The 144,179-nt window shown below is 48.6% G+C and overlaps 1 protein-coding gene across 1 annotated transcript; it reads right to left on the bottom strand.

Moving 5' to 3' along the window:
- Nucleotides 1-67,276: 67,276 nt before the first annotated feature.
- CACNG3 (calcium voltage-gated channel auxiliary subunit gamma 3) lies at nucleotides 67,277-132,674 on the bottom strand. The gene is made up of 4 exons (XM_065560304.1): nucleotides 131,969-132,674; nucleotides 75,852-75,935; nucleotides 72,145-72,285; nucleotides 67,277-68,808 (listed from the first exon to the last, which is right to left on the bottom strand). The coding sequence occupies exons 1-4, from the start codon at nucleotides 132,177-132,179 to the stop codon at nucleotides 68,297-68,299; spliced, it is 948 nt and encodes a 315-aa protein (XP_065416376.1). The 5' UTR covers nucleotides 132,180-132,674; the 3' UTR covers nucleotides 67,277-68,296.
- Between the last annotated feature and the right edge of the window lie 11,505 nt (nucleotides 132,675-144,179).

Here is a 144,179-nt window from a genome sequence, read left to right as displayed (position 1 = left end):
TTGGGGGGGGGGCTGTTTCTCATGCTGCCACCTCGTGAGGGCAGCTGATGCCCTGGCAGAGCTCCCATTCAGGTGTGTGTGCTGGCGGGCGGGCGGGGGAGAATGCTGGCTGAGGCGAGACCTGCACAGCTGTCAGGAAGTGTGACCCAGGGGGAGGCTGGGAGCTCCTTGGGGCTGGGTGTGGCTCCCAGCACAATAGGGCAGTTATTGGTATGCTTTACTGAGGAGAAATAACCACAGGGAAAACAGCACTCCCTGGAGGAAAGGGGGGGGGCAAGGACCTGCCCCTCTCCTGCCATTCTTGAGCCCTACAGAGCTCAGGCCACTTTTCGCTACCTTGGAGCCCGTTGGCTGTTCCTCTTCCACCAGCTGGCGCTGGCTGGGAGATCTCTTGCAATCACAGTATCAGGTGCCCCCTTCTTTCCGCCGTGCAGGTCTGGCAGCATTTGCCGGAGGGGCCTGGCTGTAGCAAGCAAAGTGCTAACCCCAGCTTGCCAGAGGTACGGCAGGTCCCCTCATCCTGACTCTCTGGGCTGCACCAATGGCCAGAGGGAGGAGCTGACAGGCCACGTCCGGAAGGCCAACGTGTGGCTGGTGAGAGGCTGGAGTGTGTGTGAAGGCTGCTTGTGTTCCTTTATCCACACAGCTGGCGTTGTGTCTGGCACCAGAGCGCCCAATGCAGAGGTAAAATAACCTCTCTACTCCTACTGGAGCTCTTTTGGCCACAGAGTTGCACTGTTAGGTTGATTATCCACCATGACCCCCCCAGATCTTTCTCAGAGTCACTGCTTCCCAGGAAAGAGTCCCCCATCCTGTAAGTATGGCCGACATTCTTTGTTCCTAGATGTACACAGGTTGTTTTCTTACACTCCGTTTATCAAATGATCCAGATCGCTCTGTATTAGTGACCTGGCCACTTCGTTGCTCACCACTCCCCTAATTTGTGTCTCATCTGCAAATTTTATCAGTGATGATTTCATGTTTTCTTACAAGGCATCGATAAAAATGTCAAATAGCGTAGAGCCAAGATGAGATTGCTGCAGAACCACACCTGCATGATAATGATTCCCCATTTACAATTACATTTTAAGACTTACCATTTAGCCAGTTTTTAATCCATTTATTGTGTGCCCTGTTAATTTTATATCATTCTAGTTTTTTACCAAAAATGTCATGCGGTACCAAGTCATACACCTTACAGAAGTCTAAGTATATTACATCAACACTATTACCTTTATCAACCTAACTTCTAACCTCATTCAAAAAAGATAGCAAATTAGTTTGACAGGATCTATTTCCCCCCAAAATGTTGATTGGTATTAATTATATTATCCTTCTTTAATTCTTTATTAATCCAGTCCCGTATCAGCTGCTCCATTATCTTGTCTGGGATTGATGTCAGACTGACAGATCAGTAACTACCTGGGTCATCCTGTTCCCCCTTTCTAAACATTAGGACAACATTAGCTTTCTTTCAGTCTTCGAACTTCCCTAGTTTTCCAAGACTTAATGAAAATCAACATTAACAGTCCAGCCAGCTCTTTTACAACTCTTGGATAGAAGTTATCTGGACCTGTTGATTCTAAAAGGTCTAACTTGGGTAGCTGCTGTTTAACATCCTTCTGAGATACTAGTGGAACAGAGTGCTATCAGCATATGATGTAATGACATTATCTGTTTTCTTCCCAAATACAGAACAGAAATACCTATTGACCACTTCTGCCTTTTTTATATTACTACTACTAACTGTACCATTTCCATCTAGCAATGGACCAATACCATCATCAGGATTATTTTTCTTCCTAATGTACTTACAAAACCTCCTCCTTCTTGTCCTTAACTCTGCTGGCAACAGCTTTCTCCTTGTATCCTTTTGCCTCCCCTATCAATTTTCAACAATTCCTAGTGTGTTTTTTTGGATGGCTGCTTTCACTTCCCCTCTAGAGCAGGTCATTTTTAGCCAATACGGCTTTCTTCCTCTACTGTGGGATAGTATCAGAGGGGTAGCCATGTTAGTCTGAATCTGTAAAAAGCAACAGAGGGTCCTGTGGCACCTTTAAGACTAACAGAAGTATTGGGAGCATAAGCTTTCGTGGGTAAGAACCTCACTTCTTACCCACTTGCATCTGAAGAAGTGAGGTTCTTACCCACGAAAGCTTATGCTCCCAATACTTCTGTTAGTCTTAAAGGTGCCACAGGACCCTCTGTTGCTTTTTACTGTGGGATAGTTAACCATCTCACTGGCAAAGAAACACACCATTTCTTCCTAGTGTAGACATCTCCTGAGTCACCAGCAGCACTGGCAGTGTACCCAGGCTGGCTGAAACCCAGCTACCATGTTCCTTCCCAACAGCAGAGTGACCTTGTACCAACTCCAGGGAGAGGAGTGGAGCAACCTAAAGAACCGGAACAAAGGCCTTTGCAGAGGTAGGCGCAGACACCTGCATTGATTCTGTAGCGCAGACTCTGAGCAGTTGCAGGTGAGTTTGTCCCTCGCCTTCACCATCTGCAGACTTTGTGTGTGCACGCAGGAGCCTGTGTGCGTGCACACACACACACACACACACACACACACACACACACACTCCTTGGCATTTGCCTGTCTGGCAATCAGAGAGTGCCACTGCTCTGCGTGCCCCAGATCTCCTCCCCCATGAAATGCTCAGCACAGCACGATTTCACATCGCTCACAGTTGTTCTCTGATTAAATGAGCTGAGACTGATTTAGAGATAAAATCAGTTTCAGTTCATTTAACGCTCCTCATTGTGTGCGCTTCTCTGCCCCTCTTTCCTGCCCCTCTGGTAGCCGGGGCTCTCCACAGCAGGGAGGGGGGAGATGGTTAGCTGGGAGTTGGACCTGCCCCGTGCGGTGACACAGGCTGGCTGCAGAGTTGCTACAGTTCATGCCAGTCAGTGTTGCCATGTTTGTTACAGGGGGAAGCAGAGACTAGAAAAGAGCCCCCAGCACCCAGAACACACCCACCGCCCTGCTTCCACCAGCAGCTCCAGAAGAGAGGCTCTCCAGAGTGTCTCTCCTGCAGACAGACTCAGGCCCTGTCTAGACTAGTCACACTGTCTGAGGATTTCCCACTGTTGCTAGCCCCGATTCAGCCTCCGATTGCCTAACTCAGCTCAGAGTGGCTGGCTTTCACCGCCCCCATCCCAAAGCAGTTTGTATTTCCACCCAATGGTGAGCTGCCCAGCGAAGTTAGATGGACACAGGACCTGTCTTTGCCACTGGGCTCCCCTCACACCATGTATGGAAACGGCCCGGGAGGCTGCTTTCCGCAGGAGCATAAGAACTGGCCCTTTGCTATCTGGGGACTTGCTTGCCCCGGTCCCTCTATGGCCACTTAGCAAGTGGGAGCCAGTCCTACCAGGAGTGGGGAGGGGGATGAATAGCTCCCCTCTGGGTGACTCTGCGAATAGTGGCCCTGGAGCAGGTTCCCTGAGCTATACGAATTCTACTGCTCTGCCTCAGAGCGCGTGTCCAGGGTGTGACGCTGGCAGACCAGGTGCCAGCTCATGCCACGGCCCCCAGGCCTCACTGAACACTGACAAATGCAGAGCTGGGAACCCAGGCTGGCTGCCCTGGGGGTTAGCATCGCTAAAGCAGAGAGCAGTGTTATAAGAATGTCTTTAGTGGTTAGACTTTATGAAAGGCTGGTAGGATGCTGCCTGTATAAACTCACTTAAAATCTCTGCAGCCCATGGTATAAAGTTATGCTCTTTGTATTGTAAACCTCTGTGATTGCCCTGAGGGGCAAAGATTCCTAAACATACGTAAGAGCTCCCCATGCTGCTTGGCCTGGGTCAACCCTAAGGGACTTATACGGCTGCTTATTATAGACGTTTATATCACCTTTTGAAATCTAAGACTAACTCATTATGTGTGTGTATTTTCCTGTTTTAACCTTGCAAATAACACTCATTTCTTTTCGTAGTCAATAAATCTTTAGTTCGTTTATTACAGGATTGGCTTCAGGAGTTGTCTTTGGTTTGAGATTGGCGTACCATTGACCTGGAGTATGTGACTGGTCCTTTGAGAGGTAACCTGAATATTGTTGTGATTTTTGGTGTAAAGTGACCAGCTATCACATAGTCGAGCTTGCCTGGGTGGCAAGATAGACTGGAATGCCCAAAGGGACTGTCTGTGACTCCCTGGTAAAACTATTATAGTGCTGTAGCAATTCACACTTGTTACTTGGTTGGTGAATCATAGAATCACAGAACCATAAGAACGGCCAGACTGGGTCAGACGAAAGGTCCATCTAGCCCAGTATCCTGCCTTCCGACAGTGGCCAATGCCAGGTGCCCCAGAGGAAATGAACAGAACAAGTAATCATCAAGTAAGCCATCCCTTGTTGTCCATTCCCAACTTCTGGCAAAGAGAGGCTAGGGACACCATCCCTGCCCATCCTGGCTAATAGCCATTGATGGACCTATCCTCCGTGAACTTATTTAGCTCTTTTTTGCACCCTGTTATAGTCTTGGCCTTCACAACATCCTCTGGCAAGGAGTTCCACAGGTTGACTGTGTGTTGTGTGAAGAAATACTTCCTTTTGTTTGTTTTAAAACTGCTGCCTATTAATTTCATTTGGGTTAGAAAGGACCGCAAGGGTCATCTGGTCTAACCCCCTGCCAAGATGCAGGATTTGTTGGGTCTAAACCATCCCAGACAGATGGCTCCAGCCTCCTTTTGAAAACCTCCAGTGAAGGAGCTTCCACGACCTCCCGAGGCATCTGCTCCATTGTCCCACTCTTCTTACAGTTAGGGAGTTTTTCCTGAGATTTAATCTAACTCTGCTCTGCTGTAGTTTGAACCCATCGCCCCTTGTCCGGCCCTTATGGCAAGAGAGAACAACTTTTCTCTGTCTTTTTGTAGCAGGCTTTCACGTATCTGAAGACCACTATCGTATTCCCTCTTAATCTCCTCTTTTCCAAACTAAACATACCCAGTTCCTTCAGCCTTTGTTCATCTGGCTGCATTCCATCCCTTTGATCATCTTTGTTGCTCGCCTCTGGATCCTTTCCAGTTTCTCTACTTCCTTTCTATACATTGGTGACCCAAACTGGACACAGTCCTCCAGCTGAGGCCTAACCAGCGCTGAGTAGAGCGGTAGTATCACCTCCCATGACTTGCATGTTATGCCTCTGTTAATGCAACCTAAAATTCCATTTGCTTTGTTTGCAACAGCATCGCATTGCAGACTTACGTTGAGGTTGGGATCCACCACGACCCCCAGATCCTTCTCAGCCGTGCGGCTGCCAAGCCAGTTATTGAAGTATAGACCATACCACCAGTTTGGGGTCTCTGCCCTGCTTCTTGACAGTCTGCCCTGAGGTTGGCACTCATGGCTGTGCTCCACTCCAGACCGCGTGACATGGGGAAATGGCCCCAGCTTTACCAACACAACCAGAACCCACTGCATCCCTGAGCTTAGGTCCCTCTCCTGGTCTGGGGAGCTGGTTCCCCCCCAGGCTGGGAATCCTGCCAGAGACTGCCACAGAAAAAGGGTCCAGCCCGCCAGAGACCCGCCTGGATCTGCTGCAAGCAGGGCAGCCATGTTTCACGAGCACGGCTGCTGTCCTGTCTCCACCTGCTGGCCAGCGGGTTGACAGACGTGGCCCACTGCACGGTTTATCACAGTGGCAGGGGGCACCGTGAGCTGGGTGTGGGGACACGGGGCTGCTGCCGTTGCACAGAAACTCCAAGGGCCTTTTGAGACAGCTCGGCCTTGGTGTTTCTCCTCTGAGACCTTGCCAGAGAATATGGCCCCAAGGACCCCTGTGGCAGACACTATCCTCCTCCTCTTCTCTACCTTGGCTGTTGTCGATATCCCAGGCCACGGCCTGACCACCCCCCACCCCAGCACAGCAAGATGGGGCTAAGAGGAGTCACACCACCTCCTTTCAGAGAGTTATTGTCTCACTTCCTGGCAGACGAGTGTTCCAGGGGGGAACCTGCCCAGCTTTGATGGAGGCCCCATCCCAGCTCCACCTCCTTGGCACCTGCTTGGCTGCAGGACAGGATTGTCAGAGTAGCCCATCTGAGAAGCAGCGGGTCAGAGCCTTAGCGTTCTGCAGGAATCACGCCGAGGTGCTGCCACAATTCGATTCTTTGCAGCTGCTGGACAGCTTTCTGCTGGCTCGCTGACGGAGCACCGTGGAAAGCAAGTGCATTTGGAAATGGAGCTAAAGACCCCCCAGTATTAGGGGAGAAGGGGAGAGACCCCGTTGCAAAGGGCCCTTCAGAGACAGGGATGGGTAGCTCCCCAGGCAGGGCTTCACGCTGCCGGTAACAGTTTGTTATTTATCTCACTCTCTTTCTCTTGGTACCTGCAATTATACTGGAAGCATTTTATCATTGTCTGGGGAAGCATCTCTCTTTCTAATCTCGTTCCAGACCTGGGCAAGGGAGATAAGACTGTGTCCACTAATGCAATAAGCGACCACGTGGCAGAGAAGGATGCCGTTCAGCTCTGCCTGCTCATGTCCCGGGAAGGAGGCGGCTCAGGGGCCGTTCCAGCTGTGTGGCGGGCTGGATGGATTTGATCAGTCCCCCCTGGTTCCAGGGTTCTTTTGTCATCACCCTGCAGCCCCTCATATTGTCTAGCCCTAAGGAACACTTCTCCTCTGCTGAGCACTTCACAGAGCGGGGGGTGCTCGGGGAGGTCCCCCAGCGTAATCTGGCCCTACACCTGGTGATGGGGAGGGGAATCGCCCTAGTGCCTGGAGTGGCAGAGAGCTGGCCTAGGGGCTCAGACTGACAGGCTCCTTCCGTGTCTTGCACTCAGCCGGTGCAAGACCGAGTCGGGCTCCTGCAGAGCGTTAAAGACCCGGGATGGAGTGGCTCAAGTAGAACCATGCAACCTCCTGAATTACTCCATCATCTGGGCCAGTGGCACCATTTCCAAGTGGAATGTTGGACACCGACGGGCACGCAGTTTGAGATTAACACATTCCTCAGGTGTTTCAGTAACTTGACCTGTGGTTTACATCACTTGAATGTATCTGGTTACCACAATGTTAGGGTCACCTAAATCTTGTCCAGCACAGGTCTATGCTGGGGACCTGTCTGGAGCCCAAGAGCTGCGGGAACTTACATTAACTGTCACATAGTGCAGCGTCCTTTAGCTTGACTACGGAAGTGTGTCCTGTGGAACCTAAAGTTCCCAGCATGCCATGCAATATGGAATCCCAACTCAGAGTTCCCAGCATGCATTACCCCCGCGTGCACTCCATTCCTATCCACGCTGCTCCGATGAATCCCACTGGTGCACTGCATGTTGATCCTTGTAGTCTCCACAATCCACACTGCGAGATGAGGGTGGCGACAGGCTATATGGTACAATTCAGGGGGCTGCCCACCCACTCCTATTTGCAGTTGCCACATGGTTCTCTCTCGGATTAGTGCATCTCAGCTTATTATACGTTTCTGAACATGGCCAGTGAGTCATAGGTGAGGGGAAGAAGTCAAGCCACGCTAGATAGATTCTACAACACAGGACAGATGGCCGTCAAAAGCCTTTAAGCCACAAAGTACCCAGGAAATTATTCTGATGTGAAGAGACAGCTTCTAATTTGTACCTGCCAGAGACTCAGTCGTTTAGTTCTTTCAGGCACACGCACGTGGATGCAGAGGCACAGCTGGGGTGGGCGACTCTGAATGAATGTTCCTTATGCCCCAGAGGGGCTCCAGTCCGGCACCACCTTCTGGGCATTGCTCAGCGAGGGAAGGCTCGGCTCACCTCCTACTAATATGTCACTTTCTATAATCAGTCACAAAGCTTCATTTGTGCACAGCGTTCAAGAGCCATTGGGTAATTAAACTGAATTCTAATGACAGTATATCACATATTAGCAATTTCCACCATGCTAATACTAATTGTTAACAAGCCGATAAGCCTGCCATGTCGACAGTCGTGATGTAGCGTGCGTTCGCTTGTTTGGAAGAGATGGGAAATGGGATGAGTGGACGCTGACTAACAGTGATTGCTGCTTAGACAGCCTGTAACTGGGAGACACCGTATAATCCATGAGCACAGGTTTTATATATAAATGAGCACGTTCAGATCTGACTTTCCTGGAGTTGGGATCCAAAACAGGTTGAATTTTGCACCTCTCAGTCCCTGGTTCCATTCCTGAAAGGGAAGGACCTTGGCCAAGTTCCCACCTTGTCTAACTCCGGTTCAGTTTCTAGGGATGTATATTTGACCCCTCAACTCTCTCTGAAATGAGCTTGGTGGGTCAGAATCAATTTCCTAGTGGAGAAAAGTCCACATTTCTATAGCCACCATCTCACATCCGGCTCTTTAAGCAGAGAAGCCAAAAAGTGGTTCAGCCATTAAACCTGAGCTACGCTCTTCCTGCGGTCAGCAGCCCCTTCGGATCAGCAGCGAAGTACAATAGAACAGACCAGTGCAGGCCTGCGGTAGCCTGTGTCTAGCCAGCCTTTGGGACTGGGAATTTAGCACCATTGGCTTGACTAAACTCACATACAAATTAAAAAGGGAAAAAACAAAACCATCCCCCTCCAACTCTGTGTCTGAATGGCCGTTCTCTGTCAATAACGCAGGAGAGCCGTGACTTCACCTCCAGAGGTTCCTGCTAGAATCCAAATTCCTCCACTCTCTCTTTGGAATCGCATCACCTCTAATATCCAACAAATTAAACAAAGCAAAGCAAAGCAAATCTTCCATCGTGTTGCAAAAAATCAAACAGATCAAAGCCAAAGCAGCTGGAAAAGGCTTGGGTGGTTAAGAAAATCCCTTTTGAAAGATAATCAGAGACGAAACGAGCTAAAACAGCAGCTGTGAAATTAACTAGAACTGAAGTCCTGAAAGAACCCCGGGGAGTAGAAGACTGTCAGAAATGCCAAGAGATGTTTCCAGAGAAGACAGGCTCCACCCAGCTACTGCCAGCTCAGGTCCTTTTTGCTCACCTGGAAAAGTGGCAACATATGGGCCTGAAGGTCCCAGCTCAAGTCTCAGTTGTGGTAACATACAGAGATCCTGGCCAGCAGGTGGCGGATTGCCACTAATGGCTTTAATTCATTCTAGCATCTGGTGACAGGCAGGACAGAATCTGCACCATAATCCTGTGGTCACTTGAAATGGAATCGGAGTACACCTCTACTCTACTATATCTACTGATACAACGCGACCTGATATAACATGAATTTGGATATAACGCGGTAAAGCAGTGTTCCGGGGGGGCAGGGCTGCACACTCCGGTGGATCAAAACAAGTTCAATATAACGCGGTTTCACCTATAACGCAGTAAGATTTTTTGGCTCCCAAGGACAGTGTCATATCGAGGTAGAAGTGTACATCCTTGCTGCAAGCCTGCCAAGCACTGTGCAAAGGGAGGACGCCCATCTGTAAGTGGGACAACCCTTTGCAAGCAAGCAGCTACAGTCAAGTCATTGTGCAGGAGGCTCCATGAGATTCCTCAGCATTCGCACAGGGTTAGAATCATTTAATATCAGTGTTTTCCTTCAATAAGTAATTTGGTCCTAAGAGTTTTTTTATCCTGCCACTGAAAAATCTGTATGAGTCAGAGAATCTGTACTACAGACTGGTGATAAATTACATTTGGACATATGCTAAGTGACATTTACCAATAAACGTATGCAGCTTTTCCTTGTAATCCTTCTCCTTCTTGAAAAGCAGCAAGACGCTCCCTGATGCAAATGCGCTGCCGGAGTCTTGCTACAACAAACAGAAGCGGAACGGAATTGTTAAGGATTCTAAACGATCATTTTCATTGTGCTCGTGAATAATCATTGAGTTTGGACATTATTTAACAATGCATTGGGAGAGACTGACTGCTCAGGGCACAGCTTCGTTCAAGGGCCGGCTCCAGGCACCAGCTGAGCAAGCTGGTGCTTGGGGCGGCAGATGGCTGGAGGCGGCGTTCTGCCCAATCCTAGGGCGGCACGGCCACGTTTTTTTTGTTTTTGTTTTGTTCTCGTTCTGCTCCGGCTGCCCTATAGGGGGCGGCGGCGCGGAGAACCAGAGCGCCCTGCAGGGCAGTCGTCTTCCTTCCCTGCCCGCCGACCGGAGCGGAGCCCTTGTGGCAGGCGGCAGGAGGCGGCGCAGCGGGAGGGGCCGCATGGCAGCGCCCCTGCGGTAGCCCTGGCCGCCCCCTTCTCTCTCTCTCCCGCCCGCTCCCTCCCCGCCCCCAGCCGGTCTCCCTGCACCCGCGCTCCGGCTGCGCCGCAGGTTTTTTTTGTTTTTTGTTTTGCTTGGGGCGGCCAAAAAGCCAGAGCCGGCCCTGTCTATAGGGCTGCTTTCGGCTGCTGAGGCCCATCGTCTCTGACGAACCTTGCAATCAGATTTCATGCTTGTTTTCCCTCTTAGCGCACGCATCCACTGCATAGCGGGAGCATGAATGGGCTCCGCTAATCACCCCACTACAGCGAGGCAGAATGTTCCACTCAGACCACAAAGGGATGCAGTTAGCCTTGGTTCCCGTCTGATCCAGATTCTTGAGCCACGAGGGGTCTGTTCGAGTGGGGGTGTGCACGGGCGTGTCCGTGGACTGTCCAAAACTTTTGACTCTTTCTGAAGATCTGCAAAAATTTGGAGGCTGCTACTTGTTGTTCAATTTCTAATTCAAACGTGTGTTGGCTGAGAGAGTTACATGGGAGAGTCACATGTTTTTCCCCCCAATACAGTCACTAGTCCCATTGCCATTCCTGACAAAGCAATGAACCCCCTGCCAATGCAGGGGAAAAGGCTGGAGCCTGTCAAACCTTCCCCTTCCCTCAGGACTCGCAACAAGATTCAACCATAAATAAAAAGCCACAACCACCCCAGGTTTATTACAATCCAAAGGTTTGTGCTTTAGGGCCTGCAAAGGCACCTGTGAATAGACTGACTCTGAAATGCTGTCACCTAGTTTCTCTACTTCGAAGGGCTCCCAACCCTGTAAAGAATAGTTCTCTGTGTGAGCCACATGGGCACACTGGGATATTGGCCATCGCTCCTGTTAGAACATGGACTTTGGACACGCATTGGCCAAAGCTCAGTTCTACCTGGATGCTTTTGGGGATGCAGCAGCCAAGCTGAGTTCCCCTGGAGGAGCCCTGGATTTGACCCCTCAGCTAGGTTGCTCTCTTGTGGTCTTTTCTCTCCAGCTCTCCTGAAGCTATGAAGAGATGCATCCTCTCTTCTGAAACGTGTCAGCCACCCATACTCCCCAACTTTCATTGTGCTCTGAGAGGTCCAAGCAGCCCCTCACTGTATTCCAGTGTGTGTCTAGAGGGCACCCAGAGGTCAGGGACCCGTTGAAAAGGGGAATACGCCTGAGGGTGTGTTGGGCGGTACGTCTAAAAGAGGCGAAGGGTAACAGGAAACCAGCTCAGCCTGTTTCATACAATTGTTTATGAAACAAGCAAAGGTGGGAGACAGGTAGGCAGGCACAAACCAGGTGTAGTTAAGCTAAAGATAAGGGACTAAAGGACTCCAGAAACAGAAGAAAATGCGTTTTGATTGGGGAATGTTAACGGGATGAGGTTGCCACCCTTTATGGGCATTGCTTTTCTGGGGGACACTTGTGGGAGAGCTAGGCACCCAGGCTAGTGGATTGGACAGCAAAGTCCAAGGATTGATCAGTGCGAGTGGCAGGTTCCCAGGGCTCCAGCCTTATGCACTGAGAAGTGTGAGGGGCCTTTGGATACCCAGGGCACTAGGAAAGGCGTGGGGGAAAACGAGGGTGCTCGGCCAGCCAGAAGTAAGAAGCCTCTTCTCAGTTGTGCCTTTCAGACTTATGAACTCAGGTTCAGATCTTCTAATACGATTGTTTGTAAACGGGTTATTAATTGATTAATTTTTGTACAACAAAGGGCTAAGCTAATGAGTTGGCTTGTCACTGCCAAAGCTTTGCAGATAATGGCACGTTGCTGGGTTTTTTTAAAAAAACCCAAAACGTTGACATTATGGAAATAAGTTATTTTCACATTTGTTTAATAGGATTTGCTCTGTGCTGGGTTTTACTGGAGACGGCAACTCATTAAAATAATGATCAGGCGGAGGAGCAGGGCTCAGGCAGTGCACCGCAGCGGCCGCGAGCCCCGCATATCATGTAGAAATTACAGAAAGAGGTTTTGCATCTCCCTGGGTTTGGTGTATTTATGCTGGGGGAGCGCCTAGCCCAGGGGTCGGCAACCTTTCAGAAGTGGTGTGCCGAGTCTTCATTTAGTCACTCTGATTTAAGGTTTCACGTGCCAGTCATACATTTAACGTTTTTAGAGGGTCTCTTTCTCTAAGTCTATAATATATAACTAATTTGTTGTATGTCAAATAAATAAGGTTTTTAAAACGTTTAAGAAGCTTCATTTAAAATTAAATTAAAATGCAGAGCCCCCCGGACCCGTGGCCAGGACCTGGGCAGTGTGAGTGCCACTGAAAATCAGCTCACGTGCCGCCTTCCGCACACGTGCCATAGGTTGCCTACCCCTGGTCTAGCTTTGTGCCTAGATACCCTGTCAACTGGCACCTTCGAAACACATCTACGACAGACCCTGTAGCTTCCCCGTCTCTCTCTGCCTTGCGGCAGGATCACAGCTGGCTCCACGTACAAAGATACTGTCACCCCAGCTAATGGCAGAGTTTGTGCTACTGATGGAAGAGCTGGTGGGGACGGACAGCCACAGGGGCTGTGGGAGCCCAGGGAACAGGCTTGAATGGAAGGGGAGGGATAGCTCAGTGGTTTAAGCATTGGCCTACTAAACCCAGGGTTATGAATTCAATCCCTGAGGGGGCCATTTAGGGATATGGGGCAAAAATCTGTTGGCTGATTTAATTGGGGATTGGCCCTGCTTTGAGCAGGGGGTTAGACTAGATGATCTCCTGAGGTCCTTTCCAACCCTAATAATCTATTAAACAAAAAAAAACCTGGCCTTCCGCTGACACTCTCCCTGTCAACATTTCTGTCCCCACGGTGGAGTGAAAGTGTCTGGTATACCAAGGAGAAATATTTTACATACTGAAGAGCTGTAAACTCCCAAAGACATGGAGATGGGGAAATCTGGGTCTTCCTTCTCCAGCATGTCCTGTGGACGGCCCTTTGCCTCAGAGAGCAGGGAATTCTGAGACTTTCAGCCACTCCATCCTGCCTCTCCTCACTGCCTTTCACTTGGTCACCGTCTCAATCCTTCTCCAGGGTCAGTTGCTGCTCCTGGGGCTGCAGACTTCCCTCTGCCGCAGCACCACCGATAGCAATGCAACAATGCTTCTCAGTCACCGCAGTTTGCCAGGACGGTAAGCGCCTGGTCCCGTTACACCAGGAGTGAAGACACATCTACGCTGCCACCGATCGCAGCGCTGCCACATGATAGGGCACCAAGTGCCACCTGTGCCTTTCCTCGGAACGAGCAAGCTACGCCGGCCAAGGGAAGGGAGCGCTCTCGCCTACCTGGGCAGAGCCCAGCCCAGCACAAGGTTCTCCTCGCCCTCAGTAGAAATTAACCTCAGGGATGAAGGCAGCATTCTAGCCAGCACAACACCGGTCCCCGCCATGCAGGTCCCAGGGTCTCTCCAGAATAGGGTTACCATACGTCCGGTTTTTCCCGGACATGTCCGGCTTTTCGGCAATCAAACCCATGTCCAGGGGGAATTGCCAAAAAGCCGAACATGTCCGAGAAAATGCCGGCCAGGCACTTCCCCTCCTGCGGCGGCTCTGCTCCTCCCCTGACTCTTCGGCTCTGTTTAAGAGCCGAGCTGCCCGAGCGCTATGGGCTTCAGGCAGCCCCCTTGACACCGGACCCCAGCCGCCGGCCGGGCACTTCCCCTCCCGGGCTCCGGCGGCGCAGGGTCCGGAGGCATGGGGGCTGCCCGAAGCCGGTAGCGCTGGGGCAGCTCGGCTCTTAAACAGAGCCGAAGAGTCAGGGGAGGAGCAGAGCCTCCGGCCGCGGGGGATGGGAGTGGAGCGGCAGGGTTCACCCCTTAGAGAATCAGCTTGAAACAGATACACAATTAGCTGATTCTCATGTTTAATGAGTATAGGAGCCAATCCTGCAGTCTTTACTCGGTCAAGACTCCCACTGATCTCAGGGAGGTTGCTGCCTGATGTTGCATAAGGTGGAGCGGAAGAATGTCCACTAGATTTCTGGTCTGGGATACCCCTTGCAGCTGTCATGAGGAATAGCTGTGCGGGGTTTTAACAGCACCCTCCTATCGTAAGTAACGTGTGGGATGCACATTTCATGGGACAATGGAGCAAACTAGAGAAAAGTCTCCGCTTCTTCCACTTCCACCACTAATACTTGGACCTGAGGGGAAATTTTCCATATGTATTTTTTTAAAACAGAAAATGGCTTTTTGATTAAATAGAATTTTTTTAACTAAAAAAAGTCTTGTTTTCTTAGATTTGGGTCTTTCATTGAAAAAAACAAAGCTGAATGTCTTTCATTTTTTGGATGATCCCCCACCTCAAAATTAAGAATTTTTGTTCTGAAGTTCTCAAAACATTTCACAGGAAAAGCTTATTTCCGGAACAGCTCTCGGGCCAGGCAGGCAAGTCCTCTCTGAGAAAGTCCTCAATGAGCAACAGACAATTCGGAGACTGTGACCCGGCAGCCTTATAACAAATTGAGGGTTTACAGGAGAGTGAATGCAGCACCCTGCATGTCTGGGCTGTCCCTTCCTGAATGCAGTCACTGACCTGAAAGGATGGGCAATGATGCCTGAGCAGTTTGTGTCCCTAGGGATGCACTGTGCATGCTCGCTAGCTCTCAGGAATACATCAACCAGGCGCCAAAGCAAATGTATTCACAGCTACCTCTCAGGATTTAAAGGAAAGCTACATCCCAAGGCAGAAAGGGGGCCTGAATCTGCATCCATGACAGCAGTGGTTCTCCACCTTTCCAGACGACTGTCCCCCTTTCAGGAGTCTGATTTGTCTGGTGTGCCCCCAAGTTTCACCTCACTTAAAAACGACTTGCTTACAAAATCAGACATAAAAATACAAAAGTGTCACAGCACACTCCTACTGAAACATTGCTGACTTTCTCATTTTTACCATACAATTATAAAATAAATCAATTGGAATATCAATATTGTACTTACATTTCAGTGCACAGTATATAGAGCAGTATAAACCAGTCACTGTCTGTATGAAATTTTAGTTTGTACTGACTTCACTGGTGCTTTTTATGTAGCCTTTGTAAAACTAGGCAAATATCTACATAAGTTGATGTACCTCCTGAAGGACCTCTGCGTGCCCCCAGGAGTACACGTACCCTGGTTGAGAACCACTACACTAGTGTCCCCAGCTAATTTCCCACTGGTTTTGGTGGAGGATGTTTGCTGTGCACCACACGAGGTTGGGTGGGCTCCCTTGTCAGACCGTGCCCAGGGAAGTCTCCTGCTGAAATTCATGTTTGGTCTCAGCTCAGGAGCGCCAGTTTGATACTAAGACGTAGCTACTGACATGAGCCCATGAAAGGAGTGAACCTGATACACACAGATGGCAACATCTGTTGTCTGGAGCCCCAGCTGGGCTGCATGGATGGCTTTTGTCACTGAACGGAGTCCCGAGAGCTCACACGTCAGAGACAAAGGGGTTCCCGAGGAAAAGACCAGTTACAGAGGCGAAGCACAGCTCACAGTCAGGTTGGGGCCAGTAGGTTTGAGGAGCAGCAGTGATGGACGTTTGCAGATGCTCTGTGGATGCCAGCTGTTCTCAAGAGGCCTTTTGCTGAGAACATGGATCCTACGGGATGATTATTAACTCTCTTTGGGTTGGGGTCCAGTTAAACCCTAAAAGGAGGTCAAAGGATCTGAATGTTCTATTAAAACGGGCCTGTTTGAAGGGATGCGCTCCCAGTGGCAGGCCCCAGATCCAACACTCGCCTACCTCAGGGGCTTATAGCGCTGCCCATCACCAGAGCATCCAAGTGCCTTCCACATTAAATGGATCAACAATAGAAGAGTCTCTGTCTCTTCTCCCTTTCAGGGAAAGCTCTGCTTGGGGTAGGCGTCTCTTTTTGTTTGATAGTTTCAGGGGCCTTTGAGGGTTGGTTTAATTCCCCCCCCCCCTTTTGGGGGTGGAGAAGAAAAAAATCCCAGCTCTCAAAATGGAGGTTGCAATATAGTGTGATAGTTGCAGCAGGTGAGCTGGACGGTTGGCACGGCGCAAGCCCAGGATGCGTATCGCTGTCTGTTCTATACAAGTCCTTATACCATGTGAGTATCTGAGTGCCCAGGAAGAAGAGAGAGTTTAGCTCTTGTTCATGTGTGGCAGTAACACAAGTATTCTGAATCAGCAGCACTTGTGGCATCTGAATTGGTGCTACCTGGGGAACCAGAGACACCCCACGGTCAGATTTGGACTCGTGTTTTCAGAGGTAACTCAGCTTACACGCTTGTCAACACAACACTTCATCCCTTATGCCTTGTAAGAGGTTTTTAATAAATGAGCAGACCTGTCCCCCAAGATACGCAGTGATCGGCGCCTGGCAGTTCAGAGAGGCTCTGGAGACAGCTCCCTGGGATAACGCGGTGTGCGCTGCACGCTGCGGAGCTGGTGGGTGAGGGCTCCACTCCCAGGTGCTGTTACACATGACCAAGTTCACTCTGAACACAACTGGGACATTAGGACGCTGCCATCCGTGTGAAGCTTCTCTCTCATCAATGATTCATCTGGTTTTAGGCACAGCTAGTGGCCAGCCCAGCACACTGCATGGGCTCCAGGTCAGCAAAATGGGGCTGCCAGCGACTTGCATTATTCATGAAAACGGCCTGTTTCCATGTCCCACCTTTAATTGATTTCGGGATGGAGGAAGGCGATTTCCAGAGACGATCGTGTGCTCTACAACCAACTCTGCGCTCTCCGGGGACTGTCAGTCCTGCTCAAAGCAGATGGAATGTAGGTTGCAGGGAAGCCAAGTGCTGAGTGGTGCACTTGCTGGCTGGCAGGTTCTGAAGCGTTGGGGTTGTAAAGGAAAACAGAGTCACGCGATGCTATGGAGAGTCAGGGGGGACCAAGAGCGGCTGGGCCACGACTGTCTCTGCATTTAGGATTTCGAGTGCTCTTGTCCCCCCAGGGTAACTCAGTAAACATGGCGCATGCTGCGGCTCACATCATCTCCCTGTGTGTTTTCCATCTCACGCGTGCAGGGTTTACGGACGAAACACATTTCCTCCAAGTCAGCATTTCAGAGCCAACAAAGCGACAGATCGCGTGGACAAGCAGCGCCCTGCTCTGCCTCAGCTCCCAGGTGTGCTCCAATTCCAGAAGCGTTAGTGTTGGTGAGGAGTCAAGGAGTAGGGGGAAAGGACCTGGAAATCATGCTGTGGGGTACCACATTGAACCCACAGCAGCTGGAAGAACCTCAGCTTTCATTCCACAACCAAAGCTAGAGAGAACCCAAAAGACAGGGCAAGGGATCTATCCAAAGGCAGCAATTCAAGCAGAGCATGGCCTGGAACAGGCCTTAGCCAGCACCACGGTCTGTGACGCTCACACAGCACCCAGAAGTGGTAAGAGCTCAGAATTAGCTAGGAGAAGCGTCTCCTTCTACCTGTCCAAGCTGAGCTCAGGAAAACACAGCAGCTTGGCTGGTCTCCCTCCGCCACGGTCAATCGAGCCTACTCTTGCTAAGCCTTCCTCTGGAGAAGCGCAGGCCCTTTGAAGAGCAGACATTTCCCAGGCCGCCTTCTCATAGAGGGACTGCACCTGTATGACTGGCAATGCGGGACCGCCCAGAGCCCACAGCAGGACGGGGCGCTGGAAAGTTGATCGTTTCATACAGCTCTGTGTTCCGAAATGAGCACGTGACATTCCTCACGTCATGGGACCTTCCGCTTGCTGCAAATGCTTTGCAAAGTTGGTATATTACTCCTGCACTAAGTGAGCAGCCAACAGGACGGGGCAAACCAGGGTTCTTTATGCCAGCAACCTCCCCAGCTGCCACAGCTCCACCATCTTTTCATGCTTCATCCCTCCTCTCCCGCTTCCTGCGGGAAGGGCTTTCAAGTACATATTGCATCTACTCACCCCTACTGTATTTGATTAGCATTAGCTACAAGGACAGTGTGGCTGTTCAAGCTCTTGCCATGGTGTCGTGAGGCTGATGCTGGGGAAGTAGTGACTACTGCATTGGGCTCAGCACCTTTCACCTGTCCAGAATCAAAGAATCAAGTGGGGCGACCCTGGTGTCCCAGACAGAGACTCTCACATTCCCTGCTGGCCACTTTCACCAGGCAGGGGTTCAAACACCATGGTGATGGGCGCAGTACGAGACAGAGACCCACGAAGGGGACGAGGTGACCACTGCGCCAAAATCTGATGTTAAACCACGGATTCACCAGCTGTTTATTTGTATTTTTTGTCTCTCCTGGAGCCAATTGTCATTTTGAGCAAGAGGAGAATCAGGCCCATCATGTTGGTGAGGTCACTTTCGTGCCTGGTGTTCCTGGGAAGATTAACCTTTGTGAAAGCTTCCGGGGAACCAAGTATGAACAGCATCCTGGCCAGGGCTTTGCCAGCCTGTGAGACAATCCTGGCGCAGAGCGATTAGAATGACACATTCTGGAGATGTGCAGGTAGCAAAGCGGCAGGCAGAGGCGGCCCATTTGCAGGTCATAATAAGTAACCGCTGCTCATAAAAGCTCCAGGTCATTATTATCTGCAGAAGTTTGGGCTCTGACATCTGTTCCCCACGTGGTTATAACAGCCACGGCTCAGCAAGTGCTCCTGGGACGCGGTCAGCAGGGGCACAGGCACAAACCATGGCCTGTTTGCAACCGACTCACGTACATGGCTGCGGCTGGGTCGCAGGGAGAGGGGGTCACAGGGATGAACAATACAGGAGCTCCCCAACTTTACCCAATCAATAACCACAGCTTAACTAGAGACTGGTTCCAGTCTCTAATGCACCCTCCTGAACAGCGAATATACAGACGTAACTTGCAAGCAAAGTGCAGCCGCCTCCCACTGCCCAGTCTTTAATCACACAGGGGGGGCTCACACCCTCTAGGAGGTTCAGCCAAGCTGCAGGGATTACGCTGTAGTATTGAAAACTGGGACCAGTCGTCTGAAGTGAGATGAAGGCATCCATAGGTCTCCTTGTAGAACACCCGGGGTCAGATCTGGCCCACAGGCTGTGTTGTGGTCACCCCTGAATTGGTACAAATAGGATTTCAAGAAAGGCTGGATAATTTTACAGCCATTAATGAATGGATGATTTATAAAAAGCACATCAAACTCTAGGCACCATTTACAGTCATTACAGAAAATACCGTCTCTCTGTTAGATCAATATCCCTGCCTAGAACAAAGAACTCCCACTGGAAATCCTCCAAACCACATCAAACGGAAACCATCCCCCTCAATTCATCACCTATGGCATCCACCCCAGCAGCCGGCCCTCTCCCCAGGCCGTGAATGTATAAACTGAAAGTCAAAATCCAGGCTCAGCCATGGGAAGAAGCAACACAGTTGCAAGGAAGATACAGAGGAGTTAAGCGACCGGTGCTGCACCTGTTGCTGATTAGACAGTTCCCAACAGGCTCCTGGCTTTTCTACAGGTGCTGCAGTCTACATCCGAGGGGTGTACATCTTAGTCCACACTAGTGTGTCGCGCACGATCTGGCCTGTGTGGATCCTGCTGCCACGCACGAAAGGTTCCCTAGTGTGCTATTATCGTAGCATGATTTGAAATGTGACGACATGACTGCACACCAGGGAACAGCTAGTGCAAGCAGCAGGGCCCGCACGGGCCAGTTAACGTGCGACATGCTAGTGTAGTCTAAAATTTACACCCCCCCGGTGCAGACAGGCCCTCACTGTTACCTTGTGCTGCCTGTCGCTTTGTGGCCATCTGATGTCTCTTGTCTGATATGATGACGTGTGTGACTATAGGGCCTAGGAGTGCGTGGGGTGGGACTGTCTCTTTCCTAAGTGTTTGTACAGCGGGACCCTGATCCTTGAATTGGGGCCCCTGTGTGCTACCCCAATACAAATACTACACCAGGGCTGGAGACTGATGGGCAAAGGCCATAGGGTTATGCAATGGATGACTCTGGCCCAAGGGTAAGCACAGTCCATGCTACAAGGCATCACTTGATCCCCTTCCTGGAGGCAGTAAGACATTCTGCCGCCCCCTCCCCCCCGCCCCCCCTGCCATGTGATGGCCACATGTATTATTGGGGAATGGCGCGGGGTTCACATACACAGGCGTGGTTGGTGAATGCTGCGATTCGGCAACAGAAAGGCCCATGTCCCCAGGACTGCACCACATCCTAGAGCCTGGCTGGAACGTGTGGCTCAGAGACTGGCAGGCTTGTAGGAGTCAGTGCAATTCCATCGCTTCTCCTGGGCTTGGGAGAGTTATTTGTAGTCTTGTAGTCTCTGCCAATTTGCCGCTACACATTAAAACAAAATTGTTCTAGGTTGTAACCACGATCAATAGGGGGGCTTTTCCAGCCTGTGATGTAGCTTTTAATTGTTTTGAACCTAAGCATCTCAACAAAATCCCTCAGTGCATTTCCTTTGCATGCTTGGGGAAGCTGCCGTCACACACTTCAGATGCCTGCACTTTGCTGCCTCAGATGAAGCCGTGATCAGAGTCAAAGAAGAAACACAAGCATGCAAGTTGGATGCACAGCAATTCTGGGGAAATGTTGCCATTTCTAGCAAGCCAATTTTCTCATCAAACCCAGCAGAGTTGTGAGTCTTCCTGATTTTTCCTTTGTCACTGGATAACCGGCACAGATGCTCCGTCTGTGGAATCTACCTTCTGGCTTTACAACAATTCAAGGCAAGATTAAAACGTGATTTGCTTGATTCCCCACGTTCACTTTCAATGGCAGTGAACGTTTGTCCTGCACAGCACGACTCACACCACAGCTACAGTGGTGCCCTTTCAGGTCCTTAAAAAGTTGCTGGCCCAACAGCCAGTCAGTATTATTTATTATTTGCACAACAGTAACTCAGAGACCCCAACTGAGACCAGCCCCCAGTGTGCTAGGAACGGGATGGTCCCTACCACCACAGAGTTTACAAACTCCAGAGACGGACAAATCATTGGAGAAAGGAAGAATTATTATCCCCATGTTATAGATGGGGAACTGAGACACTGGACCATTAAGAGACTTGCCCAAGGTCACACAGGAAGTCTGTGGCAATGCCTTCTCCCAAGGCCGAGTCCACAAGACCATCCCTGCTCTCAGCAGTACAGGATGCTCCCAATCTCTTCCTCCTCGAGTAAACACAATGGGGTTGCAGAACTGATACACAAACATGCCCGGGCAATCCAGGGAGATGTTGTCATTTTAAGAGAAGGCTGGGAGACAAATTGTCTAGGGAGCTTGTGGAATCTCTGTCATTGGAGATTTTTAAAAGCAAGTTAGACAAATACCTGTCAGGGATGGTCTAATACTTAGTCCTGCCGTGAGTGCAGGGGACTGGATTAGATGACCTCTCAAGGTCCCTTCCAATCCTAAGATTCTATAGTCTCCCACGTCAGCACTACCTACTGTCTGTTGGTCGACATTTGAGGAAGTCTGGCTGGAAGGGATTCAGGAGCTGGGTCTGACGTGTGGCAGTTCCTCTCCATTAGGAGAATAAAGTTGTGTGTGACGCACTTATTAGGGTCGCTTTTAGTGTCCTACTAGCACACTAGCCACAGGAGCTCTTGCTCCAATGCACCAACCTTTCAAACGCATTTGACTTGTGCAGAGAGAAGGGTACACCATCCTCCCCTCCCCCCAGAGGGGAGAGCAGCTGCCCAGCGGACAATGCTGCATGGGGAAGGCAAAAGAAAGTTTGGCCAAGGAGACCAGGCAAACCCCGCACATGCCAGACTATTTAGGGTTCTTGTGGAGCAGGGAGGACATGGTTTTTGAAGGACTCACCTGAAAGAAGGTCTTCTCCCCCCAGAACTCATTTGATCTGCCTTGGAAGGGCTGAGGCAACCTGACTGGGTTGGAACCTGCGCTTCCAAGGAGTCTAGGTATTGCAAACCTCAGCTTAAATCCGCTACTCCAGGCCCCCGAGCTAACAAAGAGAAAGCGTGCTGTCAGATTTACTCCATTAACTCATCCGGCAGCACCATGTGCCTGAGACAACAAAGGACTCGGGTACCGATCCCACCTCTGATTTCCCTCAGCAAATGCACTTGCTAAAATTGGTGCCCAGGTCTGGTGACTCAGCCTGGTGAGTGGCAGCTCTTCCGGGGCAGTTGAGCATGGAAAGCGTCACAGTCTGTACAATTAGCCACTAGCCCTGGGAGGAGAGGAACCTCACACAATTAAATTTCCTCACTGGCTTAATGAAAAGGGAGAGCGAGTGACAGAGGAGAGAGTTCCCTGAGCTCATTTTCTAGCTATCAGCCACTGCAGCCTTGCTGCTAGAGAAGATTAAGGAAGGCAAAAAGAGAAAAATGTATAAATTGCCTTTGTAGGCTGGGGAAAGCAGTCACTCTGCTAAACCGCAGGTCAGATTTCCGAAGGAAGCAGGGAGAAAACACCCAGAATTGCATTTTTAATGGGATATGCAATTAAAAGAAAGAGGCAGGAGAATTCAAGCCCCCGGTATCGCTCTGATGACCACCTGAGTAAAGCCCCGAAGTGTCCGGACCCAGCACTGTGCACACATGATTGGGGGTGGGCAGGGTGAACCTGCCTAGTGGGGAGTATATAAACCCCTCCCCATGCACCAGCATTGCACATGGCCAATACGGGTTGGACAGGGTTTTGGGAGAGGGCTGAGGACGTGCTTCCAGAACGACACAGGAGTGGAAAGGAGCTTTTGTAGGGGGGGGGGGCGGGCTTGGTGCATTCCTGTTGGAATGATTACTTTGATGCTGCTCGGATTCTGTTGAATTATTAACAATGTATTAAAACACCTAGAGGCTTGGAGACATCTTTGTAGTTATTACTGAAATCTAAATAAAACAAACGTCAGGGTTTTTATGACACTGCATCCATTTAAGAGCTGTAAGGCCTTAGGGTAAATTCCCCTGTGCAAAGGCCATGCACCCCTGAAATCCAACAAACCTGGGGCCTTGGGCTCGCCGTATGTGTCTGCCACAGGACAACCAAAGTGGCGTTAACCTTCACTTGAGACATTTCAGCACATTCTCTGGCTGGTCGCTAAGTGCCGATATAGACTAGTCTCACTTATTCTTGCCGCGGTGCCTACTGTACATTTCTTTCACGCTCCACAACTTGACTGAGGAGTCCAGCCCCCTGTCTAACTCCCAGAGCGTCTGGAGTAGGTGCCAATGGGACAAAAAGGCTGTGTCAAGGAGCTGGCTTTCAAAGTGGGGTCCATGGTTTTATGCCAGGCTGGACAGGGCACAAGTCTATGAAGAACCTCTGAAAACTGGCGGACACGAACCAGCAACTTCGGGACACCCACTTACTGCACTTATCTACGTCGCACAGATGGGATTTGCTAGGGTAGCTCAGGTTTGGTACCAGAGAGAACGTAAATCGTGCCACTGTGCATGGACTGAAGCCACCTGAAAATATGGACCAGGACGTTCAATGAAGGAATTCCCATCTGAGACCAGGTGCTCAGATACAGTGCGGTGAGGCCATGTAAGTTCCCAGACAGAGGTTTGCTTGCCCAGAGCAGCCTGAGTCAGGAAGTGAAGAGGGGGCCCTGACATTCAGTCAAGTGAACACTAGACGCCATTGCCTGCAAGTAGTGAGTGAATGGGAAGCAGCTCGTCAGTCGGCGCTCTGCTCTAAGCAGTCACCTCTGCAAGTAGCCCTTGCCGGGAACGTCACAGGAGCAGAAGCGGCACAACATAGTTTTGCTCACAAGAGAATACTTGGGCTCGTCGCTTTCATGCTTAAGAGCAAATCTCTCTCCTTCATATTCTTTTTCAGGCTATAAATAACTAAATGCACGGCGGCCTCCTTTCCATCTCCAAGAACACAAAAGTGATGTCTGTAAAAAGCCTATTCACTGTTTGTAACTGAGCTGGGACTCCCGATTTCCTTTGGAGTCTAAAAAGATTACACGGAAAAATATTCCTCGTCATCTTCCCCATTAGAAACTTTTAACCATCGCTAAAGAATTGTCTTTCTTGCATCCCCAGCTGGATTTCAGCTTTTCTTTGGGCTACAAGACTCTTTGTACAATCTCAAGACTTAACGCTCCTGCAGGGAACTCAACAGTCTGATAGGTTAAAAGGCACTTGAACCTCAAGGTAAAAGCACAGGGGATTGACAGTGATAGTGATTTATTAACTTCTCCACGAGCTCACAGCCAGCGTGCTGCAACTGCTCTCAGGCTCTTTTTTACTTATTTCTATGAAATAAATAAGACCATGAACTAAAACTCAGATTTCCAGTACAGGCGGCATCACTTGTAACGGGTCCTATTCCTGTCCTAGTGCAAAAGGCTTGTGATTTGCAGTGTTGTTAATCTCATGATTTTATTGTGGGTCTTGCACTAGTTGGTGTTTTTCTTGAAGTCCCAATTCCTGGAGTCACGTGATTCCATTAGAATCTCCTCTCCTGTTTTTCAAAAATAATGTTTCTAGCCCTGATAGTTGCAGAGAAAAACTTGAAAATGTGGCACAAGTTCACCCTAAAGGCTCAAAACCCAGAAGGGAAACAAAAAGAGCCCAAATTTTATTTCATTTTTAAAATCTCATGAATGCTGGGAGCTGGCAATAATGGGTTTGCATCTCAGTTTAGACTGAAGTTCATAGGGCAAGGCGGGGTTTGGAGTTTTTTTATGCTCTCCTTCTGTGATCATTTCTTTGGGGGTGTTGGAACCCATGCAATCCAGCTCTCAGGAACCATCAAAAGAAGATGATGCAGAGTCCTGGACAGACAGGAGTAAGGAGACCCAGATCCAGGCATCCCTTTCTTGAGGTAAATGAGTCCTAGCTCAGATACTCTGGAAGGGGCATTCATTGGTCAGCTCAGGCTTTCAACCACAGCATCCTTGCTCTCCCTTGCCTGCATCTCCTGGACTAATCATCACAAAGTGCACATAGTCCTTTGATCCTGGAACTTCCATCTGGGCACTGAGCAAAGGGAGACTGTGCTCCTGTGAGACACGAGGAGCGACAGGGAATCTCTACGAGTAAAGTCAGACAGGCTCACTGACTGGAGAGTGAACTAGGCTAGAGAGAGCACAAGGCACCCCCACAGCTACAAGAGGGTCAGTGGAGACTCTGATCAGCAAGGGCCATCTCCTAATCTCAGCACACAGCCCACTTTCTGGGGAGTTCCATGGAGACCACTGGGGAGGGAGCAACCAGGTGGGATCCTGGGCCTCCCTGACTGGGGGAAATGGCCAGTGGAGAGAGACAGTTGCAGATCCGCTGGTCACCCCCACTCCTCCTTCTCCACACCATGTATCTCTCTGGATTAGCTGGTATTCAGTGCGTGACTGGTCCGCCTCTGTGCCTGAACCTCAGGGGATATGGGTCTCCTGCAGCTCACCGCTCGACAGCCTGGCTCTTTGGCTCAAGATGTAGAGACATAAGAATGGCCACACTGGGTCAGGCCAAAGGTCCGTCTAGCCCAGTATCCTATCTGCCGACAGTGGCTAATGCCATTGTGACACCCTGGCACCCCAATATTCACCACTGTCAGGTAATCGGGATATGTTTTGTACAAAGTATGCCTTGTGAGGTATCATTCTAAAAGTCTTGACCTGCTAAACATTAACATCTCATTGGATTGTATGTGAAGTTATGCAGTTTGGCTATGTAGGTGTTACTGAAACATGTTGTGAGGTTGAAAACACCCACAAGCAGCCTTTCAGGTATGACAGTAAAAAGGCCAAACAATGTTAATGGCTTATTGAAGAAATGCACACAAGCACAAGGGTTACCCCAGGAACTGTGTACAACAGAAACCTCTCAGAGATAGCACTGCACAATGGGAACTGTTTGACCCAGGTCACGGCAAAAGAGCTTTCCAGCAAGTGGGAAGAAGATATAAAAGGGGGAAAATGACATCGTGTGGGTACCTCATTCTCCCTACAATGCCACATCTGGAAACACCTGAGGAATAAAGACTAAACGGGGGGAAGTGATGGTCCCAGGGTAAAGGGATTTCTAACCTGTATATGAAAACCTGGGAAACCCAAGCTGCGAGGCAAAGGCAGCTTGTGCCTTAAGAATCTGCCAGCCTGTTTATCATTCAGGGTGAGAATTTGCTAATTTAAATCCTACCTCTTTAGTATGTTAAACTCAGTTTGCGGTTTTGTTTATTTACTAGGTAATCTGCTTTGATCTGTTTGCTATCACTTATAATCACTTAAAATCTATCCTTTTGTAGTTGTTACATTTATTTTATGTTTTAATCCAAACCAGTTTGCATTTGACTAAGGTGTCTGGGGAAAATCTCAGCTTGGTTACTACAGGCTGATCCTCTTCACACTGAGGGAGAGGCGGACCGGGTTTGACCAGGGCAGGGCGGTACTGCTCTGGGGTCCTAGGCTGGGAGGCTGGTGGTCAGAGAGCCTGCATGTGACTGCAGCTGGGTGTGTCCCTACCTGTGTGAATGCTGGTGAAAGTGTAAGCTTGGAGAGCTTTGCAACTTGTCACAGCAGCACAGTGTGAGAGGGAGCCAGGCTGGTGGGTCAGAGGGCTCAGTGGTACCCCAGCTCCAGAGGGCACCCCGGGGGAACCCATCACGACCAGGTGCCCCAGAGGGAATCATCAAGTGATCCATCCCTGGTCCCCCATTCCCAGCTTCTGACCAATAGAGGCCAGGGACACCATCCCTGCCCATCCTGGCTAATAGAAATCACCCTATGTGTGTGAGATGGAGGTAAAAAGGTGCCTGCCCAGGGACAGGTGAGCTGTGTGATCCAGAGTCAAACACCTGCACCAGCACTCAGTGACCCACAGCACGTAGAAAGAGCTCACACAAGCCTCTGCCCGAAAGTCTGAACTTGGGGATGGAAAGTTTATGAAGTTCTGGGCCAAATTTTGCAGCACCAGCGGTTTGGCTAGTTCTGCTGAGAAAGCAGCTCAACGTTGGGGCAGTGATTGGAATCTCTCAACCTTTTTCTGGTCCTGCTTCAGATTATCCCCAGAAGCAGCCGTGAAGACCAGAGCAAAATAACCTGAAAAATCAACACTATAGAAACACAATCAAACAAATGGCACGTCAGTAGTGCAGGTGGGGAGGGGTGGAGGGCACCGAGACGTACTTGCACAGAAACACAGCTTGTCTGAATCAAAGCAGTTTTCTAAGTCTAAGCACTTTGAACTGGCCAAGCGTTTTGGACTTGTGCCAAGCTCCATCTCCACCTGGGAACTAGAAAGGAGTGTTCTTCCTAATCAGACTAGACAATAAGATCTCCCACAGCAAGATGTTGCTACTTATGTGAGCAATGGAATCCAGTGGACTGAGAGCTCGCAAGAGCAGCAGTGGGACTAATTAACCTTTTGCGGTTTTGACCCGCCAGCATTCAGAGTGGCGCGAGGGGAGTTCTCTCGGCGAATGCGGCATGCTGTAGCCAAGCAGTGCCCAAGTGGCAGATGGCTAGAAGATAGAGGGTGCCCAAAGTTCAGCCTCAAGACCAGGAAATTAAACGTTCCCTTTGTTTTCGTTACGGACCAAACTACAGTGCCGTCATGTTCAACATGGGGATTAGTCCTGCTTTGAGCAGGGGGTTGGACTAGATGACCTCCTGAGGTCCCTTCCAACCCTGATAGTCTATGATTCTATAACTACATGTCCCCACATCCCACGCTCCATCCTGAGCGGAGTGGTTTGTCTGCTTTGGATGGTAGGTCTGGCAGAACTCCTCAGGTTTCATCAACCTGCCAGGTCAAGGCAGGTTCAACAGGTTCCTCTGCTGCCGACTTGGTGAAAGGGGAATCAAGGTGGGAAGTGGGCATTATTATTATTGAGCAGCTGGGTGCCCCGCTGCACAGATAAGGGGGTCCCTGCCCCAAAGAACTTACAATCTTGTTTCAGACTTGAAGCGACAATGGTGTATGTTGAGGGGCAGGTAGCAAGGAGGAGGAGGATGAGAAGCAGAGGTTACAGCCCTGGGACAAGGCGGTTACTCGGCAAAGGTGGGGTTTTTTTTTAAAGAAAAAATCTCCGAAATATATGAAGTGCCTTTGACTCATTTCTTGTAGGCACTCAGCAGATGTTGTCTAGGGGCAGGACATGACCGAGGAGAGGGTGTCAGCTCAGGAAGGGCATTCCCAGACCGAACAGAGGGGGCATCGGGAAGGGAAGAGGTAAGTTTGGGCTCATCAGTAGGTCAGGAAGGTGACAGATTAATTCTGTCTTGCAAAAGTCCATATGCTGGAATAATTGTCCAAATCATTTTATTAAGGTTTACCACAACTCAGTTCCCACACAAGCATTCCTGTGTTAGTCCAAAGGCTACTGGTGTTGGTTACAACCAAATCACAAATATAAGCCTATACACACACCTACATTCTCTATCCCAGCAACAATACCGCGATAAACATTGGCCGAATACTCACACTGGATCAGGCCTGGGAGACTCCTTCCCATCATGGTGTGGCTCCAGAGGGGTAAGGAAAAGCTCTGAAAATCCCCAGAAAAAACACCCTTATTTTTCTATACACCATAACAAACAAGTGACGTCATTGGACCTTAGCTATCGTCAGCTGAAGCAGTTAAGGCTGAAGCCTGTTCTCTTGCCCAGTCAAGACAAGATTAATGGATGGGCCCTTTCTCAAGGTCGTCTCTTATTTTGCCATCTTTCTTCCCAGTTACTTGACTAAGCATTTCTAACCAATTATCTACTGCACCTGATGCCCAGTTAACCTGGTTTTCTTCATTTCTATTACCTCAGCCCAAAACCTGAAACAAGAGAACACTGGTATTTTGAAGGGTCACTACAAACTTAACACACACAATCCTCCTCTCTCATGATCTCAGTCTTTTTGGTCACGGGCTTTGGGCCCATCACTTATGCCAAGATCCAACCTCCATTTACAACCATAGTTTACCCACCTATAACGTGGTACCCCAAACGAAGGGCCGAGCTGAGACAGGGTGAAGCGGAAGGACAACGAGCAGGTCTTCAGCCTAGCCGAGTGGGCAAGGGTGCTGGGAGTTGCATAAAGGGCTAATTTGAGCTTGACAGTCGAATTGACCAATGCAGCCCCTTATCCCGAGGGATGCTGTAGCTGGGTAAGTCCCTGTATATTCCCCCCCCCGAGGGACTGCTCAGCGTGCTACCGCCTCCTGCCCGGGGTGACATTCCATGGAGACAGGCCCACGCCAGCACACGGCAGGAACATACATGTTGGCAAGTCCCCACGGACACCCCTGGGCAATGCAGTGGCATGCATTTATCCAGGAGCAATTTAACCTGCGCTGCTATTTTTCTAATGGGGGGAGGCAATGGCATCTCTCAGATGCCGACCATGAAATCTTAGCCTTGGTGCTAACATTTTAATTACAAGTTTGAGGGGCTTTTTCTAAGACGAATTGCAAACTGCTTCTGCTGTCTTTAACCAGCCCCTAATTCTGGGAGCAGCTGTTGTTTTTAATGTTTAATGAAACTGTCTTTAAGAAGGGCTCAGATAGCACCCCAGTTCTGAACTGCCACCTTCTCGGGCTGCTGCACCAGGACTCATTAACCCTTCGGGCACGGGCGCCGTTTTTATATTTCAGTGGTGAAAGAGCTGAGTCAGCCATCATCCAGGTCTAGGTGAAGGTCGACGGAAGGACCTTAGCAATGAAGGATAACGGAACCCAACAATGTAGTAGGGGCCTAGAAGTGCTGGGGATCGCCTTTTCCATGCCGTGTAGCAGCATTAGCCCTTTCCAAAGGAAGTAGGATGTCACTGCAAGCGTCTTCACGCCGAGAGCGTGCTGTGGTAGCAAGGGGCCTCGGCTGGATATGTGCAGGAGCGAGTCTGAACGAACTGGAGTCACAGCAGTAGAGCGGTGAGAAACATTCCCATCAAACTTCGTGCCTCTTGAAACAAGCCCTTGGCTTGAGATGTGATGAATTTTTACAGACCTCGGCCTCACTTAGAAAAGTTTGGTTGTAACCCGACCAGGAAAATGGAGAACATCCCTTCCACCAGCTACATTCCAGGAGTCGCCTTCTGGGCATCCAAGGTCAGACGGCCGTGGAAAGAGGCAGCCGGGGAGATTCCCAGTACAGGTTTGTCAAACTCCAGCCTCCGAGCCAACCTACTGGGGCTCAGTTTGCAGGCTCCTTGTCACGTGCGCTCTGCAAAGTCAGCCATGTCCGGCTGCAACTCGGAATGATCACTGGCCTTGAGAGCACAAGGCAGTCACAGTTTCCATCCTTCACTGGGCATGACTTAGTAACCGCGCTAGGTACTGGATCAAGGGCTTAAAGCAACCAGCCTTGTCCTGGAGAAACCACAGAGCTCAGGACAGCAGAGACGCAGAGGTGGCGGAAGAAAGTTCACAGCATAATGTAATTACGATAGTAATTCACATTGCCAATACAGATCGAGTAGATCCACTGTAGTCAGAGAGGCTCTGCAGATGGGGAATACAAGGATCTGGGCTCAGAGTGGCTTCTCTGCTTCCCAAACGCAGAAGAGATAAAATGTTATCCTGGGCCTCCCCAAGGGACAGCTAACCTGCCCACTGTCTCACTGTTCATTCTGCACATGCAGCTCGCGATGGTTTCTGGGGATTCTCCCTACAAAGCAGCCCCGCTGCCCGTTTCCAGCCCAGCACACAGTTTAATGAGAAACCCTGGTGGGCTTCGAGGGCAGGAGAGGCAGGCACACTGAGGGTTGTGCTAGGACGGCTCCTTCCAGGGGTAACGGATTCATTTTCTTGACCCCGCCCAGCACACAGGCTGCCTCCCAGCTGATCAGCTTTTAAGTGACATCGCCATGGCAATGATACAGCCAGACAGCAGCGCACCTCAATCCCAGCCCTACCCTTGGGGAGAGGGTACAACGTTCCCTCCCCAATCTCTGCCAGGCCCGCCCGCCCGCCGGCTTGGAGGACAGGCCGCTCACCCCATCCCTCGCAGCAGGCTGGAGATGCAGAGACTTGATTAGCTTTTAACATGCTGTGATTCATTTGCTGCCTATTGTAGGTCAGGTCTCGGAGGTGCCAGGCTCAGGCTGCCAGATCAGGGCCTTAATCCTGCTTTTCCTAGAGATCAAATTAGCACCGAGAATTGCTCCAGCTGCGCTTGCTCTGGGGGAAGGGGAATGCCACCGAGGCTGCAGGGCTGTCAAATATTAGCTTGTATCTTACAGTAATAAACCCAACAGGAGTGCAGAGCAGAACAGGCTGGGGAGGCAAGAGACTCCTCAGCTAGAGGCAGAGAGCGCACGAGAGAGTGCGCACGCTCCTCCCAGCAGCTGCTACAACTGACCCCAGGGAACCTCTCCGGAGCCAGCCTGGAAAGGGGCTCTGAGGCCTGAGTAACAGGGCCCAGTTTAGGGCTTTTTTGCTGCTGGAAAATCTGAGAGTTAATGTGGTGCTCCTGGAAGCAAGAGACCAAAGGATGGCACCGACACCCTGGGGGCAGGCTCCTCCCTGCTCCCCTCATGGCTCTGCACCGACACCCTGGGGGCAGGCTCCTCCCTGCTCCCCCCGCGGCTCTGCACAGACACCCTGGGCGGGTGGACTGGCAGCAGCCCTGCAGCACGAGGGGCAGGCCTCTCAACTACAGGCTCCCAACTGTGCCAAGCAGACAAACGAGAGCAAGGTTACACCCACCCACCAGAGTCCTTTCACTTGTGAGCCGAGGGAGGGTGCGAACTAGAGTTGCCAACTTTCTACTCACACACTTGCTGTATCCCTGCCCCGCCCCTCCTCTGAGGCCCCGCCCACACTCAGTCCATCCCCCTCCCTCTGTCACTCGCTCATTTTCACCGGACTGGCTCGGGGGGCTGGGGTGCGGGCGGGGGTGAGGGCTCTGACTGGGGGTGCAGACTCCAGGGTGGGGCTGGGGATAAAGGGTTTGGGGGTGCAGGAGGGTGCTCTGGGCTGGGACTGAAGGGTTCAGAGGAATCAGGGCTGGGGCAGGGGGTTGGGGCATGGGAGGGGGTCAGGGGTGCAGGCTCCGTTTACGTCAAGCGGCTCCCGGAAGCAGCGGCATGTCCCCCCTCTGACTCCTACGCGGAGGCGCAGCCAGGCAGCTCTGCGCACTGCCCCGTCCACAGGTGCCACCCCCCCCAACTCCCATTGCCCGTGGTTCCCGGCCAATGGGAGCTGCAGAGCTGGCGCTTGGGGCAAGGGCAGCGTGCGGAGGCCCCTGGCTGTCCCTATGCATAGGAGCCAGAGGGGGCACATGCCCCTGCTTCTGGGAGCCGCGCGGAGCCACGACAGGCAGAGAGCCTGTCTTAGCCTTGCTGCGCCACCGACTGGACTTTTAACGGGGTTAAATGTTCTTTGTTGAATCTGCTGGGCTCCCACTGTTGAGATCTTCCTGATCAAACGCCTGTTGCCCTCAGCTCTAGGACAGGTCTTCTGGTGCCCCTGCCCCTGCACACATGGATGCGAGATGGATCTGCTACAAATGCCACCAGACGCATCTCTCAGATGTTTCCTTCAGACCAAACATCACACCAGAACTGAAGCTGCATTTGCTGCACTTGGCTGCCTGTCTAGACCCAGGCACCAGCAGCATGTTACTTCTGTTACATGCAGCGCTCCAGGTCCTTTACTCCCGTCACAGAGCACCCAGCGCTGCAGGAGTCACTCTGGCAAAGCTACCATGACTTAAGGGGGAGCTGGGTCTGAGTAAGGACTGCAAGATTGGGCTCGGAGGCCCAGATCCCTCAGCTACTGCTTAGATATGCTTGGTACAGTTGGGGGAAATGGGACAAATGTGGCTTTAAGTCCCTTTTGCAGCTCCCTGATCCTGGGGCCATCCCAGATCAGTCTCAGGCATGTTCTCAGTTACACGTGTCTCTCTACGGCCCCCCAGGGGTCATTCCAGCAGCTGGGATCACTGACGTAGAGGGATGTCTCCTTTCCTCAGGGCACGGCCCCGGGAATCCTACTCGACAGATCCACTGGGATCCCAGCTGCTTTGCACCTGGTGCCAAGTGTGCAGAATAGGGCCGAGGACCCGGCCCAGAATGTTGAACGGCAGCTTCTCTCCACCATTACCCCGTTCACCCCGGGTCCATAGCACTCATTAGCGTAGCAAAGGCATCTGCGTTTCTGACCATCGTGGGATTCGCTCTGTATCCTGGCCCAAGGTGCCAGCATCCTTTGCGTGACGAATGCAGAGGTCACTGTGTGTCAACACTCTGCTCCCCTACCAGAGTCCAATCTTGCTCCATTACTGATTTGCAGGTGCCATTATCAATGCATAGCCGCTGCCCGGAGCGACGCTTGAAAGGCAATAGAAATCTACCAGTACAGCTGTGTAGGGGTTACTTGTATGTCCTTGCTGCTTCAGTCCCTGATACAGCCAGGCTGAACTCTAGTTCTACCGGCCCAGTCACCATAGTATCTAGTTTGGACACCTCTGAACTTTGGGCCTCTTCAGTGCTGGACCCGGGATTCAGAACTTAAATTAGCTCCAGAACCGGGTACTTACAGTCGGCTGAACCAGCGCCCTGGATCCAACCACCCCCAGTCTTTCCACGGTTGAAATGCAGGGCCAAGTTTTGCAGCTTGAGTCTAATGAATCAGGCTTGTCCCCAACGTGGGGATGAGGCCATTACCAGGGTCACAATGTGAGAGGGAGCTAGTGGGGGCACCGTGCTTTTCCGCTTCCGGGGAATATGAGGCCCACCAGATAGGGACAGAAAAGGAATTACCCTGACAATGGGTACAAAATGGGCTAATTAAGCCTTGGAAGCGAGATTAAATCATCTCCATTAAACTCCAGAGCCTTGCCAAGAAAAATGAGCCAGTGGTTTTAAATATTTGGTTTCAGGTTATAGAACATCCTTTAGCCTTTTCAATTATTTTTGCCAGTTTGCTGCTAAGTTAACTGGCTTGAAAGTCACAGTGAAGATATATGGGGCATTTAAAGACTCGCTGCAAAGCTTTCATCCATTCCCCGGGGAGCTGGGGATATTGTGCCATTCATTCATCTGGGTTTATAATGGAACCGTTCAGTGTGCGCTCGCTCTCCCCCGTTTTATAGGTTCAAGCAGCAGCAATTTACCTGCTGCCGATGTCTTGCTTTCAGTTTCGCGTAGGTCTGAATGAGTTAAAGAGCCATTTTCTGTCCAATCAGATTTCTAGTAATTACACTGTTTTCCTACAATTCCCATCGGGGCAAAATCACAGCTGCCCTGAGGGAGCTGCATTGAGACGACTGACCCTCAACATTCACAGTTCCATTGTGCAGGCTAGAGGCTGGATTCGCACTGTGCCACGATGCATCACCTTTCTATCCTGCCGCCCTAAACCCAGGAGAGCCATGCACCTTGGGAGCATATCCCCATAGAAGCCAGGAGAGAATCGAACCTGCGCCCTGCTGTTCGAGGGCCTGACTCTCCTTTGACTTACATGGGGTCAATCAGAAGCAGGCAGAGGGGTTACACTGGGCTAGAAAAAAGGAGACTCAGCCCCTAGCCTCTTTGTGCTGTGCAAATTTAGGGGATCAGCTCAGTGGAGATGGCTTCTTCCCTGGCTCTCGCTAATTCCCGTATCCCACCGGGTCACTGGCGACGGTCAATGGGAGTCTAAGCGGGTGACCGCTGGACTTAGTCAATCAGAGTTGGCCTTAAGAGCAGGAGGCCAGATGCTGAGGCCTTTCCTCAGGCAGACGCCCATGGACGTGGCTGTCGGTGTGTAAAGCCTGAGCAAGGAATGGAGGGTTTGCTCCCAGGATTGCAAAGCTGCCCCTGGTGCCCTGTGTAGAGTTGTAACCTACAGGCAGGGGATTCGCAAAGGCAGGGCTGGTCAGCTCTCGGCGGCCCCTGGAGGAGGTAATGCACTGGCCAAACCAACCTCCTTCTCTGGCAATGGGATCACAGTGGGAAAACCTGGCCCCGCCTCCCCACTCCAACCTCTGCTCGTGCTTGGGGGGCCCTGCAGGGTCCAACCCATTTCCCGTGGCTGCCTCAGTCCTTCTGTGCAGCTGGAACAAACGCTCTCCACAGAATTATTCATGCTGCAGCTTTTGACTCTTCCCGACAGCTGCAGCGACTTTGATCCTAGCTGCTGGTACGTGGAGTGCTTGATCCTGCTTTCCCCATGCCCAGGGGCTCCGTGGTGAGCACCTTGTACAGGCAGCGGGTGGGGGAGGCATGCATAGGCTCGGCAGACCGATGAGTGCCAAGCAAGTATGTGCTGTGGACATTGCTGCAGAGCCGTAAGCAGCCTGGCGTTGGGAAAACCACAGCCCTCCTCCCTGGCCCCGGAGGATTTCCCGCCTGCTCGGTCCCTGGCGGTGGGCTGCTGCATTATCTAGTCTCTGGCTAATAATTTGGCATGAGCTGCCGGTGCTCCTCCTCTTTCCCTCCTCCCTCCTGCTCTGTTCAGGCCACATCCGCTCTCCTATTCCAGTGGAGTGACAGCTGCAGAACCCCTCTAGTTAACAGGCTGTGTGATGGGCATCCAGCCTGGGGGCTACTGGGGTAGATCTGGTAGGCAGGCAGCCCACACCCTGCCCAGACCAGCGATGCCTGACTCCCAACCCAGAGAGGGCCCCCCCGGGCGCTCCGCAGACACAGAGGGGGTTATTGTTACCAAGGGAGACAGTCCCTAATTCAGCCCTGGTCTCTCGAAACATTCCTCGTCAGGGTCTCTCTCCTGCAGTTAGGTCGTTTCCTCCTGCACTGTGCTCTCTCCTGCAGCCTCTCTCCCCCTGCCTCCAGAGGCTGGATTCTCGTGTGTGGCTCTGCCTAGGTTCCTCTCCTCTGGAGGCAGTTCACCCGCTGGGGCCTTGCCTTGGCTACTGTTCAAACTGCACTAAGCAGATACCCTTAGCAGCACATGGTCACAGCTTTGTGCATGCAGCACGGCGCACCGGGGTTCGGCTGGGCAGGCCAAGGCCCTGTCGCTCAGCAGCCAGACAAGAATACAACTGGCCACTTGCCTTCCTCCTTTGCAAAACTTCCAGGGCCCTATTCCCAGAGGCGCTGGGCACTTGCTCCCAGGGAGTTCTGGGTCCTCAGTAGTTCTGCAAAGCCAGCCCTAGGCCTCCATCCTGCTATGAAATTGTCCCTCAGGTCCTGGCCCCTTCTCCCTCTCGTCAGCTGCCTCGCTCCTTTGAAGAGGGGCTGCCCAAGGACAAGCTGCCTGTGCATCAAACACCTCCCCGCTCCACCTTTTAGCCCCTCGGCCAATCGCGCGCTCCTGCTCTCTGGCCTCTCACGCCCTGCGCGCTCTGGCGGCTCCTGCTCTCTGCTCAGGGCACCCAGAGGCTGCTGGGAGCTGTAATACTTTGGTCTCAGTTCGGTGGTTGGGTTTAGCATGCGGGTGCTGCTGGTGGCCTATACTACACGGGAGATCAGCCTGGATGATCGAGTGAGCCCTTCCCCACAGACTCTGTGCCATTAACAGAGCTGAACACACAAGCACCAGAAAAGGACAGGCCAGCACCAGAGCCCCGTGCCACCAGCGCTCTCTTCTGCCCCGTCGGTGTAGGTTACCCCTCTAAACTACGTGGCAGGGCCTTCGCCTTTGCATTTGTCTGGGACGTGCCTCAAACACCAATAGCGCTGTGTCAATAACAAGCAATACTAAAACTAACTGGGTACTTTTAGACCGGGGGTGCGGTATTCCTGCACTATGGCCTCGTGCCCAGCCAGCCAGCAGAGGGAGGACAGCTTGAACAACCAGCCCTAGCCCCAGAGCTGCACCCAAACGGGCAGCCTCGCAACTCAACGCCGGCTGATTTCAGTGGAGCGAGGGAGCGTCGGGGGTGTTTTCAGCCACTGCTTTGCAAGTGTGTTGCCCCCAGTTTTACGTGGGCCCCATGAATCCTGTCCCCTATATAGCAGGAGTGCAATGCTCAGGAAAGTTACTCGGCAGCAGTGGCTGCAAATGCTCCCCAAGCTCTGTCTTTCTGGAAGACCTCTGCCTCCCTAGGCTGTCTTGCAGCCAGCCCACTCTCCCCTTTCCCTAAGTTCCTCAGTGGGTTGCTGGATAGCCACTGAATCCCCACTCAGCTGCACAATTCATGAGTGAGCTTTAAAGCCCATTGTCAGCTTCTATTACCATATAGACTCGTTTTTAAGGCTGATATTACAACACAGTGATCACTGTTCGTATTGATGCTAAGAGGAAATAATGTCCTTATAAACCAGACTGGGATTCCTGAGGAGGCTCATTTGGTTTCTTTGCTCCTTATTTTGTAAATGAAAAACGACATTGTCATTGAACAATTCTGGCTGGAGCTGCCTGCTGCTGCTGCGCCAAAGGGATCACGTTATCCAGCCTTTCCAGGTTGGGAACACGCACGCAGCCGAGGGGAGGCTCATTTCAAAGGGATGTGCAGCGCTGACTACACACAGAGGAAATGCACAGCAAGAAGCCTGGCTGGAGTGCGGAGCGTCTCCTTGCTCTAACCCTGATCCTACGTCAGCGTATTTCATGAACAAAGACCCTCAAACTCGGTCTGTGTGTGAAAGCTCCAGCTGACACTTCACAAGCTTCTGCTTGAGAGAGCTGATCTTACCCACATGGAGTTCACTTACCTATAGTGTCCATTGAATTTGGGGCTGGGGCTGGAAAGATCAAGAAATGTGCTCAGGGGAAATTTTTGCTGGCCAGGTGAGGAGGCACTCTGAGCATCGGTCTAGGATCACGACTCTGCCACTGACTCCCTAAGCAGTCTTGGGCAAGTCACTGAACATTGCTGCCTCAGTTTCCCCATGTGTAGCATAGGGGTGATCATACATCCCTGCCTCCCAGGGGGTGTAGCGAGGGTTAATTAATGTTTTCAAAATGCTATAGACGAGCTTAGTATTATTCTTAGCTGGAGCAAGTGGGCGAAACTAAAAATACAACTGAAATGACATTTATTTTGTGCTTGTTAACAACACAGAGGTTGCTAAGAGTTGCTAGGACAAAGGCAGTGATTAAAAGTTAAAAGTTATTCTGTCCTTGATACTGAAGAAGAATATTTTTCGGTTAGAACATGGTGCTAACACACTCTGGCTGAGAAGGAGCTATTGTTTTTGTGAAGTGAACGTCCTAGGAGAATTACCCACTTGCCCAAATACAGACGTCGGGTGCAGAGTGACGCTTGTCTAGAAGGCCAGTCACAGGCGCCTCGGGGAGCTAGCACTGGTGAGTTTGACACCTTGGGGTTCCCACCTTGGGTTTGGAGCCTGAGACGTCCTCAACATTTCAAGGTTCTAGTTCTGCTCAGCCAGGACCTGCATTGCCCCTGTGCTGTACAGTTTTGCCAGTATTAAATCAACTGAAATGACAGAATTACTCTGCACCGGTTTCCACGCAAGGACCTCATTGCTTTTCAGACACCAATGAATTCAGCTGCCCAACAGCCCAGTGAGTTAGGAGAGTGATTGTTATTATTAGCCCTATTTTTACAGGTGGAGAAACCAAGGCAGAGTGAGGTTAACGCCAATACTTTCAAAGTGGCCTCCGTTTTTGGGTGGCCAGCTAGGGACACCTAGACCCTGGCTCAGCAAAGCACTTAAGTGGGTGCTTAACTTTAAGCATGTGCATAAGTCACAGAGAAGTCACTGAGACTTAACCGTGTTTTTAAAGTCAGTTACATACTTGAGTGTTCTCCTGAACAGGGATGTATTTAATTATGTGCTTCAAATTAAACATTTGCTTAAACCCTTTGCTGAATTGGGGCCTCACGACTGAATTTCCAGAGGTGCTGAGCACCCACAATTCCAAATGAAATCAATCGGAGCAGCGGGTGCCCAGCACCTCACAAAAACCAGCCCCAAGGACTCCAGCTGATCACCTGAAAACAAAGGCCCTGAACATCTCGTCTTGTGCAAGGATGACTTCTAGCTTTGGGCATTTGCCCTGAGCCCCTCCCCGCTCTTGGCATGGACAATGGAGCTGCCTGTGACCTGTCCAGTATTACTTGTGTTATGCTGAAGTGTGTCGGGATGAGATTGAACGAGAGCTGAAGCGCTCAAGAAAACCTGACGTGCATCTCACGATAGCTACTTGTGGGGAAACAGTGAGATTATCCAGAGAAAAGGCCTAGTCCTGCCTAGTCTTCTGAGCGGTGGCACCAGCTGTGTGCCAGGGCAGGGTCTGGCTCCGATATTGTATATTCCACCTGGGGAAGAATTCCATAGCAAAATTCCTGCACCCCATTGCAATTTACTTCTCCAGCTTATTTACCGTTAAACCCAAAATGCAAAACGCTTCAAGCTCTGGGATTTGCTTCAGGAAACATACTGAACATTTGCGGCAGATTGTGTTTGGAGAGGGAGGTGGTGTGTGGGTTTGGCTTTTATTTTGCACATTCATAGTTTGGTTCCCCCCCCCCCCAAATCCTCCTTTGAAACTGAAACTTCCTGTAGTTTGAAATGGACAATCAGTCTGTACTAGCAGCTGCAGCCTGAGAACTCCAGTGCTTGGCAGCCGGATCAAAACTAAAAAACTATTTCTTTGAGGCAAATTATGCATTCATCTAGCTCATTTGAAACAAAATATGATTTGCAATTTAACTTTCTGTAATGAGCTCCTGCTATTATACGGTTTTCCTAATGGCTGGTTTCGTTGGAACAGATTGTTGGTGCACATGGTTTACAAAACATTTTCAATGCAAGCCCCGTTTTTTCTTATTTTAAATAGCAGCAGCTGCTAAGCACGATAATTATTGTATTTCATCAAAATAAACGTACCAAGTTGCTTCTTAATGCTTCTCGTTGCAGTTTTCCAATGGCCCTGAGTGTTAGTAAAGAACACGGAAACTTTCGTTCTGGAAAGAGGGCTTTAAAGAAACAAAAACAAAAATGAACTGTGTGTTGGTAGGTTTGGGAGGGGAAGCGCTGGGGTCCTGTCATGTTCCTGGAGGGGATGTTTGAGGGAAGAGCTGATTTGAAACTAACCCACTCCTAGAAATCTTCCCCCGCCACCCACTTTCAGCTACATTCTGCATCCGATTCAATTGTCGAGGGCCAAATTCTGCATGCAACAGACACTCCGTGAAGCCAAGGGGATCGCATGAGTATCTCTGAGCCAAGGGAAGGTTTAGGCCTTTGGGGTATGATCTCATTGACTTCAAGAGGAGCTACAGTGGCTCCTCGCCTCTAAAAAACAGCCCCTTGCTGTTACACAGACAGGCTGAGGGGGTGTGATCACCAGCTGGTGTCAGTTGGCACCGCTACGCTGAAGTCAATGGAACCACTGAAACCAGCGGAGGAGCTGGCCACCGATTCTGAAACACTGAAACTGTACCCACAAATCAGAGGTGGTAGCTAGCTCGACATCAATGTGATGTAATTTACTCCCACAATTAATTGTGCCCAGCCTGGCAGAGTGGGTGACAGACCCTGCATGGTCTGCTTTGTCACATACCAGGTGCCTCCATGCTCTCCTCCCCTATGAGCATGTTTGGGAAGAGAACAGGACAGACGGGCAGGTTTAGCTTCAACATGAAATCTTGGTGTTTGCTAAGGGGTGATCTGTCCTTTTAAATTCTGGCCGGTTTCTTGTACTGTGCTGTTCTAAAGCCAAGTATTTACGTACAACCCCTTCACACGCTGGCTTGCCAATGTGCTGAGATGGGCCCACCTCATCTGTGATCCAAGGCAAGATGTGTATTCTTCTTAATTCTAAGGTCCTTTGTAAAGTGCCCCTTCTTTCTTGCCAATACTATCCAAGCAGGGAAGCTGTTTTGATCTCTTTTGTTACCGCGGTCGCCTCTCTCCCCTGGTTTTAAACATCTCAGGGCACGTCAGTCTAAACATGCAAACAGACATTGTGCAATCCCGATTTCTCTCAGATGAACCAGTGTCTGATTATTGTATCCCACAAACTGACTATAGCCACTGCTAGAAATAAGCTGTGGCAAGCCATGGTTACCAGGACTGCTGGTAAGATCCCCGATTAGTCTACATGGACTGTGCCAGCCTCAGAGGCCTCCGTCCTGTTGGTGAATTATGGAAACTCAAACAAAATTGGGTCATGGCTTAGCTACCATAAAAGGACATGCAGAGGACACACAATCACATATACACACAGACGTGCACATGGGGTCACACTCGTATTCAGGTGCAATGCAGGTGCACACACAGTACATGGATACATATAGTCAGTCGCTCACATTCAGTACGTAGCTGAGGCTATATTAAAGGACTGACTGCTTTCTAGGTAGGCTCCCAGCCGTACAGAGTGTGCCTCTTGGGCCAGATTCTTGATCAGCTCTTTAGAAATTGAGGAATTATGGGACATGATCTTCAAAAGATCAGTAAGAATGTGATGAAGGGCCCACTGAGCAAAGGAGGGCACAGAGTCTCCGTGGAGTAGCCCTGCAGGAAGGCGATAGCCCTTGGCTGGGTGAAACATGGGAGAAAAGGGCAATGTGGGTGTTTACCGAACACGTCAAGGAGAATCAGTTGCTCTACTTGTAACTGTTTGCAGCAAAGGGAAAAAAAGGAAACCTGGTAGCTCTGCTTTTCTGGTCAGGGCTGCAGTCAGGAACAGAGTTCCAGGGACCGGGAATTTTCATAAGTCATCTTATGGAATGATAGTCCTTCCTCCCTAAAGAATGGGGAACAAACAACTGAGCTCCCTGAACCCACCACCTTCTGTCACTAATTTTCCATCAGACTCTGAAACGAGCTCCTGGTACTGTGGGCAGCTTTCATAGACCAAGAGTTAGTCAGCTGGTAAATTACTCAGGATGTGAGCTAATGTATTTATTTTAGATGCCATTCAAAACACATCTAGGCTATAAAAATGCATTTGCACAATGAATATACCCACAAACGTTGGGGTCTGAGTTAAGGAGGTTGGCTGGGAATGTGGCCTTCCATGCTTCCGTATCAAATGTGCTCAATTTACAGCCACACAAGTGGCCAGGAGTGGGGTAAATTTCGAACCTGAAATTCGAAGCGCCGCCTCCAGGGGATGAACCTGCCTGATCACAGGCCAAAGGGAAGGTTCACACACAGCTCTTGAACTCACGTGTGAATGCTCACGTAGGTTATAGCTCAGAATATGGGAGATTATGGTCAGGAGCTCACTAGGACACTCTTCTAGGTCTCTCTTCCTCTCAGTGCAGGAGCCTGACCCCATTTAGCATTGAGGGCAAGCCGGGCTGTGCATGCCACATAAAAACCCCCAAACCAAAACAAACAAACCAACCCAAACACCTTCCATGCTCCCGTTAATTTATTCTCCGCTAACAGAAATATTGCCACAAGCTCAGACATCTTTCTCCCCAAACAGCTGAAGTGCTAGCATAAGCATCTGACTGGAGTTACTTGAGATAGCATCTTGTCAAACCCGCCGCAGCACTCGGCGCCAATAGGCGGCTGTGCCGTTAACCCTTTCTGACGGCAGAACGAATTGCACCTGCTCCTGGGCACGCTCACCTGTGGGAGGGTTGCACAGTCTGGCCCTGAGGAGCAGAGCAGCCAGTTTCTAAACCTTAGACTTGCTTTGTCCTAACTGTTGCCATTTTGACCGTCCGCTGTTGTGACTCTCACAAGCATCCTTAATATGCTCATTACTGAACCTTAAGGCACTAGAAGTAACTTGGCCTCTCAGGGCAGCCGCTGTCAGCTCGGGTGTCATTGGTGGCAGCTTTATTAGCGACAGAGAACTGAACTTCCCCTTTCAACCTCAGCTTCTGAGGTCAGATTGCTTCTGGGCTCTGAGGAGAATGGCCCGCTTTTACGCGATGCTGTCATATGACAGCTCCAGAAACTCATTAATTAATTTCCTAGTGGCAGTTTGGATGCTTGAACTCCTGGTGGAACGTAAGGTCAATGCAATTATGAAATTTACAGGAGTCGTCACCTTTTGTCTTCTTAAATGTTCCTCCTTCGATCACTCAGCGTGTGCCTGGACGGCGTGTGTGTGTCCAGATGGCACGGCTTCTTTCCTTTTGGCTTTCAGTAGGTCTCACAAAACTTATTTTGCTGCAGGTTAAAAAAAAAACCCATTGGAACCATTTGCAGCATCGCTAGTCAAAACAATACAGTTTGCACGGTTGAAAAGTATTAAAAAAAAGCCAGGAAACTGCTGTGTGTGAATGTACCGTCTGCTGCCAGGCATGGCTAATCTCTGCCGATCTCAGCTGCAAAGCAGGAGGAAGGATCCGGCAGTCTTCCCTGGTTATTTGGTATCAGCTGGAGTTGGTCGCCCTGGGCTGTTTTTGCAGATGCAACAAGATGCACACAAATGGAGTGTGATGTAAGGTGCACTGGAAGCATCGCACAGCTGATGATTATGAATTGACGCCAAGGGCATGAAGCAAAAGCAACCGGACATGGACGACACCTGATTCAGGCCTGACATTCAGCCACTTTCGTGTCCTGCTGTACAAGGCAGGAAAAATAGAAACAGTCACTGTGCTGAATGAGTGACATTTTAGGGAAATACCATTAATCCCTCATTTTTCAGGTCAGCCTCTTATTATTAATAAACAGCATTAATTCTTAGGACATATTCAGATCTGGTGTAAGATGTCTTTCCACTCACTTCCATACAGTGGCATCCATTTACACCAGGTCTGGACTGGCCCTTTGGATTTTAATCTAAGAAATGGGGCTGACTGGAATCTCACTGGCTCATCCATTGCTAAACATCCTGAGTCAGACAAGACAGATACCAGGTTGGAAAAATCATTATTTTACCCCTTGAATAGATTACTTATAGAATTCCTGACCATCTGTTGGTAACCTTTCCCGATCCGGGGGCAGGGACTCGCCCAGCTCCTGGCTGGTTGAGCAGTGAAGATTAAGCCTTTTCTAGTACCCAGGAGAAAGGCTGAGCCTGGTCTGAGAGTTGGCTGGCTAGTCTTCCCCTATAAGCTTTGCTCTCTCTACTCCTGATTCACCTTCCACTGAAGCCAACAGAAAGATGCCCAATGACTCCAGTGGGAGGCTGTGGGGGAGGCAGAAGAATCATTCATGTCTCTGCTTTTCAGGGGTAATTCTCAAGTGTCAGCCAGAGAACGATGCTTCAGTCATGGTGGTAGGTTAATGTCCAATAATCAGCAAAGAGAGCTGCCTCTGAGCTCCAGGGTCCCTGCTCGATGGGTTGTTTGGATGTCCATGTACACATGTCACAGTAACAGCAGCGGGACTTGGAGTTCATTCAGCAGAGCCCAAGTGGTGAGAAGAGGACTGTTTGGGCCCCGATTCGTGAGCTAGGCTGGGCAGCCTTTGATGCACAACTGGAGCAGAAGGAGGTGTACAAAGGTAGCTTTATGTCATCTTTGCAGTCCCTGGACTCTGGTGCTGGATGGGGACCAGGCTGGTCCCCGGCACTAGTCAGAACATCCAGAAGGCTGCTCTAAATTAAACGCAGATGCCTACAGCCCCAAGGGCCCAACACAATAACTGGGGATTGCCAGAGTCAGCGGCCATATGCCCCTTTTCCTCTGGCCAAGTAACACCAGGAGCTGCCAGGGGATCCAGGCCTCCTGGCAATTCCATGTTTGCCGGGGAAATCCCAGGTGCCCAGAGATGCTACTTCTATGTTCCTTCTGTGCCAGCAGAGTGGTGCACAGGGCGGTGTAGGGGACCAGCAATTTTTTCTTGATCCTCTTTTTATTTTTTTAAATAAAATGAATTCAGTTCAGGTGAATGGTCCCAAAGCAACAACCCTGGAGCCTAGAGTCCCCTCTTCCCAGAACAGATACGTTATGGAGAACAGCAGCGCCAGCATCACTGCATTCTGCCCAGGAGCTTCCACCGTCCCCTGGAGGGGCCCTCTCCACGGAGACAGCAGAGTTTGGTCTCCAGGCTGACTCATTCCTTGGCCTCTCTGAGCCTGCAACCGAGCTCTCGTTCTAAACGTGGACGTCTGACCTCTAGGAACAAGACCGAGACGAAGGGCCTTATTCCACAAAGGCCACCAACTATATGACAGAGCGTTGGGTCACACTCTCTGCTCCCTGCACCGGGACTTTTTTCTGCGGACACTGAAGCATGCAGGAGTCCTGGTCCATATTCCTTTGTTTAAGCCTTTTCCATGGGTCTGTACAAACCTGGCCACTAGATGCTCATGTGCATTCACACCAAATGAAGGGGAGGATGAAAAGGGGCTTCCTGTGTGGGTCTCTGATCGGCTCAGCGAGAGCAGCCAAACCGTTTGCATTGCCTATTGGTTTTCCTGTTCACATACCAGTGCAGTAGCTCCAGCGTCAGGGCTGAGCTGGGCTTGTGGGGAATGGAAACACGAGCCCTCTTGGGAAAAGAATATTTGAAAAGCTTCCTTCCCCCGGGCCAGTCCTATGGATGGCCAAGAGCAGAATCAGGCCCGTTCTTTTTGCATGTTTTTTAGTGCATTTGCTAATATGTCGAACATGCCCCCCGTAGTTCAGTGCTCTAGACGCCTGGCTCCCTAGTTTAAATCCATTGCTTTGTAACTTGTTGTTGAGCTTCTATGCCACTGTGGATGCACCCAATGTGCACACAATTTGCTTAGCAGTCAGGGGGGTCTGTGGAATAGTGAGCCAGCAGGGTGCAGGTCCGTGCGCATGTGCCTACAAGCTCTGAAGTGGGCAGAAAGGCACCTTTCGTCCCCCCAGCCATATGAGGAGTCACTGCAATTGTGTAGCACAGCCTTATAATCAACGCACCTAAAAATATTTCTAGCAGGCAGCATTAAAGCACATCCAGTTTGTTAGGTTCTTTTTAAAGATATTATATCTTCTGGCTAAATTTTGCAGCAAAAAAAAGACCTGAAGACACACACAAACACCCTTGAGATGACACGGAATATGGGCCAACTAACTCCCTAGTGACAGGAAATTCCAGGCTAACTAAAGGCCATATCATTTGGGTCCAACTCTATACTGACAAAACTGTTGTCATTGCTTGTATCTATAATACCAAGGAAGACAGCCAGTGTCGTGACAAGTCTTTGCATACTGATGAGGCTAGAAGGAGTGAGAGTAACTAAGGAAACAGTAGAGGATGTGAGAAAGTTACCTAGCAAGAGAGGCAACCAAGCAGGTAAAGGAGTAGAGACAAGACGGAGAGATGGGAACACATCCAAGCTTAGATTTGGGATGCCTTTAAGAATACCGAGTTCTCCACTTAATTCAATCACTAATTCATTTGGTCCTCCATTAGCTTTGAGCCAGACTATGAGAATTACATAATCTGTATTAAATAGAACACAAATCCCCATCCTTCCGGCATCCCCACCCCAATCAATAACTGCAGTTGCTTTAGGCAGGTATCGCTGAATAATTCTGTCCCTGGCAGAAAGTTGCCATTTAATTGACAAAGAAGGTTGAGGAATTTCTTGATGTGGAGGAAGAAAAACAAAAAAAAAAGCCCCTAGGGAGTCACAACAATGGAAGGCGATTTGTATAATCTAGGCATTATTCTTGACACTGCAAGCACGTCCTGTGCTAGGCGTGAGACATGCACCGGTGTGTTCAGATGCATGGCAAGATCAGTCACTCATTTTGATCCCAATGGTCCCTTCTGGCCTTGGAATCTGACTCAGTGGTAGGAATGGGCTCCATTGAAAGAAGAGGAAGGTCCCCCGAATTTCTGCCCCCAGAGGCCCTGCACATTTGGTGACGTCACCAGAGTGGCATAACCCACGGCTGAACCAAACCCAACATCCTGATTGTGGAAATCTGACCTGGCACAGATCAGTGTGTGCTAGCGGATGCGGTTCCAGTGCTTCATACGTCACTCCTTCCCTTCGGGTTCACTCCGTCCCCAACCCCTCCAGCCGGGCTCCCTCTTTGCCTTTTTTATTGCAGCCAGACACTGGGCTGATGGCTTCAAGGATTTCTCTGCAATAATGCCGGAATCCCTCTCCTGGGCAGGAGGCAACATGCTATTAAATCAGAGCTCACTGGTGCGGTTGGCTGGCTGGCTCCAGATTTATTATTTTAATTTGTCTGTATTAAGGTGTGAAGTTTTCATTTCAGGGCCTGAGTCTCCTGAAAAACGTAAATGCCATGGAAACCCATCGCACTGTTAGACACCCAGGCAAAGGCAATGAAATGTACAAAACAGGTTTTCCTCTAGAAGCCCTCGACGCTTTGCTGGCAAGGTGGGTGTCATCAGCCCACGCTTAGGTTTAACTGGGGACCAGAGGCACCAACTCCGTGGGTGTTCCGGGGCTGGAGCACCCACGGGAAAAAATAGCGGGTGCTCAGCACCCACCGGCAGCCCCACGGATCAGCTCCCTGCCCTCCTCCCCCAGCCCTCCTGCCTGCCGCAATCAGCTGCTGAGCAGCATTCAGGAGGCACTGGGGGAGAGGGGAGGAGCGGGGGCAGGAAGAGGCAGGGGAGGGGTGGGGGCGGTGCAAGCACCCCCCGGGAACTGGAGAAGTCGGCGGCTCTGCTGGGGACTTTCTGACTGGAGTGTAAATGCTGACATTGGACAACAGCTGAGGATCTTCCAGGTGATCACTGAGGCAGGAACCATTTCTTTCTCTTTTCTGGTGCCCAGATCCGATTGGGATAAGGAAACAGAGCAGCGGCAATAATTAATATTTAATTGCCCATCTTTATTTCCTCGTCGTTCCTGCCTCTCCCCATTGGGAAACATTAGACGCCCAGTTCCAACGTCTCTAAACTCCTAAATGGCACCAATCAAATATGCACGCACCGCTGACCACGCGACACACATTCTTGCACATAAAAATGCCCATTTGCATGACAGCTCTGCATTCTGCTTGTGCAAAAGGTGCTTGCCCAAATTCTGGGGGTACAATTTAATTGCAGAGCTGGTCCTAGGAATCTCCCAATGTTCAAACAGTCTTTCATGCTAACACCATAATACACATATAGGATGGTGTCTTTTAACTGCTTTCAGTTACCAAAGGAATGTGGTTATTGAAGACAACCACAATGGTTTGTTTAAGAAAGAATTTTTGCTTTGCAAGCAGATGAAAATCTTCCCCAGTGTGATTTTTGAATGAACTTTAACAAGTGGATTTAGTGGCCATGACAATCCAGGGATTTAAGGATCCTTAAGCGCTCACGATGGAACAGCTCCTTTGGAGTCATTACGATCCAATCTACTGAGAGTAAAGCTGCCCTTTAAAACATCTCCGAATATGGCTTTAGATGACGTACGGTAATGCTCTGGAGAAGCCATTACTATCCATCAGGTAAATAATACACATGCTTGTAAATTGCTAGCATTCTCCTAGTCTTTCATGAATGATTTCTAACATAAAAAACCCAAACAACTACAACCACAAAACCCAACAGGTGTTCACATGGGAAAAAAATACATCAAAACAAGTGACTTCCTTGAAGGGCTACCGAGAGCTTGGGGGGAGGGGGGGATTTCTGTTATAGAAAAATGTGGTTTGAGTGTCTATAGTCTGTGTGTTTAACGTTTCTATTGCGACACTTCTCGATTGCAGTTTGGAAAATAAAGCCTGGTAAGTCACAAGGAAAACTGCTCCTTTCTGGCACAGCTGTGTTGATGTATCTGACATTTTCTCCATGTCTCTTCCCCTTTGCTTTTTATGCGTTCAAACTTTTGTAGGATGACAGTCAATTCTTTGTCACTTAGGATTTTCTCTGCTACCCCATGAAATAGAAGAGATGTAAGAGGCCCCCAAAGGAGAGCTATTAGCACTTCCAATTCAGGGTGATTTCTTGTCCACAGTGGGTTTACAGACTTGTCAGCTGCTCAAGGGAAATTTTAAACATTATTCGAAGCAACACCCAGGCACAGCAAAGGGAGGTAATGAGGGATCCTTCACATGGTTTTAACCTGGTGTGTACAGTATGCATGTGTTTGGGGATGTATATGTGTATTCCACTCTGCCTATACAAGTTTCCATTTTATACATGATGACATGCAAGTAACCAATGGCAACAACCACTATTAGATTTGACAGTGACGTAATAGGCTCTGCCCCTAGCAGACATTCTTGCATTAGTAACAGAACAGGATGGATGTCTTGCTTTTCAGCCCACTGAGATCATTCCAAGGGCAAGAACTAAATTTAATTATTTTAAGTCTTTTACTCAGACGAAACTAATTGTACAAGATTGAAAAGTTGCCATCTTTTTGCACCATCCTCAATGATCACATGATGAGCTAAATCTGCATAACGGCATTGGATGGATAAATACAGAACCATAGATTCCTGAGTCCTGTAGTACCCTCCAATCAGTATGTGAATAGAGCAATCATGTTGTAGCTTTTGCTTGATGGGTATAGGATGGGACTCAGAGAAGGGAGAGAGGGTGTATCCTATTGTAGCATGCTCCAGGGAACTTTCCCTTTCACTGTGATTTGGAGCTGCCATTTACCGGATGCACGTAGCTAAGACAAGTTATTACAGGGATTTGAGTCCCTTGCTGGTCTGCTGTACACGGTGTGGCTCATTGCAAGAAGTGCACTGGAATATGCATGATGAGCCCTGGGATTGTTATGAGCTGTCAGCATGTTTATCAAAGCGTGTGTGTGTGTGTGTGTGTGTGTGTGTGTGTGTGAAAATAATATAACAGGCTATTTGCTGAGGCAGTTCTTTGTGTGTGAGTGAGCGTGGCCGCCCTCCTCCCCAAAGGATGGAAAGGTCAGTGCATGCGCAGTGTTGTGTGCTTCTGGGTATTTCAATTAAAACTTGTTAAGAAATTCATATTGATTTGCACATCGCTCAGAAATATTGCAGGCTCCCAATGTAGCCTGGGTATTGATCTCCTCTCTTCAGAGAGGAGCCGTGGGCACAGGAGGAAAGACATTACACAAGGCAATAAACACTCTAAATCACTGGCTAGCCTATCTCCCATTCATACACAAGTCACTCCTGGTTCCCCCCAAAGAGCACTGCAGCCTCATTATAGCCTTTACAAAATGAAGGCCTCAAGATTTAAATATACCCCAGTTCCAAGGGAAGCACGACCGCAATAGAGTTGCACTAGTTACCAAATCATCATTCCATCTTCCCTTGCTGTGCCTACCTCTCTGGGGCTGTCAGCCTGCTGTGAGAGTGGTCTATATTTCAGCCCCTCTTCCTCTTGCTACAAAATAAAGCTCTTGTCATTCCTTTCCTTGGTTTGGTTCTCATAAAGGACTTTGAGATGCTTGGATGGGGGCACTGTGGAAGCGCAGAACAGGAAACGTAATGCATTCCATCAGAGATGTTTGCAGAGAATACTTGGTGTTTACTGGTGAGCTAAAGTAACCAATGTTACAAAGAACTGTACAACCTGGAACTGGGGTACGGTTGCACCCCCTTAACTGTCCAGCGTGGGCTGTCTCACACAATGCTTTGCTAATGACAAGCAGCAAACCCCTCTGGGCACAACCGTGCGTGGAGCCCCACACCCAGCTAGATTGGATGAATGTTCCCTGAGCCACTCCTGAATTACACAGAGAAAGGCACCAGCAAATCTCCCAAGCCCTCAGCCTTGCACGCCCAGAATATACCATCTTGCCCTGGTCAGAAGCCTGACTAGTGTAAGTTTATTACCCAGTCTGCCCTTCTCTTGATGTGGAGAGGACACACACTAGCCTTTGTGAACTGAGCTGAGATTTCCTAAACACTTGAAGCAAAACACACTATTTTAGGTAAAACATAAAAACAGATTTAAAATCTATCTTCCTGTAGTTAATAAGTGATTATCAGTGGTAGGCACAAGAAGTCAGAGGTACTTACCAAAAAAATAAAAAGTAAGCTCGCAGTCTAAATCTTAAACCTTATTAGACTAAGCAGTATTTGGATCAAGCAGTTTTTCCTCACCCCACTGGATGTTGCAGGCAGGTTACAGTTCTTAATACACAGGCTTCCCCTCTAAGTCTGGGACCAGTCTCCTCAGTTCAAGTCTTTGTCTTCACAGCTTTCTTGTTGCTTCCAGTGGGGAAGGAGAAAGGTAAAAGCATGATGCCGCTATCCCTTATTTAACACTAGCCTGGACATGTCTGTGGGCTTTGCTGAGTCACAGAGTTGAATAATCCCCATCGTGTGATGCTTCTCTTACAGAATTGTAAATCCCTTGTTTACAACTTCCCTGCTGATTAATGGTGGTTTAATGCCCGCCTGGGTGTGGCTTACCTCCTTGGTTGTCACTGCAGAACTAGCAATGGATGACTCCCATACTTACAACATATTTCAATAAGTTATACAGCAAAATCTCATAACTTCATAATAACGATATACATATTTTGACAGAATCATGGGTTTCAGCAGATCATGACCTTTCCGGGGGGGATAGCTCAGTGGTTTGAGCATTGGTCTGCTAAACCCAGGGTTGTGAGTTCAATCCTTGAGGGGGGCCACTTAGGGATCTGGGGCAAAAATCAGTACTTGGTCCTGCTAGTGAAGGCAGGGGGCTGGACTCAATGACCTTTCAAGGTCCCTTCCAGGTCTATGAGATAGGTATAGCTCAATATATAATAATATCATCTCATGTAACCCTTCTGGTAGGTGGAGCAAGCAGCAACAAGGGCCGGGTTCAGTATCTAGGGGTTCCTTTTCAACAATACAACACAAAACTGGCTCGAGCCCCCACCCAGTGACCTGGGACAATTACACACCACCCCCTGAGCACCTTTAAGAGGCAATACTTCCCCTCTCACAAGCACAGAGTATGAGTGTAGCAAAACTTTTAATAAAAGGAGAGAATTAACTGAGCACTAATTTGGGAAAACACCGCAACCAGGGTTCATAAACACAAACCGTGACCAAAAGACCCACCCCCAAGTAAGTTGGGCAGTGTCCTTTTCCCCTCAGGGTCTTAAATCCTGCAACCCAAGAGTCCCTTTAACGTGCCCCACTCTGTACCCCACTCACAGTTGATGTCCTTGGCCACTGCAGCCCCAGAATTCAGCAGTTCATCCACAGAGTTCACCTCCCCCCCTGTGTGGAAGGTGGGAGGGGGGTAAGGAGGCACTTTACATGCTCGGGCACTCGCTCCTCACCCATCTGATTGCTACGCCTCTGCAGGGCTCTGCTCTTACCTGCTCCACCAGCTTCTCTGCCGGCCGCTTGCCATGCCTCTCTGCCAGCTGCCTGCTCACCAAGATGTCTTCAGGCCCCCCCCAACTTAACACAGCTCTCAATGATTTCAGCTGTTAGTGGGGGAGCCTCACTGCTGGTGCACACTAGGCAGTCTCTTGCAATAGTAGGTCTAATACTTAGATCTAGCTATCAGCCATTTCAGCTCTGCAGGATGTAACAAGACTCTCAATTGAGTCTGAACTAGCTTTTTTATTATACCATGGAGAGGGAAAAGCTCAACCAGTGTCTGCAGCCCTTAAACAAGGCCCACACCTTCTCTCAACTCATTGGGCTTTGGAACCCATGTCCCCTGCCTAGTGAGTGCTGTTCAGTTGAGGGTGAGTCCCTCCATTGGGGCATGCCAGATACAGTTCTGCTGCCCTTAGTTCACACAACAAGGATAACAACCCTTTATTACTCCTGCCCCAATAACAAGGAGACTGGGGATCCAACACCAGCCACAGGTGATCATTTGGGCAAGCAATCCCATCATGCTGAGCACCTAGGCAGGGTGGGTGTGTCCATGCAAACGAGATCAACTTCTGAAGTCTTTTTCCACAGCTCACCACTAGATGTCAGGGGAGAGCTCATTCAGACTCTGCTGACACTTATACGGCATGCTTTGTATGAAACATCACAACCATGTATGAATGATGAATACAGGGGTTACAGGGCACTACTTTGAGGTACTGAGTGCCACACTGGCCAACAGACTGTAGAGACAATGTTTCGAGATAGAAGGATGAAGTGGTTTGGACACATCATGCAAATGTCAAGCAAATGTATGGCGAGACAAGCCCTTGACTAGCTACCACCTGATGGAAGACAGAAAACAGATGACATATAGGAGAACCATAGTGAAAGATGCTGCTGTTATGGACACAGACTACAGTGGTGCATGAAGAGTGACACTAGACTGATGGTGGAAACATTGGATTGCCTCCTGTGTCAGAAGACATGGGAGCATCTAAGCTAACTGTGGAAGCCTGAAGGTTTTTTTTCATTGTCCGATTGTTCTCCTGTTTCTAGGTGTGATAGTCTTTTTGCCATGTACTGCACAGCTTTCCTGTTGCTCCATTTCCTTTGGAAGGGCCTATGTTCCTGATCAGTGGGCCAGGGCCACCTTGGATCAGCAAGTGTCACCCAAAAGTGCAATGGCCCTTTTTCAGGTTGCTGTTCAGTCTTCCAAAGGTTCTCATCCCACCTTCGGGTCTGGTCCAACGCCTACTAATATCAAGCTCCCATTGACTTCACTGGGCATTGGACCAAGCTCCTACTTCTCACCTCTCCTACGTCTTTATGATTTAGAACAGAATCCATGAGTAGGTTCATCGGAGCTTGGCACACGAGTCAGCAGCCTTTCCTCTCCATTTCCTGTACTGGGATTGTTTCTGTGTTTCTGGTAACCAGGGCTTTGCCATTCTGCTTAGTAACCGTTTCTCATGTTCAATAAATGAATTAATGCTGGAGAAAGATGCCTGGCTGACAGTGCGACACAGCGTTTCATCTTGTCCCGACTGGCCCCCTCTGTCAGCATGCTTCATCCAGAGAAGCAAACAGTCCCCACACCCCATTCAGTGCTTGTCCTTTCTCCTGAGTGCCATTTGTGAGGGTGTTTTTCACTGTGTGAACTCCCCAATCAATGTTCATATAGGCCTCTGAACTCCACGTCCCTTAACCTTGGCTTTTAGGCCTCTGCTCCTTCCTTTAAGGGTTTGGCAGAAAGAGACCAACTGCAGGAAGGCTGAGACACCACTCCACTATCATCTGTTGATCTGAAAGCTCTTATTCCCACTCCAGGTTTCTGAAGTTATTTTCCATGCAAGGGGGGATTGTTTTCCCTGAGACTACGTCACTTTATCCATCTTGGCATTTCAACTTGATCTGTTTACATCCTTTATAATATTTACGTGTAGTTTAGGCATCTTATCAATTGCTCTTCTAGATCTTCCTCTGCTAGCACTTTCAATACCGCTTTCATTTCTGTAAAGCAACCTTTCGGCGTTCACAGAACCCCCTCATAATGGTTATTCATGCGGCTCAGTGTTCTCGGAAACCTTTAGTGAGTTGTTCCTAACGCTTGCCTTCCTCCACCACAAAGAACATGTGAGTTATCTTCATTTCTTTATTATGCTTAATCCCTTCTCAGCAGCTGATCATCCATTCATCTTTTCATTATTCTAGAGACAAGGTGGGTGAGGTAACATCTTTTATTGGATCAACTTCTGTTGGTGAGAGACACCGCACCCACCTTGTCTCTCTAATATCCTGGGACCAACACACAGCTGCTTGGCATACCACTTATTATTCTAGGGCAGTCAAGCAACATATTGGAGCAGCAGACTTGTTAGTGATCTTTGCCCTGTGAGTTTATTTCAGTTGTTGTCCAGCAAGAAGATGAAATGCTGTTCTCACTCCGTTCTCTCTCTTCTCACTGGTTGGTGCCTTTGTTTTCATCTTTATTTTTCTCAACAATTTAGCCTGCTCTCCTCTTCCAGCTTTGTGCTTGTCACCTTGTGGGTAGGTTTAAAGCCATGTCACCTATCTTTTTTGGCTCGAAGCACTCATTTTTCCTCCCAGCCTCTTTCCTTTCTCAAAAAATAACTGCGTTTTCTCACGGTATGTCTACACTTAAAATGCTTCAGCAGCACAGCTGCTCTGCCATAACACGTCAGTGTAGACGCTACCTACCCCGTTTCCCCGAAAATAAGACATCCTCCGAAAATAAGGCCTACTTACAGTTTTGCCTCTCGTTGTAATATAAGGCATCCCCCCGATAATAAGACCTCCCCGATAATAAGGCAAAAAAATGTGTACCATATTCTTCTTCATTGAAAAATAAGACATCCCCTGAAAATAAGACCTAGCGCATCTTTGGGAGCAAAAATTAATATAAGACACTGTCTTATTTTCGGGGAAACAGGGTATGTCGATAGGAAAGCTTCTCCCATTGCCCAAGTCCCTAAGCGGCAGAAGCCGGGTCAATGGAAGAATTCGACCTAGCGCTGTCTGCACCGGGGGTCTAGTTCGATCTCTCAGGACTGTGGATTTTTCACTCCCTGAGAGACATAGTTATACCGATGTCAGTTCCTAATGTAGACCAGGCCTGAGTTTGTTTACCCCAGACAGTGTTTATGTTGTTTCTTTACTCACAGCATCACATCCGCGATACTGGGGGTGTCTGACTCATGCTCCCTTCTGTACTTGGCCTCCCCCTCCAAGATGAAGCTAGTAGTGCCAATTTTTGAGACATGGACCCCTGTCCACTAGGACCTACCTGTAAGAACAACTGTACATTCCCGCAGGTCACCGAAAGCCTTAGATGGTGACATATTTCCAGAGCTGGATTTCAGTGGCTGGTCTGGAGATGGAACAGACCCTATCCTAGTCCACTGAGATCAGAGAGGGACATTCACCCCCGGGCAGAACGACAGCTAAAGGCCTTGGCACCCTTTGAGACCCACTTGCCCAGAGAGAAGTTTCTAACGGATGCTGCCGTTTTGAGCCGAAGAGAGAAACCTGTTTTTCTAATACCTCTCTTCCTTTCCACACCATGGTGCCTCCCCCTCCTCCTAGCAGTTTCCATCACAGCCCTGTCCATGAACCAACAGGGTCAGAGGTCAATGATATCATTCTGTGCATTAGGTTGATAGATAAATACCTTAAGAAGGTTCCCTCTGAGCTGGCATCCCCCTGTAAGCACATCTCCCCAAAGCATCTGGTCCCTGGGACTTCACGCCAGCATCCTGGGTCCGCTCCCACCGCTAATCACGGCAGCGCTTGATTCATAGGCGCTCATTCCCCACAGCCAGGAATGGAAAACTCTGCTTGAAGACATCATAAAGGGCGGCTGATCTGCTCTTGCATTAGCAAGAAGCTGGGGATGGCCTTTGGGGGCTTTTTGCCTTAAGGCAGCGAGCAGCCAAGCCCTTTGGACCTTCAGGCGCCCGGCTATAGCAGAGTGAGGGAGACAGACACAGTCTAACTCCCGTCTCCTCCACCCCACTGTAAATCAACACCCAGCCTGCACCTTTGTGTCTCTTCAGCTGGAGGGGACAGACTGAAGGCTGCTTGTCTCATGGGGGCTCTCGGCTCTGCTCCTGTAGCCCATCGGAGCTCATTTCCTGCTCCCCCTTCGGACGTGAAGTTCTCCTTTATTCCTGTCCTGCGTGGTGCCAGCCGCCTGTTTCTAACCTGCCAGTCTCAGGAGCTCACAGAGGGGACCCTGCTGCACTTGGCCACTGACCTGTGACCTGCCTGAGATGCAGAGAGTTGGATGAGAGTATCTCCAACACAGACACTGAGAACTCTGCAGAGACGCACTAAAACCCCTAGAATGCTCCCAGCCGTACCTAGAGCGCACGTTGGCCACTATGGCAGAAGGGCTGTGTAATGGTCCCTCGCTCTCCCGCTCAGAGGGAGGCCACTCGGCCTCACTCCAGGCTGCCATGCTCTTAGTGGTGCTGGGGTGACGGCTCCATGTAGAGCTGAGCAAAAAAGGGGAAACATTTGCAAAAGTGTTTTTGAAATATTCCCTCCCCCAATTAAAAAATATTCAAATAGTTCTACAGCTGTTAAAAAACACAAACCTCAACCGGAGAAACTGCACACGGAATTCATAGAACATTTTCTCAATTTCTTTTTCCAGTTTTGAAATGTCTCCATTTAAAACTTTGACCAACTCTCTCTGTCACGATGGCACGTAACGTCACAGGCCAGTCACAATGCAGCCCCTCCACCCCCCCAATGCAGTGTCACCACACGGTGACAGTGTCAGCCGCACCACGCTCAGGCTCGGCGTTCGACAAGGATGCGGCTGGCGTGTGCTGCACCCAAAAGCAGATCCCTCCGGGGCTTAGGGTGACCGGACGTCCCGATTTTATAGGGACAGTCCCGATATTTGGGGCTTTGTCTTATATAGGCACCTATTGCCCCCCCACCCCCATCCCGATTTTTCACACTGGCTGTCTGGTCACCCTGGGCTCTGTGTGAGAGATTCTTGCCGTGCTGGCTTTGCTGCATTGCGAGCCTCCAGAGAGAGCTGCTCTCCAGCCTGCGTGGACCGGGCACCGTTCACTGGAGCTGCACTGCACTCAGCTTTGTTCTCACAGGAGCCCATGGGAGCCTCTCGCTCCGTTTCTTTTTGCTGCAGTTCATGGCCCCACAACTTCCCTTGGAGTTTTACATTTGAACACATGCAAACAGCTCCAAGCCAGGCTAAGGGGAAGGCAAGGGGATTTCACCTGAAAGCACAAGCTGGCGCAGGTACATAAATCCCCAGGGAGAGAGCAGAATCCCTGGAGCTCTGAACAGCCTGCCCTGCACTTGGCCCCCGCAGGGTTGCTGAGTAAACCCGGCTGGGTGAATTCTGTAGCTCGCTGGAATGACGTCACCAGTTCTGGAGTAAGTTCTATAGTTCACTCACTGTACTAGGCACTGCCAGTGTACCAGTCCTGCTGAAAGCTCACTCCATGCCTGCATGGCTCTGCCTGCCAAATGTTTGCTTGGTTTCCACTCCTACCACTCCAGACAAGCCTAGCTCCACTGAAACCAAAGCGAATGGTGACCTTGTTCGGCAGGGCCCTGAGAGGGGATTTAAAGGATTTGCTCCAGCTGTGATCCTTTACTCAATCATCCATGCCCATAGGAGAGGATATTCCCAAGGGCCAGGTTGGATTTTTAGGCTGTATTTTGCACCAGGGAGAAGACCATGTGACAGGAAGAAGAAAGCACCATCTCCTATCAACCACCTGTGGTAATAAGGCTGTGAGAAAGGCTAACTTTTTAGTTAGAACCACTGTAACCAGGAACTTCTGACAACCCTTCTTCAGACCAAGGGTAATAAACGTGGGAGGAAGACCAGGAAAGCGTAGGAACCAATTCCAGGGGTAACTGTGTTTGCTTGTGGAAAAGGAAGAAATAGAAAGACATGCAGAAAAAACAGGAAGGTGGGATAAGTAAAACTGGACTTAGCGGGCTGTTCCTAACATGGCTACCGTGTATATATGTACTTATTACTTATCCAGCTGTTGAAAACAGATCTAGGGGATCCCTTTAATGTTTGCTTCTTTGGTCCAGTTCATAATAAAGCACCTCTGATCCCAACAAAATAATTAGTAGAAAATTTTGTTAAGCCATTACATCAAATCCTTTGTGTTTGATAATGCTAGTCTGGAAGCGTGCAGCATGCATTTATGAATTGTTACTTTAAATGAAGCAACTCAATCATGCCACTTTCTACGATATCTGTCTAAAGAAAACGAACCTGTCTGTATTAATAGCCAGCTTCGTTAAAAAGATGTTTGCAAATCACTAATAGTGATAGTTTATTCTAAAGTGCTTGAGGGGAAAAAACACCAAGTATCTTATATCAGGCTGTGCATAATTCAGCTTTAATTGCCAGGGACTTTTAATACGAATACTTGTCGCTTTGAGGAGATGGGTATTTTTAATGGATTTTAACAGAAATATTAACAGAAATTATTAGCATGAACAGTTGTTTCAAACTTCACATGTATAAAATATAGAGCTTATAAAGACCAGTTATCCAACTTTATTATTGAGGCAAATAGCTTACTACTTTTTTTTTAAAGGATTAGACAATTGTGTTAAAAAAGAACAGTATCTGGAGTTCATAGAATATCAGGGTTGGAAGAGACCTCAGGAGGTCATCCAGTCCAACCCCCTGCTCAAAGCAGGACCAACCCCAATTAAATCATCCCAGCCAAGTCTTTGTCAAGCCGGGCTTTAAAAATCTGTAAGGATGGAGATTCCACCACCTCCCTAGGTAACCCAATCCAGTGCTGCACCACCCTCCTAGTGAACCAACCTAGACCTTCCCCACTGCAACTTGAGACCATTGCTCCATGTTCTGTCATCTGCCACCACTGAGAACAGCTGAGCTCCATCCTCTTTGGAACCCCCCTTCAGGTAGTTGAAGGCTGCTATCAAATCCCCCCTCACTCTTCTCTTCTGCAGTCTAAATAACCCCAGTTCCCTCAGCCTCTCCTCGTAAGTCATGTGCCCCAGCCCCCTAATCATCTTCGTTGCCCTCCACTGAACTCTCTCCAATTTGTCCACATCCTTTCTGTAGTGGGGGGGCCCAAAACTGGACACAGTACTCCAGATGTGGCCTCACCAGTGCCGAATAGAGGGGAATAATCACTTCCCTTGATCTGCTGGCAATGCTCCTACTAATGCAGCCCAATATGCCATTAGCCTTCTTGGCAACAAGGGCGCACTGCTGACTCATATCCAGCTTCTTGTCCACTGTAATCCCCAGATCCTTTTCTGCAGAACTGCTGCTTAGCCAGTCAGTCCCCAGCCTGAGCAGTGCCTGGGATTCTTCCATCCTAAGTGCAGGACTCTGCACTTGTCCTTGTTGGACCTCATCAGATTGTTGAATCTCATCAGATCGAGTTACACAAGCCCAGATGAAAACGTAAAGAGTATTAATTTCCATGCTTCAGGGCACCAGCTGAGCCTTAGCTAAGGTCAGGAAGAAATTGCTGCACCCACAGTAAAGTATCACTAATTTAGACCTCAATCTTGCAAGTTGCTGATGATTTACACCTTCCTCTGCATTTTGTGCCATTGGTTATGATCAAGTGACAGGATACCAGGGTAGATGGTGCATTGATATGTTCCGATACAGTAGCTACGGTGTTCTTATTTAATTTGTTTTGGGTGCAATTAAGTTAATTTAAAAATCAACCCCCCATAGTAAGCAAGCAAACACTCCAAGCAAAACAATAAAAAATCCACCTGATTAGATTTTTGAATAAGAATATACCTCATTGAAGCCCTCCTTTTCCTGCGCGAGGAGCCTGGCTGGCATGGCTGAACTAGCCAGTGAATCACTCAGAGCTCTACTTTGCTTTTCAGAAATGTATCAATGAAAATGTCTCCCTGCTTGAAATGCAAAATATGTACAAAAATCATGGAGGAAAAGACGTTTTTTTGCTGCTTTCAGTTGTTTTGGCAAACTCATCAGGAGGACAATACAAAAGTTATGGCCGTTTGTTTGGTGCTTGACTTTAACTTTATTGAGGAACAGCTGGAACAAGAATTCCATCAGTGTATTCAAATTCCTAGCAGATAAAATTGTAACAGGGACTGTCGCCTTTGAAATGAACAAGACCAAGGCAGGAGTGAATATTGAATGAAGGATTCAGTGTGGCTTTCAACCTGCAGCATATCAAAGTTTCTATGATCAGAGTCTCTAATGATTTACTTAAAAGAGGTTCTCTAAGTGCATTGATCCTGTCAGTGAGATGAGATTTTTGGAGATTGTAGGCTAGGCAGGTTTGTTAGAATATCTGAGGAACTGGGCTGGATTTGCTGGCAGGGTTCTAATTTAGTTCAGCTTTTCCCTATTTTATATTCCACTCTTGCTAGCCGAGGTAACAGTGAGTCTTCATATGCTGAAGTTATGTGGGCTCGTTGCATGGCTTCCAGTGTGGCCCCAGGGTTCTTTTCCAGGCAGTCTGGGACAGAGAGCCAGTTTTGAGCAGAATGGGGATCTCCTGGATCCCGGCACCAACAGGCCTCTTGCAGATGGTAACCTGACTGACCTGGAGTCTTGAATGGCCTGCAGTGAGCTGGGCCTTCACGTAAAGCATCTGATTGCAGGCTGCACTGATCTACAAAGGAGAGCTCGAGAAGCTCAGACTGGAGAACGATAACCTCTATCCCTTTAACAAGACAGCTGAGTCCTGTGACTCCGCCTACTGGCGGGACAGCTGCCTGGGAACCATCAGCTTACGCCCCTGGCTAAAGGACAGATCGCTCTGACCAGTGTCCGCCCTCCCGTTTCAGTTTGGCACCTGGTACAACCCTTTGTGCAATATACCATGGCCAGTGCAATATTTGTGTGGGAGCTCTATCTGCACTCTTAGTGGGACGTATAGTATGTGTCTAAAGCGTGCCCAACTGCATAGTTGCAGGACGTGACCATAAAGTGGCACAAAATAATGCTTTGTTCTGAAAAATCTGCTTTTGAGTCACTTGAATCAGCCTCTGGTCACAAGCTCCCAGAGGAAAAGGGCATACACGTGCCAAACGCAGGTGGGCCTGTTGTGTTATCGGGGTTGGTAAGCAGGCAGCTGCAGCCCAGAGACCCGCTCGAGGAGTGGTAGGGCCAGATGATTCCTCCCACAGAAGAGTGAGCTCAAGAGCGATTAAAAGGAGTCTAGAGCACAGCTTGCCCGGTAACCGTGACACCTTCCAAAAGGTTTGGCGCCTTTTTCAAAGCTTGTCTAAACTTACCCGAACTTCATTGGTCAGGAAGCTGGGTGAAAATATTGGGCGAACAGGATGCTTTTGTGTGTGTGTGTGTGTGTGTGTGTGTGTGTGTGTGTGTGTGGGCACACACATGTGTATGTCTGTGTGTGAGCAAGATTTCCAGTATTTCACAGTTTGAGTTTCTGGAACCGGTTTGGGGGCGGGGGGGGGGTTATATTTTTCTCCAAAGAGGTCATTTTGCCCCATTCCTCTGCCTTATATGGGCCAAGTGTGTCAACCACATCAGCAGTCTCATGCTGTGATCATTATGGCAACTCCATTCCCAAGGGCTTGTCTTCATTACGGAGCTAAATTGGCGCTGCTGCAATCGATGCAGCGGCATTGATTGAGCGGGTCTAGTGAAGACATCAATTCTCAACGAGAGGCGGAAGCAATGTCGGCGGGAGAGCGTCTCCCATCCCATAGTGTAGTGTGGACCCCGCGGTAAGTAGATCTCAAGTCTATGTAGCTTAGTTGTGCTACTAACATAACTCAAATTGTGTAGCTTAGATCGACCGGCAGCTGTAACGTAGACCAGGCCTAAAGGCTTGTCTCCATGATGGGGAGATCGATGCTGCTGCAATCGATGCAGCAAGGATTGATTTAGCGGGTCTAGTGAAGACCCGCTAAATTGATGGCAGATCGCTCTCCGGTCCACCCCGGTACTCCAGATCTTCAAGAAGAGTAAGGAAAGTCAATCGAAGAGCATCTCCCATCAACAGAGCGTAGTGACGACACCAGGGTAAGTCGACCTAAGCTACGTCAATGCCAGCTTCATGAATAACATAATTTATTCATAAATATAAAGTACCGTAATTTAGGTCGATTTATCCCGGTAGTGAATGGCACCCAATTGTGGCTATCCCAAATGAAGGACCTTTTAGTTTAGCACAAGGGCTTCCACCCCCACTCATGACTTCAGTCTCTGTGTAACCAACCTTTTCCGCAGGCCATTCCGGTCCCTTGGAAATCCCCTCGTCACAAAACTCACCCCCATTACGGACCCTCAAAGGCTGAAGAAAATGTTTTTCTTAAGCAGTTTATATTTAAGCATGATGACTGTCCTTGTGCCAAATTGTGGATTTATTATTGATAAGGATTGAATTTTAAATATTTGTCAAGGGCGTGTAGAGCTAAGATCGGCGCCTGTGTCAACTGAAATAAATAAATAATGTAAGATTTCCTTAGGTGTCACATAACCAACCGCCCAATGAAAGAAATTGCGCAAAGCCTCTGTCCTCAGACTATTACACGGCAGGTAAATTAAGATGCTTCCTTCTTCTGTGTCTTTTTTCACTGTAAGTCTTTTCATTCCTTTGTTTTTAAATATTTCCCCAAGATCTAATTGCTACACTTCCTCAACTGTTTTTAATACATGCAATCAGCGACTACTGCAATTAAGAGGCCTAATTAGCATCTGAATAGTTCTTCTTACACAAAAAAATCATTGCACTGGTAGCAAATAAACCTTAATGAAGACAAAAAAATCTTTACATAGTCTAAAGCCACTTGTAATCATGATCTTTTATTGTAAAAACTTCTCTCTCTTTAGATTGTTTGAATAGCTCTTCGAGGGACTCTTCTGTATGCAGCGCTAACAATGAGATGCTAACCAGGGCTCTCTGAACATAGCAACACTCAACAGCCTAAGTAAAATACATCCTTAGCATCAGATTCTTATGTAGCTGGTTGCACATAAAAAACATTGTCCTGTTCTCCCAGCCGGCTGGGCGATACACCAAAGGACAATTGCGCTCTGTGGATGTCAAGAATGGGTTTGATTTTTCAAATCAGTCAAGTGGGACGCAGGTGCACGAGTAGCAAGTCATGTAGATTTCTCACCAGGAAGGCAGTTTGTTGACTCTTTATTCAGCTCGTATGTGCACAAGTTTCCTTTGCCAGGAGTTCACCCCAGATCTGTGAATTAACCAGGAAAAGTCTGCTCTTAAGAAGATCCGGAGAAAGCATAGAGAGAGTGAGAGAAGAACAACAAAAATCATGCAGGGCTGGAGAGGTTGGGGAAAAACTCAAAGCTGAATGTGTCCCCTTGGCTAAGTGATGCCTAACGAGGCACAGGAGACAATTCCGGCACATGTCTGAAGGGTGTGAGTAGCAAGCGGAGTCATTCTGTAGTGTGGAGCACAGGGGTCACCAGAGGAAATTAAAGAAAGGAAAAATTAGGTTGAATGTCAGGGGAAATTTGCTGTGAACAAATCCTGCGAGGAGTAGGACAGTCTCCCAGGGGAAGGGCGGAGGCTCCTTTGCTGGAGACGTTAAGAGCTAACCCTGGACAGAACATTACAAAATGCAAAGTAAGGACCAGGGAGCGGAACCAACTGGCCTCATCAGATTTTCCATCTTTCGTTTCTGTGAGCTGCTGAACAAAACCACACAAACATTCTGCAACACTCGGGGTGCAAACGGAGAAATCTGATCGGACAAGCCGAATAACCAGAGCTGTCGTCACATGATTAATTGAGTCCATCCCCTCAGAACAACCCAAAACGTGAGGAGTTTGGAAAGAGACATGCCTGCTTCTGGGTCAAGTCCCAACCTTTCTAGCACCCCCCATGCTTCTGTCTTGTGAGCAAGCGGCTTAGGGACCCGTTCCTAAGGCTGGAAATTAGCACAATGTCTTCTGGTGACCTGTACACCAATGAGAAATAGTCTAGGAAAAGAGTTTAGCCTTTAGTCAATAACATCCGTTGCTGGTGTACATTGACTTCAGCAGAGGGAGGACAATGCTGGGGATCTGGCCTTTTGTTTCTAGCCAGACTGGGAGTATGCAAGGGAGGAAGTGTCCTGTAAATGCACATTCTTAATTCGGCTGTGAGGTACTGACAGAGATTACAAAGGACACGCAAGCCAGACATCACATCAGATCCATTTTCCTGTGGTCCGCAGCCCCTAGGCGGGGTCCTCAAACTGTGTCTAAGATTTCCAAGGGAGTCCGCACCTTGATTCGGAATTTTCTAGGGGTCTGCAAATGAAAAAAGGTTGAAAAACAATGTTCTGCTGTTAACAAAGCAGGAAAGTAAATGGAACAGTTCCTCTTCCTCCACGTTATCTGTGATTAATAGAATAATAGAACTGTAGGGCTGGAAGGGAACGCAAGACATCATTGGGTCCAGCCCCTGGTGCTGAGGCAGGACCAAGTCAACCTAGACCATCCCTGACAGGTGTTTGTCCAGCCTGCTCTTAAAAATCCTCCAATGACGGGGATTTTACAACCTCCCTTGGAAGCCTATTCCAAAGCTTACCTAACCTTGTAATTAGAAGAAGTTTTTCCTAATCGCTAACCTAACTCCCCCTTGCTGAAGATGAGGCCCATTACTTGTTGTCCTACTCTCAGTGGACATGGAGAACAATTGATCGCTGTCCTCTCCAGAACAGCCCGTAAGATATTTGACAACTGCTATCAGGTCCCCAACTCAGTCTTCTTTGCTCAAGACTAAACATGGCCATTTTTTTAAAACTTTCCTCACAGCTCAGGTTTTCTCATTATGGTTGTTCTCCTCTGGACGCTTTCCAATTTGTCCACATCTCACCTAAAATGTGGCGCCCAGATTTGGACACAGTACTCCAGTGCTGAGCAGTGCGGGACAATTCCCTCCCGTGTCGTACACGTGCCCCTCCTGTTAATATACCCCAGAATGCTATTGACATACTCCGTCTGTGATCCACAATCTCTGGGCTGCCTAATCAAGCCCTGTTAACCCCCCCCCCCCGCCCCCCCCCCCGACAAAGTCTCTCCAGCAGGCCTGCCGTGCTTGTCAGAAGGTTAAATGAGATTTCAATTAAGTGCCGTGACAAATTGTGAGGCCAGCTGCTTGGAAACTGCTTCCATCAGAAGATTTCTGCTCCAGCGAGACAAGGTGGCTGCTCATTTCAAACCCATTCTCTGGCTGCATACACATGCCCTGACATTTAAAGACTAAACTTTTTTTTTTTTGTCAGTCCTCGCCTTCCTGTAGCTGTCACATTGTGCAGGCAGCCAGCACTTCCCTTCAAAGGCAGCTCAGAGGAGGCCCTCTCTAATGCTGACTTCTAAGCCCAGCGATGTGTCAAATGCAGCAGACAAAGTGAAGCCAGGAAAATTGGTCCCTGCTGATTTTGCTATTGCATACAAACATGGCATTTCCTCTGCAAAGGAACCAGGCCAGGAGTGCCTGGGGGTATTCAGTCCCCTACCCTGCTCCCAGACAAAGCCGATGTCCCAGGGCCGTCCTGACTTGGCACCTTTAAGAAAAAATGGCATTTTGGCCTGACCTTAGAGCAGGCAATGCCCTGTTCTAAGTCTGCTTTGCAGTGGTTCAGGTTGGGTAAAGCATCTGCACGCTGACACCTAGGGCCCGACCATCAGCGGCAAGGAGCCATGGTTTTTTTGCAGCATATTTTTATGTCCATGCTGTAAAGCAAAAGGAAACCCGCACGGCTGCAATCGGTCCTCTACCATGCAGCGTCCTTGGCAGGTAAATGGACATCGCTCAGTGGCTGAGTTCACCAGCGGTGAAAATCGAGGCATTCCTTCTGCCATCAGATGGAACGAGCAAGCATGGGCACCATGGCCTCTGCTGCCAGGAGACCGTGATCTGGAGGAGGAATCCAGACAGGCCAGAACAGCGAGAGCAGCGGCCGGGTGTGTCCTGGGACTTCAGACTCTGCATTTGGCCACTTTGGGTTAAAGGAGCAGACTTGTGTGCAGTGATTGAGTCGTTCACCCTACGTATATTTCTGTGGTGGGCAGATGGGGGGTTGCTTGCTGGGGCAGTGATGGGTGGGGGGAAGATGTTCATTACCTATACCCTGACTAAATGCCCCAAAGTTGGAGCAGGAGGAGCAGGTGACAGGCATTCAGCACAAGAGGCAGGAATGCTGCGCTGGGGAGACTCCTGGTCTAAATAGGTCCCTACACTGTTGCTTTTTGGCAGTTTCTTTCCTGAGTCTCCACAGCAGTGAGTCCAGTGGTCACCACAGGGGATCGGCAACGACGCCTCTTGGGTTCCCTGCCCAGCTGTGCCACTGACTTGCTGAGTGACCTTGGGCAAGTCACTTACCCTCCCCATGCCTCAATGGAAGGTTCCTGTCTCACAAGGGGCTGGGGGGCTTTTACAGTTAAAGCTTGGGGCGCCCTTTGAGATCCTCAGGCTCTGTCTACACTTCCAGCGGCGCAGAGAGTGCAGGCACGATCGGTGTCAGACAAGCACAGCTACACAGAAGCAGCCACGCCAGGGCGGTGTATCTATTTCGTGTACAGCACTTCTTCAGCCACTGAGAGGAGCCAGGAGCAAATGTTCAGAAGCTTTGCCTGACAGGGCTTTGCTAATGAAATACTTCAATGCGCAGTTCTTCACTCCTTCAGAATAAATCTTACTTCCCTAGAATGGCTTCTGCCCCATAGGACACACTGTAGACTGTGTCTGTACAGAGCTTGTTACACCCATCCCTGAAATGCAGCACAAGGCAGCTGTTGAGCAGTGCAGAGCAGGATGTGATAGTTTAATTGTATGTAACTGCAGGGGAAAGCCAGGAGGCGGCATGTGATGGCATTTGGCCAGGTTGCCATGATTAAAATCCCCTCTCTTGTCAAAAATTGCCTTGGGCTCTTTACTGATGAGAAATGGTCACCACCTCTGATTTAACCCTAGTGTGAAGTACCGCACCTGCAGCAGCACAGCGGGGCCCAGACAGGAAGCCACCTGCTGATAAGTCCTAGCTCGCCACCACCACTTGCTGCAGTGGGCTCACATCCAAGCACTGAGCAGGCTCGGCACCACGCTTAGCTTGGAAGAGCTGAGGGTGCACCTCCTGGGATGGTGAAGCGATTTACCTGCTGCTGAGCAGTGTTCCTGCATTACAGAACACGCATGTTCCTTTGCGTTCTCTTGGCTGCGCCTTTCGGAGTGCTGATAGGAAAGCTCAAGGCTGTATTGTAAAGTGCTTTGTTTGACACGTTTCACGATTTCCCAGCTGTTCGTAGCAGCCTGAGAGTGAGTTGCTCATTTAGCCAAGTAACTGATTCGCCAAACTTTTATTGTTACTTTTCTCTTTAATCTCCCAGTCAATTGAGACATTCTTCATTACAGACTCATACACCAGTGACACGCAGATCACTGCCAGAGGCTCAGATGCAAACCCAGCTTCTAAAATAAGACTAGGCCAAACATCCCCTCCTTAATTGTGCCCACACATTCACTTGTGCGTGTGTGTGTGTTAATTTCAGGGAGCTATTTCTTTCAGTTTAACATCAGCGGGTAATCAAATGCAGTCTAGTTGCTACTAGTCATTGGAGGGAATCTGCTTCTTAGTCCATTTACATGATCTGAATGGAATGCACTCTGCCCCCTTACACACACCCCCAAAAGCCCTTCCAAAACCACAGAAAATTACTGAAAGGATGTTTCTTCCAACCCAACATGAAGAAATTGGATTCCAAGCTATTTAATGCATGCACGAAATGCCAGAAAGAAACCCAGACCCAAGCGCTCCATCCATTACAACAAGGCAAAATGTTTGAGCCACATGAACGCTCATTACGTTAGCCGACTCAGTGCTTCGTACCCTGAACTTCTAGGCAATTTCGCATAAATGTAACTATCGGGTTAATGGTTCTCACAAACAAGGCTGTCTCCAATGTTGCCATTGGGACATACAGCGAAGGTAACACCGTGATTGTTATGATCAACATGAACAATGGTGACTTTGAGAAGTCACTGTCCCAGAGGCCACTCGAAACCATCCTGCCAGTCCTCAGGGGCCTTGGTCCCAGGAAGTCACAGCAAAGCCGATGCCCCTTTCCAACCACAGAAGGAAAAGGGGCGGGATTCTGGGGCCCAAACACCGTTCAACCATAAACACAGTGGCCTGGCCTGGTAAGTGGCATTTAAAGGGTGGGGTGGGGCGGGGCGGGGAGCCATTTAGGGTTGTTCTTTAAAAACGGAGCTTCACTGATAACACCATCACAAGGATCATGTCATGCAGCCAGACAAAACGCCTCTCCCTACTTCCCTGGCTGGCACAGCGCCTGAGCGGCGTGGGGAGGAGTTGGCTCAGACCGGTGTGGTTCGTCTGTTGGCTGGGTTGTTGTGCAATGACTCCTTGAACTCTTTGGGGATGGAATTATGGATCTGTAAAAAAGTGTGATCCCGCTCCGAGTTGAGCAGCGTCCCCATGGTCACCTTGGAAGGATCCCTGGAGAGGGTGAACATGGAGATGTCGGTGGAGGGGATGGTGCTGAACCCTTTGCTGACAGGAGACAGATCCCTGGACCTGGGCTCCGTGGAGCGGGAGCTGGATCGCCTGCGGAACCGGTACCGGTAGGTGGGGAGGCGAGAAAAGGCCGACTTCTTCAGGAGCTCAGAGTGGGACTTGGCGCGGATCTGGCGGTGCTTCTCGATGTACATGTGCACAGCGATCACCCCCACCATCTCGGCGATGATGAATGACAAGGCGCCAAAGTAAAAGGACCAGCCGTACGAGTAGCTCTTCTTGGAGTCGCTCTGCCCCGGGTCCCCAGCGTTCGCCGAGATATAGACTATAATCCCGATTATGTTACTGAGACCTGAGAGAGAGAGAGAGAGAGAGAAGGAAGGATGGGCTCCCTTTACAAGTAGCATAAGTCGCTGGGCTAATAGAACATCTCTAACCCATTCAGAGCAGGTCAGAGGCTCAGAACGTTTTCGACTAAGTGTATTTCCGTCAAAGCCAAAACGTTTTGTGGAGACGTAGCAGTTTTAACAAGTTTTCCTCGGTAGGTTTCTGAGGTGCAAGCTCCCTGGTCACTTGACAAGATGAGAGAGAGACGACACCACAGCCAGACCGTTACTCTCCGGAAATGGAGGTCTCGACAATTCCATTATGTGAAAGCGTCTGAGGTGGAACAAAAATAAGTCTGGAAACTGCAAATGTTGTCACAAAATGGAATTGTCACCCTGGGCCCACCACTAGTCAGACATCAGACAGCCCTGGGTGAAAGCCCCGTTCGTTCTGTCTTCTAGGGAAGGTGGCTTCCTCTGGGGCTGGAGCGTTTCACAATGTGGACAAACACCACAAACACCGAGCAGGGAGGGGATTGTGAGACTTCCCCTGCTCTCCTCATGTTTTATTTCTGGTCTCTGGCGTTCAGGCTCAGGCCTGTCCCAAATCCAGAAGACTGAGACTGGTGGCAGGTGTGTGTGTTTATTTTCCTGCGTCTCAGGATTTCTTGATTCTGGCTAAGACCCTAAGACTCAGTGTCTGCTCCCTGGGGGCTGCCTCCCTGAGGGGAAGCAGGGCACCCTGGGAAGCTTCTAGTGGGACATCCAGCCTATTTTCCATAATAGGGGCCAGCCACAGGGCACGCGTACACTGCACCTGGGAGAGTGTCCCCCAGTTTGGGTGGACAGATGCTCTAGTTCTTCTCCAGCTCGCACGCTGAAACAAGCAGCAGAGCCGGGGGTGGCACACGTGGGGGGCTTGGGCTGGCTTCCTGAGAACGGACCGGCCTCGAACCCCGTAGCACATACTTGGGGGGCTAGCCCAAGTGCCACATGTGCTGCCCTGGGCTACGCGGCTACGTTCAATGTGCTAGCTCAAGCCGAACTCGAACGTGTCTGCCTACCTGAGCTGGGAAGCACACTCCCGGCTGCAGCGTAGACGTCTCCACAGTCTAGGCCCTGCACAAGAGAGCAGGGTCAGGGGGTGCACAAGGAGCCTTTCCCCCAGTGAGCTGCCCGAGCAGGGACCGCTAGCCCTGCATGCTGGGGGCTCGTGGCAGCATTGTGCCTCCTGCAGGTCACCACGGAGAGGTGCGACTCCACGTGCACATGCCACATCGGCCCCCTCTGGCCCTCAGCGAGTTCAGATAACAGCATAAGAAGCACATGGACTGAGGGACTTTTCGGAACCAAACCTCCAGCCTTTTGGGTCTCTAAGCTCGTGTGTGGGGGGGAGGAGGAGACAATAATTACTCCTGTCCTTTTAATTTCTAGTAAGTCTGGAGGTTCCACAGGGGAGCTGAGCAATTTTTGCCTCCACAGCAGAGCAGGTGTGGTACTTCCAGGGATTGGAGTGAGGCTCAGCCACTTGCATTCGGATTTACTTAATGAATCGATTTGGTTCTGTCGGTTGGTTTCTCATCTACATCACATGCTCCTGTCAGCCGAAGGAAGGAAACTGACTGGTCTCTTTGGGGGAAGAAACAAAACAAAACTTCCTTGAGACTAAGATATTGTCATAAAATAATCAGCTAAAGTGTCGGGAAACATCACACCCAGAAATGAGGAATCCCGGCGGGACACGCTGTGCAAGAGAGCCTCGTTTGCCTCTGAAGATTGCAACTGTCCACCTGCCTAATGCCCACATTTCCCAGCCCTTGGCATTCCCAGCAGGAGCTCAGCACCCAGCAGCACCCGCGGTGACCCAAAGCCCAGCCCACAGCGTGCTGATCCCTTCTGAAAATCTGGCTGCTTTGGTGCATACCTGGGGGCGGAGCTCTTTGGAAATCTGACCTGAGGGGATGTCCACTTGGCAAAGAAAGCCCTGGGTTGCGGCATCTCAGAGCTTGGCTCAGCAGACTTGGGCTTCCAGGGCTTGGGCTGCAGGATTAACAATAGCAGCGTGCACGTTTCCCCTCGGGCCTGCCAGAGCCCAGGGGAGAAGGTCTCTCGGAGCGCAGATTCCATACAGCCCCACAGCATAAGCCTGAATCCATTGACTTGGACTCTGGGACTTGGTGCCGTGGGTTCCTCTTTGCAGTGTAGATGTACCCTGCAGGGGGAGGGGGGCTAATTGCTGTGGGAAATTTGGCCTGTGTTGTACCAACCAGCCTGGAAGCTGGGGGAACCCTCCTGGGACGAGTCCTAGAGACCTGCAGGGAGACGGAGATCCTTCGGGTATGTTTTTGAAGCCTGTCCTAGAGCTCTAGGGACAGGTTAAAAAACCAGCCCCCGAGAGATGCTCATTCACAGCTCAGTGTGATAAACGTATGGGGGAATTTCTACAGAACCCGATTTGGTTGCTGAAGGACCCTATTGGTTTAATCTCCGCCAGCTGCTTTAGGGCTTTTCCATAAGGGACATGATGGGAATTGAGAGACAGAGTCTCTCACCTCTACGTCAATGGTTCAAATCCAGACAAGGCCAGTAGTGAGCCAAGGTTGCTGCATGACATCTGATGGCGACCTCACTGAAAAACCCATTAATTAGCCCCCTTGCTGGCCGCCTCGCCAGGAGGGACTGCTTCTTGTCAGGGCAGAGGCACCCTGGTATGAGGCTGCTTGGGGACGGGTGTGACACTGGTGTGACACTTAGTCTGCACCTGCCGTGGGGATGGAGGGCCAATGACCTTGCTGAGGTCTGAGCATACCCAGCCCTTAATTCCCAGGAGCTCCGTGGATGTAAGAGAGAGGCAGAGCCGGACAGGAACACCCCGCCCTGCCTTCGGGGCAAGAGGGGAGTTCGGTCTCCATGGCCACCGCTTACACATGGACCCCCTGCCCAAACAGACATGTAAAGCAGCAATCTCCTCCTCCTTCAGACCCTTCCCTAAGGCCCACTTCTGTCGCAAGGCCTCTGTAATTGCCCTCCAAGAACGACCAGAGACAACAACATGGCCAGCAGGGAACATGACAGAACTAATGTGTCTGGTTTATTTATGCCTTTAAATAGCCTCCCCTCTACCCTGCAATTTGTCACCAGATACACAACCACCCACTCCTATTCCTGCCCACCTCATCCGCCTCGCTCCCTCGGCTTGTGTGCCACACCCAGTTCTTGTGCCTTGTCTTAGGGTTTAAGGTGCTTGGGTAGGGACTGCGTCTCACCAGATGCCTGTGCAGCACACAGGAGGACGGAGCCCTAATCCTGGGAGGCTGGAGCCATGCAAATCCTGAGCAGTTGTGACTCGGGCGGGAACTTACCTGCAGAGACAAAGAAGATCCCAGCGCTGAGAATCACGTTGTGTTTGCTCTTGTAGAATTCGCTGGCGGCCACACACAGGCCCCCAAAGAACAACAAGGCCACGCTCAGGATGGGGAAGATGCTGGATGCTCTCACAGCACCTAGCCGGGGGAGAGGAGAAGGGCCCCGTCAATCATCATTCACACGGTCTCACGGGCCCTGTGAAAACGCACGTGCAGCTCCTTGGCAAATCAGACACTAGTGACGGAACGGCTAAGTGATGGGGAGGCTGGATCTCTGGTTCAAACCAGCAGGGTCTGATTCTGCTCCCGTTAAAATCAATGGCAAGAATCATAACACTGGAGAAGTACCGGGCTGGAAGGGACCTCAAGAGGTCATCTAGCTCCTCCCCACATGCCGAGGCAGGACCAAGTAAACCTAGACCATCCTTGAGAGGTGTTTGTCCAACCTGCTCTTAAAAAGCTCTAGTGATGGGGATTCCACCTCCCTTGGAAGCCTGTTCCAGTATTTAACTATCCTTGTTGTGAGAAAGATTTTCCTAATATCTAACCTCAATCTCCCTTGCTGCAGACTAAGCCCATTACTTCTTGTTCTACTTTCAGTGGAGGTGGAGAACAATTGATCCCCCTTCTCTTCAGAACAGCCCTTAACCTATTTGAAGACTGTTATCAGGTCCCTGCTCAAACCTCTTTTCTCAAGACTAAACGTGCCCATTCTTTTTAACCTTTCTTCATAAGTCAGGTTTTCCAAACCTTTTATCATTTTTGTTGCTCTCCTCTGGACTCTCTTCAGTTTGTCCATATCTTTCCTAAAATGGGGTGCCTGAAATTGGACACAGTATTCCAGCCGAGGGCTCACCACTGCTGAGTAGAGCGGGATAATTACCTCCTGTGTCTTATATATGACCTTCCTGTTAATACACCCCAGAGTGTTATTAGCCTTTCTCACAACTACATCACATTGTTGACTCATCTTCAATTTGTGATCCACTCTAACTGCCAGAGCCTTTTCTGCAGCCCTGCCACCTAGCCAGTTTTCCCGCATTTTGTATTTGTGCCTTTGATTTTTTCTTCCATTGACTCCCACTGATTTCAGTCATATATGCTCAGGACCTAGAAGGTCTCAGTACAGTAAAACGCTTGGGTGCTGGGAGGATTGAAGGTGCATCGAGCTGGTTATGACTCCTTGATGCTGTGCCAGCATTGTGCGAGTTAGAGCAGCCTAGAGGTTGCTCTAACTTATGCCACTAAGGGAGCTCAGAGCAGTGGAGGGTCACTTTCCTCCAGTACACCCTTCTCTGGACACACTCCTTTTGCCACGGTCGGGTGGGGTCAGTTGGTGCAGGTGCTGACTCCACCAGGTTTATGCCAAAGGAGAGTTCCCCTTTGCAAGGATAATTCCCTGCTGGCTGCTTCTGTGCAGAATCTGGCCCTTTGCCCGGCTTGAGCAGCACAAAGGGTTATGAGCATAACTCAGGGTCTCTAATGAGGTTTCTAATAATAATAATGAAAGTCCCAATGCTGCCAGTGGGTCTGCCCAGATTGGGGCCTAAGGTCATCAACACTGAAAGGACCGGCTACTGCCCTCTGGGACAAACCCAGTCCATTCCTTCCCCAGTTAGTGCACAGACCTTCTGTCTGTGCTGCCCCCACCCCCGACTTTAATTCTGCCCGGAAAATAGCGCTGCAGACAGGCAACTTCAGGACCTGCTTCGGGGTCCATGAGCCAGCAGTGCCAACCCTGACCACCATTCAGAATGATGAGTCAGGCCCCTCAAATCATGAATTTGTCTTAAAAACAAGTCTGGTTCTTTTTATTTGCCTCCTGGGCTTTGAGCCTTTCGGGGTCAGGGTTTCCAGCTTTTCCCACACAGCCAGCAGGGCTAGAAATGTACCTTTTATTTTAAACTGAAAGCTTATATTCGGGTATAGTCACATGACTCCAGGTGCTGGGGCTTTAGGAAAAACACCACTTCTCATGAGACTGGGGATAGCACTGAGACTAGCAGTACTGCCAACCCCAAGCATTCAAAAATCATGGATCAGATCCCCCCCGCCCCCCAAATGAAATCAAGAGCTTTTACCAAAGCACACATCTGGAGTTCTTTTTATTTGCCCTCTGGGTATTCCAGGCATGCTTTCCAGCTTTTCTCCACATGGGGACTAGAAATTTACTTAAAAAAAAAAAAGAAACCTTAGACTCTCCAACAACAACATGACTCCAGAAGCTGGGGCTTTACGTAAAAAACCTTTCCTCTTCAGCCAAGCCATTTCAGTACCAACTTTGGAGGCATTAAGCCCAGGCAGTTACAGAGAACAGGCCCTTTTGCCTTTTTTAATTGCACTTGTAAAGGTTTAGGCCTTCAAAATGGCCAACATTAATTAATTCAGCAAACTACTATCTGCTGCTAAAGCAAAGGCATTTAATGGGCTGTGCTCGGGTTTGGGGTTCTCTTCTCCCCATTAGGCCCATTAAAATAAATCCAGAGATTATAGAGCAGCCCCATTAAAATGCAATTCTGGGTTTTTTTAAAAAAGGCTTCTTTAAAAAGAAAAAAAATGCAGGGGGGGAAGTTAAAAGCTAATCTGCTAAAATGAAAATGTTTGCAGTGTGCTGTGCGTGCATATCTATGCTATTGTGCATGCTTGTGTGTGGGTGTTTGGCGTGCATGTGTGAGTGAACATGTGCGTTTGTAGTGTGTGCACATAGCTACAATGTTTTTTTGCACATGTGGGTGCATATCTACCTGTGAGTTTGTGTGCATCTGTGTTGAATGCATAGGTGTCCATTTGCACGTTCGTGTTTCCATGTTTATTTGCACACACATTTGTGGAGGTGTAAAAGGGATACGGCTCCTTCTCTCAGAATCTGGCCCACCTCCACTATTAGGTCCCTTTCATATAAACACTAGATTTCCTGATCAGGTGAAAAGCCAGGGCACCCCAGAAAGCTGGAGTGTTCTGCATTTCCTGGGAGGTCTGCCAGGTCTGTTTTCATTCAATCTACTTGCAATTGACTGCTGTTGGCAGAAGACATGCCAGAGGCTTTAGATCCTCACCTCACTGAATGCCAACAATTTCCAGAGCCGGCTGCGGAAACGCAGAACACAAAGGAGGAGAGGAATCACTGTAATAAAAAAATCCTCTCGCGGCAAAATTGCCAGGGCCTAACTCCTGACGCTGCAGCAGCTGCAGGCTTCCTGGGAGCTAAGGATACCGGGCATCTTACAGGACTGGGCCTGGGAAAGGGCGGGACAGATTTGAACGGGGACAAAGGAGAAAGATGCTTAAAGATGCTCATCGGATGTGACATCATTACACCAACAAACAGAAGGTGCCATTTACTCTGGTCAGGAGGCATGAACCGTAGAAGGACCTTTGCTGGTCTGCAGCTATAATCAGATGGCAAGAACCTGTTGGTGTTGGTTCAAGCAGCAGAAAGCACAGCTCCTGGCCAGGTATGGGCATCCCAGGCAGCGCCACCGAGTGGTAGAGGCAGAGCTGATGCCAGCGTGTGTCTGTATATTATGGGAATGAAAGGAACGGCCAGCATTCAGGGAGGGAGTCACCGTTTTGGAGAGTGATAGTAATATTTCATATACTCTCTCTCCAGATTCGTAGAGCTGCTGCTCTCACTCGAGGGTCTGAGTGCACGCCGGGAGGGAACAAGCAGCATCGCAATGGGCCGAGTGTAGACACAGACTTACGTAGGAGGTACTCGGACGTGTCTTGCTCATAATCCGCATCTTCCGGGAAATGATCGATTTTTTTACACACTCCTCGGAATGTTCCTAAGGAAACACAAACCCAATGGGCGCATCAGTGGTGTTTTCAAGATAAAAATAATATAAGGAGATATACCTATCTCATAGAACTGGAAGAGACCCCGAAAGGTCATCGAGTCCAGCCCCCTGCCTTCACTAGCAGGACCAAGTACTGATTTTTGGCCAAGATCCCTAAGTGTCCTCCTCAAGAATTGAACTCACAACCCTGGGTTTAGCAGGCCAATGCTCAAACCACTGAATGAGCTATCCCTTCCCCCCTCCAGCTGGCTCAAGGAGGGTTCGAAACCCACTCTGGGGATGAGCAGAGAAGGCGCAATGGAAGGTCCACAAAGCCACCTCCCCACTACACACAGCTTCCATCTGGATGGCTTCCCTCTGGGTTTAACACCAGCAGCTGAGCTATCCAGGGAACCAGGCTCCAGGGCTGCCTCGGCAGCCCATGTCTGAGGATTTGACTTTAAAACTTCTCCCCTCCCTGGAGGGCTTGGCCTAGGAGGCATCCCCCAAGATCTGGCGTTCAACTGCCTTCTGTCCATGGGGCAGGCTACCCTGGTTCCTCATGCGGCTATTGGCCACTAGGAGATAGTAACTTTTGGACATTCCTGGCAGGGTTGGGGTTGTGATTGTTTCCCAAGGCAACACAGCCTGCTGTGCTACAAATAGCAACCTGTCTTGGCGGTCTTGAAAACCTTCCCCTTAGTCACGTCCGCACTCTGTTACGACATCCCGCTGCCTAGCGGTGGGTCAGCTAACGAACAGCCACCGAGCAGGTGGGCCGGGTTGTGACACTGGCTAGTCCCTCGTGGAATTCCAGCCACTGGAATCGCTAGACGAGGATTCATTAAGCCCCAGGATCCTTGCACAAAGATCCTTTACCACAGGCCTCTGGCCTCTCGCTCATCCCCGTGCGGCCCAGGTCTGAGCCATGGCTGGCAATTCTAAACTGCCCATCGCTGAGCTCCATCCCACTGAGAGCTCCTCAGTAAACTTCAGCTTCCCAGCAAATAAAGGTTGGGTGTCAACGGACCTCTGGAGCACCCAGCGTTTCCATTTCACTCAGCAGGGCCAGGAGCTAACCAGGGCAGGATCTGCTCCTATTCTGAACCCTTTATTATTGGCACTCAGGAGTCTCACACACAAGAAAAGGCTGAAGGTTAAAAGTGGCACCCACCATCTGCCATCACAGCACCCATGAGCACCCGAACTCTCCCCACGTTCCTTCCCACCCCTCTCCTGACAGGCTCGCAGATTCCTGGCTCCCTCCCACCCCTCTGTGGGTGCTCCCCGAAGGCAAGGCACCCAACACCCCCCACTCCGATGGGCTCCCAGAGTTCTGTGCGTTGCACAAGCACCCACTGACCCAGACCCAAACGTGGACACCGGAGCAGCTAGGAGCTGGTGCTGGGAAAGAGCTATGGGGAAGGACACACAGGTATGCTCACACCAGGCATCTCACGCAGCTGCAGCCCCCTATGCCCCACTTGTCGTGTGACGTCCAATCCTTCCCTCCCCTCCCTTGCACTCTGGGGAGGTCGTCAGAGCTGAGGCGTTCCACTTCCCCACTGGAGATCTCTGCTCTTGGGTGGGATTTGCTGCACTGTGCTCGATTCCCGTGAATTCACTTTGCTCCGTCATTTCCAGGGACACTCCTGTGACCTAGCTGTGTCTGCAGGGAAGCCTGACAGATTTAACTCTTCCCAGCTTTATGTCCTTGGCTGTAGTGCTGACCCTTCGTCACTTCCACAGCAGCCGCACCCGCACAGGGTCACGCTGGGGCAGCGGAGACCCCCGTGGCTCCATGCTTTTCCTAGGCTCCTGGAACGGGTGGAGTTGACCATCAGAACGTGTTGCTCTCTGAAATTACATGTCGACTCCCCCAGTGAGAGGAAGGCCTGTTTGCTACAGGAAGCTCCCACCGTTTGCTGTCAGTGATCACCTGCGACTAGTCGGTATCGAGCCAGGCTGGGTTCGGATCAGGGACTTTCAGGGAAAATTTGCTTTCCCTTCAGCAAGCCCCTGAACCGGAGCAGCAATCGGAGTGATGACGTTCTGTGCACCAGCTATTCCTCTGCAAGGGTAACTGGGTACCACGCTCTGCCTGCCCGACCCCTTTCCTGCGCTCATGGCTGGCAGTGCTGTGGGCTGTGTCCCCCACCCCTGAGGAGGAAGCAATTCCTGTAATTATTCTGCAAAGCTTGCTGGGACATAGGTGCTGAAACTAGAGGTGCTGGGGGGGGGCTGCCGCACCCCCGACTTGAAGTCGTTTCCATCATAGGCAGTTCGGTTCAATGGCTCTGAGAACCCCCAGCGCCCCTGCACTGGGATATTGAAAGTCACAGTATAAATGTAAACTGTGCTTATTTCTTTTAATAGTCCCAGGCGCTGCGATCTTTACTGATCCCCTACGGGATTAGCTGGCCTGTGTAATGGATCTAACCTGAGCGGTTTGCCCTCTGTCTGGCCAGCTGTGCTGCACAGTGGTTGCATCGTTGTAAGTGGGCTGTAGCCCACGAAAGCTTATGCTCAAATAAATGTGTTAGTCTCTAAGGTGCCACAAGTCCTCCTGTTCTTTTTGTGGATACAGACTAACACGGCCGCTGCTCTGAAACATTCTCAGCCCTGTTGTTATTCCGCAGTTATGGACAGCCTGTCTCACTTTCCTCCCTGTGTGACAGACAGATGCACTTGTCTTGAAAGCCGGCCGGCGCAAAGCATGCTGTTCCAGCATTGACACACTGTCTGATGGACACAAGGGCATGAATGAACATTCATTTTCTTCCTTTAGGCTCAAATAAAGCAGGCCAGGCAACAATTTGCTCTCACTGCCCACCCGCTTCGGGCAAATCCATCATTGGGTTTTTGGTGGAGAATCATTCAATGTGCCTGTCGATAAAATCCTCCCAGCCCTTTCACTCCAAATTCTCTCATTTGAATAGAAAGCCCTGAAAGTTATGAGCCCATCTGTTACCCCTTGGGAAAACTTTCCCAGGCTTTGCCCTGCCACTGTGCCCATCTGACTGGGAGGTTAATGTCATCTCCTTCCAGGCTAAGTTCTGGACTGCTCTGCTAGATAACCTAACAAAGACACTGATTGCCAAGCGGCTGCTAGTGCCTGGAGGCACACCACCATTCAAAGAGATCAGCCCCTCTTCCTCACAGCGTGGCCTCTTTGCCCTAGCTACTAAAGAGGAGCACCTTTGATCTGCTGACCTGCAAACGCATTGTGTGACTGGACAGACAGGGAGACCGGGATCCTGGGCATGGGCAGTGGAGGCTAAACCCCGGGCAGTAGGAGCAGGGCAGGGGACTAGCCTCCCCGAACGCGTTGTTCACGCACTGCCCGTGATCCTGAGCATATGTCTGCTGGAGATACACGGGAACCTATTTGAATAAAATAAAGTCTGGGCCAAACCTTTGCCTAAAATACATTTTTTTTTGTTTAGATAAATTCAGTTAAACTTTAAACAAACAAAAGGTCCTGCGAACTCCAATTGGGAGACAGACCAGTCCTCGCTTACAGACAGCCCCCCAACCTGAAGCAAATACTCACCAGCAACCGCACACCATACAACATAAACACCGACCCAGGAACCTATCCTTGCAACAAAGCCAGATGCCAACGCTGTCCACATATCTATTCAAGTGACACCATCAAAGGACCTAATCACATCAGCCACACCATCAGGGGCTCATTCACCTGCACATCTACCAATGTGATAGATACCATCATGTGCCAGCAATGCCCCTCTGCCATGTACATTGGCCAAACCAGACAGTCTCTAAGCAAAAGAATAAATGGACACAAATCTGACATCAGGAATCATAACATTCAAAAACCCGTGGGAGAACACTTCAACCTCTCTAACCACTCAGTGACAGACTTGAAGGTGTCAGTTTTGCAACAAAAAAACTTCAAAAACAGACTCCAAAGAGAGACTGCTGAACTCGAATTAATATGCAAATTAGATACAATTAACTTTGGTCTAAACAGAGACTGGGAATGGTTGGGTCATTACACTAATTGAATCTATTTCCCCATGTTAAGTTCTCCCCACACCTTCTATAGGTCATCTCGATTATCACTTCAAAGGTGGTTTTTTCCTCCTGCTGATGATAGCTCATCTCAATTAATTGATTGGCCTCTTACAGTTGGTCTGGCTACTTCCAGCTTTTCATGTTCTCTGTATGTATAAATATCTTCTGTGTGTTCCACTCTATGCATCCGAAGAAGTGGGCTGTAGCCCACGAAAGCTCATTCTCAAATAAATGTGTTCGTCTCTAAGGTGCCACAAGTACTCCTGTTCTTTTTGCGGATACAGACTGACACGGCTGCTACTCTGAAATCCCCCATCTCTGGCTGCTTCCCCATGCCGCTCCCCTTGACATCCATGGGAGAGCTGCTGGGAAGGTCAAAGTCAGCAGGACAGCAGCCTGGCTGGGTTTCAGCCAGGATTGGGAATAAAGAAGCCACAGGAAAGGCTGGTCTCATGGGACAGATTCTGATCTGAGTTGCACAGGGGACGTTGACACTGCAGCTGCTACAGCACAACTTGGTGCTGCACCTGTGCCACTGGAGAGCCCTGGTGTGGATACCCTTCCAGTGATGTCGGATGTATCTTCCCTCAACGTAGTTAAACCATCTCTCAGAGAGGGGAGAGCTCTGCTGATGGAAGAATTCTTCTGTCGACCTGGCCACGGGGTTGGGCGCAACATTTTTCACAGCCCTGAGTGATGTTGCTAGGGTGAGCTAGTTTTTAGGTGATCAGGCCACAGATGCAAATGCGGATAACCGCAACGTAACCACAACCAGGATCCCCTTAGAGCTGGTGGAAAGAATTCCTGCAAAACATTTTATTTCATTGGAATTTGCTGATTTGTCAAAATTAAAATGTTTCACAGGGACAGTCTGATTTCAGCTAAGTTCCTCTTTAACCCGTTTCAAAACGGCTGCACTTAGAAATCGATGTATAACCTTTCTGGTGCCTCCTTCAAGTCCATTTGGCTTCATGCGCATCTCAAAGCTACACATAGAATCATAGAATCATAGAATATCAGAGTTGGAAGGGACCTCAAGAGGTCATCTAGTCCAACCCCCTGCTCAAAGCAAGACCAATTCCCAACTAAATCATTCCAGCCAGGGCTTTGTCAAGCCAGGCCTTAAAAACCTCCAAGGAAGGAGACTCCACCACCTCCCTAGGTAACGCATTCCAGTGTTTCACCACCCTCCTAGTGAAATAGTGTTTCCTAATATCCAACCTGGACCTCCCCCACTGCAACTTGAGACCATTGCTCCTTGTTCTGTCATCTGCCACCACTGAGAACAGCTGAGCTCCATCCTCTTTGGAACCCCCCTTCAGGTAGCTGAAGGCTGCTATCAAATCCCCCCTCATTCTTCTCTTCTGGAGACTAAACAATCCCAGTTCCCTCAGCCTCTCCTCATAAGTCATGTGCTCCAGACCCCTAATCATTTTTGTTGCCCTCCGCTGGACTCTTTCCAATTTTTCCACATCCTTCTTGTAGTGTGGGGCCCAAAACTGGACACAGTACTCCAGATGAGGCCTCACCAATGTCGAATAAAGGGGAACGATCACGTTCCTCGATCTGAAGGCAATGCCCCTACTTATACAGCCCAAAATGCCGTTAGCCTTCTTGGCAACAAGAGCACACTGTTGACTCATATCCAGCTTCTCGTCCACTGTGACCCCTAGGTCCTTTTCTGCAGAACTGCTGCCTAGCCATTCGGTCCCTAGTCTGTAGCAGTGCATGGGATTCTTCCATCCTAAGTGCAGGACTCTGCACTTGTCCTTGTTGAACCTCATCAGGTTTTTTTTGGCCCAATCCTCTAATTTGTCTAGGTCCCTCTGTATCCGATCCCTACCCTCTCGTGTATCTACCACGCCTCCTAGTTTAGTGTCATCTGCAAACTTGCTGAGAGTGCAGTCCACACCATCCTCCAGATCATTAATAAAGATATTAAACAAAACCGGCCCCAGGACCGACCCTTGGGGCACTCCGCTTGAAACCGGCTGCCAACTAGACATGGAGACATTGATCACTACCCGTTGAGCCCGATGATCTAGACAGCTTTCTATCCACCTTACTGTCCATTCATCCAGCCCATACTTCTTTAACTTGGCGGCAAGAATACTGTGGGAGACAGTATCAAAAGCTTTGCTAAAGTCAAGAAATAACACATCCACTGCTTTCCCCTCATCCACAGAGCCAGTTATCTCATCATAGAAGGCAATTAGGTTAGTCAGGCACGACTTCCCCTTGGTGAATCCATGCTGACTGTTCCTGATCACTTTCCTCTCCTCTAAGTGTTTCATAATTGATTCCTTGAGGACCTGCTCCATGATTTTTCAAGGGACTGAGGTGAGGCTGACTGGCCTGTAGTTCCCCGGATCCTCCTTCTTCCCTTTTTTAAAGATAGGTACTACATTAGCCTTTTTCCAGTCATCTGGGACCTCCCCCGATCGCCATGAGTTTTCAAAAATAATGGCTAATGGCTCTGCAATCTCATCCGCCAACTCCTTTAGCACCCTCGGATGCAGCGCATCCGGCCCCATGGACTTGTGCACGTCCAGTTTTTCTAAATAGTCCCGAACCACTTCTTTCTCCACAGAGGGCTGGTCACCTTCTCCCCATATTGTGCTGCCCAGTGCAGCAGTCTGGGAGCTGACCTTGTTCGTGAAGACAGAGGCAAAAAAAGCATTGAGTACATTAGCTTTTTCCACATCCTCGGTCACTAGGTTGTCTCCCTCATTCAGTAAGGGGCCCACACTTTCCTTGACTTTCTTCTTGTTGCTAACATACCTGAAGAAACCCTTCTTGTTACTCTTAACATCTCTTGCTAGCTGCAACTCCAAGTGTGATTTGGCCTTCCTGATTTCACTCCTGCATACCTGAGCAATATTTTTATACTCCTCCCTGGTCATTTGTCCAATCTTCCACTTCTTGTAAGCTTCTTTTTTGCTTTTAAGATCAGCAAGGATTTCACTGTTTAGCCAAGCTGGTCGCCTGCCATATTTACTATTCTTTCTACACATCGGGATGGTTTGTTCCTGCAACCGCAATAAGGATTCTTTAAAATACAGCCAGCTCTCCTGGACCCCTTTGCCTTTCATGTTATTCTCCCAGGGGATCCTGCCCATCTGTTCCCTGAGGGAGTCAAAGTCTGCTTTTCTGAAGTCCAAGGTCCATATTCTGCTGCTCTCCTTTCTTCCTTGTGTCAGGATCCTGAACTCGACCATCTCATGGTCACTGCCTCCCAGGTTCCCATCCACTTTTGCTTCCCCTACTAATTCTTTCCTGTTTGTGAGTAACAGGTCAAGAAAAGCTTTGCCCCTAGTTGGTTCCTCCAGCACTTGCACCAGGAAATTGTCCCCTACACTTTCCAAAAACTTCCTGTATTGTCTGTGCACCGCTGTATTGCTCTCCCAGCAGATATCAGGGTGATTAAAGTCTCCCATGAGAACCAGGGCCTGCGATCTAGCAACTTCTGCTAGTTGCCAGAAGAAAGCCTCATCCACCTCATCCCCCTGGTCTGGTGGTCTATAGCAGACTCCAACCACGACATCACCCTTGTTGCTCACACTTCTCAACTTTATCCAGAGACTCTCAGGTTTTTCTGCAGTTTCATACTGGAGCTCTGAGCAGTCATACTCCTCTCTTACATACAACGCAACTCCCCCACCTTTTCTGCCCTGCCTGTCCTTCCTGAACAGTTTATATCCATCCATGACAGTACTCCAGTCATGTGAGTTATCCCATCAAGTCTCTGTTATTCCAATCGCATCATAGTTCCCTGACTGTGCCAGGACTTCCAGTTCTCCCTGCTTGTTTCCCAGGCTTCTTGCATTTGTGTATAGGCACTTAAGAGAAAAGTCCGATCTCTGTTCTATTCAATATAGATCTGCCCTTTGTGCCGTTTAATGGCTATAAAGCTCCTATTAGCGAGGAGCGCTGTGCACAGTGTGTGGAACTTTACAAGATCTTTTCCCAAATGCACTGACTCACTCTCAGAGTCTGAATAAACTCCTGGGCAGGGTCATGGGGCCAGCATTCATTATCTGATTAGAGAGAGAAAAAAAATGTTTTCACTGGCTACAGTGTGGGAGAGAAGTTTGGAGACAAAGTCAGTCTATCAGTGACGCACGTGTGCAAATGAGAAGACTAATTTCCCTGGGCTTTATCTCTTTTGAAGTTCTCCTTGTCAGTCTAAACCAGCATGGGAAGCCATGGCCCGTGCTGGAGCACGGCTGAGCATCAGGCTGGCTGATTCAGCAGCGAGGCAGGTCCACACCTCGCTGTGGGGAACCCTGTCTGGCTTTTTAGATATCCCTAATCGATGACTGGCCAAAGGACACAGGAATGGGCTGTGGGGAGGGTTAACCCACATAGCTTCCCATGATGTTTCACATCCCACAATGTTTCATGCATGTTGGCATGTCAGATATTTTTAGTTCCTGTGTTGTGGGGGTGTGTTTTGGGGAGTGTAAAGTACAAAAGGAGCCATTCCATAGTAGTGTATACAGGAGAAATACACCAAGAATTTAACGAGATTCCCAACGAGATTGTGCATTTCTATGGATCTCAAGAGTATCCAGCGTTATTGTAATTAATGCCAACAGCCATTTTGGCAGGGACATGAAACCTCTAGCTTCAGGGCTTTAGAGAGCAGGATGAGACCTAACGTGGGGGCAGATAATCCAATGGCTGCTGCTGTGGGGGGGTCTTACGCCTTCCCCCAAAGCAGCTGGCATGGGCCACTGCCAGCCACAAGGTACTGGGGTGGCTGCACCTTGGGTCTGAAACCATCTGGCAATTCCTAGGTTCCTAAGCCTGGGATAGGAAGCAGGTCCCTTCTCGGGCATCCACTGATACTGACAGGACAGCAAATTATTTGGAAATTGCAATTCAACCCCCCCCTCCCTCCCCCCTCCCACACTTTCTCTCTCTCCTCATTCTGGAACAAAAAATATGATGACAAACTGCACGGCTGAAGGGGTGGGGAAGAGCGGTGTCGTTCCTAAAGCCAGCGAGCTGCCTGGATACCACGGTGGTGGGCGTGGGATGAGAAAACAGAGCCAGGCAGACAAGCAGACAGCGGGACTCAGACTGCCTGAGTTCTAACTGATGCAGCAGTAGGGTTGCCACCCCTCCAGGATTGTCCTAGAGTCTCCAGGAATTAAAACTCACTCTTTAATTAAAGATTATGTCATATGATGAAACCTCCAGGAATACGTCCAACCGAAAGTGGCAACTCTCCGGAGCGGGTTCAGAAGACACAATTGCAGCAGGCCGTGGTGGAAGCACTGGCCGAAGCAGGCCAGCTCTCTGGTACCGCTTGGTAGCCTTTGCTCTCCCGTCTGCCGTCATGCATGCTGTGCATGGGTTGCTGCCCCATGAGCCGGAGCAGAACCCGCTCAGCAGGGAGCGAGGAAGGCATGGGGGCACTCACTCTGCTGTGAGCTGCTTGACACAGGATCTGGACAGAGCTGTCTCCGGGAAGGTCCGCAGGGTGTGTGTGCAGAGGGTGCAGGGTCCTGGGCAGCCATAAAAGTCACCGAGATCTCAGACCCAGGCTGCAGGGAAGGGGCCACCCCAGGGAGAAAAAAGGCTATTGGGAGGGAAGGAACCTACAATTCAATGGCAGTTCCTGGGCTGGTGAGAGCATGGAGGGCTGGCCATGCTCCTGACGCCCTTCTGTCCTCTCCACCACAGGGGCTCTGGGCCAACTCTGGGGGAGGAGATCTGGCTCCCCGTGTGGTTTGGCTGGGGGAACAAAGTGCCTAAAGCTGGAGTCACCGAGGAGCTGCAGGAGAAGGGTGCTAGGGCCCAGCTGAACAGACGCTGGCTATGGGACCAAGGCGCTGGATAGTCACTGTGTGCCCGAGGGAATCTAACCCCCGAGGAAGGGGAATTGTCAGAAGAGAGGAAAGGGGAGAGGAGGAGCGAGAGCCGAGCTGGGGAGGGAGAAAGAGAGGGAGGGAAGGGGTGAAAAAGGGCCCCCGGGGAAGGAGTGGAGGGAGGGTGTGAGCGTGTCAGACAGACAGACAGCGAGCTCTGGCTCCCAGCGCCAGCAGCCGTGTAATCTGCGCAAAGCCAGCCGCGCGCTCCCTGAGCTGCCCGTCACCCAGCCCCACACCCCGCAGAATCTATTTTATGCTCTGACATTTATCTAGGATTTTTTACTCCACGCTATCCATTAACCCAAGATAGTTACCGTGGCAACCGTTAAGTCACATGATACCCAGAAAAAATGCCCAGCTTCTGAGCAAACACCACAACAGTTGAATTCAGAGAGAAAGATCCTGGATCCCAGCGCCCCCTCGCCCCCCAAATGCTGATAGCTCCCCCAGAACACAGCCTTGGCCTTCTCCCCTCACCCTGATTCAGGAGCACTGGGGATGGGGACAGGAGCTAGGCCCAGTTCTCTGTCAACCCTTTGTGTGCATTTCCCCCTGTCCCCCACCCCAGATAGGGTGCTCTAGGAAGAGGGAAGCTGCAGGAGTGTCTACGGTATCCCCCAGTGAGGGGATGGGGAACAGCCCTCCACGCACTTGGGGTGAGCCAGATCCCTGGAGTAGCCCAGGGGGCAACTACTGCTTCACGCGCACACTCAGCTCAGGGCACGTCCTCCGGATACGCTGCAGTGTGCGGTGGTTACAGCCAGACCTACAACCCACCCAGCCACCCACCCGCTAGTCAAGGAGACCTGCGAAGGGAAACCAAAGCGGGGCTCGTGCCCTTTCCTGCTTCTTTCTCCTCTAGCAGGGAAGCCTGGACTGAACGCTTTCCTGCTTGCTGTCTACATGAGAAATTAACCTGTGGGCCCACAGAGAACAGGTAGCATTATGACATCACAGGTATCAAGGAAGCAAAGTGTGACGAGTCCAGCAGGGAGGGTATTTGTAACCAGGCTGTTTAAGATGCATTGCAGTTCCCCTTTCTTGTTAGCAGGTATTTAAGTCCAAAGCCCTAATAACATGTGGGAGAAAATAAATCCGTGTACAAATTCAAACCCCCATTCCTTCGGTCAAGGACAGAGAGCTCTCGATCCACTTCTCAGACCACCAGTGAGACCAATAGTCCGGTAGCTAGTCTCTGACAATGATCAGTGCCTGATGATTCAGCAGAAGGTGTCAAACCTCCTAATATTGAGGAATTTTTTCCTGACCCCAGCTGGGAATCAGGTCATGCCGGAGGATTCCTCGCCTTTATCCTGGTCAGCCTAGTTGTAGAGAGTGTACGTTTGGTACGTGGATAACTGGAGCTAAACCTGCAGCGGTGAGTTCCGTACCTAACAAAGCAAAGCAGGGACTAGAACATGCCCCAGTGTGAAGCAGCATTCACATGTCGTTTGGACCCACGGGGCTTAGGACCTACTTGGAACTTCCTTAGGATTGAAAAATGAACATTGAATACGTTTGACAGCAGGTTCCCCCTTTCTCTTCTGCTCAGACTAATCCTCAGACTGTGCACTGCATCCCCCCTGGACTGTGCACTGCGTCCTACTCACACTGTGCACTGCATCCCCCCTGGACTGTGCACTGCGTCCTACTCACGCTGTGCACTGCATCCCCCCTGGACTGTGCACTGCGTCCTACTCACACTGTGCACTGCATCCTCCCTGGACTGTGCACTGCGTCCTACTCACACTGTGCACTGCATCCCCCCTGGACTGTGCACTGTGTCCTACTCGGACTATGCACTGCATCCCCCCCGGACTGCTATCGAGTTCTCCACTGAGTTTCCTTTACTGCTCCCCAGTGGAACCAGCACCACTGTAGAGGAAAGCAATTACCCTGTGATGGTAGGGTGTTCGACTACCTTAAAGGGAAAATAAACAAATAAAGGCAATAAACCCTTCTCTTTCGGGGCCTAAGCCGACCGCTGAGGTGCTGGGATAGGAAGGAAGGCGCTTCCTCCACACACAGCTTATTCCCGCAGACTCCCCTGCAGGGTTTCTCACCCCTTCTTGAGGCAGCTAGTCCTGGCCACTGTCCGGGGCGGAAACCCTGGGCCAGGTGGACCCCCATCTGATCTGGTGTGACAATCTCTGTGCGCCTGTGAATCAGGTGAGATGAGTGCACAGCAGTAAAGGTCAGAAAACCTCTGACCAGCTCAGAAATTGCTCGGTGCTCTAAGGACCTCCCTTGATCATTCATGGTCACATGGGCACACTGCACCTTGCATGAGGATGTATTACAGTCGCTTTGCAATGCATGTCCACAGACCCCAGAAGACATCCAAACCAACACTGCAAAATTTGGGAGTGTTCAAAATCCAAACCCAGGTCCAAATTTTGCAAGTTGTCCCTGAGCTGCACCCTAATTCTAATAGTCTTTGAACCTTGGGGGAGGGGGTCGAGAGACAGTTCTGGATCCAAATTTTGCAACTTGGCTTCATCTTTACTTAAAATGGGCCTCTGGGTGTGGGCAAATTCAGAAGTGGTAGAATTTCAGTGGGGTCAAATGGAATTGCAGGTGCACAACTCCTCTGAAAGTCAGGGCCTGAGTGTCTGAAGCTGGACACCCCAAAATGGAACAGCCACAGTAACTGGCCACTTGTGAAAATGTAGGACAGACTTGTACTCACACCACAGGGCAATCCTCTCCCCTTCCTGGGGTAAATCAGAACTCGTGCCCAGAATCCAGGCGGGGGAACCAGGGCTCCTACGAACAGAACCCCACGCTTGTGATTCTGGGGCTTGCCAGTTTTCTCTAAGAAACTTCCACAGATGATGCATGCAGCGGAGATGCCACTGTCACTGCTTCATGTAACTGAGTCATATTGGGCTGGGTTTAATTCATACACTGGCCAGGAGGGATTGAGCAAAGGCAGAAGGCTTCTGCCATTATTCATCCTCTGCTTAACTGTCCCTGTCATGGATCTCAGTAATTTTCTCTCCCTGTTCGTGTGAATATTGATTAGGTAACTTAGCTTATCATTGCACACAATGCATCCCGGGCCAGCCCCCTGGAAATGACAACTGCCCGCTATATACCAGGCTGTCAGCTTGTGGGACGCTGCTCAGGGAGACTCTTGGGCTAGAAGAGTGGGTCCACTCCAGAGAGACCCAGGGCCTTCCTCAGCTGCTGCAGCAGCAGGGCTAACTCTTCTCCCTGCTTGTCTTAGTCTTGGTGCATCTAATGTGGACCCCAGGAAAGCTGGAACAGGATTCAAAGCGAAGTGATTTGGAGGTTCATTGTTTGTAATTTGCGTTCACTGTGTAGTTTGTAGACATATTTGCAATAAAGGACAGAAGAACTGGTTTGGATCACATAAGCAGCATCTTGAAACATCACCCAAATAGGTGTTCCTCCCCCAGGACTGCTCAGCCCATACCCTAGATCCTCTTTCCCCAGATAGAAGGGAGGTGGGAGTGGCTATCTGGGTAGGGTAGTGAACCTCTTGCCTCACTGGCTCTGTCTACACTAGGAAAACTTTCCAAAAATGTCCTAGGGTTGCTATTATTGGTTCAGCAATCCACATGTTATCTACCTTGGAAGCTTCCATGTGAGCAGGCTCTGAGCAGGGTTACATGACATGGTGCTCCAAGCGCTGCCAGCAGCATGCCTACACTAGGGCTCCCACCACTGCTAACACGGGTGGAGCTGAATCAGAGTGGGACGTTCTTTGAAAATTTCCAGTGTAGTGCAGCCGGGATCAGTGAGTCAGCAGAACCCACTGAATCCTTTCTTGGCAGGATCTAGGCCAACCAATGGGCAGAGAGATTCAGGCAGACGCTGCCAACCTCGTGCAGATGGTTATAAAGAACACATGGGACAAGCTCAATCTTCCCCGCACTGGCGCACTGGATCCACCACTGGCTACTGCAAAAGGCTGTTTGACAAATGTGCTAAATGGCTGTGCACTTTCAGCGGAGCTGAGGGCATGCTGGCTACTTGTGCCTCCACGCTCTCCAGCGAAAGCCTTTCACAGCCCCTGCAGCTCCCCTCGGCCTCTGGGTCAGTGGACTCATTACCCTCCAGTGAGAGAACAGCTCCTTTCCCGAGTGAGCTGCTAATGGTGTTTTGTTTAGGGAAGATTTTGTCTATATTGCAAAAGTGAGGGGGGTGGGGGGAGAGCCTGTGTCAGGGTTAGCGCTCTCTCTCTCTCTCTCTCTCACACACGTGGTCACTGCCCCCACTCTCCAGCCCTACATGCTCTCTGTGGACTGGCTCCTGCCCTCACTGAAACCAGTGGGAATGTTGCTAGCTTGGGCTCGGCCGGAGTTCACCCCCCGCGATGGATCTGCAGCCACAGCTGGCCCAGCTCGAACCCACTAGCACTTGTGGTGATGGCAGAATCCCCAAGCCAAAGCCACGACCAGTTTTCCCACAAGCTTCCTTCGTCACTGGGGGTTTGGAGCCTCCGCCAGACAATCCAACGGGAACGCATCTTTTCTCTCCTCCAGTGTCAGACATCATCAAAAAGCCAATATCTCTGGTAAGGGACGATGGAAAAGGGTTTTGCGCGCTCTGCTCCTCAGCCGTCTGCTGAACAGTAATGCTGCAGTAACACCCTCAGAAACATCAAAATCCCCTTTGGAGGCCTGGGGACACTGCTGGAGAAGAAAAGGCGGGCGGGGGGGGGGGGGTTTGAACCGCGGAGCTTTGAGAACAAAATTATTGCAAGAATGTTTGTGATCCGGAGTCAGCGTGATCTCTGCAGACTTAACCTGCCCCCACCACCTAGGTTGGATACCGGTTCCTCCCTCACTTAGAGCCAAACATGTAATTCAGAGGCCTACATTTCCTCTGCACCAGGGAATGCCGGCATTGCGAACACCTAACGCAGGGCACCCTGCATGAAATGGGCATTCACCAAAAAAGCGGGGTGGCCCCAAGAAGAACGTAACAGCCACTCTTACTAGACACCCAGATGCAATCCAGTCACTATACCAAATGATGGGCCCCATGGTGTTAACTGTAAGAAGTCAGGCAGCTACCTTTGGTCAACTGATGCTTCATTCCCCTACACCAGCGGTTCTCAAACGTTTGTAGTGAGGACCTCTGAGTGCACCCTCCCTTATAAATTAAAAACCTCGAGGGGTCCTGACCCCCAGTTTGAGAACCCTTGCCCTACACCAATAAGCGTTGGTACAGTATATTGACATGAACAGGTGTGTGTGCATACATGTGTCCGTGTGTGTGTGTGTGTGTGTGTGTGTACACACTGCCCTCTAATGGGTGCAATCAGAACTGCTCAACTGTGTGTCAGAGCCTTATGCTGGAAAGAGCTAAGGGAGATTCTCCGTTAGCTCATATATGACAAGGGCCAGTAGCTTGGCCCAAGGGGATGCAAGTTCTAGCCCCACCAATGACCATTGCACACATCAGCAGAGTGATACCCAGGAGATCTGAGACATGCGTGTGTTTGGTACAGTACCGTACCCTTCCCTACCTTTCCCAGAGCCCGCTGCACAATTCCCTTGAGGGTTCCACTGACCTTCGCCCTCCTGAGCATGTTACCTTTGGGAATGATCAGTGCTTTCCTTTGCAGCTATGCAATCGTGACCCAGGTACTGAGATGTGGGGGGAGGGGGATGAGCAGATAGCTTGCTAGATACCCAGGGACCTAGGAAATATTTTGCAGCGCTTTTCCTTTCTCCATCACCAGAACTCTGCTCTGCCTGCCTCAGGAGGAATTCCCCCGGAAAGCCCAATCATAGGAAATGTCAACAATTCAGCAGCCAGACTGGGGAGCAGAGAGAGTTCACCATGTTCATCCCTGTTCCGCAGCTCCCCCATCAGGCGGTATCGCCCAGGAATGCAGCGCTGTCATCAGAACACTTGGCTGGGCACTGGGGCGTGACGCTCCACCATCAGTTTGGGTTACATCTGAGACAGGATAACCACACACTAAACAGCATTGCCTGCCCCGGTCCTCCTCCGAGTTCCGACTGAGCTCGCTCGGGTGTGGAGGAGCGGGATGGTACACTGACGAGAGGGCTGTTAAAGGAACCCGTCAGCAAGGGGTAAAGGGAACAGGAGCAGCTCGGGTTATTTAACTGTATTGTCAAAACTCATGTCACTACATCCAGCATCAGAACCGGCTGGCCGATTCAGCAGAGAAGTGAAGGCCCTGAAGACTGAGCTGCCCTCTCACCCTTTGAGGCGGACCCTCTGGCTAAGATTTTCAGAAGTGAGCTGTGCAAGGGGGTGTCTGGATTTTGGGTTCTCCACTCAAGACACCATGAAAGCCACTTGCTCAGCACTTACCGAGAATCAGTTTCCTGGATGGGTCTCAAGCTGGGCCTCCAAAATTGCTAGTTACTTCTGAAAATCTTGGCTGCTGGCTCCAGGCTGAGGTACATCGGCGGGGGGTATATGCAGCTTGCACGGTCTCTGTGCTGTGTCGGTTCTGTGGAGGATTTCCGGCTCCAGAGGCACCCCAGGGTCCAGCACCTTTCTCAGCACCAACAGCCTGATGCAAGATCCACTAAAGTCCATGGAAAGACTGAAGAGTACTTTCTACTGACTTCAGATCAGGCCCTATATATTAACAATCACCTGCGTTAATCCAGTGTTCATGTGTCCTTTGTGAGCTAGGGCACTGTTTCTCAATGACCGGTCCCTGGACCGGCACCAGTCCCTGAGATCTCCCTGACCCAGGTTAGGAAAGCAGCAAGCCAGTCCCTGGTAGTTGAGAAACACTGAGCTAGATGTCAGGCCCCAGCAGCAGTCCCATTTTCCAGCAGGAATCTTGCTCATATTGGCAGATTCTTCCAGGAAACTTTTCACTTGCAACCACTGTGCACATCAGTTTGATCATCTGGGCAGTGGGGACTGCACAGTAAATTTGCCCAATGACTATTGACTTTCTTACTACGGTGAGCTCTGACCACTAGGGAGCATTGTTTTTAATTTAGATGAGCAGGACTCATATAGTACAATTTGTATATCCCTGACTTTAAAAAGAAAAACCTCTCTGCCAGTCTCTTCTCTTCTGGTTCTTACCCCACCCTCACCAGCTCCTTCCAGCTGTACATTAAATGTTTGGTTCATTCTCTCTCATCAGCGGAGCGGTTTGCTTTGGTAGGGTTTTGGCTGGGGTTGTTTTAGTCTGTTTGTATTGATTTTTGTTAGAAGAATACACTGCTATTATGTTAGATCAGAGAAGGCAAGGTGATTAGAGTGTTGCTAACTCTCATGATTTTATCTCAAGGCTGGTGATATTTAGTGTTTTTCATACAGCCCTAGATTCCAGAGCAACGTGAATACACCAGAATCTCTGCTGTCATTAACAAAAGTAAATTTTTTAGCTCTCATGGTGGTGGAGATAAGCTTGAAAACATAAATCCTAAAGGTTCAAAAGTCAGAAGACAAATAAAGAGAACTGCAGAGGTGCTGTTATAAAAATCTCATGCTTTTCAGCTGATTTCATGATTTTGAGGGACCTGACTCCTGGTTTTTGAACCCTTGGGAGTGGCCATGCTGCTGTTATTGTTTTTAGTGTGCAAACCCATGAATCAGGATTGGAAAAATGAGGACAAGATCTTCCCTAAATGAGAAGAAAATCTCCATCCTCCTGCATGTTGGTACAAGGACTCAGCCGGAAGGAGGAAATATATTGTGTGAAGGTCTGAACTTGAGACCTGAGGTCCGTGTGCACCCCACTAAACTTGGGCTAGCTAAGGATAACAATGCCAAGTGCTTTTCATCAGTAGATCTCAAAGCACTTTACAAAGGAGGTCAGGATCATCATCCCCATTGTAAAGATGGGGAAACTGAGGCACAGAGAGGTGAAGCGAATCGCCCAAGGTCACTCAGCAGACTGGTGGCTGAGCCGGGAATAGAACCCAGTCTTCCAAGTCCCAGTCCTCTATGGTATCCACTCGGTCCTTGGTTCATAACTGATAACGCTAAGGGTTTCTTGCCATCCCAATTCTACAAGAAGGAGACATTGTAACCTTTATTATTGTAGCTGTTTGAAAATCAACTCTGAATAGAATTTGTTACTGCATCTCTTAATAGATACTTAAATGCCAAAATATTGGGATATTAGATCTTTTCTCTCCCCCCACCCCCTCCGGCCATGCCTGGGGAAACAGAAAGACAAGGATTATTACTTTCCCTTTCTAAGATTCATGCTACCTGGGGGCCCTGGGACATTTGGGAGAAAACCCCTTGTGTGTGATTTTGATACTCAGTGGTTAGCTGCATCTTTTTAGCCTTATTCTATTACCTGGCTGTAATATGCCATGAGAAAAACAACCCCAAGGTTTAAGCGTCTGGGCAGAGTGATTTATGTGGCAATATTAAAATAAACAAATATGGAAAGGGCGACACCAAGCAGCCATGAGCCTGCAGGGCCTGTCAGTCCCTACAAAACCCAGCTGGAGTTGAAGCAGTGACCTACAGCGACCGGTTCCATGACTCATCCCCCTGAGCGGGCTCTGTCCATCTAACCAGTGTTCTTTAGACTTGTGACATTGGGCTTGATGATCCTCTCACTTACACCACTGCAACCCCATCAGCTTCCATGAGGTTCCTTCTGATTTACACCCGCGTAGGTGGAGCCGAATCAGGCCCTGTCCCTGCACGATCAGGATAAGCTGGCTAGCCTGGCAACCCCCTGCCGAGTTATTGATATCAATTATCCAGAGACGAGAAGTAACACGGCTCCCCGCGGCTCCTCTTTCTAGCCTAAAAAGATACATATGAGCTACTCTGCCCTGTAGCCAATTTGCATTCCCGTGAGCCAGATTTTCTCCTCTGCCCGGACTCTGCGTTTTCGACATTACCCTCCTACAGCGAGGCCTAAACAAAGCGGCAGTGATGCCACCTGTTCCTTTCCTCATCTCAAATAATCAAGCATCTTGTTTGCCTCCCACATTGCAAAGTCTTCAGTATTGACCAGCTTCATCAGAGACAATGCAAACAGCTAACGAAAATGCAGGCAGAGCCCAGTGAGAGTGTGTTACAAATGCCCCAAACCGATGGCCGAGAACAATCATGCCAGAGCAGCTGCTCGAGCCCAGGGCAATATAGTGTGCACAGGCCTTGGAGAAGGACCAGTACGTGGCTAGGTTTTTTATGTCTTAGTCTTTCCCATAGCCAAGGAAACCTTATGGACACAGGGCAGCAGCCTGTCCTTGCGATGAAATGGATTTTGTTTGCATGCTTCAGAGCATTGCTTGTTGTCTCTTTACATATGCATCTGTTTGCATAAATTACACTGGGGAGCAGCTAAATTAAGATGAGCCATGTGAGATAGTTTAAAAAAAACAAAACGTCTCTGTTACTATCTCTAATGAGCAGCACTCGTTCTCCTTCTTTAGATAGATCACACACACACACACAGCCAAAGTATACTCCCCGAGCTATAAATCCAGAATATCTCCATTCACCTCACTGACTTGACTCTAAATTACATCAGAGCAAAGTTTGACTCCTTGTCACTCTCTGTCTCACACACACACACACACCAATATGGCAGTCTATGTGCAATGATTCAGTTTTGAGTCTAAGAGATTTCATCTACACATGCACTCTCTCTCTCTCTCTCTCTCTCTCTCTCTCTCTCTCTCGGAAGGAGTTTTGTTTTCGGGAAAAAAACAAACCCTGCTACCAAATCAATCACTCAATCAGCGTTCGCCTTTGGAGGTACAGTCCCTTATGGGCAAAGGCACCAAGAGACATAGTGCATAGACCAATGGTGGCAGCGTCAGCCAGAAAACAGCACACGAAAGCACTGAGGCTGAGGATTAGTGGGGAAGAGGGACAAGCCCAGAGAGGGAGAAGCAGGTTTGTGGGTCTGCTGTAGAATTACTCTGACCTGCACAATTCAGCCTGGGCCCTAGAAAATGGATTTGTGCAGGCAGGCCCTTGTGACTGCACTGATCTGACTGCAGGATTAAATCCCTTTAATCTAGTGTTCTACTCCTGCTCCTCAGCAAAGATCTGAGCAGAGCGGTAGTGGGGTCTCAGATGTAGTGGGGACTTCAGTACTGGTACCAAATATAGTACACCACATTCCTGGCGTTAGAGACAATCAGGTCTAAATTGCTACAGTTGTCAAAAGTAACGAACAAAGTCAATGATCTGATGCATCATCATTGCTTGTGGTGGTTTTAAATTTGCGTTTGTTCATTTACTAACTAATCTGCAAATTTCTGCATTTTGCAAGGAGTCTTACAGACAATGGAAGTGCAAACTGGCAATATGCGTGTGAGAGAGGGAGAATAGATTTGTGCATGATTGATTTCCAGTGCATTTACAACTCCAGCTGAAGTCAACAGGAGCTCCTCCTCTACAGAGCAGGGCCTGGGTTTTTCTACTGGATTGCGATGTTTATGCACCTTACTCTGGGAGGGCGGAGGAAACATGTCTTGACTTATTCCCCCCGGGGAGTGGGGGGGAAATAGAACTTTGTTTTGAAAAACATTGTAACAGGTTTTCTGTACCAGCTGCAGAGTTCTTCAGCACCTGCATTACAAGCCCCTTCACAGCCCAGGAGAGGGAAACAGCAAAAGGCTACAGTGCCCTGGAGGAGGTTACAATAGGCAGTGAGATATAAAGCTTGCAGCCTGTAGAAGAATCCCCCCAAAGTTCCTGGCATGGAGGCTAATGACTGCACGTGCCTGTGTTTTATATCACCCATCCTGGTCCTGTGCTGTATGGTACCGTTTGCTGACACTCTCTATCCCTATTCAACCCATATTTCTCTCTGCCTACATCCGAATACAGAGAGAAAATATAACAAGCCCACCCTGTTTGGGACACAATGGGGATACAAATCAGTGTTGGGAGATAAATAACCCAACTATCAATCCAGAGCCTGGATTCTCTGGGGTGCAATTCCTCACTCTGACCCTCGCAAGCCGTTTGGTAGAGATGTGCCGCCTGGGGGCAGCTTGCCCAGCCTTTGCTAGTCTGTTCTGCCGCCGATGCGACTGTCCTTCACTGCCGTGCTGTCAGCCCGGCGGAATAGGTGAGCTGCACATTGCAGGGAGGGGATTGGTTTGGGTGATTAAGGAATGGAGCCAATCGTGCGAAGTTTGAACTAAATAGCTGGAAAACAATCCTTGTAATACAGCTCAATGAAATAACGGAGGTGATGGATCCCACACTGCAGGAGATAGTCAGATTTAAGCCACACAAAGGCCCAGGCGAGATACAGGCATTCTGCCTTAGAGTGGGGATGGCCTGGCTAATCCAACAGATTTTCGCTATTTCTAAATTCTAGGGTGCCAGCCCTGGTTAGCAGAATGTGTCAGGGAAAAGCTTTACTCTCTTAGCATGTCTTTAAAAAAGAATCTACATTTTGACAGTGAATCATTGTCCCCCATTCTGGAATCCGTGGGATAATTACAACCTACACAAGGTAGTTTAGAAAAGCAAAAAACAACTCTGACTAATAAAGAGGCCAAAAGAGTTTGAAAATGATGGGTAGTTTCCAGGACTCCTGCTTAAGGCTTTAGACTTAAGTCTTTCATTAGAAAAGGAATCGGGTAATACATTGGTGCTATTTTCTATTATATGGTTCTACCCATCCAAACTTTTGGCATGTGTTGAATTGAGCAGGGAAGGGAAGGGAAGGGAATTGTTCTTGCAACTGGGTAAAAGATGGGATTTTCATGGGTATTTATTTAGGGTGATAAGAAAGCCCAACCCACAAATGTTTGGTACATAGGCTCCCTCCCCGTGAAGGCAGGCATAAAATCATAGAAATGCAGGGCTGGAAGGGAGCTTGAGATGTCATCAAGTCCAGGCCCCTGTGCTCTGGCAGGACCAAGTAAACCTAGACCTTCCCTGACAGGTTTTGTCCAACCTATTCTTAAAAACCTCCAATGATGGGCATTCCACAACCTCCCTTGAAAGCCTTTTCCAGACCTTAATTATCCTTATTGTTAGAAAGCTTTTCTTAATGCCTAACCTAAAATCTCTCTTACTGCAGATTAAGATCCTTACTTCTTGTCCTACCTTAAGTACTCATGGAGAACAATTGCTCACCAGGCTCTTTCTAACAGCCCTTAATGTAGTTGAAGTGCCCCCAAAGAAGAAGAGATGGAGTGAAGGACCCACCGCCGAAGTGCCGCTGAAGACCCGGACGTGCCACCCCAATAGCGGACGGACGTGCCGCCCCTTTCTATTGGCCGCCCCAGGCACTTGCTTCCTTCGCTGATGCCTGGAGCCGGCCCTGCCCTGGGCTCACTCATACGCATTTACCCTAAGGCAGAACACACACCTTTTGGGCAGGGAAGAGCAGGCCAGAGTGTTTGTTGGTATTCAGGTTGGAAAAACCTTTCTCTCTTGTTACGCTGATGCCACAATGTCTGATGCATATTCAGTAGGAGTTTCTCCCTCTTCCTTATTTGCATTTTCTCACCTTACTCATATAGGGGTGTCCTTCTCCTATAGGTGAGTATATCAATGATCTCAACTTATTTTCATATATGTCAATTCGTTGCTATGGCACTCTTGTGGTTCAGTATCTGCGGCCTTGAAGAATACTGGGCCTGATCTTGGGACAAGAACCTGTTGTGATGAAGTGGGACTCTTCTTAATGTTTCCTCTGAATACTGTGTGGGTGCCTCAGTTTCTGGCCGACCCTCTGTTGCCTAGCAACTAATGGCCAGGCCCTTCCCCCCTGCAAGGGGATGCTAAAAGTGTGGGAGAACAAAGAGGTCAGGTGACCTCCTGGCCCGGGAAAGGAACTCAGCAGAGGAGGGGCTGGAGGGGGTTTCAGTTTGGAGCTGGCTGGGGACTAGGAGTGAGGGCAGACGGGGCTGTCTGGCTCGCGGGACCCCAGAATGGACCCGGCTGAGGGATCCGGTTCTCTGGACCTACAAGCTCTGTTTTAGACCGTGTTCCTGTCATCTAATAAACCTCTGTTTTACTGGCTGGCTGAGAGTCACATCTGACTGCGAAGTGGGGGTGCAGGACCCTCTGGCTTCCCCAGGACCCCGCCTGGGCGGACTCGCTGTGGGAAGCGCACGGAGGGGCATATGCTGAATGCTCCAAGGGCAGACCTAGGAGGTGAAGCCATGTGAGCTTCTTGCCCTGAAGACAGTCTGCTCCAAGGGAGAGGAGGCTCCCCAAAGTCCTGACTGGCTTTGTGGGGAGCAGTTCCAGAGCATTGCCTGGGGACTCCGTGACACCTGTCAAGCCTTAAAGTGAGAGCTGCGAATTCTTAAGTAATCAATATAATTAACACATAATGTACAGATCAGGCAACACTCTGCATGGCTGAGGGACAGCCATAGCACAGAGTGTTTGGGCCAAATTAATCACCAGTGTAACTCCACTGACTTCAACACCAGGGATGAAGGGGAACCTATAACACGCGAGGCAACTTGTCCTGGAAGGATCTGGCACTGGTCTGATCCCAGTAAATGCAATCACATCAAAGAATGTCAACAATAATCTTTATCTCAATAACTAACAGGAACTAAGGGGTGAGAGCCTTGCAGCCTGAACGGAAAGCTGCCGAGAGAGGGAGTGGCTGAAAGTGGAGCTCATCACATTCACATTTGTTTTCCACCCACAATTATTTCTTAATATAATATAAAGTCAAATTAAAATGCAGAGGATAAGGAGAACTGAATTATCACTACAAAGCTTCAATATGCCTCTGAAAGCCTCTTTCTGGAAAGAACAAGGTCAGAGATACTAAATTCAGTCCCTGATGGTAGGTCAGGGCAGGTTGGAAGTGTCACTTTATCATTATGGTGAGCAGGGGTCTCCTCCAGTGGCCCCTGAAATCAAAGGAAAGATTGCCCATTGACTTCAGTGGTTTTGTATCCAGTCCAAGAAGAGCTAACTAGTCATAATTTCTATTGCCACCATGTTGTATTTTATCTTAAAACAATAAACATGGATTTTTATTTAAAACAGAAATTATGATAGAGAAATTAGTGAGCGAGCAGAGTCAATGTAAATAAACGATGTTAAAATTAATGAGCTCAACGATTGAGTTTATCCTTGTAAGTTAATACAATTCTAGCAAATCTTTTTTTAAATTCTCGTTTGCCTGCCTGCATGGAGATCATTAATGTTTTAAAAATCAGCCATAAGTCAAATTCCAGAGCTTACCACCATATGGCCCAACCTCCAATTCTTCATTAAAGATGGTCAGCTCTTCACAGGGTACGATTCACCACTGGGCAGACTGCCAATAGATGAATTTCACCCATAGGGAAAAAATTATTTCATGAGTTTGGTCCTTTATTTCTGTACAAAAATTCTCTGTGAAGAGACACAGATTGTTATGAACACATTACGCTGGCAGACCAGGTGCCAGTTCATGCCAACGTCTCCATGTCTCAATGGAACACTGACAAATACATGGCTGGAATCTGTCTGGCCCACTTGCGTATTGGTGGTGTCAAAAGAGGTATAAGAATGCGTTTAGTGTTTAGATTATTGAATGCGTGTGAGTTGCTGCATTAATCCCATTTATAACTTATGCATCTGAAGAAGTGAGGTTTTTACCCACGAAAGCTTATGCCCAAATAAATCTGTTAGTCTTTAAGGTGCCACCAGACTCCTTGTTGTTTTTGTAGAGACAGACTAACACGGCTACCCCCTGATAATTTATAACCTCTGTATCCCATATTGTAAGTGAATATTTGAGTGGTTGTATTGTGAGCCTCTAACGGTGTAAATCACCAGACAGGAGAGACATTAATTAGCGTGAAGGGCTGATCTCCTACAGAAGGTCTTACATGCTGCCCAGCAGGAAAGGTCCATTGACAGCAGACAGACTACTGTGGAACATTAAAGAGGACAAAAGAGGTTTGTTGTTTTTCTTTCTCCCCCCATGTTCCCCGCCCTGCCCATGAAAGTGAGTCATGCAAGTGGATTCCTCCTGTCAGCTGACGTTACAGCACAGAGCACATGGCAGGAAGGGGATAAAACCCCCAAACAGGAACTTGGTCTCTTTATGCTGCTTGGACTCTTGGGGACAAGGGTTTTCTAGACATAAGCAAGAGCACCACAGCTGCTTAGCCTGGGTTAGCCCTAAAGGATGTATAGAAGCTTTTATAATAACCAAGCTCTATGACTTTTTGAAACTTAAGATGGAAACTCATTTGTGTACTTACGTTAACCTGCTTTAACCTTGTAAATAATTCTCTACATTTCATCTTGCAATACACTAACTCTTTAGATAGATTATTATAGAACTGGCTCCAAGTGTGACCTCTGCCATGATGTCTAAAGTGCAAGTGACCAGGGATAAGTGATTGGTCCTTCGGGAGTGGGAGTCACCTGAATATCGCTGCGATGCTTGATGTAAGGGACCATCTACCACAGAGGTATGCTCAGATGAGTGGAGAGCTCGACTGGAGTGCGCAAGGGGCCCGGCTGACTCCGTGTTGAGGCTGTTGTAACGCCAGAGGAGTTTACGCTTGATAACTGGTTGGTGAAAGATAAGTGCAGAACTCACAACCAATTTGGGGCATATGCCCTGGTTTCCTAACAGTCTGCTCTGCGGCTGAATCACTGCAAGCAGCATTACAAATCTCTTACTCACTGTTGTTTGATGAACACGGTATGTTAGCGTATGTCAGCCTACGCTTTTGAAAAAAGCCAATTCCCTTCAGCTGCCTCCTTAAACATTAATGGTGTGACTGGCCACTCCACCACATGCTACCTATACCGCTTGGTATTTGTCATCCAATCAGACAGCAGACAAACTGTTATAAACAAGAGGCAGGACATGATGATTTATTGCATAAAGAACCCCTCACACTAAGGTTGTGAAGTCAATCACTCAAAAGTGAGGAAATGCCAGATTTTAGGTTGCCACCTTCATTTGCCCCCCTTGTGCATGTGTGTTAAGATACAGTCATTACATGGTCACGTGCTATCCTTTCCACAGGAGCCCTGCATCATTCAGGGCAAAGGGCAGACTGTGCTATGGGACGGAATCAGGGCTGTTAGAGAGACCGCTGTCTGTAGACACTGGTCTCGCTGGTTGCAGAAGTTGGAAAGTGCGCACCTGTTTCAATTGCCGGGAGATTCTGGGCCTTTTCCTCCTGTTTCTTTCTTACCACCTTGCAGCTCCTCCCCTTCCCTGCTATGCCTATCACACACACACACACATGGCCCTGGCTCCTGCCCCTCTCCCCACCCTTGTTTCTATTTCCCCTCCATCTTCTGCCCCCCTCTGCTCCTGCTGCTGTCCTCCGTCCCATCTCCTGCTCCTAAGCCCCTTCCCCCAGGCTTCTATCCTTGCTCACCCTGCATCTCTTCCCCTGCAGAGCCTGTTCCTCAGCCCTCTACATTTGAGTCAGGCACTGGAGCATGCTCAGTGCAGACAGCATCTTCAGAGAATTTAGCTGCCAAACTCTAACATGACTCTACTGAGCATGTGCAAACTGGGATTTTTTCAGATGTTTATAACGTGGCAAAATTCGGGCATATTTTCAGAGGGATGGCAAAAGGCACCTCCCTGACACCAGGGTGACTCTCTGCCAAATTTCAAGCCTCTTCTCCAAAGCATGGAGGTGCTACAGTGTCCCACAAAAACAGTTCTAACCAGCTAAACAACATATTTTCCCTAATCTTGTTCACAGAACTGTCTGAATCATTTTAACTGAAGCTTTCCAACAAAAAATTTGGCCTGATGCCGACAGCTGGCAAGAAAAATTTTAGCCTGGAAGATTTAAGTTCAACAAAATTCAAGCAACTGCAAACATGGTCTTATAACGGAAAATGTCTGCCAACCTTAACTAGAGGTGTCATTGCCTGTGCTGCCTGTAATTACTTGACAGTCCCAACTACAGCTGGTGAGGGGAAAAAAGAGTGAAAAGTGGTTGGGACTTCTTTGAAAGTTTTTTACTGATATTTCTGAAATTTCAAAGAAATGTGTCAAGCCTCAAATTTTTTTAATAGGCTTCATCATTGGTTGAAAACCCCAAACATTTTCATTGAAAAGGTTTTTTTTAATTAAAATGTTGATGAAAATTTTCATTAAAGACTCAGAATTTGGAAACCTTTGACCAGCTCAAGTCCCAGCCAAACTCAGGGTGCTACTACACTAGACACTGTACAGACATGGTCAGAGACTGGCTCTACCTCGAAGGCCTTACAATCTAAATATACAAGATAAACAAAGGGTGGAAGGAAAGATCATTATCTCTATTTTACAGATGCAAACTGAGGCACAGAGAGACCAAGGGACCAGCCCAAATCATCTAGAGAGTTTCACCACTGGGGATTGAACTCCAGTGCCTTAACCCCAAACCCATCCAAGGGAGAGATTTTAGGACAGCTACACAAACACTTCCAGTGTGAGCCCTTACTCAGCTGCGTTCACTTCTTCGGGTTTTGTTTGGATGAATGTTCCCAAATCCTTCTTTGAGGTACTGGTCCATCCCGCCTCATGACAGACCAAAGGCCAATTCACGGGCACCACAAATGAGACGGGAAGGATTTGAAAATGCAACTTTGACCCATTATTCCTGGAATAAAATGTATAAGGATCAGATCATCAACTGGTGTAAACTGACATCGCTCTCTTGACCTCCTTGGACTTACTCCTGATTGACACCAAGTGACAATCTGCCCCTGTGCAGTGACCACGAATGTAGTGGATGCGTATGTCTTTGTAACTTAAAAAACTATCTTGGACTTAGCAGGGTTGAAGTCAGAAGGGTCCGATTCTTCCTTCACACACACGATATATCAATATAATCCCACTGATATCAATGGAATTACTCCTGGTTTACACCAATGAGCATGAGAGCAGGATCAGTCCAAGTGCTGTTCTCCCTGATTTCTAGCCAGAGAAAAGGCTGTGGCCAGCACAAACGCTTTGGCCACGACTCCCTTCTCTCTCTCACACATTGGTGTACATGAGGAGTTAATGGAGCTGCTTCAGTGTAAGGGAGAGGAGAACAAACCCCTTTGAATGTGCTTGGCTGGAGTGTTTATGTTGACCTGGTAGCCAAATCAATAGCTAATGCTTCACGTTCAAATCTGTATTTATCTGGCCCAAGAAAGAAATCCTTCCCAGGCTGTACCTTGGAATGGCAGGCTGATGGCAAATCTGGCTGCTGTGGAATTTGGAAAACACGGTGACAAGGTAGATGAGCACTTAGCAATTGGTGCTAAATCTGATTAGGAACGCACAGGGAGGAGTGAATTTAATGAGCTGTAACTGAGGAGGAAATGCAGATTCCAGAGAAGGGAGAAGAAAGTAGGGCCAACATTTTTAGAAGTGGCCATTTGTTCTGGGTGCCCAGAGTAGCAGACCTAAGAATGTCAAGGAGGGTACCAAAAAAACACAGGACTATGTCTGAAAAGTTTGCACGGGGGGGGGGGTGTGTCTTAATTCTGCCCTGGGCAGCACTGCCTTCTGTAGGATTTTCTGCATATATTCCTGCGTAGAGCATGCATTGTGGAGTGGCTGCACCCCTTTCCTGGCTGGCCAGTCTCTCTTTCCCATTCCCTACAGAGACTGACTTGCAAACCAGTGGGATAAAGGGATGATGTTACGCAACTGCCTCTCTAAAGCATTTTGGAAAGTTGGATGAGTATCATTAGCCCCATTATGCAGACAGAGAAACTGAGGTGAAGGGCACATCTACACATACAGCATTGCAAAGGCATAGCTGCACCACATCTGGTGAAGACGCTCTCCCATTGGCATAATAAAACCACCTCCCCGAGTGGCAGACACTCTCCTGTCGACATAGCGCTGTCCACACCGGAGCTTATGTCAGTGTAATTTATGTCGCGGGGGGGGGGGGGGGGGCATTATTCACACCCTTGCATGACATAGGCTATGTCTACACTAGCTTAAGTGTCTAGTACCCAGTCAAACAGCAAGTCAATGGGGGAGCTGGGAAGAGAACTCTGGTCTTGACTCCCAGCCCAGTGGCCTGGCCCCAGGGTCATGCCTTCTCTTTGGGGTCTGGCTGGTTGTGTCAAAACCTTTTCAGTGGGAAAGTGGTTTAGCTTTCAGCTTCTGGAGGGGACCCTCTCCCCACTAAAGGCTCAGTAATCGGGTTCCACCAGGCAGGTCGGTGTTTACAAACTGCACAGGTAGACCCGTGCGACGTTCCGTGCCCCTCACACTAGTGACCTGATTCACACTGAATGGAGAGAGCTGGTGTTACCAGACTGCAGAGGACTGCAGTGGCCTCGGTTTCATTTCACTGAGCTCAGCGTCCGTGCAGGGACCCTTCTTGCACTGACCGATTTATAGCGGAGCTTGAGGAGCGAGCAGGCTCTCTGGCAGATTGGCAAACTGCAGCTCTGTCAGGATTTGACAGAATAACTCAAGAAAATTAGGGCTGTGTTCAAGGGTAGCTTGGTGATTTAAGGCTCATATGGAGCATAACTAGAACATGGGCTTTACTGCCTATCTGTGTGCTGTCCCCGCAGGGAAGTGAGGAGGCTAACCAGGTTAACACCCCTGCTCCCATAGCGTGGGAGCAGAGGTTGTACTTTAAAATGGAAGCTTGGAATCTAGACATGACACCAAGATGTGCTGGAAGCCCAAATCCTCAGCATTCAACAATTTTCTTATTATGTAGCCGGCAATTGTCCCAATGTCAAAACTTTGATTTTCCCTCTGATCCCCTCTTCTTTGTCACAAGAACCTATCCCAGCTGACTGAAATGTCACTTTACCACCCACACTTAACAGTCTTGCCCTCCCCGTAGCAGTGGGCAAACAAACCGAGATGGACAGGGTGTAATTAAAGAATGATTTCTTCGGTGACATCAGATTTCCTTCTCCTTTCTGCAATAATCCTGCGGATGCCAGTTCTACGTCCTATTTAGCATGTAGGAGGAGTGTCTTACTGTGTTCGGAGCGAAACTGGATTTGATTTGTCTAAGTTTTGAACCTTTGAGAATCGCTCTGGGTGCATGCGAAGGGCAGTTAGTGTGGATTTTAACAGTTTGTAGCAGAGGGGGGCCATGCATGGCTACATTAGTAATATAGTGAAATATGTAGCAAACATGAGCAGTGAATGAGACCAGAGCTTCCTTTGATAGGTTGGCCAGACTAGGCAGGGGGCATTAGACTAATTAAATAACAAAAAGGAGAGGTGAGGAGAGGGAACAAGTGAGCACCCGATTAGCACAAAATCACCATGTTGGGAACAAAATGAATCAAGACAGCAAAGGACGTGAAGTAAGGAATTTTTTGGTTGCCTATACACCAATGCTAGGAGCCTGGGTAATAAACAAGAGGAATTGGAATTGCTCATTTAGGAGCATAAATTCAGCCTTGTGAGTATTGCTGAAACTTGGTGGGAAGATCCACATGGTTGGAATGTTACAATCCGTGGTTATAACCCATTTAGGAAGGATCAAGTGAGCAAACGGGGAGAAGGCGTGGCACTAGGTCAAAATGGCATTGCCAGTTTCTGAGTCACTGTCAACTTGGAAGAAAATGACCTTGGATGCTTATGGCTCAGAGTCCAAAGAGCTAAAGCACAAGATGGAGTATTAGCTGGCATCTGCTACAGACCACCAAATCACACTAGGGAACAGGGTGACCAGCTCCTTAGGTCCTTAAAAGCTGTGTGCTCCTGGGTGATTTCAATCTGAGTGACACATGCTGGAGGGCTCGTGGTGCCAGTACTAAAAAGTCCTTGGAATTTCTCAAAACATAGGTGACAATTTCCTAACGTGAAAAATCTTGCATCCAATACTGGAGAATTCTATGTTAGACCTCATCTTCACAAGTAAAGAGGAATTGATCGCAGAACTAAATTGGTGATAGCTTAGGTACAAGGGATCATGACTTGATTAAACTTGTTATGTGCAGACCAGTAATCTATCTACTTGGTGCTTTAAACAGGTCAATTTCACAAAGCTGACTAGACTTTATGAGCCAAATTAGTTGGGAGAAGGAATTTTAACAGGCAAATTTGAAAGATAATTGGGAACCGATTAAGAACATTTCACTCGATGCTACAAAAAGCCACAATCACCCAACTGAGGAAGAAGGCCACACTGGTTAAAAAACAACCTGGCTCAAAGAGGAAATGCAAGCAGCCATAAAATAACTATCTATCTAGAGCTATCTATAACAAATGGAAGAAAGGGGAAGTTGACAGTAATGAACAGAAATCCCAAACTAGGATTGTAAAAAGTTGATACGGGAAGCAAAGTGACACAAGGAGAAATCTGTGTCCAGCACAGTTAGGGACAATAAGAAGGAGTTTTTAAAAGTATATTAGCAACAGAAGGATTTCTAGCAATGGTATTGGTCCATTACTGTGACAGAAATGTCAGAATTGTCAATAATAATGCAAAGAAGGCAGAAGTGTTCAATAAATATTCTGTATTTGGGAAATAGCCAGATGTATTCAGATCATATGGTGATAAAATACTTTCCCATTCCAAAATTAATTAAGGAGCATGTTAAACAGCAGCTACCACAGCCAGACATTTTAAAATCAGCAGGTCTGGATAACTCGCATCAAAGTTTAACTGTCCAAAGAGCTCTTTGGCCAGCTCTTTTAACACTGATTATTTATAAAAGTCTTGGAACACTGGGGACTGGAAGAAAGCTAACGTTGTACCAATATTTTAAAAGGTAAATGGGATGACCTATCAGCCTGACATCAATCCCAGGATAAATAATGGAATGGCTGATACAGGACTCAAATAATAATGAATTAAAGGAGGGTAATATAATTTATGACAATCGTCCTAGGTTTATGGAAAATAGATCCTGTCAAAGTAACGATAGTTTTTTGCATGACATTTTGATTAAGAAACTTGAACGATACAAATTCAACACAGCACACATTAAATGGATTAAAAACTGGCTAAATATATAACTGTAAATGCAGAATCATTATTGAGCAGATGTTTCTAAGGGGGATTGGTTCTTGGCCCTGTGCTATTTACAATCACCAGGAAGAAAACAAAATAATCACTCATAAATTTTGCAGAGGACACACAGTTTGGGGGAGTGTTAAATAATGAAGACGACGGGTCCCAGATCTCTGCATCTGGCTCACTTGGTAATCTGGGTGCAAGCAAACAAGATGAGTTTTAATCTGGTCAAATGTAAAGTCAGACATTTGGGAACATAGCATGCAGGCCATACTTCCAGGATGGGGGACTCTATCCTGGAAATCAGTGACTCTGAAAAAGACTGGTAATCGTGGTGAACAAACATGAGGTCCCAGTGTGATGTTGTGGCCCACAGAGCTAATGTTATCTTTGGATGCATAAATAAAGGAATCTTGAGTAGGAACAGAGAGGTTGTTACCTCTGGATTTGGCTCTGGTGTGACCACTACTGGAATACAGTGTCCAGTTTTCCTGTCCACAATTTAAGAAGGATGTTGACAAATTGGAGAGAGTTCAGAGAAGAGCCACAAGAATGATGAAAGGATTGGAAGAAACATCCCTTATTGCGCTAGACTCAAGGAGCTCAATCTATTTAGCTTAACAAAAAGGTTATGGGACAACTTGATCAAAGCCTATAAATCCTACAAGGGGAACAGAATATTAATACTAGAGACTCTTCAATCCAGCAGACAAAGGTATAAGAAGATCCAGTGGCTGAAAGCTGAAGCCTGAGAAATTCAGACTAGAAATAAGTTGTACATTTTTAACAGGGAGTAATTAACCACTGGAACAACTTACCAAGGGCTGTGGTGGTTTCTCCATCACCAGGAATTTTAAAATCAAGATGAGATTTTTTTTTTCCTAAAAAAATCTGCTCTAGTTCAAACAAATTAATTCAAGGCAACCCCATGGCCTGTGTTCTACAGATTAGATGATCCCAATGACCCCTTCTGGCCCCATAACCTATTAAACTATTTTAGTATAAATTGAAAAGAATGACAAAAACAGAATCTGTGTCCGAGGCTGTAAAAATACTGTATTATTTGGTATTATTTGCATCTAGCCCTTGATCGTGGCATGTATAAGCAAATCATATCCACACAAAGACATGGGCAGGATTAGGGCTGCACATAAAAGTAAACTCTCCCTTTTTGATTTTTTTCCCCCAAGTGCATTGCCTGGAATCGTAATATTCTCTCAACTTATCAAAGATGAAATGTGTGTCTCTGGATAACAAAGACACCGAGAGATTGAACCTAGCTTGCGCGACCAGCATCAGCTGCCTAGTGGAGCTAGCTTTTAGAATCAGACAGAAGATTTCAGGGATGTACATTATGAAATACTTGAAAACCCTGGTTACAAATGGACCTTCCTGACCTGCACCACTGATAGTTTATCCCGGTCATTAATAAACAGCAAATGCCAGATCTGAGCCTCTTTGCTTTAGGTATTGATTCTCTTCTTAGGGCAGCCCATGAATAAGGGATCATTGCTTTTCTCAGGTGGTTGCAGTCCCTCAGCCTGCAGTCATATGACCCAGTAGCAGCCCCGGACACACCATAATCCCCTAGAAATGTGTGGTGTGGATCGGAAGTGTGACACCATTCACCACTCTGCTCCATCAGATACAGGTTGTGGAGGACTGTCATTAACTTAATTGCTGAGTGCAATAAAGTGAATCCCTCTATGCCTTCTTTTTACGGTCTGATCTCATTCGAGTGCTACACATGCTGAATTACATTATGAGGGCAGCAAAAGTAAATCGTTTTTCAAAGCAGCAGTACAATGTGGACTATCAAGGATAAATATATGTAAATTGCCATGGAAATCACACTGTTGGAGCTTTAGCAAGACTAAACAGTTGCCAAAAGGCATTTCGAATTCCAGAGCTTATTGCACAAGGCATTAAAAAAGGTCAGTGTTTCTTGAAATAAGGATCTTTACAAATAAACACATTTGCTCAAGACTTGGTGAGTCATGCGGGAAAGGAGCTCAGAGCACTTCCAATGTAATGGTTTTGACAGGCCATGATCAGGGTGAGCTTCTCATGTTTACAGTTCATCAATAGTTTTTCCAGTGGTAGAGTCAATCTTTAAACCAGGTTTAGTCAGGGAGGAGACTTGGCAGCTTGTTTTCCCCGCAAAAATGCTATTTGATTTCTTTTATGCCGTGCATTTGATGATAAGTATTTGAACTTCCGATATTAGACTGTCACTCAAACACCTGCCATTTTTTTTTACTCCTGTCACATCTCCTTAACAGTCTAAATCTTTGCCGCTTGCCGTTTGTGCACTTAAAGAAAGTGTATCTATCGAAGCCTATTTATTGCAGGGGATTCGGTGTGTAATGTGTTGGGCCTGTGTTGATACGCTGGTTGGAAACGATTGTGAACTGCAGCTTCAGGTTCAAAATTCATATTTAACTTACAAGCCAGAAAGATTGAAGGTGTCTTTCTTCAATGATGTACATTTCATTCCCCTGATTAGAAGTCCAGCCTGTCCAGGGCCCTTATCTATCTTAGGTACTCATCTGAACTCCGCACATCCTCACAGCCCCCCCCAGGAGGCAGGGCAGTGCTGTTATCCCCAGTTTACATATGGGGAACTGAGGCCCACAGAGACGAATGCCAAGATTTGCAGAAGTGACTAGTGGTTTGGGATTTGAGGCCCTCTAAAGGTAGACAGTTCTGAGCACCTACCCTCTAAAAATCAGCCCCTTTAAAGGGCATCTCCTGTTGGGCAACCAAAATCACTAGCAACTTCTGAAAAAATTGGCCTAAATGACTTGCCCAAGGTCACACAGGAAGTCTGTGGCACAGCAGAGAACTGACTCCATGTCTTCTAAATCCTGTGCTAACACTTTGACATCCTTATAACGGGCAAAGCAGAGCCCACTATATTACTTGAAACACCCAGTACCTTTCACCCCCTTAAAAGGACCCTGGTTTTGTGGTCTGTATATTGACATGTATTTCACTGGTGTATCCTTTGATTTGGCATTTTTGAAGGAACCCCCTCCTCATGACCCAAAATATGTTTACTGACTCAAGAACGTCTACAGAATTTGTAAAATGGCCTTAAGACGGAGAGGTGTTCTACTGAATCAATCGACATTGACATTTGGGGGAAAAAATTACATTTCATATTAGCAAACTGTAGAAAAATAAATATTAGTACGGCAAGTCTGAATGAATTTCCATAGAAGGAAACATACAGGTCATCCCTTATCAACTGCTGTCCATCACGGGCAATCCCAAGCTAATTTTAGACTAGAAAATAGGTTTAAGAACAATCCCTGATGGGAAAAATCCTATATAATTGAAAGGAAAATTAGAACCTCTCTGTAGGGTTTCTTTGGGGACCATCTTATAGGATTAAATGGAGAATTATAGCGGTTCTAAAGGATGCTTTCAAAACCCCCAAAATCTACAGAAAGATTCTCATTATCTGTTAAATTCTTTAGGTTTTTAGAGTAACTTCTATAAAACACTATTGGTTTCACCCTATGACATGCTATAGGATTTTTCCATAAGTAAACTTTCCCCACAGCTAGGCTCTGTGCTTTGTGCCTGGGGGGACAGCAGAAATGTGAGCTGTGGGGATACTGTATGTTCTGAACAGTACATTGGAGCGCTCTGGCTCTGTGAGGCAGTCGTGCATTATCACAATTGACGTTGGAGACGTACTGAGTACAGTACTAACCTTCTGTTACCCACAGATCTGGAGGATGGGAGCCCATCTCATTTAACCTTCTATCGCAGCTGCCTGCGCTCTGGCCCAGACTCAAGGATTTAACCAGCCTGAAACGGACTTGGTGTGAATCAGGGGTGTTTTCCTGCCAATGCCAAACCTCCCCCTAGCCAGCTAGTGTCCTTCTGAGGGCTCAGTGTCCCCTCGGCCCAGTTCTCAGGATTCTCTGAGCTATAAATTAGCCTGGCTCCCTCCAAGGTTTCTCAAATCTGACTCAAAGCAGAAAGCGTTTCGCTAGAATAACTCTGTGGCTTTGAAACAATTCAAACTCCCACTCGGTTTTTCTTTTTGGAAGGCAGTTACTGAATATAGATATGAAGAGGAGGGAGGGACAGAGCAAGAAAGCGAGATACGTAGATGGATGGAAGAATGGATGGATAAATTCAGATTATGCACCAATTCTCTCTCATTAATTCTTATCTTAGAGTAACTATATTTGAGTCCCAATCTTGCTTCTGTTGAAGCCAGTGGAAATTTTGCCATCAACTTCAATGGCAGCAGGTCTGGGCCTGGAATAGTTACTATGAGCGTTCAGTTCTTCTCGAGACTTGCGGGGGGTGGGAATCATATATCCGGAGCCTGACGGCAAAATGGCTTTCAAAGGCATGATACCTCCCCTGGCAGTAGGGAAGCCCCAACAGGTGTAGCCAGTGCTGATCCAAGCACAGCCGTGCCCAGTGCTATGTCCCCATCCAGATATGCTCCCTCAGGTGAACCCCCACCCAGAGTGCTCCCCATATACTTGCCCCCAGCATGGGTGTTGCCCCACCCCCGCAGAACACAGGTGTGTTAGCGTGACCCTAATTTGCCCCTAAATGCTTAGTAGCAGAATGTCTTTCCCAGGTAACAGCTATTAAAAGTGACACCACTTCAAACGAGTCTGTCACAGTTATAATTCAGTATCTAGACATGGTGGTTATGCTCATGAAATGTTCCTGCCTCACTTTTATAGAACACCAAAAACAACATTAAAAGAACATTGTTACAGTTGCAAAGTCAAGCACTCAAAAGTTAGGAAACATCAGATTTAAGGTTGCCTGAGCCACCTTAATCCCACTTCCGGATGCGTGTGCATTACAATACAGTCTCTAATTACACAATCGCAGACTTTGTTTCCCCAGAATTTTTTGAAAATCTCTCCCTATATCCCTGTGGTGAAACCTGCCCTAAGTAACAGCCTAAGAAAAGACCTGCTAAAAGTTGTTGCCAAGTTGAATCTGGTCTTTAATGAAAGGTTGGATCAACCGTACGGAAAACCCGAGGAATACTTTAGTTCTTGCATAAGACGGGGGACTGCTTTAGACACAACATGGTGATCAGCACCTTAGCAATACTGGAGATACACAGATAGACTCATGTGCTTAGTCACTACAGAGGTGCCCAGACACAGGGTGATGGACATTACAGAGCTTCTAGTAAGCATCTTAGTCGTACCTGACATAGCTAGATGGCACAAACAGACATTAAAGGCTACATGTTGCACTGGACAGACAGATCTGTTCTATCGTACCTGATCAGGCACACCAGTAAAATACTGAGTTAATAAGGTACCAATGCACCTACCCCTTTGTAAATCCCTGAAATGTAGAATGCTGCTGTGGTAGGAATCTTGGTGCTGAGGGGAGGCACTTACACATCTGTCAACTGGCTAGGATAAACGTAACAGCCAGTAGGCATGCGTCTATAAGGATATACAGCATGTGTCTGAACTGATTAATTGGCTCTAGCATCACGGGGTGATTCTGCACTTCCTCCTGCCCCTGACTGCAGACCGGTCTTCCTATCTTGCTGGCTGTGAGTGGAGAATGTAACAAGCCACACCCTTAAAATGGCGAGAGTGTTTCTGGCGATCAGGACTGGTTCGTGAACAATGCACTAGCCAGGGAAAGAGGCTGTATTCAGAACGGATATTATTTGAACCCAAACACCTCAGAGTTCTCACTCACAGTCCAACTTATCACCCTCTCATTGGGCAAGGTGAGAAAACAGTTTAGTTGGTACAGGAACAGGATCCAGGAGACAAGACTCCTGGGTTCTTTCCCCAGCTCAAGACATCTCACATTTCTGTGCCATTTCCCCTGTAAAAAAAAGGGTTAATACTGGGTACGAGTGGGACGCTAACTGATTGATGTGTATAATGTTCTGCTCTACTCCACGCTGATTAGGCCTCAACTGGAGTATTGTGTCCAGTTCTGGGCACCACATTTCAGAAAAGATGTGGAGAAAGTCCAGAGAAGAGCAACAAAAATTATTAAAGATCTAGAAAACATGCCCTATGAGAGAAGATTGAAAAAATTGGGTTTGTTTAGTCTGCAGAAGAGAAGACTGAGAGGGGACATGATACCAGTCTTCAAGTATAGAAAAGGTTGTTAGAAGGAGGAGGGAGAAAATTTGTTCTTCTTAACCTCTGAGGATAGGACAAGAAGCAATGGGTTTAAATTGCAGCAAGGGAAGTTTAGGTTGAACAGTAGGAAAAACTTTTGTATGCAGAAAAACAGTTGTTGTGGCATTGGAGGGCCATGGAGTTTTTATAGCATGTATGTGTATGTGTGTGGGAGGGAGGCTCAGATAGAAAAAGGTTGAGAACCCCTGGACTAGTTGACCTCTCAAGGTCCCTTCCAGCCCTATGATTCTATGAAGGACTTAGACCCTTGGGTGGAATGGGTTCCAATATTGGCAGGCTGGTGAGAAAAAGACCTGGGGATTATACTGGATCATAAAGTAAATATGAGTCAACAATGTAATATTGTTGCAACCAAAGCAAACTCAGAGCTGGTAAGGCCACGAATGGAGTCCCGTGTCCAGTTCTGGGCACCACACTACGGGACAAATTGAAGAAAGTTCAGAGGAGAGCAGCAAAAATGATTAAAGATCTAGAAAACATAACCTACGAGGAAACATTGTTTAGTCTGGAGAAGAGAAGACTAAGGGGGGACATGATAATAGTCTTCATGTACGAAAAGATTGTTTTAAAAAAAGAGGGTGATAAATTGTACTCCTTACCCACTGAGGACAGAGAAAGAAATAATGGGCTTAAATTGCAGCAAAGGACATTTAGGTTAGACTTTAGGAAAAACTTCCTAAGTGTAAAGGTTAAGCACCGGAACAAAATTACCTTGGGGAGGTTGTGGAATCACCGTCACTGGTGGTTTTTAAGAACAGGTTGGACAAACATCTATCAGAAGTGGTCGAGATAATACTTAGTCCTGCCTCAGTGCAGGAGACTGGACTAGATGACCTAATAAGGTCCTTCCAGTCCTACATTTCTATGATTTGCCCATTGGTTGATTGACCCTTTTAAATACAATCACTGATTTGTAATCCCAGCCACACGCAGAGAAGGTTGCCGGGTTTGTCTGCATGCTGGTTTGGGAAGTCAAGGTGCTGATGATAAATGGCAAAAGCAAGCCAGATGCTGCTTTGCTGTCCAATTCTTGGCAGGTTTAGAGCAAATAACTGGTAGTTTGATACAGATAATCACAAGTAAAACTGAGTTGTGTTACCATCATGCACTCCTGGTTTTATTGCAATAGGTTTGACTTCAGCTGTACTGGTGACTTTAGAGGGGTTGGTAGTGACTGAGTGTTTAATGGAACTTTGTGAAGATTATTGTCCAGATAACCTCTTAAGGTAAAGTTGGTTTTTTCTGAGGTTTGGAACAGCTGTGACGGTCCATAACAGAAAAGGTGTTGACCCATTTTCTCCATTTGCTTCACGAATGATGGGACCCCCTATGACTAATTCAAGACATACCTTGTTCTGATGCTGAATGACATTTTGGTGGGAAGGGAGGGAACTCAGCAACTCACGGCTGCCAAAGTGTTTGAATCAAAACACTATGTGAAGGTTGTAAACAGTGACCCAGAGAATGGCAAACTGGTCACTTAAATCCAGATAAGTACTAGTTGGGTGACTATTCTCGTTTGGAGGACATGCCAGGCAAGAACATTCGGGGGGGAAAGATGAATTATCCATAGCACTGTAAAGGGATGTTACAGCAGGGCCTAATCCACATGATAGAGCCTGCAGGACAGAGACCTCACAGAGCCCTGTCTATACAGGATGGTGCCTTGGGCATTGTGAGGGGCATGGGAGGGAATGCCTCTGAACTAACTGCCTGATATTATTGTAGCTTTTTTCCTTCTACTCCCTCCTCCTTCCCCCGACTTTTTCATTTGTTATCTTCACTGGTTAGTCCATGTCTAAAGCATAAACCACGGCAGGGACTTAGCTACATGTTCGGTAGAGTGCCAAGCAAACGATGAGGTTCTGTAACACTAGTGAATACACACTTCTCCTTCTCTCTTGGAACACAACTCAATTGCAACTCTGCCAAACGTCAGTGTGTCCTTGCATAATTGTGTCCCTATCATTTTGGGATAGATCTCTCTGATTTTACCTCTTTTTAACCTATTAGTCCAATTGTGTTTTTACTGGGTATTTTAATCCTTGTAAGAGCAATAATTCACACATACATTGAAACTGTACAACAGTGGCATTCTGTGTCAAGAATGTCTCTCTTGTCTTCCCCACCACAAGGGATTGTCAGAATCAAACAGTATTCCAGAGGTCATTTCTCCATGGGTACTTGCTTCCCCTAAACAGTGCCTCTCCAGCATAAGACCCCCAGAGAATCTGCTATCCTCTCTGGAAAGCCGAGATGAGGAGAAAAGGAGGACGAGTGATCTGAAGGCCAGGGATGGTACAGAGTTCGATAAACTGAAAAACCATCCAAACAAAGAGCAAGAACGACAATGTGGGAAGGACAAAGGAAATAACACTTTGTAACCTCTCCGCAGAAAGAAGAATGAGAGCTCACGGGGGAATTGCTACCACAGCCAGGCTCGTCACTCGGCTAAACACCCTGGGGACTAGCACCTGAACGAGAATGCTCTGCAATGGAGTCACCATGCCCACGTGCCTTCTGACTGGGGAGTGTTTTACACCCAGTTGGCACAGGTGTACAAGGGGCAGAGCAATAAAGAATCAGCCCACAGCAGTGAAGGGTTCACATGGCGTTGATTTAGCGTGTAAATCACCCACCTGCCATCCACCGTACCCATGGCGAGCCAAAGATGAGGGAGCTGGATAGCCCACCAAGAGCATGAACAGAGGGAAGGCACTGGGGAAAGATGGCGTTCCCCAAGTCATAATAAGGGCAAAACCGGCCCATCAGCCTAGGCGTTTCACACAAATCCTAGTTAACTGATTGGGGGACTGGTCAACACTGGGAAGATTGTAGCAATTGCCCGTCATGTCCCAGCAAGAGATGCTTGTAAAGAAACAGAGACAAATGGCTGATCAATGCAGTAACATCCACCAGTAGCCATAACAGACCAAATAAATACCGTAGTGACCTTTCTAAGACAGGAATGGGGCCAGCCAGACTGTGGCAACGCCTTTATCCCAGGCATAGATGATGAATTATTCATGGGGGATTAGAGGCAGCAGTGTCAGGGCAATAGTTTTTAAGAGGTGAAAGTGACAAATATCTCAATAACGGTAGCTACTTATTAGTAACCGCTTTGGATATTCAGGGTTGTTTTTTCCCCCATTGCAATTCAAGTCACAAATACACTCACATGCCAATCACCAATTCACTAGAGAAACATAAACTATGAGTGTTTGAGAGCCACAGACACATCACCCTCAAATGCGACCTATTGTTATCCTGTTGCCAACAGCAAAATCACAAGGTATGCCTGCCTGATGACATTATCCCTAATGCGTGGCATTCCCAGGAACTTTGAAAACTGCAGCAACATTGAATTTATATATTCCCCCATTTTGCTCTTCTCCTCTGCTCACAGGTCTGGAACAACATGACATTTTCTGCTCTCATCCTAGTCTTTTGCACTAAATAAGAACAACTTGGCAACGTTCCCCCCCCTCCCCCCATGAGAAAACAGGGACATTAGGTTAAGTAATATGGCTGCTGTAGACTGAGTAGCACATCAAAGAAGGGGAGATATCTCCTCTAATTTGATGACCTTTTGATGTATTTCATAGGTGCTCAACTGATAGATAACTATGGAGAGGTGATCTTTACGCTGAAGGTACCTAATTATGTGCTCAGAACTCAACATTCACCCAATCTGCTGAGCTCTTTTAAAAAAAAAAAACTAATGCCATTGCTATAAGATGAGGATTCTCTAACTCTATGCTGGGCTTCTTCTGTCTGACATACCATGTTGAGTATCTTTTATCCCTGGTTTCCTCTAACTTGTTCCACTTTTCTCTTTACTATGGTTCTTTTTCTTCGAGCATAAAACAAGTGTAAAATATTCTTGTCCAGTAAGATGGATATGGCCTTATATTGTACTTACCTGTATGGGGTTTTCTTATTTCATTGTAATTGCTATAGTTTTGTTTTCCTCCATACAATAAAAACATTTACTTAATAAAACTGAGTAGCAATGGTTGATGCAAGGATTGTTAGAGATGGCCATCCCTTGCAGACCAAAATAGTAGCATTCTTAATTTTGTATTTGATGCCTAAATCCCAAGGTAGAGGGAAGATCAGAAATATATAGAACCTGAGAACGTTGTCATAACATGTTACCTGTCCAGGAACTATAATCTATTTGCATGTCCTTTACTATTATGATTACAAAAAATACTTATATTTTCAAGTCTATCAAATGCAGTTACTCAGCCTGGGTGAAGGGGGTGAATTTTGCAAGGCAGAGATAGAGAAACAAAATAAAGGTATCATGCTACCTGTTGCAAAATGGAACAATATGCCATACTCATGAGCTCATTCTAGCATTCCTTATTTGGAAGTGCTCACCATGGAATAGCTACAGGCTAGGTGCCTCTGAGGATGGGAATTGGTTGAGGTGCAGACACGAAGTAGCCAACACACCACAAACTACTGGAAAAGTTCAAATAGAACTGACAGCTGCAGTTCACCTGTCTGAAGCTTTAAAATTCTGGTACCGTTCCTTGTCCCTGGGACTGAAATTAAAATAGAAAAATGGCAAATTAGTCTCACTTATCAGGCCGTCTGCAGTGAAACATGGTGAGAAAGTGAAATCCACTCACAGGGCAGCGATTGAAACAAGAGCAGAAAATGGTTTAACTTCACTCTGTCCTTGCTAGAGATTGAATGCCTCCGTCAGCCTCAGAAGCAGCGCTGTAAGTTACTCACGGGACAAGATACATAACCTGGAATAACAGCTGCAATTATTTATTTTCACTGTGCTTAGCTGTAGCATCTGCGAGTCTCACAGTAAATGATAAACAAACACATACAAAACATCAAGCTGACCTTACAGATGACTAGATTAAAATAGGGCTCAAGGCACATACTATGCCTCAGGGGTAGTTTGTTAAAGTTCTCAGGAAAAACGTGAGCTCTATACCATGCCCTAATGTGCATCAAAGTTGGCCTCTGGTGGAGAACTTGGAAAAATCAGCTCCACCGGTGGAGATGCTCCAGGGAGAGCTGCCTTGCCTGTGATCCTGCAGAGGACAACCCCAGCAATCAACAACACGAGTGACTGGGCAGGATGCAGAGCAGAATGGGACACAGGGGGAAAGTGATTTGCAAAAGTAAGCAGATCCTAGAGCATTCAAGGCTTCCCAGGGGACAACCAAGAGCTCAAAGTGGACCAGACGAGGAGGAGACACTGAAGGGAAATGAACCTGGCAGAAGAGTATATAAGCCAATAAATGAGGCTCCAGCACCATTAATATCGTGCTGTTATTTGACAAGACAGGGGTAGATCTAACACCCCACCACGTGAATACTGTTTTTCTTGCCTTTTGTGGTTTGGAGTTCTAGATCCCTGGGGTTCATATTGCACTCCATAGCGTGGTATCCAGGCACAGATGCAGAGCTGATTCTAGGCTCTCTAAGGAGGGCTAAAAACAAATAATTGTTGGCAAGAGCGGTTTCCATGGAGATGGGCCAATGGGTTTGGACAGAGAGGCCCCTGTTTTATAACTGCACGTATGTGCATAATGTGTATGCACAAGGACTGTACTTTGGTTTATAGTCTCAGCAACTGCACACACAAATTTGCCTTTTTGCACCATTATGGAAATCTCGGTCTTAGTGTCAATATGGATTTCTGTTTCTGCTCTGGGGGGATAAGGTCTGGTTTTTCTGGGCTGCATTTTGCAGAAATCAATCCTTTCCTCTTTTTTTTTTGTCATCACAGAATACATGGTAATTCGAGTACAAAAATGGATTTTGTTCTGAAATCTTTTTGATGTGTGTTGGGTTGGCCAAGGTTAATTTCACTTCAGATAATTATCCCTTTATAGTCATTTCATACATTTGTCAAGCAAGGTCACAATCCAGTCAATTGTAGCCAATATTCAATATTTTCCCCTCAGAAATTCCATTTGACCCAAAAGAGATGTGCATATCAAGTGATGTTTATGTTTGCTTTGGGTAATGGCAACAAGAGGTTAACACTTTCAAGCAGGCTACTTTGTATTTTCCTAGGATATAAATATTCATCAGGACACGGAATGTGCTTTAAAATAAAGCACAGCCCTATTTGCAGATTATATTTCTAAAATATTAAATTTAAAATGTTTGAGCTGATCTACCTAAGCATGTAGCTTAGAAGATAAGACCGTAAAGACTCGTATGTGAATCATCAGGGCTAGTCCCACCAATCAAGGATGTTAACACTTTTTTGTTATATAATCAATTTTAAATGATATAATGAGGAATGCAATAGTGTTCCTTAGCACAAACTCTGAAATGTCTTCTATTTATTGAGCTATTGTGCAGCTCTGTCAATATACATGAGCAAAGAAAGAAGACACCAGTAATCAAACAGACACTGTCACTCTTTATCACAGCAGGTGTCTCCTTAATCAAAGGAATCTCTCTAGATGCCTGCTGATACCTTACTTTCTCCCTGAAGTCTGGGTTCACATTGAGCCAGGGTTCATTATAGTCTGAGCTTTAGGACTTCACAAAAGGAATGGCAAAATAGATGGATTCAATTTGTACATTTAACCCCAGAGAAAAGAAAAGAAAAGAGACAAATAACTTTAGGAAGAAGTGTGAAGCCATAAACCACAGTGAGTTCTCTGAAGATCGCTTTTGAAAAAACATCTTCAACTATTTCCTAAATATCAATGACTAAACTAAATTCAAGAAATTAGTCCAAGAAATCATTTCAAAGATGGTAAAAGGTTATATTACAATTATAGCCTTTCTCCAAAGACACAGAGGGAGTCAGTTATGGAGCTGGGGACAGGATTCAGAACTCATGGCTGCCAGACATGTGCTTTAACCATTAGATAACACTCCCTTTCCTTGTGCACTTGCACTATGTACCGGATATATTAGATTGTGTAATTGTATATCTGAAGACAGAGGAGGTGAGGAGAAGAGGCTGAGTTTTCATTCCATTTCCTTCATCACTTTCCCATGCGCCAAGGCTGGGGTTGTCAAAGCAGCCTAAGGGAGTTGGATTTGGGTGCTTTACCTCCTTAGGCATCTACATGCGTTTTGTGCTGATAAGAATTAATAATAACAAAGGCCATGGCAGAGCCGCTCTATGAATCAGCCAGGGAGAGAACATAAGAACGGACATACTGGGTCATCTAGCCCAGTATCCTGTCTTCCAACAGTGGCCAGTGCCAGTTGCCCCAGAGGGAATGAACAGAACAGGGAATCATCAAGTGATCCATCCCCTGTCGCCCGTTCCCAGCTTCTGGCTAACAGAGGCTAGGGACACCATTCCTGCCCATCCTGGCTAATAGCCATTGATGGATTATCCTCCATGAATTTATCTAGTTATTTTTTGACCCCTGTTATAGTCTTGGCCTTCACAACATCCTCTGGCAAGGAGTTCCATAGGTTGACTGTGCATTGTGTGAAGAAACACTTCCTTTTGTTTGTTTTAAACCTGCTGCCTATTAATTTCATTTGGTGTCCCCAAGTTCTTGTGTCTTATTTACTTTCTCCACACCAGTCTTGATTTTATAGACCGCTATCATCTCCTCCCTTAGTTGTCTGTTTGCCAAGCTGAAAAGTCCCAATCTTATTAATCTCTCCTCATATGGAAGCTGTTCCATACCCCTAATCATTTTTGTTGATCTTTTCTGAACCTTTTCCAAAATATCTTTTTTGAAATGGGGCAACCACATCTGCACACAGTATTCAAGGTGTGGGCGCACCATGGGTTTATATAGAGGCAATATGATATTTTCTGTCTTATTATGAGAGGGTCATTTACAAGGTGAACCATGCACTTTGACACCCTTCTCTATATGAGAGCCCTCGAGTGGTTGCCGCAGAGTGGTGCTAACTATTTATACATTTTAAAAAAACCTTTGTATTAACTTGATAAATGAGGTTAATGTCAATTTATTGGAGTGTACATTACGTGCATTACAAAAATCCATGGGAAAATCCATGTGAGCAGTAATTAGTATGATATAGGAGACACTTAGCAGAGTTTAACATTCTGGCCATTTCATCGGAGCTCCTGTCAAGATACCCAGAACAATCACAGCGCATTGTGGCTACACTGGGACACAGATGCCATTTTTGTGTTATAGTCCTTTTTTTTTTTTTTAAAGGCCTGGCTTTCAAAAGTGGTGATTTTGGGTGTCCAACATGGGACTCCTGAAAGGGGCCGGATTTTTGGAAAGAGGTGAGCTCCCACCCTCTGAAAACCAGGCCCCTTTAAAGTATCTCAAATTGGGCATCCAGAAAGCACTAGTCACTTTTGAAAATGTACATTTAGGTATTTTTGAAGTAAAATCACAATATGTTCTGCACTGATCAGTAGCTGTTTTAAATGCATTAAGTAGGTTCTGCACAGCAAGCCTAGGACCAGAGTTGGTTTGCATGAGCAAAAATAGGAATTTAAAACAAACAGCCTCACAACATTACAACTGTGACAATGCCCCAACTCCGGCAACGCAAAACTAACAGCCTCTATTATCCACTCCTACCTGAGTAAAAGGAGGCTTCTATCATACATTATTAGAATCATAGAATCACAGGGCTAGAAGGGACCGCCAGGGTCATCTAGTCTAACCCCCTGCCAAGATGCAGGATTTGTTGGGTCTAAACCATCCCAGACAGAGGCTCTCCAGCCTCCTTTGGAAAACCTCCAGTGAAGGAGCTTCCACGACCTCCCGAGGCGTCTGCTCCATTGACCCACTGTTCTTACAGTTAGGGAATTTTTCCTGAGATTTAATCTAAATCCGCCTTGCTGTAGTTTGAACCCATCACCTCTTGTCCTGCCCTCTGTGGCAAGAGGGAACAACTTTTCTCTGTCTTTTTTGTAGCAGCCTTTCAAGTATCTGAAGACTGCTATCATATTCCCCCTTAATCTCCTCTTTTCCAAACTAAACATCCCCAGTTCCTTCAGCCTTTGCTCATCTGGCTGCATTCCATCCCTTTGATTATCTTCGTCGCTCGCCTCTGTATCCTTTCCAGTTTCTCTACTTCCTTTCTATACCTTGGTGACCCAAACTGGACACAGTCCTCCAGCTGAGGCCTAACCAGCGCCGGGTAGAGCGGTAGTCTCACCTCCCATGATTTGCATGCTATATCTCTGTTAATGCAACCTAAAAATGCATTGCTTTTTTTGCAACAGCATCGCATTGCTGACTCATGTTGAGGTTGGGATCCACCACAGCTCCCAGATCCTTCTCAGCCGTGCGGCTGCCAAGCCAGTTCTCCCCCAGTCTGTATTTGTGCATTTGGGTTTTCTCCCCTAAGTGCAGCACTTTACATTTGTCTTTGCTGAATTTCATTTTGTTGTCCATAGCCCAGTTCTCTAATGTATCAAGGTCCCTCTGAATTTTAGCTCTAGCACCCGAAGTTTTGGCAAACCCCTTTCCCTTCCCCCTCCCCCAGCTTTGTGTCATCTGCAAACTTGATCCGTCTGCTCTCTATACCTACATCCAGGTCATTAATAAATATGTTCAGCAATCCTGGCCCCAGAACAGATCTCCATGGAACCCCGCTTGAGACCTGCCTCCAATCCAACATCATTCCTAATAGCTACTCTTTGTTTGGAGTTGTTGCAATTACGTCTCCATATATTGTATTAATTACTAATATTACAGGAGCTTGGAGATGCCTTTAACAAGATCAGGGCTCTATTAAACTAGGCACTGCACATATTCACAGCAAGAGACCGTCCCTGTCCTGAGGAGCTTGCAGTCTAAACAGAGGAGAAAGGGAAACAGACACAGAGAGAGAAAGCAACTTTCCCAAGGTCACAGGTAGAGCTGGAATAGAAGCCAGGCCTCCTGACTCCAGGCCCAGTGCTCTGTGCACTAGATAATGCGGTCTCCCTGTATGCACACGGCATGTATAGAAATGTGGGGGTAACTTTCAAGCCGGATACTTGTGCCTTGGTAAGTAGCCGTTGTTTTACACCCAGGGCAGGAGAGAAGGGTTGAGCTCCATCCAGGAGGTGACTCTGTTTCAATCAGTGGAATTCCTATAGCAGCGAGTTTAGTTCAAGGTGTTTGATGGACTTCTGAGTTAAATCATCCCCAGGTGGGAACTGGGGCATCACCTACTCAAGACAGCTTTAGAACAAAAACTGCCCTTTGTAATTTGCAAGCGTTTGATTCACAAGCTGAAGTGATTGGCTCCCCTGTGCCAGTACAAAATGTGCCGTGTCCACAGAGAGCACGGGGTGATCCCACCTACATCTCAGCTCAATGGGTTACTCTCTGCCAGTTGTCTGTATATTCCCTGGACTAACAATAACAGTTTGCACTTCTAGACCACATTCCATCCACGGATTCAAAAGCATTTGACAAATATGGATTAACCCACAGAGCCCTGCTGAGAGGTAGGTGTCATTATCCCCCTTTACAAATGGTGAAACTCAGACACAGAAGTGCAAAGATTTGCACAAGGTTACACGACTGCAGAGTGAGAGGTTGTAATTCCTATTGCCATGTTCTCACCATTCAACCACACTCATCTGAATCTCTGTATTCTAACCACCAGGAAGATAGCGTATTATCCCCCATCTATTCACAGCAGTAAAGCCTGGAGGATCCCTTTCTCCTGTAATAATCCTCAGGGTCTTCTCCCTTTAAAACCAATGCTACATCCCACCGCAATCCGCCTCAACTCGGGATTTTTCAGCTTCATTAGCCACCCCGAATTGTGTACAGCAGTAATGGAAGCAGCGACCGTACATGGAAAAATTCCACATAAGCCTCATTCACATGCAGACTTCCACCGCTATCAAAGAGTCACAGCTCGGGAGATGCCAGACGACACACCGCTCCTATGCAGTTATACAATGCCCGACTCCGAGCTGGTTCACAGCACACATTTCACTTTCACCCATCACAGTGACTGCTCTTTTACTCCTCCCGCGCCGCTCGCAGGCAATGTGGAAGCTGTCACTTTGTACAGCCCTGAATACAGGTACTCGAGCCACATAAACACATCGCCGTTCTAATAGAGAACACTGCAGGCCTCTATCAAAAAGAAAGAAAACAACCCTTCCCCAGGAGAGTTTCTCAAAGATTAGTTCTCAGGAGCTGGTTAAAGCAATCTGTCCCTCTGGGTAAATACTGGCTACATGGATGTTCAAGGCAAACTGGGAATTTGAGCACAGGCATGTTTGAAAGGTCCTGGGTCTGGCAGGCAGTTTGTGACCTGACTCCCTTCACAACCATGGTCTGTGGCTCTTTGCTATTTAACCGCAATCCAAAATCAGAACTTCCAGGAATTCCACTTTCTCGCTTCCACTGAGACTTTTACTGGTGTGTTGGAGGCCATGGGCTCGAGTCTTTAGTCCAGCCGTGATACACCTGGTGCAGAAACACAGGGGGTGGGACTGGAACCACTTGTCACGGGGGGACACTCACCTCTCGTGAGTGCCTCCTATGGGCTGGGTGTGGTACTGCGGTTTTTCTTTTTTGCTCTTGATGCCCTGTCAGCTGCCGACCTGGCCGGGCAGGTCTTCAGTGGCACAGCCCTCTGGCCAAGTCACAGAGAGTCAATATGCATAAATGAATGTCTCCTGGGGTAACAAAGGTCCAGCTAGGACTATCACTGTACCCTTGTTAGTGTCTTCAGCCCCGTCTCTGGGCTCAGTTCTCAGCCCCTCCTGGGCTAACTTTAAGTCCTTCTATGCCCTGTTCTAGAGCAGCGCCCCCAGGGGGTTCTCCCTAGAGACCTTTTGTCTTCACTGGTTCTCACTGCCCCAGGTCTCCAGCCAGGTCATCTCTCAAGTTCAGTCCCCTTCTGGGGAGTAACTAAGAGTTCACTAGACAGTCTGTCTGCCCTCATAGGGACATCAGCCCCATCCCTAAGCCCTTTAAATTCCAGCCCTTTGCTTGGGCTTCTAAACAAGCTTAGGCCACTTCCCCAGTGGCTGGTGGGGGAACCCAGGTCCACCCACTACTCTGGATCCCAACCCAGGACCCTATGAACAGCAGTCATGCTCTGCTCCCTTTAACTCCTTCAATTAGCTGCTGCTGTTTTCCCTGGGCTTCTTCCCACTGGGTCTCTTCCAGCCACCCCAGCCCATAGGGTTACAGGTCTCAGGTCCACAGTCTACTTGCAGAAAGCAAAATGCAGCCAGAACTCAACTTCTGGGTCTCTCTGAGGCTCCTGTGGCCATAGGATCATCCTTGCCCCTCTGACCGCAGCCAGGGACTGACCGGCTCAGGCCCTGCCGCTCTTTTTAATCCAAGCCTGCTGTGCTCTGATTGGTTACTTCCCCGCAGCCTTTCTAGGAAGGCCTGAAGGACCACCTTCACTGCTGCTTTCCTGGGGTGGGGTGTGGTAGGAACCAGAAGCCTCCAGCAGGGGACCTCAAAGGACCTGATACACCTTGTCATGCCACCTTTATACTCCCCCAAACCTAGAGCTTGATGGGGACTGGTTGATCCTCATTGTAAGTAAGTGCAATATGAGTACAGTCACATGACTGGAATGTTAAAGTCACTGGATAAACCCTATTCAGGAACAATAGAGTGGGCCACGGTGATACTACATCAAAGATACCATTGCCAATGTTTGAGTTATTGACAACCCAGGAGAAGAGGAACTGGAATGTTTATGGATCAGGGTTCCAACTGGTCAATCACAAGACGGTGTTGATGGGGCTCTATTACAGACATCAAACCAGATGAAGGAACAGGATAAGCAGCTCTTTAAACATCTATATAGAAAGAACAATTGAGTTATCTGGGGGACATGTGCTACAGGTCTCATGCTGCCTTGTAGCTTCTAAACATTATAAATAACTTTCAAATAACTTTGGGGGGGAGGGATAGCTCAGTGGTTTGAGCACTGGCCTGCTAAACCCAGGGTTGTGAGTTCAATCCTTGAGGGGGCCACTTGGGGATCTGGGGCAAAATCAGTACTTGGTCCTGCTAATGAAGGCAGGGGGCTGGACTTGATGACCTTTCAAGGTCCCTTCCAATTCTAGGAGATGGGATATCTCCCTTAATAATTATTATTATTAATTATAACACAAAACATGGCAACCAACTCAGGGTAATTCTATATTAGACCTGACTCTGATGGATAAAGATGAATTGGTCACAGAACTAAAACATGATGATTGCCTAGGTACAAGTGATCACAACCTAATTTCATTTGCTATCTTCAAACAGAATACAGTCCAAAGCAGCAATACATATACTTCATGATTAAGGGCCAAGCTGTCCCTGTTTGCCCTTCTGCCCCTTGTCTATGTAGCCCATGAGCCCTTTGGATGTGGTAAATAGGCTGTTGCACAGTCTAAAGGTGTTGGTGGAGGGAGCTCAAGACGTGGCATGATGCAGACACAACCAGTAGAGTCTGAGCCAGTTTCTGTAGTGCAAAGAGGCAGGAACAGTGTCTGCCCTGCTACAGGTACCTAGCACAACGGAGTCTGATCTCCACTGGGGCCTCTAGCCAGTGTGGGAACAGGATATTAACAGCCAGATGGCTACCAGCCTTGCGAAAACAGCCCACGTTGGGATTCAGGGGCAGAGCCAGGAGGCCACTGTGACAGTGAGTGGGACTAACATATCTAATTGTGAGAGATGAGCAAATGAACAAGGGATACCCCACTGTAATGAAAGCACAGCCGAGCACCTTCATTGGTCAGGAATGATCTATCCATCGGGATACATTATGGAGGCTTTTGTCTTCCTGGGCAGCAACAGGCAATGGCTATTTCAGGGGACAGAATACTGACCTGGATGGACCAGTACATGGTCCAGAAGGGCAACCTCAGCCAATGAGCAGCCTGAGGTCTTCAGCTTCCTAGTGCAGTGGGTATGAAACCCAGTTAAGTGAGGAGTATGCTACTTAACCCACTAACGCCACAACAGGGTCAGCTACAGAAGGTCATTTAGCCACTCTCACATCAAGAAGGTGAGCAATAACTTTGGCTCTCTAGAAAGATGGTGGTGCTCCTAAGGGTTACCCCTGGAGAGACCTGCATTTGGGACTGGGCGTAGCGAGGAAGGTGCCTGAGAAAGATGAATAGGCAAGACAGTGCTTAAAATATGGATAATTCAAACAAACTGGGTCTGGTTGTCTTCTCATTCACACCTGGTTTACACTTCTGTAATAACTTGGAGTTACTCCCAATTGACCCCAGCATAAGGAAGAGAACAATTAGGAGCACTATATTTAATGTTGTTGAGTTAAGTTAAATCTGATGGAAACCAAACAGCTGTTACTTTTCAGGAACCAAAGCCCAGCTCAACTATTTCCTTTTCTCCAGAAAAGTACAGTGCATTTTCCCCTTTCTATATTAACGATGAAGTCAAAGAGGAGGAAAAACAATTTATTATAAACCACCAAAGAGGATGCACAGGAACAAAATATATTTGACAAGTTTGAGCAAGAAGCACAATAAGGTAGCTTAATAAGATATTCACATATTCTACAAGTGATAATTAAAATTCAAACACTGCAATTTAAAACAAAGGCCACGTTAGCATGGAAGTCTGTGAACTCCTGCCTCGACTCTAGATAACGAGTCAACCATTAATTTGTATTTTCCAATGTGGGTGTCTCTACATAGGTCCTTTGCTGGTTCATTCAAGATTTATCCTCTTTTGCCTATGGGCTTTCTACAGGCATGTGATATAAATTGTTCCCACACAGCTACTGTGCATGTATAACTGACATATATTTAAAACGCATCAGAGAGACAGTACAAACTCAACACTCACTTTGGCCATTTGACTAATCTACCATAAACACTCAGGTGGAGAAAATCTAACATGTAACAGTTTGCCATTTAATTTCTTTGCATAAAATACATTAAAAAGCCATGAGCATGAACTGTTCAAGACAAGTTCTCTTTCCCACGCATGGAAAACACCTGTTAATGTTAACAGCATATTCTGCATCTTTGGGCTCACCATTTTCATTTCCAATTCGTGTTGATATAGGGCAAAATTCAAGTATTTCCAATCCAGGAAAATGAATATATATAAATTCAGGTATGATTGAGGAGATATCTCCCTTAGAAACCAGCCAGTATATCTTGTGCATAAAAAGTATTCCATGCACGATCTTAACAGCCATCTTATTGCACAGCAGAGACGGGTGGGTTTCAAAGTGACCAACATAACAGCTGGACAAAATATATTGAATTAGAGAAGGAAATTCAGAGCTCTTTTATTTCAGCAAAATGTCCCCTTCTATCTAGCTGAGAATGTTGATCTGCTGCTCACACTTTGCTGGAGGCAAATTTGTCTTTTCTAGCATCAGATCAGTTAACAGAGCACAAAACACAAACTAGTTTCTCAGGCAGATATCAAGGCGGTGCCTGTAGCATGCAGTGCTGTGCGGCCAGGCCCCTCCAGCGGTTCTCCTGCCTTTGGAACTGGCAGTTTACTCGTGAGCATTGCGTGGCTCAGTGGTTAACAGTGAAGGGTCCCTTGCAGCTCAGCTCCGGGCTCAAAATCAGCCAAAGTGAGCGGTGGCCAAACTGGCCATTACTCCAGTAATGCCCCAGTCAGAATAGAGGCCCCATGGTAGTGGCTGCTGCACAAACACAATGGTAGACAGAGTCCCTACCCAAAGGCCCCAGCCCTGCAAATAATACTGCACAGGCAGACTGGCGGGGATTGAAACCAATGTCCCGGTGCAGCAATCCACTGCGAAGCTGTCAGTTGTAGGATTGGGGCCTCAAGAGACAAGAAGAAGGGTGGAAGACAGGAATACGACATAGGAGTGATCAGTGCAATGTCAGGCACTCTTCTCCTTAGGTCAGGGATGAAATCTGAGAGGACAATGGGGAAGGAATTGTGCTATTCAGATTGGCACTTCAGCTTGATGCTGGGTGGCACCTTATTGACTGTGTTACACAAGAGACCGGGGTCTAATTTCTAAAAACAACCCAACCCTGTTCTCGCTCTTGGTCTGTTCCAAAGCAGGGAGTTACATCAGTGAGGGTAGCACAAAAACAGTCATTTAAAAAAAATGTAACACACAAAACTAAGAATTTCAGACATTCCTTGTGCCTCCCTAACACTTTTCACACACCTGGTTCTTTCCCCCTTTACCTGTCCCCATCCCCAAAAGAGTGACCGTTAACCACAGATTCATTTATATACAATTAAGGCCTAATGCAAAGCCCATGGAAAGCAACGGAAATGCTCCCACTGACTTCAATGAACGTTGGATCAGGCTTTTCATACCATTTACACAGACACACACGGAACGCAAAAAGAAGGAACATGTTTTATATACTTGTCACCAAGTATTGAGCACTTTCAGACACCAAGGAAATAGGCACCTTAGAAATATCACAGCTTATGTAGCTAGTTAGAGAGAGAATTTCCCATTACAAGGTGCATAGCAGGGAGACGAATGGAGCTTTGTGCTGTAAAAGGCCATTCATGTCTAAGTACCAGCTTAACACACCTATTTGGTGGTTACAGAATCGGCTGCTGCAATTTATTTAAAGTTACTTCCCAACCTGGCTCCTCTCTTCACTGGTTACTGCTCAGGTAGGAGTGCTTGGATTCAGGCCAAAGTTATACTTAATCATGATTTCCTGTTCCTAATTCAAGGAGCATGCAATAACTTTTGGTAGCCATAACTCTGAAAAGTGGCAGCTTATGTGGCTGCAGCACACTCCGTTTTGGAGCTTGTACCCGATTTGGGCTGGCGACATTTGCAGCCAGCGGAGAACACAGAAAAGAGCACTGCTCCGGCTGTTGGCAAGGAGGTGATGGAGTACACTACAGAGTGAAGTTCTGACACAGACATTTATGGTCTTGGGAAACTGGATTCCAGTGAGTGATGGGGGTGCTGATGGGCAGGTGGGCATGGTAGGTGCTTCCTTCCTGATACAATATCTAATGCAGCCTTTCCTGGAGAGTGAGGTGTGGTCCCTTCCCCAGCTAACAGGGTCAGGAAGAAGAGGTGTGTGTGACTGGTTCTGTTTCCTGGAAAGAGGGCTCAGCATACAAAAATTGGAGACCTGCTGGTCTAATGGATTGAATCAGCCAGTTGTAGTCCAGCAAAGACTGGACTAGGGGAGAGTATCTATCCAGACCTCCGATTTATGGCTTGGAACAGGGACTAGGGTCTTCCCGAGCACATCACTACTTGACCTGCTTGTGTGTTATGTATCCATTCATACTTGAATTAGAAAAGGAGCATGGGCATCCAGGGAGACCGATAGCCCTCCCCATCCTAAAATAGCTGTTTCTCTGGTAAGGGGCAGCAACAGCAGCGGTTCGGAAAATGACAGAAGTCCGTGGTGCCCAAACTGGCATCGTGGGAAAGCTGAAACAGGCCTGGCATTAGGAGCAGCTCTAATCATGCTGTCTTGGGAACATCAGGGCTCTCAGCCACTCACCACAACTCCCCCTGAACTAGAGAGATGCCCCACCCAAAGCCTGGAACCATAACCACATAGACCAGACGGGAACTGCCCGTGAATTTCCTCCACTGGCTGTATTTGTCTCTAGAAAGTGTTAACTCCCACCCCATATTCCAACCAGGGATTAGAGTAGAAAGGGGCCGCTTGTCCCTATTGATGTAAGTAAATCAGTGATTCTTTGGAAGCAGGTGTCAGGCAGAAAAGTTTAACTTTAACCAAAGGAGAACAGGTCTTGTTAAAACGGAAACTTGATTTAGCAATAATGGGAAACCTGCTGGGCTCTTTCCTGTGCGTCTGTCTGCAGTGGGAGGGATGGATCTCTCTCCTTTTCACCCTTAAAGGCCCGGCCACAGGGTTGCGGACAGTGCCTGCCCCAGCCCGGGGAGGCTCCAGGCCCGTATTACGGGGGTCAGTTCTCTTGGCATGGCTGGGGAAGGAAGGGGATCTAGACAGGCGCGCGTGTCCCTGCTCTGGAAGCGGGCTCCGATGGGAGCGGGGACACTTGGGGGAGCGCACACGGGGTAAGAGTTGGCCGGTGGCGCTGGGAAGCAAAGCGGGCGAGGGGAAGAGAAGCCCCCAGCTCACCCGCCGTGACTCGATGTCCCCCCAGAGCGGGGCTAAGCCGCATAAGGGCTCGGCCCCTCAGCCCCCTGCAGCCAGACAGCCCCGAACCGTCCCTGGGACATACCTTCCAGGCAGCACGTTCTCCACAAGCCCGAGTGGGTCATCACCTCCTCGTTCTTCCGGCTGGTCTCATTGTCACTCGTGGCCTTAGTCCTGCACACGCCGCGGGAGTACAGCCAGTAGTCCGTGCCCACCGCGATGGTCATGAGACTGAAGGCTGCGAAGGCGCCCACGGTGGTGATCAGCATCTGGACGCCTCGGTCACACATCCTCATGCTGCTTCATCGTCCGCCGGCCGCGGGCGCGGGGAAGGGGCGGCGGGGCGCTGCTCGCCCGCCCGGCTCAGGCCAGCGCCGCTGGAGCCGGCCCCAGCCCTAGGGGGTGCGAGGGGCAGGGCTGGCGGCGCGGGCTCCTCTCCGCCTGGCGAGCTGCAGCCGGGCTCCGGGCGCGCATCGCTGTCCCCGGCCCGGTGCCCGTGGGTCGGAGCCCGGCTCGGGAGCCGCTCGGCTGCCCCCTCCCCGCGGCGCGGCTGCACTGGCGCGATCAAGGCAGAGGCAGCAGGAGAGAGGTGGAGATTGGGGGGGTGCGTGTGTCGGGGGCGGGAGGGCTGCAAAAATAGCTCCTCTCGGGGGGCTGGGGAAGGAGGCACCGCTCGGAGATGGACCCGCTCCCAGCCCCTCCGGGAGCTCGCCCCGGTCCCACCCACAGCCAGCGCGGGGGGCGGGGGGAGAGGACAACAGCGGCAGAGGAAAGGCGCAGGGCCCCCCGGGGTGCTGGAGGGACCGGACCGCTCCCGGCACACGGTCTCCCCCTCCCCCTCCCTCGGGGGTGCTGGAGGGACAGCTCCCAGGGTGCCCCCCCCCGGGTGCTGGAGGGAGCGCTACTGACCCCCCCCCAAGGTGCTGGAGGGACCGGACCGCTCCCGGCACAGGGTCTCCCCCTCCCCCGGGGTGCTGGAGGGAGCGCTACTGACCCTCCCCCCCCCCCCCCCCGAGGTGCTGGAGGGACCGGACCGCTCCCGGCACAGGGTCTCCCCCTCCCTCGGGGGTGCTGGAGGGAGCGCTACTGACCCCCCCGGGGGTGCTGGAGGAACAGCTCCCGGCACAGGGTGCCCCCCCCCCCCGGGGTGCTGGAGGGACAGCTCCCGACCCCTCCCCACCCCCCGAGGGACAGCTGCCGGCTCCGCCTTCCCCTCAGCCCCGCCGGGATTGTGCTGGGAGTTCTGGGGAGAAAACCACGTCCCCTCCGAGACTAGGGGCGCCCCAGCCGCCTGCCCCTGCGCGGAGCTCCCCGCCCGGCTCCCGGCCCCGCCAAGGGGCCAGTCAAGTTTTCAGGATGGAGCAGCTGGAGCCAAGCGATGGGGGAGGACGAGCCCCGGCTGCAGGCAGAGGCAGCTCCCTTCAAGGGGCAGCCGGCTGGGAGGGTCGGAGCGGGGCCCGGCTGCGCCCCTTCCCCAGCCCCGCACTGACCCCGCGAGCGGCCGCTGGGTCCTGGGTCCGAGCCCCGGGCTGCTGGGGGGCTCCGGGCAGCACGCGCAAGGCGCGAGCCCCAGCCTGACACACACAACTCACTAGTCTCACACGCACGCACGTCTCACGAGATGCCACCCACTCGTGCCTGCTGCGGCGGCGACACGCCCCGCCCCCGCCCCACAGCAGCTCCCGCTGCTGGAGCTCGTGCGCTGCTTTGGCCCGGGGCAGTGCCCGTGGGCGCCTCCACGCGTGTAACAGCCTCCCCCCCCCCCCGGCAAGCCCGCCCGCATGATCAGATGGGCACTTGGCTCCTCCGTGGGACCCGCTGCTCCAGACTCAGCACGAGCCCCCTGCGAGTCAGGCCGGGCCGGTGCATGGTCCCCGCTCCCCCCTGCCCCACCCAGCCCCCTGCCCTGCCCCCAGTCCCTCCCCCCTGCCCTCCCCCCACTCCCTCCCCGCTCTGCCCCCCACTGCCCTGCCCCTCCCCTCCCCGCCCCCTACTCCCAGACCATCCCCGCTCTGCCCCGCCACTCACCCTGCAACCCAGGGGCATCGCCCTTTGAAATGAAGCTCAGCCCATGTGTGTGTCTGGCTCCCAGCCTGCACCCAGCCCAATCTGCCCCTCCCACCACCCCCACCGCCAGCCCAGGCCCCTGCAGGACTTTGCAAGGGGCAGGTGGGAATGCTGGACACGTGAGGCGGGTGCCGTTCCCCCCACATGTGGTCCCAGCAACTATGGACTAAACCCCGCACCCCCTGCCTACATGGGGCATGCACCCTATTCCTTAACCTAGAGGTAGGCTTGGCACAACTTGGTTTTTAGTGTTTTACAAGCTCAAGGGAGAATAGTGGTTTAGTTCGAAGTAATGTTAAAGATTTCTAACACTTTACATTTTCATGGTTGCGCAAAGTTACGGGTTTTTAAGATTTTAAAGAAGGTTTATAGATGTAAAATTTCACAGTTGAAGGAAATTTTGTTGGGGCGGGGGGAGATCAGACAATTATTTCATGACAGGAGATGTTGAGATTCAAAAAGCTAAAGCTTGGTCACTGGTCAAACTCAAATCGTCAAACTCTACAAAGTAAACAGCCTTACCCCAAACCCCTCATTTCTCAAGCAGCCTCGTTCTTAGTTGGCCTAGCTGTAAATTTCAGTTACCATCAATTGAAATATTTGTGTCAGTTTGTCTCTGGCTGGTAAAATTGACATGGATCTACGTTTACCAATCAAAATCTTCCAACCCTATGTACAGGCGTAGGTGCCCCATAGATACACAGAGAGGGGGTTCCATTCCCAGGCCCCCCCCCCAGCCTTCCTGTGTGAGGATGGGTTCACAGCACACCTCAGAAGCAGGCCCTTAATCTTTGTGCCCCAATGTCCTCATCTGTAAAGTGGGTATAAAACTTGCTACTCCACGGGTCACCTACACACGGCAGTGGTGGGGCATGACACGTGCTTAACTCGATTAGATACAGCCGGGCTCTTGGGCAGCGAAGCCAATGGTTTGTAAACTGCACTGAGAGCCTCCCAGGCCAGGTGGCACGTGACCAAGTGTAATTAATGCTCCCATATCAGACATGTGCGTCAAACAGAAAAACCTTGACTAGAGATTGACCCCATCTCAGCTGGACCCCAGCATCAGCTGTAGCTAGTCCCAAGCCCCTGGCCCAGTTTGAGTGGTCTGACCTTATACATCTTGCAGAGTCCCATTATCTTTGGGACTTGGCAGCTGCCTCTGTCTGTCCAAATGCTGTTGTACCCACTCCTCCAATGTAGATTCTAATTCACTGGTTACAATTTTAAATCAAGCTGACAAGAGGCCAAATCCTTTTTTATGCTGCATAAGATACGAACCAGTCAATTCCCACCCGAGTAGCACTTTGGAACAAGATTCTTCCTGTCCTCGCATTGACACAGACTATCATCCGTGAACCTGCCAGTAACTTCCCCAGAGATCCTAAATTGCTCTTCACCAAACAAGCCCTTGCTTGTGTTTCAGAACAGCAGGCTCCCAGTCCGGCTGAAGGTCCTGGAACACTCACCTCTGTGCTGCTGTATTGATTCTCCATCTCAGCAGGAGAAGTAGCTCGTTAATCTCCCAGGCCTCTTTGCTTGGAACTAGTTTTCACAGGGAGACTCCGTAAACCTTCTTCAAAGGAAGGAGACGTTCTTGGAAAGTCCTAATGGGGAATCAAGAGATCCAGTTTGCCAAGTGTGTGCGACTCTCAGCCGCATCCCTAGCTGATTGCTACATGCACCTGTCCTGACTGCTTCCAACAACAACAGCTGCTATGTTTGCCCTGCAGATTGGCCATTCCACCTCCTGACTACGGGCTGAGAAGACCACTCCTCCTCCCTTTGGTCTCAGGGGGAAAGAACCACCCCTAGAAACCACCTCACTCCTGGTCTCCTGAAGAGTCTCAAACCAGGCCAGCTGCCTTCCTTTGGATCCCTCTCCCACTCCGTGGTTCCCACACCCACTTACCTTGAGCAGCTTGCCACCTCCTCTCCTTTTACAGGTTTCACCTGGTCAGCTGATTGGTGCTAGGGGAAGGTGGAAGGTTGCCTGCCCCTCCGCGTTCTGCTGCAGTAGTAGGGCACGCGGCTCACAGCGGAGGAGACAGGTTCCTCTTTCTCTGCACCCTGCGGGCAGGAGGTGGTGGTTAGTGCCCCAATGTCTCCATGGGAGGCCAGGGAAACGTGTGTGTGAAGAATTTTAATGTTAGAATATTAGGGTTTAGAAGGGGACCTAATGTGGAGGGCAGATTATCCCACCTCTGCCTAACTCACTCTCCTTGCACTGAAGCAGGTGGTGCTGGACACTGCATAAGACAAGACATTGGAATAGATGGACCTTGGATCTAATCCAGTCTGACAATTCCTGTCTTCTTCACAGGACCCCTATCTGGGATTGTCCAGTTCCACACAATGGGGCATTTTCCTGTTGCCGCTGGAAAGACCTGCTTTCCGTTGCTCCGCCTGCTGCATTTTCCCCTCATTCTAAAGCTAATTTTCTAACTGACTTCTAACTTTACCACCACCATGAGGTCTAGACGGTTCTGAGAAGATGCTTCCCCGATGTTTCAGATGCTGGATTAAACTAGTAAGAAGAAAAGAGGAGTGAGGCACACGTTGAGGAAGTGACTTACCCAAGGTCACACAAGCAGTCTGTGGCAGAACCCAGCTCTCCTGAGTGCCAGTTTAGTGCCTTATCCCCAAGACCATTCCATCTGGGGATTTTTCCTACACACTCAGATCAGAGAGAGCATCTATCAATGGCTAATCAACAATGTCCTATTAGTGTTACCGCTTTTTAACACCTCCCTAAAGTGGCACCACAGCCCAAAACCAAAGCCAAGTTCCCATCCATGGAAATTATACTGAGAAATGCTTTTCCAATCATACTGCTTTTGATTGTTTACTTGCCCCTAGTTACAAAATTCTCTCTCTGTCTGCTGCTCAGATATCTCCAAAGTTTTTTTGCTGCTGGTTGGATGAGATTATGACTCATGCAACCTTTAAAAACCAACATCTAGCATATCCAGCAGTAAAAGAATAGCTGTTTAAAGGCTGTGTGTCTGAGATAAGGAAACCAATGATTTACCTGGTAAAGTCCACTTCCAATACAACATATACAGTGGTTATTATACACATATGCATGTGTGTGTAAGTGTGTGTATTTGTTACACACACAAAACAATGTTAAAAGTATATTATTAAGGTTGCAAAATCAAGCACACAAAAGTTAGGAAATACCAGAATTAAGGCTGCCGGTGCAACCTTAACTTGGCCCCTTGTACATATGCAATATGGTAGTCTTTAATTACATGATCATATACTACTTTTCCCAGAGGACCACTGCCTAACTCAGTGCACAGGATGGATGGTATGCAGTGAGCAGAGTCATTATTTTGTTTTATCCTCGTTGTTCAGTGTATGGCCCTAGGCCTTATATACTGCACAACACTGAACCCCTGCTCTGAAGACAGAATTAATTTCCTCCTGGGCTCCTCACGGTCATATCTGAGTGCTTCACAAATATTAGTTAATTCATCTTCCCAGCCCCTCTGTAAGGAGAGGAGGAGGTGGTAGCCCTAGTTTGCAGTTGGGGAGCTGATGCACAGAGAGATGAAGGTCAAAAGTGTCTGCTAATTTGGGATGCCCAATACGAGGTCCACAGGACCTGATTTTTCAGAGCCCGCAGCATTATATAGCACTTTCTATGTTCAAAGCACAGCTCCCACAGACTTTGGTTGCAGCTGGGAGTGCAGGGTACCAAGTTGGGCACTGAGAAAATGAGGACCATGCAATTAGTGACCCTCTGTGGAAAGTTTGGATTAAGTGAATTGCCCAGGATCACATAGTAACTCTGTGGCAGAGGCAGGAATAGATGCCAGTACTACAGGGCAACATTCAACTGCCTTAACCATGAGACCGTCCCTTCTCTTCCTGCAGACCCCTGCCCCTTTCCCAGCATACCTTCCAACTTCTTCAACAAGTAAGGGGGGCCTACAGACAACAGCTTCCCTTCATTCACAACCCTTATTCAGCCCCATAACAGGTCCATCCTGTGCACTGAACGAGGCAGGGCCCTGTGGAAAAAGCAGTATGTAATTATTTAATTAAAGTCTGTATCATAATGCACACATGCAAGGGGGTGAATTAAGGTTGCACGGGCAACCTTAATTCTGATGTTTCCTAACTGTTATGTTTAAAGTTGCAAAGGCAATAACTCCTTATTTGAATGTAAACAGGTGTGTGTCATTTCCTAGGTTTTAAGTAAAACTGAAAAACCAGAAATTCCATCAAGTGACACCCACATGGCTCATCAGCAGAACTAGCACCTGGAGATCCACTGCCCAAACCTCTGCCCTTGAGCTAATGGAGTCACTGAGCGCAGTAGTGCGCTGTCATCCCTTATGTGGCCCAGAACTAGAGGGGGGTGAGGCACACACTTTGCCAGGGGGGTTCACAGATAATTGCTGATAGTGAGACTCAGGAATCTTGGATGCCATCCCCTGTTCTGCAGGGGAGTGTGCTCTAGTGGTCACAGGCCTTCTCCCTGTTCCCCCCAAGCTTAACCCCTTCTGCCCCATCCCCTGCAACCCGTTTCTGTCCCAGTCCTGTCTCTTCCCTAGCCCTAACTTCTCATCCTGGTCCATTCTTCTTGCCTTACCAATCCTACTCTCTTCCTCCAGGCTTCCCATCCAAGGCCCAGTTTTCCTGCCCCTCCTTCCTTGCCTAGCCCATCCCAATTCTCCCCCAGTAACCTATCAGCTCTCTCTCTCCTTTCCCACCTTTTCCCCCCATTGGGTCCCAGTCTTCTTGTCCAGCAGGTCCCAGTTTCCCCCTTTCCCTCCTGCTCTTCATCCCATCTCAGTGTTCTGCCAGCCCCCACCAACTGGCTCCCAGTTCTTCCAACTTCTCTCATCAGCTCCCAGTCCCAGTCTCCTCCTTTTCCCCAGCTCGCAATCCCAGTCTCCCTGCCCAGCCACTCCCAACCTCTGCTCTCGTCTCATGCCCAGTCCTCCCTAACTTCTAGTCCCAGTCCCACCACGCTCCAGTCAACTCCTTTCCTTTCTCCCTGGCCTGTCTCTTGTCCCCGCTGCAGGCAGGCAGCTCTCTCCTCCATGCTGCCTGAGCACCAGCAGGGAGGACACAGGACGCTCAGGCTCTTTGCTGACATTTCAGGTGCCCAGCCCCACCTGGGCCCACAGCAACAATTACAGGGAAAGTGCCGTTTAAATTGCCCCATACTCCTGAGCCGGAGCATGCACAGTGTGGTGAGGGGATGGAGCACGCTCGCTGCATATGGAATCTTTGGAGCCTTCAGATGCAAGAGGTTGTTAACTGAGCATGTGCAAACTGAGATTTTCAAAGGCTTATAACATGACCGAATTTGGGTGGATTTTCACAACAGTAGCAAAAAGCACATCCCGGACACAAAGGCCACCACCTACCAAGTTTCAAGCCCCTGCTCCAAAGCGTGGGAGTGTTAGAACTTCTTTTATAAAAAAAAAATGTCACCAGATATTTTTTTTTTAAATGGCAAAACAATGTATTTCCCCCTTCATTAGCCTCATTCTCAGAAATGACTAAACTGTTTTGGCTGACACATTCCAGCCAAATTCAACCTGACGCAAACCCCTAGCTTGGAAACCTTCAGCCCAATTGGCATAGTGATAGGCAACTGAAAACAGGGTCTTACAACGGGAAGAGTCAGGCAACATCAATAATAGGCAGTGCTACCAGCCCTATAACAGAGGTATAATGTGGAGATACAGCTCTATCATGTAGACACAAAAGAAAGAGAAGACTGCAATACACTTGTCATGCAGTTTGTGCTTACTGTTCGAGCTGGAACAGCTCTATCCATTGCCCCGTGTTTTCACTCCCCTACTGCAATTTCACTAGTCTTATTGTGAGCACGTGTCTTTCTTTAGTCTCTGACTGTTGATCTGAAATTCACTCCTAAGTACTTTGTGTCATTCTTCACCCTCTTTCCCCAGACTGCCTCATTCACCTGGGAGTCCTCTTTCTTCTGCCGACTACTTTTTGTTGTTTCATTCTGATTTTTGATTCTTACCTCAGACCCTGGGAGCTCCTCTGCTAATCAGGTACGCTGTCCTCTTCTCCGAGCTCTTTCCTGGCTTGCTGACCAGTGCTGTTCTGTGGCTAAGGCTTGTATTTAAAGGCGTTAAATGCCCAGGTCCCATTTTTGTCCAATCTTCATGCTCAAATTTGGCATTTCGGTGCCCAAACATCTATTTGTGATGCCCAAATGGAGAATGAGGCGCTTCCGTTTAGGAGCCCACGGTGGAAAGTTTGGCTCAATAAAAGACCTACCACCTGGCACTTTAAATCCCATTTTGAGAGTGCTCCAAGGCCACCCATTAATTATTGTTATTAGTTATTATTTCTATTGTGGTAGGACCAAGCAGCTTCGGTCATGGACCAGGACCCATTGCTTGCCAGGCACTGTACAAACACATAACAAAGAGGCAGTCCTTGCCCCCAAAGCTTACAACCTGAACAAGAAGATCTGTTCCTGGCACAGAGAAACTTCCTAACAATGAGATCTACTAGGCTGTGGCATCACAAATCCAGTGGTGAAAGCCTATTGCATTTAAAACTGACAAAGCAATAGAGAACACACAGTAAGGAATAATCCTGCCGTCGCCAGGAGCTGGTTTAACTGATAATCATTTCCCCCCGGCTTTAATTTCAATACATCTTTGATTCAATTGGCGGAAGGGAGACTCAGATACCAGGAACCGTGCAAGTCAATAACGAAGCTATGGGACATTGATGTCTAACCTGCTCTGGCCTCTAGAGGGTTCAGCACGGGGGACAGGAACTAGGAACTGAGCCCTTGGGCAAATCACTTTGCCTCTGTGTGTCTCGCAATTTCCCCATCTGTGAAATGGTGGTGATGATTCCAACCCACCTCCTAGGGCTTGGGGAGGGGCCCTTGTTGTTTGTGGGCACGCTGAAAACGCCGGTCATTATTTAAGTGGTAAGTGATGCTATGGGACTCGACTGTAAGGACAGCGCTGCTTTGTGCCTTCACGGACCAGCTGCTGAGTTCAGTCACCTTTCTAGACATCCGTGACCCACGTGCAAGCAAGGCAGGAGCATTCTGCCAGACATTAGGCATCAAACAAGTGCAACCTTCTGACCGAGGGGGCTCCTGCTTTAAGAGGTTTGTACCTGGTGTGTCAGCACAACAGACAGACAGGGTGAGGCCCAAATATTTCCTGCCACAGCCTGGCGACCAAAGCTGTGCCATATAATGGTGAGACAGAAGAGACAGAAGACTAAAGATAGCGTCTCCATGCTAGGACGAAGGAGCCTGAAACTGCAGTCCATTGAAGGCAATGGGCATCTTTCCACTGACTTTCCTGCACTTTGGGTCAGGCTCACGGGGAACTAACCGCTATTACTACGTGTTATTGAGTTCAGAACAGTGACGGAGTGAAACAGGAATCCTTTCTGTACTGCCTCCTGCCTGAGCAGCAATGAATTCACCCTCACAGCAGGCCGACGAGATAGGTATCGCTCCCATTTTACAGATGGGAACACCAAGGCAATGGCTCACCCAGGGTCGCAGGGGGTAGAGTTGTGAGCAGGACCTAGAATCCCAGTCCTGTGCCTTCTCCATGAGACCATCCTGCCTCAGGTGAGAGGAGGAAAGATCATGAAGAGGTCTTTACATGGCAAAGGTGCCACAGAAGCAGTGAAGGAACACGTAACGGCCGATTAAGGAAGATTTCATGGTCTGAGCCCAGCTGGAGCAGCCAGAGCCACCATAAAAGGTTTGATGCTGCTCCAACCCGCCACGTTTTAATTGATTTGATTTAAATTCTTTGATGAAGGAGTGGATAAAGAATAATGAGGCAAACAGGATTGTAATGCAAATTAAATGCATGAAAGATGGCCTTGGGGAGATGGCTCCTGAAGGTCAGAGACTAAAGCAAAACTGCTTCTGGTCACTCTTTCAAACATTAATGAGGCTGTGTTCTTCCTGATGTCTGTGATGGATGGCGTGATGGCTCAAGAGGAAAATGCAGTGTGCGCGCCAATCCTTTATACTCCTCATTTCAGTCAGCTCAGAGTTGGGGAGAATTTTACCTGTCAGGCTGCAGGGACTTTGATTCCATAGCCCACTACGTTACACTATGTACGCAGACTCCTTAATAAGGTTTGGGGGTGACTCTGGTGGAGGATCGAACTTCAGAATTAATTAACTTCACTATTCAAAAGCTAAGTCATTTGTCACAACGGCTTTGTCATTAGTTTCCATAATTAAGAAAAGTGTCGCAAAACCAAACATTTCATTTGCAGAAGCTGAAATGACTAAAGCTAAGAAGTATTTTCCAGCGGGCTGGAAGTTGCTATTTTCACAAACAATGAATCTAGAGGATGGGCCTGCCTTGGGCAGGGTGTAGGGTCCTAGCTGTGAGGGGATCTGCAGTCACGCTGTAAAATAAAGCATGCCTCACTTGCTCTAATTTTATGCCAGAGGCTACACTGGCCCCTGGGGCAGCCCAGAACCTTGAGGGGACAAAGAAGGATTCAAACTGTCTTTGCTCTTCTTCCTCTATGCTGCATCTCCTGGAGACATGGCCCAGAATTGCAGCCAAGGTGTGCTTTTGTTGTGGTTTAAACTGCACAGGAATTGTCCTCAAACTAAATTCCTCCCCTCACGCTTCACCGGTTTTATAGTCACAGGAAAAGTAACAAAATCTTAGAGGTCATCCAAGGTTGTCGTGGCCACAGACTAAATCATCTCACTGTAAGCGGATATGTAATTACTGACTGAAGGAGGAAATGTTCTCAGTTATCACACTCACAAAACTTCATTGTTGCAAAACTTAATACACTGATGGCAATTTGTAAGTCAGTGCCAAGCACGATAAACATCTTTCAGGCAACTCTGTTCAAGTGCTGAGAATAAAGAGAAAGCAATCAGATGCAGGATCCATATTGCTAAATACTGCCTAGCAATAATCAGTGGGTATAACATAAGCCCAATGACACAGCTAGGGAAACAGATGTCTTTGATTAGCTCTGATTCAGCAAGTTGATGATCACAAAGCAACAACCAGTCATGAAAGGAAGAAGGGCCACCAGCATCAACCCCTCCCAAGGGCCTGTTTCAGGAGAAAGAAGTTAAGCCATGAACAACAACAACCTGGAGATGCATCCAGTGGCAAGATGTAACTGATGGTCTGAGAGCTTTTACAGGATTAGTCACTGACACTCTTAAGTGAGAGCTGCTGGAAAACACAATGAGACGAAACTTTTGACAAAGGAAGGTTCTTAACAAGTGTAACAGAATGCGACTCTGTATTATACTGTTCAGCCACTAGGTGGCCCCGTGTGTAAAATACCCCATTTAAATGAACCTCAGTCATACCTGGCAGAGCGTTAAAGGATCTTATGATGAACACATCTGATGTGTATAAGCAAGCTCTGTAGCCACGCTCCCTCTGGTACAGAGGTACATGACATGGCGTCAGGAGTAAGATAAGAACAGAAAAAGAAGGAAAACAGCAACAAGGGTTGCGGATAGAAGGAACAAAGCAACAAAAGTTGCAGGGTATCAACATACCACCCTTCAATGCTCCAGAGAACTTCAGCTTTGACAAACCTTCAGAATGGACAGATTGGAAATAGGATTTTGCATTGCTAGAAAGATTCACAAGGAAACTGAAGATATGCCGGTATCGTCTTTAATTTATGCTAGCGGCAAACAAGCAGAAAATAACTTTAAAGCCTTTGACTTTACTGAAGACAGTCACAAAGATTACTGTCAAAGAGTTCTGGATATGTTTAATGCATACCTTATACCCCTGAGAAATGTGGTTTATGAAAGAGCATGTTTCCATTAGAGAATTCAAGAACCAGGGGGGAAATGTTGAATGTTTTATAAGAGCTCTGGATACACTGGCTGAAAACTGTGATTTTGGGAATGCAAAACATGGAAATATCAGAGATAGGTTGGTTAGTGGGCTAACAGATGAAAACCTTTCAGAAAAGCTACAACAGAAGAGTGATTTAATTCTAGCCACAGCTATTCAAATAGCAAAGCAGTCTGAACTGGTGAAACAGCAAAACCAAGAGAAAATTGACATACTTGAAAAGCCTGAAACTCATTTAGAAACGGTAAAAAAACACTTGAATGTTAAAAGTCATTCTAATAAAACCCCTGAGGCAAGGAGAGAAAACTCTCAGGCTAAGAGGAACAAATTCCAGCCTATGCAAGCTGTGGAAAAAGTCATATCCCAAGAGAGGATGTA

This window comes from Chrysemys picta, chromosome 10 (genome assembly GCF_011386835.1).
Source record: "Chrysemys picta bellii isolate R12L10 chromosome 10, ASM1138683v2, whole genome shotgun sequence".
NCBI lineage: Eukaryota > Metazoa > Chordata > Testudines > Emydidae > Chrysemys > Chrysemys picta.
The sequence above is the reverse complement of the archived record's forward strand: the minus strand, read 5'-3'. Positions and strand labels throughout refer to the sequence as shown.

Excerpts from the sequence above, each read along its gene's own strand:
- CACNG3 (XM_065560304.1), bottom strand. The coding sequence starts at position 132,179 with ATGAGGATGTGTGACCGAGGCGTCCAGATGCTGATCACCACCGTGGGC. Across the intron at positions 72,286-75,851 it reads CACGTCCGAGTACCTCCTAC|GTGCTGTGAGAGCATCCAGC; the intron begins GTAAGTCTGTGT and ends TCCCCCGGCTAG. Across the intron at positions 68,809-72,144 it reads GATCTTCTTTGTCTCTGCAG|GTCTCAGTAACATAATCGGG; the intron begins GTAAGTTCCCGC and ends TCTCTCTCTCAG.